Raw genomic sequence first — 137,011 nt, forward strand, 5'->3', positions numbered from 1 at the left:
CTCAGAATGAGATGTTCAGATGGATGTCGATCTTGAGATGTAGCATTTCATCAGTACACAATAGCAGTAACATTAAAACATTAATGCATGCAGCTGTTCTGTAAAATGACAACACAACATGCTGCTGTGTGGTCATGACTGACCATGCCCTGCGTTGGCCACATCTGGCCTTTATCCAACCAGCTGAGACTCACCCAAAAACCAGCTTGTTGATGATGTGACCCACATGTGTCCGCTATGTAGGTCAGAGCTAAATTTCACAGTAAAATAGCAGCCACTCAACAGGAAGTGATTTCAGATACAAGGGCAGCTACTCTCCAGGATAAAGTTATGTCCTCTCTTCCCTCTGTAACCGTAGTAACAGAGAATTTCTCCGTTACCCCTAGCAACTGACCAACCACATCCGGGACACGTTGCCGGCGTTACGCAGCAAACTGCAGAGCCAGCTGTTGTCCATCGAGAAGGAAGTGGAGGAGTACAAGAACTTCAGACCGGACGACCCAGGACGCAAGACCAAGGCCCTGCTGCAGTCAGTACACTACTACACACTAATACTAATACTAATACACATTAGTACACATCACTACAATTCAATACACCTGCCACATGACACCACCCAAATTACATTGAATTACAAAGTTAAGTGTGTGTGTGTGTGTGTGTGTGTGTGTGTGTTTCAGGATGGTGCAGCAGTTTGCAGTGGATTTTGAGAAGCGGATTGAAGGATCTGGAGATCAGGTGGATACCTACGAGCTGTCAGGAGGAGCAAAGATCAACCGGATCTTTCACGAACGCTTCCCCTTCGAACTGGTCAAGGTAGCACACTCACACACTCACACACACACACATATAAAACCATAGCCATGATATAAAGATAATGACAACAACAATGGCTGCATTCCATTTAGATTCACCAGTTCACCGTGTGCACAGGACTTACAGGAGCAGTAAAATGGAAATGTGCTTTGCTTGCTTTGACGGTAAGAGAGTTCAATAAACCCAACAGCTCTAACCTGTGTGTGTGTGTGTGTCTGTGTGTGTGTAGTTAGAGAGTGAGGAGAAGACTCTGCGTAAAGAGATCAGCTACGCCATCAAAAACATCCATGGAATCAGGTGAGTTTGAATTGTGATAAGATGTGTACAGCGTGTGTGTGTGTGTTACAGTACCTGATTGTGACCTACCTCATCTGTGCTCTTCTCTGTCCAGGACGGGTCTGTTCACACCTGACATGGCGTTTGAGACGATCGTGAAGCGTTTGATCGCTCAGATCAAAGAGCCGTGTCAGAAATGTGTTGACCTGGTGATCAGTGAGCTTGTCAACACTGTCAGGCAGTGTACACAGAAGGTACCACTACTACTACGACTACGACTACTACTAATACTACTACTACTGTTTCGGTCTCTGACCTCTGACCTCTGTGTATTTCCTGAGTGTAGTTGGCACAGTATCCGATGCTCAGAGAGGAGATGGAGAGAATCGTCACTCAGCACATCAGAGACCGAGAGAGTCGCACCAAAAACCAGGTCTGTCTGTCTGTCTGTCTTTCTGTCACATGATTTTGATTTGTTCAGATCCACTTATAGGAAATCATAGAAAAAAGATGCTGCAGAACTTCTTTGAGAATCATCGTGTTTTTAAGTTATCCTCAGTCTCAAAGTAATCCAGTGACAGTTCAAAATATAGGCTTTGATTTTTTTCTGTCATCATATTAGTTCCCAAGCAGGCCTATATTTTGGTGTTACCCTGTTTCCATCTGTCAGATTAGTACATCGCTGTGCAGGGTTAGGATTTAAATAACAGGAGGGGACAGTTCACAGAAAGACAGGACGTGTTGGCTGTGATTATTACTGGGTTGGGGGTGAAAATGAGCCACATATGGGATCCTCTATAGACAGAAACAGTCAGTAAAACCTTTCTCTTTATCTATCTCTTCAGGTGATGCTGCTGATTGACATTGAGCTTTCCTACATAAACACAAACCATGATGACTTTATTGGCTTTGCAAAGTAAGTCTGAACAAACACACACACACACACACACTCACACACACTCACACAGACACACACACTTTTCTTCATCCACAAAAACACTGGCGGGCACAGAGCAATGACATACTGCAAATAAAACCCCATAAAATAAAGTTATAGACAAAGACAAGATTAACAGATTAACAGATGGCAGGTTACATCTGGACTTTCAGTATGCCCAGAAAATTTTACAAAATAGCTGCTTCTGTCAGCACTATTTAAATCTGTCTCACCTGTAGTTCTGACAAATACAGGTAGACCTGCAGACTACCTGATCTGAAAATAAGAAATGTAGGTTTCATTTAGTTTTGTTATTTTCATTTATTTAGTCAGTCGGTCTCATTGAGATTAAGATCTCTTTCACAATAGAGACCTGAGAACAAGCCACACTCTCAAAAACACACAGAGCAATACACAGTAACAAGAATTAAAGAGGCAGTTACATGAAACCGTTACAAGAATCAACGAAGACATCAGGTAATAAGGTTTTAAGATCTCAGAGGGTAACAAATGACTCAGGTTTGAGGACAGATCGTAGTTCATTCCATTTAAAAGATGCGTGGTGCCTGAAAGCAGTTCTGCCAACATTAGTGCGGACATGAGGGATATCTAAAGTTATATTGGGAGCTGAAAAGTGAGAATGAAACTGGATGAAAATACTGATCTCGTCTGTCTGTGTGTGTGTCAGTGCTCAGCAGAAGAGCAGTCAGATGAGCAAGAAGAAAGCAGCAGGAAACCAGGTAAGTCAGCTGAGGAGGGAGGAAATGAAAGACCTGAATGAGCTACAGGAGGATGGAGGGACTCTTTATTCACATGTTTATCTTCTCACTCTGTCTCACTGACCCTCCCTCTCTCTCTCTTTCTGCCTCTCTCTGTTGCCATGGCAACCAGGACGAGATCATGGTGAGTGGTTCACAGTGTGTGTGATTATGTGTGAGTAGTGTAATAAATGCTGATTTGACATCATAAAGCAGCACAGTGAGCTAGTGATGTCACTAATGTGTATGTGTGTGTGTGTGTGTGTGTGCAGGTGATCCGTAAAGGCTGGCTGACCATCAACAACATCAGCATTATGAAGGGAGGAGCTAAAGAGTACTGGTTCGTCCTGACTGCGGAGACCTTGTCCTGGTACAAAGACGATGAGGTGACACACACACACACACAGTACAAATCACAGCGGTGTGTAAACAGCAGATATGATCAATGTTGTTGATGTGTTTAATGTTGTCATTGTGTGTGTGTCTCCCCCCCCCCCATAGGAGAAGGAGAAGAAGTACATGCTGCCTGTCGACAACCTGAAACTCAAAGACATCGAGAAGAGCTTCATGTCCAGCAAACACATCTTTGCCCTGTTCAACACTGAACACAGGTGTGTGTGTGTGTGTGTGTGTGTGTATTTTGTGGCTGTCGAAAGGTTAAAGGTCCCAGACTTTATGGTTTGAAATCAATCATTGAGCAATACTGAATTCACTGTAAAGAGGTATTCAAAGTAAAACTGAAGCTCCACAGGGTTCTGTACTTGGTCCTTGCTGAACGGTTGGTTTGAGGACACAGCGTCAGATCAATTATCTTATCGATCACGTTAAACAGCAGGAGTCAGTGTTATGTATTTATCTGTTGGAACTGTTTCCTCAGTTTATACGTTTAATGAAATAAAAGTGTAAATGTTTTAGGAATGTGTATAAAGACTACCGCCAGCTGGAGCTGGCCAGCGAGTCTCAGGAGGAGGTGGACAGCTGGAAGGCTTCTTTCCTACGAGCTGGAGTGTACCCTGAACGCTCCGTGGTAAAACTGATTGTTACTGCTTCAATACTACATTAATATTACTACATTATTTCATGCTTATTTTGCTAGAATAATTTCTATTTCCTTACTGCATTATTGTATTACTAAGAGTTTTACTATATTATGTCATTACTGTATTGTTGTACAGTCATTGCTTTATAATTCATTGCTTCATTACTTTATCATATATATATAAGTAAAATGTCTACTCTCCTATAACATTTGATTATGACAGCCACTCTGAGACCGTTAACATGTTTATTTCTCCCTTCATTCTCCTGCAGGACAAAGAGAAGGTGAGTTCATGTTTTCTTATATATTGACAGATGTTTCTCTTATTTTGTCCACCCCATTTATATCAATGAGAGGGTGTATATGTATGTATATACTGTATATGCCATGTTTGTGTAGTCCGTGGTCAGTAGTGGTGGGTGTGTTGCTGCTGGTGGAGGTGTGTGTGTGTGTGTGTGTGTCAGTGTGTGTGTGCGTAGTTAATCGGCAGCCATATTTGTGCAGGTGGAGGTGGAGGAGGCGAGCGGAGATGGGCACATCCACAGTCTGGACCCTCAGCTGGAGCGACAGGTGGAGATCGTCAGGAATCTGGTGGACTCGTACCTGTCCATCATACACCGCACTGTGAGAGACCTCATCCCCAAGACCATCATGCATCTGATGGTCAACAACGTAAGGCACACACACAGACGCACACACACAAAAGCACACATACACACACAGGAAGTGATGTAATGAGTCATGTGACCTCTATCTTCCCCAGACGAAGGAGTTCATCCACTCTGACCTGTTGGCTCAACTTTACTCCTGTGGTGACCAAAACTCCCTGATGGAGGAGTCCCAGGAACAGGTAAGACAGGTGGACTGAGAGAGAGAGAGACAGATCTTTCATCCAGGGATTTTGCTGACGAAGCAGATTTCTTTCCACCTCAGAAATTGTTAAGAAGATTGTCTTTTATCAGATGAGTTTGTTTTTGTGATATTTATTGTGACTCTGTCTCTCTCTCTCTCTCTCCCTGTCTCTGTGTCCCTGTCTCTCTCTCTCACCCAGGGTCAGCACCGTGACGAGATGTTGAAGATGTACCACGCTCTGCGTGAGGGCCTCAGCATCATTGGTGACATCAGTACCTCTACCATCTCCACGTCGATGCCGCCACCTGTCGACGACTCCTGGCTGCAAGTGACTGGGATGCCGTCCGGACGCAGGTAACCTAGCAACCGATCACCTGTGACGTGGATACAGGATGTATTATCAGCATCACAGGGTGTTTCTGCCGGTCTGTTTCCAGGTCTCCCATGTCCAGTCCGACCCCACAGCGTCGGGCCCCTCCTGGACCTCCTCGTCCAGGCGGTCGTGCAGCCCCCGGCCCTCCATCCCGTCCGGCGGTGTCACCTGACCCTGGACCACCCTCCGTCCCCTCCCGACCTAACAGAGCGCCCCCACCTGGAGTCCCCAGGTAGCCACACAAACACAGTGTTACTCCACTCGTACATGTGTTGATACCAATGATTCTGTCTGAGGTCAAAAGTCAGACTGACCTCCGACAGTCAGTGACCAGCAGCAGACTCTGATTCTGTGTGATGTGTTCAAAGACTGTCAGGAAAGAAGAGTTGACCATGTTTCGGTCATTATGAAGTGAAGTGAATCCTCTGTGTTTGGTACTACTGGTTTTGTCCTTTTAAGGCACCTTTAAACTTTGATCCCAGAATCGTACTGTCTAAAGGGGCCTTAGATTGGCTGAGGACCACATTTCCCATCAGCCCTGCTTCCAGAAAATATGATACTTCATTTAGGTCATGTGTAAGCAGCTCTGTCTCCCATCTATACAGAAATATATGTAATTTAGTTTCTACCCAAAAGATGTTTTGTATCTAAGTTTATTCAGAAAGTACAGACTGATTTTAAAGTCTGTCTGAATCTGAGCAGTTGGCTTGTGAATTTGATGCTGGTTTGACCTGTTTGAAAAGTGAAAATTAAATAGAAAATTTAAGTGTTAAAAATAGATTCTCTGAATCAAAGTCCTGCAGCGTCTATATGACTAAAATACACTTCTGGAAGTTCTAACCAATTAAATAACGATGAAAATGTAATCTTTGATTTCTACTTTAATGTAAACTGGTAGCAGGTTCTTGTGGTGTTGCGTTTTTTTTTGTATCAAACTGGACATAAAGATCAACTGAAAAACCACACTGTTTTTAGCAGAGCAGAACAGACTCCATATGAAAAAGAAGCATATTTTGTGGTTAGAGTTTCTTCTTTGTTGGTGCTTTAGAACGAAAGCAGCGATCCACAAACAACCTACACAGACATGGAAAAGAAAGACTGGTCTTTCTTTCTTCCTCTCTCCCTCCCTCTTCTCATTCTTCTTCTCTCCATCCTCCGATTTAACCACTCCATCTGTAAAAACAAGACGTTCACTCAGTATTAAAGGATCAGTCCCACATTTTGGGAAATCCACTGTTTCATCTCTGTGAGACCAGTGCAAAGCGAGGCCCAGGATGTGTTCAGCACAGCTTAGCACAAAGATACGCTAGCAGTTTCCCCCTGTTTCCAGTCTTTGTGCTAAGCTAGGCTAACAGTTTCTCCTGTACTTGGTACATAGAGATCAAACTGATATCACTATCGATACTTCCACCTGGAGCCATGTCTGTCTGTCTCTCTACCTGTCTGTCTATTTGTCGTTGTCCCTCTGACTGACTGCTCTGTCTGTCTGATCAATAAGTCTATCTACCTGTCTGATTCTTTAATTGTCTGTCTGTCTGTCTGTCTATCTGTCTGTCTAATGATCTGTCTATCTACCTATCCGTGTGTCTCCATCGCTCTGTCTGCCTGTCTATCTCTCTAACTGTCTGTCTGTCTTCCTGTCTGCCTCTCTGTTTATCTCTCTAACTGACTCTCTAGCCGTCTGTCTTTCTACTTCTCTCTGTAACTGTCTTTCTACCTGTCTGTATGTCTCTCCCTGTATCTGTCTGCCTGCCCATCTGTCTGTCGGTCTGTCTCTCTAACCATCTGTCTGTCAACCAGTCTGTATACATGTCTGTCTACCTGTCAGTCTGTGTCTCTCCATCTCTCTCTCTGTCTGTCTCTCTATCTAACCTTCTGTCTACCTGTCTATAAAATTGTCTTTCTAGGTGTCTGTCTGTCTCTCTGTCTGTCGGTCTCTCTCTGTTTGTGTGATCCTGTTCTAACAGTACCTTATAAGGCCAAACAGGAAGCTCTCAGGTGTGTCAGTGTCAGAGCAGGTAGCCCCGCCCACTGCCTCTCCCCCCACATATTGACCATATATGGTTATTCTTTCAGAATCTCTATCAGTGACCAGTGAGGAGTTCACCAATGGTACGTCAGCTGTCTGTGTGACGTCACTGTCTCTCACCAACTCTGTGTGTATGTGTGTGCCTCATCATCCAATCAGATCGCTGTCCTCGCCATGTGACTCCACCCACTTCCCCTAGCATCATAATTAGCTGTGTGATTGACAGCTCCATCAACCTGTTACTGACTGTCTGTCTTTCTGTCTGTCTCTCTCTGTCTGTTTGTCATTTTTATTTGTTTTTGTTGTGTTGTCTCCAGTCGGAGGGCTCCTGCATCTCCATCTCGACCCTCCAGGCCAGGCTCTGACTCCTCCCTCTAACACACATTCACACACTCTCTCTCTCACACACACCGACACACGCACACGCACGCACACACACACATAACATATACTGTACATATATATATAAGCACACAAAAACATACAGGTCACATTAAATGTGAAGATCCAGTTGGATTAAACACGTATCACACGTGGTTTTGGAGCACAAACAGACTGCCCACACTCACAAATACACTTCAGAACCAGCTCCCACTGGTTCCAGACAGTTCTGACTGGTGTCAACTGGTTCTGATTATAGATTTCTACTCGTTTCACTGGGTGCCAGCTGGTGGCAACAAGTTTCTACTGGTTACCACAGGTTTCAACTGAGTTAAACTGGTCCCTTCAGGTTTCGGCTGGTTATTGCAGGTTTCCACTGCGTCCAACAGGTTCCTACCAATCCCAGATGGTTCTAATCTGTTTCTGCCGGCGCCAGCTGGTTTCTACTGGTTCCAATGGGCACCAGCTGGTTCCAACATGTTTCTGCTGGTTCTTACTGTTTCCAGCTGGTTCCACCAGGTTTCTGTTGGTCCCAGCTGGTTCCACCAGTTGGCTCCAATGGGTCCCCAACTGGCTCCATCAGCCTCCAGTTGGTCACAAGTCTTCACATGTTCCCACTAGTTCCATCTGGTTCCAAAAGGTTCCTACTTGCTCTAATATGCTGGTTCAATATGGTTGCTACAGGTATTAATGGGTTCCTGCTTGTTTCTACTGGTGTCCACTGGTATCCACTGGCTCCAACTCACTCAGCTTCCAGATGGTCCACACTGGTTCCCATTTGTTTCCGCTGGTTCCAAAACCTTCCTACTTATTACAATAGGTTGTTGCAAAATGTCCAGTAGGTACGTGTTGGCTACCCCTGTTATCACTGGTTTGTAAGTTCCCACTGGTTCCAGCTGATTTCAGGAGGTTCCAGCTGGTTCAAAGTGGTTCTAAGTTTCACTTGTTCCAGCTGGTTCCAACATGGATGGCAGTATGTTTTAGTAGGTTCCAGTAGATTCCTACTGGTTTCAACCAGGCCCAACTTGATCCTAGTGGCTTCTACTGGTTACGGTGGTTATTTTGGGTTCATCTGGGTCTAAATGGTTTCTACTGGGTCCTGCTGGTTCTAACAGTTTTTTCTGGTAAAGTTTGGTTGGTAATGGTTTCAGCTGGGTCCATCTGGTTCCATGGCTCATACAGCTGTAACACAAGTGCATGTTGTATTTGCTCAGGTCGTTTATCACTTTATATCACTGCAGTTATGTTCCGTCAGTCAGAGAGGCATTCACAGTCGGTAGAGACTATCAAAGTCAGTGCACTGCAAATGACATTCTGGCTTTGAAAGGAGGCCGGTGTTAAGACAGCATCAGTTTCACCGTAAAGGAAACTGAAAACCATAATTTTCCCGAGATACTAACGGAACTCATCAATGGAGATACACAACATATAGTTAACCTTACTTTGCACTCGCTGAATTCCTCACTGCAAAAAGAGGGTCCAACTGCACCGAGTCTTGGCACCTTCGGTTTTGATTTAATGACTTTACTGGACCAGCTGTCTTTGAGGCGATGTTCACGTACAGTTTAGTGTCATCAGCATAAAGATGTAAATATTTGTCACACCAGAGAATCTCCTCCAAACTATAACTCTGCTGTATCCTACTCTGCTGGAATCACATATATTCACCTGTAATGTAACCTACCTACCCTGCTGTACCAGGTGTTTTTATTTACCAAAAATGATTTTCCTTGTTTTAACAGTACCTAAGTGGTTCTAAGAGATTCTACCTACCTCTGAATGGTACCAATGAGCTCTGAATGGTTCCAACTGGTTTTAACTGATTTTAAACTGGTTTTAATTGGTTGTAACTAGTTCAGAGCTGTACTACATGGTCCAGACAGTCTCTTGTTTTTTTTTTTGTCCCTGACTGTTTTCCGCTGGTTCCAACTGGTTCCCACAGGTACCAACAGACTATTGTTAATTGACTGACATGACCTTTGACCCTTAAACCGTTCTTCCTGTTTATTTTTTTCTGATTCACTGTTGTTCTCTTCTTTTCTTTTCTCTTCATGTTTGTTTTTTGTCATTTTTTTTTCTCCAGTCGTCCCAGTAAAGGTAGCCCTGCCCACGGAGAGAGCCCCCAGTCTTCTATTGAGGGTTAACCTGAACCGAGTGTGTGTTTGTGTCTCTACTGAACTGTTCTACTGTTCTCTACTGATGCTGTGTTACTGTGAAACTTACTAGTAATAATAATAATGATATTGATTATCAGCACATCATGACTATATAGCAAATGATCAGCAAAGTACTACTGCAATATTCAGTGTATAGATATGTCGTCCAGCTGTCTGTCTGCACAGGAGAGCGAGACAGGTCAGCTGCCTATCTGTCTGCCTCCTCACACAGTCTGTCATATCACATCAAAGTGACACTGAGAGAAACATGTCACTCATCAGCTCACATCAGTTTATGAAGTACTGTAAAAGACTCCAGAGATGCTGTAGAAGCAAAGACGTCTCACTCCTCTCTGGATGTTCAGAGATGTTCTGGCATCAGACCTGCCGGCACAGACAGCTGTCAACTAGAGCTGCATCAACTCCTGGAATAAGATAATTTGATTCTGTTTCTTACCTGTTTTTATCTATTTTTTTCTGTCTTGAATGGCACTGATGAGATGTTCTTATTTATGCTGCAAGATCGCATTACAGGAACCTTTCTTTACAGTGTAAAGTTTACATATTGTTTTAACTTATGTATTTATTAATCTATTTATTGATTTATTTATGACATGCGGTTCTTGTTAAAATATCGTTATTGATGTAAGCTGTCACCTTATTGAGGGAATGACGATGTTTCCCAACAAACACATTCAGCATTGTGAGCTTTCTTCCACTTAAACCAGTGATCATAGAAACATGTTGTCCCAACGGGTCCTAACTGGATCCAGTTGGTTGCAAATTTTTCTGGTTGGTTTCAAACAGTTTCTACTGGCTCATGCTTTTTTTGTCTTTTTCCAATTGTTCAAAGTATTTCCAGCTGGTTCAAGTTGGTTTTGACTAGTTCTAACCGGTCCAAAGTGGATCAACGTAGATCCAGCTGGCTCTGATTGAATTATAATTGAATCCAACTGATTGGTTCCAATTGCTTTTATCTTGTTCACTGGTTCTGACTGGTTCCAGCTGGGTCTTACTGGTTGTAACTGGTTCCATCTCCCTCCCACTGGCTCCAATCACTTCTAATTGGATTATAATTTCTCCCAATATTTCTATGCAGTTCTGACAAGTTCGAGTTGGTTTTGACTGATTCTTACTGGTTCTGACTGGTTCCATCTGCCATTGGTTGGTGTTGGTGCAAGAACCAGTTGGTGTGCCTACTGGTTGTAATTGATCGTTATCAATTCCAGCTGGTTGTAATTGGCTCCAGTTTGCTCTGACTGGTTCCAGTTGGCGCTGATTTAAACTGGTTTTGAAACCAGTTGACACAATATGGAGGTGTTGGTAACTTTAAGCTTTTGCACCTGACATTTCCTAATAATTTCTGAAAAGAACTCTTTAAATTGTATTTAATTAATTTGGCGGAATTAACTGTATCCAATTAAACTGTAATTAGTCCCATATCCTAGAATTGTTTCTAGATGTTCACAAGGAAATAATCAGGAAATGGTCAAATATATTGTCAATTAAGATCAAGATTATTATATAATTATCAAATAAAGACACAACTTGTAGCAGTAGAAGTTTATGGTTGATTAAATTCCTCTGATGTCTTTATTTTTTAATATTTTATGACTATGTTCACAAGTGGAGCTTTATTTATAACTGTGTTCTTTTTATCAGATGAATGAATCCAGGAGATGAAAATGTTGTAAAAGGAGTCAAACAGCAGGAAACATTACAGTCGGCAGTCTGAGTATTGATCCAGACCTGCAGATTTGATGAGTATTAATGTCTGCAGGTGTTGTTAGATTTTACCTGTTCTAAGTGATGTTTTCCGACTGAACGACAGACTGTACAAATCTAGACTATAACTGCTGATCTATTTATTCTCCCAGTGTATGTGTGTGCTGTTCATGTTGTAGTGATTCTGTTGAGTAAGATGATCTCTGAGCTGCGTTCAAACACAACACACGCTTCACTGTGTTTGCAGAGCATCGGCAGAACGTGTTTGTGGCCGTGAAGTGTCCTCATGTGTTCAGATTCACGTTGGCATGGTTGTTAAAATCTGATTTAAAGTAGTTTAGAAATAGTGGTGTATGATTTTGAGTGTTTTTTTTAACAATCAATAAAGTGTTGCACATGTTGTTCTGCAGCAGCGTGTTGAACGCAGCTCAGCCTCCCACACACTCACCTGTAGTAGTGGATAGTTCACTCTGTATGGTATTAATATAAATGTTTACAGAATATATCAAGATGATAATGTACCATATATATGTGAGAAACATATATATAGATCTATTAAACTGAAATATGCAGCGGCCCAGACTGTACTGTCTGTGTGTGTATTTGTGTGTGTGTGAGTGCGTGTGTGTGTGTAACAGTGTGTGTATGTGTATAGTTTTGTTGTGTATCTTTGTCATGTGATCAAGGCCAACAGAGACGTGTTGACATGAATAAAGTTTGTGTGAATGAAGATGACAAGTGTCTAGTCGTCTTTCTTTTTTTAAAGCTAAACTAAACTAAACTTAACTTAACATGTCAGCATTCATCTATCGAATATCTGAAATTGAATATATATTTAGTAAGTGCAACTGAAATCTCTTCACTTCCTCCACAGTTACTGATTAATAGTTTAATAGTAGTAGTTTGGTTGACTCATCAAACTAATAGAAATTCACACACTAAATAAACCACTAATTTACTTACTCTTTAACTAACTGATCCACTAATTGAGAACATTAACTGAGTTATCCATTCATCAATTAACTTTCCCATTAACTCATTAACTGACTCTTACTCCTTTACTCCCAAACTAATTCATCTGGGCTGACTTATTTGCTAATTCATTAACCAACTCATTCAATCGTTAAATGGCTTGCTACTAATGTATTTATTCACAAAGCTTATTAAGTAGCTCCTTCATGAACTTACCAGTTATTTTGTCTATTCACTAACTAACCCTCTGATTCATTCACTCATTCACTCCTCACTTCACTGTAGACTCCTTCTCTCCATTGAAATCAATGGATTTTCCCCATTGTTAATCTCTGTCTTCCTTCTATTTGTAGAATAATAGTGAATAGTTGAAGTGATTAGGTTTTACAACTTGAATCCTGTTTTTTTTTTCTGTCTATATTTGTTTACATTTTGCTCCATTGTCACCATTTAAAACATAAATAGCAGACTGTATGATATCTTTGCAGATGCTGGTAGGAAGAATATCTTAATAACTTGGATGAATGACAAACCAACCTCACACTAGAGCAAACTTGCACAAGATAATCACGGTGCATTTCTAAGTGGATTCATGATAAACGTTTGTCCATCATGGACAAAAGTCCATCAGATATAATGACTCCCATTGAAAGCATAAAACACAAAAAATGAGTATATCTCTACTTTAAATGCTGATAATTTATATTTCTAATCCTAATCCTAATCCTAATTCATGACAAAGAAGATGAGTTACTACGGAGCTGCTGATGTGTGCTGTCTGTTCCCAGCCTGCAGGTGGTGCTGCAGGATGACTGACTGACTGATGCAGCAGTTCTAAACTGGTAGCATCATCATCATCATCATCACTGTGAGGTCAGACAGACATGATGACTGAATTCAGTACAACTGAGACAGAAAGAGGAAGAAGAGAAGGAGGAAGAGAGACAGAAACACAGACAGAAGGAGAGAGAGTGTGTTAGAGAGAGAGAGAGAGAGAGAGAGAGAGACAGGAAGAGAGACACAGACACAGAGAGAGAGCAGAATATGAGCTGTATAACATGAGACCAGAGGATTAAACTGTAGCTCTGCTGATCTGAAGCTACCAGCTCAGCTGTCTGTCTGCCTGTCTGTCTGTCTGTCTGTCTGTCTGTCTGTTCGCCGGCAGTTATGTCCTCCCGGGCTGAGAATAAGACAGGTAAGTTTACCTTCTCCTCTTCCTTCTGTCATATATGCTAACTATTAGCAACCACAGGCTAAAAACACTCATTCCCCATCTGTTTACTTCAGTTTGATGTTTGAATTTGAATTCAATTTATTTTTGTAGTTTGTAGTGATGATGATGATGATGATGATGATGATGATGATGATGATGATGATGAGCCTATTCCTCTCCAGCCTCCCAGTTTGTGTCCCTCACCATGAGGTTGAAGGATAAGCTCCACCCGCAGCGAATCAGACGCTCTGATAGAATCAAACGTACCCCATCACAGAGAGCCAAACCACCTGATCTGGACCTGAGTGAGGTCACACTACAACACAAGGTACACACAACACACACACACACACACACACACACACACACACACACACACACACACACACACAGTATAACAATAATAATAAGTTCCTCTAACTTCCTCCTCCTTTCCATGGACATATGGACATGTAAACTTTGTAGTCTGTGTATGTTATAGTTAAACATATGTCTTTGTACAACCAGCAGGAAGTCACTGCTCCAACCAAGAAATAACCCAGTAATATACACATATTGAGATATCACATGTTAATCAGTTAACTTAATCAGTGGCTCAGGCTAGCTGCTTCCAGTCTTTATGCTAAGCCAAGCTAACCAGCTACTGGCTGTAACCTCACATTTAGCATACAGACATGGGAGTGGTATTAATCTGGGGTTTGGGTTAGAAGGTGAGGGTTTAATATAATCAAACAGACTGCCAAGATTGTGTGATTTTAGAATTAAGTCATAAAATAACAGACTCCACTGGAAATTAAAAACACTGTCATGAAGTCACCCTGATTATTTGGTTTTTGTGGTAAATAGATAAGTGTCATCTGCATAGCAGTGAAAGGTTGTATGTAAGAATAATTTGGCCAAAGAGAGTTTAGAGTTTGTTTAGAGAGAAGAGAACAGGACCTAGGATGGACCCTTGAGGAACCCCAAAAGAGATATCAACTATGAACAATGAAAAATTCCACAAATTGTGAAAGTATGTAGAGAGGGCTGTCCACCAGCTTCTGTGACTCAGTCCAATCTGCTCTTCTTTCATCTTTGTGACAAAGTGCAATTTGTTTCTGGCTTATGGTCCATGTATACCTACAGACCTTGATCTTATAATTTGAGCCCTTCATGATAAAATTAAAGCTCATTTAGTCCTCAAGAGATTCAGAGTGTCTCTAACACAAAGTTAGCAGTTGTTGTAAAAGACAGATTAATCTGAGCAGCAGAGGTGAAGATATCCTGACTGTTCGTCCAAAAACACTGGATCCTACATCTCCCACAATCACCTGGATAATTTCTTTCATCTGAGACTTCCTGCTTGGTAAACAGACGCTTCTGTCAGACGGCACACATCCAGTTGAATACGTGTTATAAATGTTTAAAATCAGCAGCCTGATGATGTCACTATGACATCATCGACATGTGATGGACTCATGGGAAATGTTGTTAATTAAAGCTGAGCGTGCGTTTGTGTGCACAGACGGTGTGTGTGTTAGCGGACCACCAGCGGGCCGTTGTTAGCTCCTTGCAGTACTTCAAAGCACTGGTGGACAGACTGGGAGTGGACAAACTGGTCCTGGACCAGTCTGTGGTGGGCGGTCTGCTGGGCGGGGCGTCCAGTGGAGTCCTGGAGGCGGTCCAGACTCTGGTCCAGCTGGACCCACACCTGCACAACAGGTAGGTGTCACCTGTGTTGACCTTTGACCCTGAACATCAGTGAGTGACGTGTCTCCTGACCTCTCCCTGTCTGTCCTCTCTGCAGTAAGACCATCTCTTCCTGTCTCACTCGTCTCTACCAGTCTGTGGCTCAGCTGATCCGCTGGGCTGATCAGGTGATGCTGCAAGGCGTCTCCCACGACAACAAAGAGTCCGCAGCAAGTGCTACCACGGTGATCCGGGTTGTGTTGGACGGGGTCAAGGTGAGGACAAATGATAGACTGGTGTTTGTGTTCTAGTTTCTGTGAAAGTAGAGATGAAATGGAAGCAACATGCTGACCCGTTCTCGTCTGCCTGACAACAACAGGAGATATTTTGTCTTTTTCATACTGAGCATTAGACCATCCTATTTTGTCCTGTTGTTATTGTCCTAACCTGTGAAGTCTCATCCTTGTCCTCCCGTCCTGTCCTCTTCTGTCTCCTGTCCTGTCTGGATCACTCTTCTTCCTATTGTGCCATCTTGTCCTTTCTGGTCCTGTCTCATCTTATCTTTGCTCGTCTTATCCTGTTTTATTGCCCTTTTTATGTTATCCTCTCCTGTTCATACTGTTATTGTTTCGTTCCATCGTTTTGTCCTGCTCTTAGTGTCCTGTCCTGTAACAAAGAAGCCACAGTGAGCGTCACCAGCATTCTGTCCTGGTCCTCTCTTTGTGGTCTGTCCTATTACTTTGTCATTTTGTTATTGTCCTGTTTCTTCTATCCTGCCTTGTCCTGTCATTTTATTACTGTCCACTGGTATCTCGTCCTGTCCTCTCCATTGTGTCCTGTCTTAGCAGAATGTGTTTTGTCCGTCAGGAACTGGTACGATTGGCTGCTGAGAGACAAGAAGGCCCCGCCCCCTTGACTCCTGTCCACTCACAGCCTGCCGTGGGGCAGCCAGGTGGGCTTGACAACCAGCAGACATCAGACAGGACGTCTACCTGTCTACCTGCAGAGGTGAAGGAAGAGGGGGTGACGGTGGAGAGGAGAGAGGAGGAACTGACAGGTTTGGTTCCTCTCAAACCCCCAATGCCCTTCGTAGAACTCCCCGAGACGCCCACCCCACAGGGACTGAGGTGAGTCGTTAACCCTAAACCTACTTTGTTGACAGCTGTAAAGTTGAAAAGTGGTAAATAACTTGTTCTCCTCAAATGTCTGAGTGAAGATTTAGCTTTTCCTGACTTGTTTAAGTAGGAAAATCACAGGTGGAGTCACTAACAATGGCTGAATTCCATTTAGGTGAGCCGGTTCCAGGGCTTGTATTGTGTAAGTTCACTCACTAACATGTCTTACTGGGACATATGATAGAATGAAGACATGGCTAATGTTATTTACACCAATGCTTATCCTGCTTTGATAAGTCAAAATGTCTGCCATGAAAAGGCTCTATTACAAAGTTTTTAATTATCTAGATAATCTATCTATAATAACCTAAAACCTTCACTAACAACAATGCATGAGGTAATTTACAGCGAGCTAGTTATTATTTGGTCATTATTCTCGTCCTGCATCAACCTGTTGGGGTTCCTTTTGCAATAATGTAATGATCCTGCTTATTACACGGCTTAGTGCTAAAGAAATCAACAATGTGACACAAAATACTGACTTAAAAATTATTGTTTTGATTGAAAATGATTTGACTGTTTCCACTCTCAGAACTGCGCCAATAGCAATGGTCTGTTATACAGAAATAACAGACTGCAGAATGCAGTAACAGACCAATCAGAATCGAGTATTCATCAAAGCAGTGTGCTAAAACAAAATATTATATATGGTTACAGTTCAGCAGCCTTCATGGTCACAATGACAGTGCTAACATATTTACCAGGTACAATATTTACCAAGTTCACCATCTTAGTTTAGCATGTTAGCAAGCTATCATAAGTGAATCAGCAGTAACCACAAAGTACAGCTGAGGCTGATGGGAATGTTATAAACGCTGCAGGTGTTTGGCCATAAACCAACCACCAACATGACCCAACCTGAGGAGAACAGGACAAAGTCCATCCAATAGTTATTGAGATGTTTCAGTACAGAACAAATATCTTGACTGTTGGCTGTGATCAGCTGGTATGAAGAGACAGAGTTTAAATACATGGAAAGGCAACACATTGACATACAAATATATGTGACATGAAGAGCAGCAGGTGCTGAGACTCCAGAGTTCAGCTTAGTCAGACTGGACGGTTTCATGATTTTATTTGTTTTGATGCAGTCATATTTGACATAACTTCACTCTTGGCTCTGTGACTGTGACTGCTGAGGGGAATTCAATTTCAGGCGACTGATGTGACGAGCAAAAATAGAACTGTGGATGAAACAGGAAGTAGCAAGACTGAAGACATTACATGTCACCCTCCCCCCTCCTGTCTCTGCTCTTCCTGTCTCTTTGTTAACTGAGCAACAGCAAGAAGAAGAAGAAAAAGAAGAAGAAGTGACCGTAGCAGTTTCAGCTTCTCTTTGTTTCTTTTCATGGAAACATTTCATGGAACCATTTTACACCATGAAACACTAAAATCCCAGCAGGTCATGTGATATCACGTTCTGCTGCTGTCAAAAACAAAAAGCTGTTGAGTGAAGAAGAACCCAAACAAAGATGGAGGCTGTAAACTGCTCTCCATCTTTATTTGGGTCATAACAATGTTTGTGAAATGACTTCAAACCGGTCCCATTTCCCGAGCTGGGAAGTTGCTCTTCCGACCTCTGTGTGTTCATGAGCTTTTAAGTAATAATGTGGAAACAACATGAACATTGTATAGAAGATGTGTTGTATTTGATTGCTTGGAGCATTTGAACAACACACTGATAACTTAATATTTAAAATTCCTTTACTTGACTTATTATCAGGTTTAAAGCAAACATATTACTTTTCTGATACCTCTAGGTCACTCTACGTGGACATGTCACAGTACAAAACCATAATAAAAGTTAAATGTGAGCAAAAGATGGATATAAAACACGTGAAGTGATACATTTACTTTCATCTTCCAAAGTCTGCAAGTTGCAAACCAAAATCTTCAACTTTCCAAGCAGTTAGGGGCTTAGAGCAGTTAGGGGCTTAGAGCTTTAATTAGTTGGGAACTAAGTTTTCCAATTATCCCAACACTACATGAATGCAACATAAGTTACTGATAGGATGTTAGTCCTATGAGTATTTCCTTGTTCTGCTACTCTATGTTTGTACTTTATCTACAGCTGATGAAAGCATCGGCTTGGGTTTCACATGCTCATGTGTACATTAAAGATTTACTGGTGGCTGTAATCGTTCCTCCTGTCCATACTGACATCTCTTCTCAGTGACTTCAGTGTTGGTGACTGAGGAAAAAATGAGGAAACTGTTCTGTGTGAAAGTATTTCACACGGTTCCACCATCGGTCTGAATTACACAATCAAATGGGTTTCTCCCAAAGCTACAGACTTTTTATTGCAAAATCTCCTCTTTTCGTTTCCTCTGAATGTGTTTCTTTGCAGTCCTGGTGGAGGAATGGTAACACAAAAATGCAATTGGGTACTAAAAATGCAGTAAAGTGTTATATTAACTTTTGCTGAACTCTAAGACGATAACTGGTGATTTTATCCTCCTTTCAATATGGGCAGGCGAATGTTGTTTTAAGAAAAGTTATATATTCATTTTTAATTTGTACATGAAAAATATGAGGGGAAACACCAGAAATTAAAGCAAAAAAAGTTTTCAAAAAGTATTTCACACAGCAGTAGTGGATGGAAACAAGCATTCATTCACATTTCCAGAATTTCCTCTGCAGAATGAGTACTTTTACTTTTGACACTTTAAGTACTTTTTGCTGATTTTGCATACTTTTACATAGTGCTGAACTTTTACTTAGCAGTAGAGTATTTTGTCAGTGTGTCGTTAGTACTTTTACTTAAGTTAAGAATGTGAAGACTTCTTTTGGCACTGTGTAACTTTGATGCTCATTCAGTAGCAGGATGGGCTGTTGGATGTTCTGTTTTTGTGAAAATCTTTATTAAACAGAGATCAGGCTTCATTAATATGTCTGACTGTCTGCCCCCCCCCCCCAGTCCTCCCGCCCTGCCGCCTAAGAAACGCCAATCATCATCAGGCCTCACGCCCTGCAGGGTCGCTATAGTAGCACCAATGAGACGAGAGCCTGAGGTAGACAGACAGGTACGCACCTTTTACTCATACAGACTCAGAAATATACACAGTTTATGTACCAGAATTACATACAGGTTGTCATGGTAACAGTAAAGTCTCTGAAGCTTGAGTGTTCACATCAATGCCACATCAGAACCAGAATCAGATTCAAGCATCACAAAGACTTTTAAACCAGATTCAAACAGGTTTCATCTGTTAAAGATCAGATATGATTTACACAGCAGATGTCGACGTGTTTATGTTTAGTAACGTGTGTGTGTGTGTGTGTGTGTGTGTGTGTTACAGGAGGACGATGAATGCTTAAAGCGTTGCTCTTCTTCGTCTGCAGACTTTGCTGCTGATAACTCACACTGTGGTAACACACACACACACACACACACACACACACACACATGCACACTCTCACCCATACCCTTCCAGTCAGCAGCAGGGTGAAAGTGACATCACTTCTTGTCAGTTGACAGAAACAGGAAGTAGTGTTTGCTGTGTCTTCCTGTGCAAAGCGAGGCATTGAAGTGAGGCTCACTGTTGCCTCCTGCTGGATCAGCACACACACACACAATGAATTATGAGCATTAATCTCGTCATTATTGATATTTCCAAGGGGGGCGGGATGTGTCTTCATCCCTCACTTGTCTAGTGTCAGAGTGACGTTGGTGTAAAAAGGCTGATCAACATGTTGAGTCTCCTTCAATTACAACTCTCACACCGGTTCACAAGCAACATAGATTCACAAGTGCTGACAAGACATGCTGTGGTTTAACTGTCTGAGTATTTAATTTAAGATTAACACTTAAATAAATGTAGGGCTGTATCTGATAACATGTCGTGTTTTCCCCTCACTCGGTTTGGACTAACAGTTACAGGAGCGCATGTTAACGCTGTTCTGTTTGAACCGACAGGTGAGCACAAATCATAGATTTACTAGATTACTAGATCTATGAGATCATATTTATTGTCGTTACCTACAGCAGATTTATGAGAAATCAACTTTCAATTCAAACTATGAAAGGAAAAAAATAGGGGGACAATCGTTTTTCTTGGATTTGACCCATGATTTGCCCACCAGTGTTTTACCCTGTGGTTGTGTTTTGAAGAGGAAAAAAGATCAAATACACCAACAACTCTTTAAAACATGAGGGTTAAAACATGAAAGTGTCCTGAAGCTTGATGAGTGAAACTGTTTATTTATAGAGCTTTTTGGGGTTTTATGCAGCCTGAGAGGAGGACTTCAGTCGCAAACACGACTGAAATAACTCGACGTGTAACAAATAATTAGATGTCTCCTTTAAGTTACAGGTGACATAGTATATATTCATATTATTCAAATACAAAGATGCTACAGTTCAGTCAAAGCCAAGGCAAAGTTAATTTGAAGTCTTATGTTTGAAACTAAATGTCAGTTTGAGGGTCAGTGCATTAACAGAATATACTGCACATTTCCAATTGTTTTGCTGGACACAGACCCTGATTTCATTATAGTTAGTAATTTGATAGGGTAATATATTTATATATGCATATATACATACACATGAAACTGGACAGTGAAATTAATGAACTAACGTTCTCTTTTTTTAAGGCTTTCACTGACTTTTATTATTATTATTCCTCCATTTTATTGTTTGTCAGTTGACTGTGTGAGCTACTGGACACCTGATTTTCCCTTAGTGGATGAATGAAGTATCTATCTATCTTTACATTTGTGTCCCAGAGGAGGATCCAGACTATGACTTCCTCCACACTGACCTCTCCTCCTCCGAGACTCTCCCTCCCCTTCCTCACCCCTCCTCACTCCCCCCCGCCCTGCCAGAGAAGAGACGTCGCAGCACTGCAGGTGAGGATACACCTGAGCTACCTGTCTGTCTGTCTGTCTGTCTGTCTGTCTGTCTGTCTGACGCCTCTCTGCTATTCTGAACAGCAGGAATAGCCAACTCTCAGGCCTCCCCTTCGTTTGGATTTGACCCCACCCCTCAGGAGCAGATCCCCACCCACAGTGATGATGTCATTGGTCCTGATGAGGCGCTGTCCTCCCCTTTGTCCCCCAGCAAGACACCCCCTCCGCTGCCTGAGAAGAAACGACATAGTGAGTATAAACAGAGGTTGTGATACTGACTGATCCATAATCCATCAATAACTGTGTGTTTATTGAGCTGTTTAAAGTCCAGTCCAGTTATTTCCTAAATCGTCTGTTTGATGACAGAAGCGACACAGAGTTTGTACTCATTCTTGAAATCTTTTCTCTAAAACCAAAACAGCACACTGATAAAGACCAACAGCTGGTTCTGTAAATGTACATATGGTTAACTTCCCCCTTCTTATAAATAAAGAGCAGCACACAACAAGAAGCTAAACTTTAACAAGAAGTAAACATTTTAACAAACAAGATTTTTATCTACAAACACAAAACAAAGCTGGAGGAATATGAGGTTACTTTTGTGTCTTTATTATGCAATCAAACATTAAAAGTTTGAAAGTAAAACCTTCAAACTATTGACACTGCAATCCAAAAAAGGTTTTTGTTCGTGGGACCTCTGCTGTCACTCAGATCGATTGGCCAATAGAGACGCATCTTTCAGTGTTTGGATTTGCAAATGAACTTTTGAATTTGCGTCACAAATGTATTTTACTTGCAATAGCATATTTTTTGATTGCAGTGTAGGAAGTTTTGCTCTCAAAGCTATTCTGTTTGATTGCATAATAAAGACACAAAAGTAACCTTATAGATGAAAGGCTCATCTTTTTGCTAAGCAAGGCCAGCAGTTTCCCCCTGCTTCCAGTTTTTGTTTTTGTGCTAAGCTAGGCTAACCTGTACCCAGATCTATCAGGACGCACAGCGATGAAACAGATATCATCTGAAGCATCTGACTGTGGCTCAGTTAAAGTCATTTGTGAAAACAATGCTGCTGGAAGTTTAGTGAGCTAATGAAGCTGGCGAATCATCAGTATACTACCTAGCTGGTAGCAAGCTGACAAAAACCTGCCATGATACCTGATTGATAACCAGACGATAAAGAAAACGGTGAAGTAACATGGACTCCTCATATGACTGCCTACAGCCCTGCAGCAATTTATTCTCAGAGCAGATTTTACAAAACTGGACATATTCCCCCATTTTTGATAATCAAAGTTGACCAAAGTTGAACTTGACACAAAGGTTCTGTGTGAATTTCAGTCACCTTGATGAATGAAAGTGTTGTCTGAAAATAACTAATTTAGGTCCATCATTTTACTGTAAGAGATTCAGATCTGATCAGGCTCTAGACAAATAGTGAGATTGTTCCTTTAAGCAGGGATCAACCTCAGCTCGATTTGTCTTTCTTACACCAGATTTTGTATTTATCTTTGTGTCTCTCCCTCTGCACCTGTCTGTCTCTGTCTGTCTGTGTTCAGTCCATCAGTACCTCCAGTACTGTTCGTCCTACAGTGATCAGTCGGCAGCCATGTTCTACCAGCGACCTTTGACCTCTAGTCAGCGATACACCAGCAGGCAGCGAGACGTGGAGACCACCTACCAGCTCGCACACCTGGAAACAAACCTGGAAACAAACCTGGACACACACCCTGATGTACACCCTGATGCACACCTGGACACACACGCGCCAGACTCCAGCCCCTCACCTGAGCTACATCCTGCTCCAGTTCTACCACTGAAGAAGAAACAACAGGTAAAGACCAGAGATAGACAGACAGGTGATTTCAGCAGACAGTCTATTGTTTTTACACAACAGTGCAACTCTGTTTAACATTAATACTGTTTTCATTCACTGATTTAATCCAGTTGCTTCTATTTTGCAGTTTTTTGATTGGTTGATAAGCTCCCTTCAATGAAACTCTTTCACAGATATTTCCCATTAGGACCAGAAACAGGATGAACTGAGCTGCTGTTAGGCTTTTAATGTGAAACATATGAAGGAAGTGTTGAATTTCGTTGAAGGTACACACAAAAGTGTCAAATATACAGATAAGATATTATTGTCTTGTGTGCAAGATACCAACCTGTAGGAGTAAAATAACTTATGGACACAAGGTACTAACCTGTGGACATGGAACATCATTGCCCACCAATATTATAATGATCATCAGCTGACTCATACTTAATATTCAATAATTTGATGATATGAAAGAACAAATAATTTCTCACCCTGTTAAAACTGGTCTTTGTTGTCAAACTCTCCACGTAGAGAATGAAGAGGACGATAAAGTGACATGAGCCTTTAACCCTGCGGCCATTTTAATTGTGTGTTACAACCTGAGAGAGATTACAGACCTTGTAACTTGAAGGAAGAAGCATGAGATTTTTTTAATTTACTTAAAAAGATTCAATATTTTTTGTGCAACTCAATAAAAGAACAGTTCACAAGCATATGCATTTGTTGCAGAACTCAACACAACAAATTAACACTTCAAGATTTGCAAAACTATGCCAGAGGTCAAGTGTTTGTTACATGTGTGAATGTGAATGCATGCTTGCATAGATGCATTAGTGTCCGTGGCTGCAGCTACTGCAAATTTGCACTTGTTCTTACAATACTGCGATGTGGAGTTAATCGTTTTATTGATCTTTCATCTTTCTTGATTTTGTTTGTTTTTGTCGTCATCAGGATTCAGTTGAAACCAACAATCAGCATGAGGAGAGCCAGAACACAGACAGGTGCCACACACACAAAAACAGACATATTAACACTCACACATACACACAAACACAGTCAGTGACAGTGCTGTGGTGTTCTGCAGTTCCCAGAGTCTCCACCAAGAAGCAGAGAATGGCAGGAGGAGCATGGAGCTGCTGGAGCAGCTGGAGGAGCTGGAGGAGATGTTACTGACCGACCAGCAAGAGATTCTCCGCAGGATCACAATGAAATCTGAGGTAGAGTCCTGACATCTCTGCTAAATACAGTTCATTTGGCTTGCCTCTTCACTCCTAACTGAGCTTTTGTCTGTCTCAGGATGAGGATGGGCCAGACGTGAAAGCAGCCTCTCCTGAGATCCTGTTGGTGTACGCCACAGAGAGTGACGGCAGCAATGGTAGGTCCTCATCTCAGTCCTTACTTTATAAGAAGCCCTCAGACACACAAAAGCATCAAACTGTGCTTGTTTTATCTTGCTCACACTGCACATATCCTTGCTTGGGTAACATACTAACTAACTACAACAAACTAACTTGTGGGCACAGGATACTAACTTGTGAACAAGAGATAATAACTTTTGCGTGCAACAAAGTATTCATCTTGTATTCACAAGCTTATTTACCGTAGTCAACAGCTTTCCAATTTTCCACAATAGAACTTTTCTGTTGGCTTGCCGATAACACTCTGGTGCTCTCTGACTGACCCACCAGAAAAAAAACAACCTGAACTTCAGTTCCTGTTCAAGCAACAACATGATGTTATTCTGAGAAAAGAAAAGAAAATATTTACTTGTTTACAGCGCATATATGTATGTGAACATGTAAAGTAGTAAAATGTGTGTGTCCTTGTGTGTGCAGAACATGACCTGTACCGTGAAGCCTTCCTCTCCACCTACAGGAGCTTCATCAGCCCAAATGATGTCATCAGCAAACTACAGCACAGATATCCTTTCTGAGTCAGTCAGTGCATGTGTTATCAAATTGATAAGATTGAAACACTACCACTGAGTCTTTATTTATTGGTTCATTGACCCTAGACTGTGTATGCATGTAGTACTAAAAACAAGGATTGATACAGTTGAAGAACAAAACCACTCACACACCACTATAAAGTCAGATTGCTGTACATCTGAACTCATAAAAATACTAAAAAATATTTTATCAACAGGAATTCGCATATAGGTACATACAGTATTGCACTAATTGATATAAAGCAAAGATGCAGAGCCTTCAATTAAAACAGATTTAATGGTTTCCAGTATTAAAGATTAGAAAAATGACATAAAGTGCTTTTATATGCAGATGATCTGAAATTTTTTGTTTCAGATTTTCTGCTTTGACCTGTTCTAAAGATCAGTTTGTCCAGGTGTTTCACTTTGTCACCTTGTCAGGATGCGTCTTGTGATGTTCACACACAGTTAGACATGATAAAGAAACACAGCTTGATGAGAGTTTCAGTCCAGGCTTCAGTTTGTTGTGAATCTTTGACCATCAACACATACAGATACCTGTGTGAAAGACATGAACCTGCAGACCTGACAGCTGCCAAGAAGACTTTTCACCTGCTGGTCACAGTGGTCGACGAGCTGTGGTGAGACACAAACACACCCTGAGGCTCTGTTTGTGAAGGCTATTATCTTGCAAGTTTTAATTTTATGTGTCCAGGTTTAAAGATTTCTGTCTCCACCCAAACACAGTGGTGGTGAATGGATTTTAGTCTTTGAAACATGACATTTTATATATTAAACAGCAAGGTGTCTCTCAGAGTTCACTTTTGTCTCAGTCACAAGTATCACAACGTAACTGGAGACAGTTTCTTGGGGACAGCTTTCTACTGAATTGTACTAAGTGTTTATTTAATGCCTATAACATCATAACGTGGACAGAAATTCCTGCAGATTGGAGGCCGTTATAGTGGCACATTATTTAACATGGTGGCACAATCACATATGGAGTGAACATACATTTGGCCATGTTGTACAGGTGTGAATTGTAACGTTTATGTGCACAGTGCAATAGAGCTGGACTCTGATTTGCTGCTGCTGCTGATGGACCTGGTGTTCAGCCTCCTGATTGGTGGAGAGCTTGGACTCGCTCACCAGCTGCGCTCCAACATCCTGTCCAAGATGGAGCAGAAGTGGCAGCTGATTGGCTCTCCTCAGTCACTCCGCCCTCTCGCAGCGAGGGGCGTGGCTGCCAGGTAGTCTCTCTGACCTTTGACCTCTAACCTCTTGAATGATTGACAGTTCTTTGATTCACTCAGACATCAACACATGTCCTCTTTTGTCCTCTTTAAGACCAGGAACTCTTCTCGACTTCAGGACTCAGGATTTAGCTGAACAGTTGACTCTGTTGGACTCTGAGCTGTTCTACAAGATCGAGGTACAAATTTGAGCTTTCGCTTATTCGAGTTTTTCTCTTTTAACTGTCTTCCTGTCTCTTACCTGTCTGTCTCATCTTCTGTCCAGCTTCCAGAGGTGTTGCTGTGGTCTAAAGAGCAGAATGAGGAGAAGAGTCCTAACCTGACGGAGTTCACCCAACACTTCAACAACGTGTCTTTCTGGTAAACACTTACACAACTTCCTGTTTCCATTTACTAACAATAGTCAGTGAATGTGGGGTTCTGTCTACAAACTAGCTCATATAATGTCTACACTGAGTTTCAGGGTATAAATTCTGGTGCTGCCTCCTTGATTTCTCTCCAAAATCTGTGTCTCTCTGTGTCTTTGTCATCTCTACACCATCAATCCAACAAATGCTAAGAGTCATTCTGTTATTTATGAATTGATGATCAGATCACCACTGTGTATGTGTGATTGCAGGGTTCGTTCTGTCATCATTCTTCAGGACAAACAGCAGGACAGAGAGAAACTACTGCTGAAGTTCCTGAAAACTATGAAGGTAAACACACACAGGTAGAGGGCGGGGCCTGGGTGGAGCTCAGGTGGGATGATGCTGCATTTACACAATGTTGAAAGAACATTATTGTTGTTTTGGCTCCCTAAGAGCAAAAAATACCAAACCACTCAAAAATACACTTTTAAAGCAGTTTGAAGACAATGCTCATGTTTGAAATAAGAGTTATGTTTAGCATTTTCTGGCTGCAACTGTAGATAAAGATGATGGAGAGCTGTAAACCCAATGTTTGTGACATTACAGTGACTACAGCCATGTTTTCTATACAGAATAATATTTTATTTGTATATTAGAAAACCAAATTGTTAGAGTGTGTAAGTAGAGCTAGTTTGAAATACTAAGTATTAACTATTAAAGATTAATGTGTTAATGAATTAATAATGGTGTGCTTCTATTTGTTTGCATGTTAACAAATGTAACATGCTAAGTGACCCATGAGGCAACAACATCTGCTTACATGAATGTGTGTGTGCGTGTGTGTGTGTGTGTGTGTGCGTGCGCGTGCGTGTTCTTGCAGCACCTGCGGAAGCTGAACAACTTTAACTCATACCTGTCCATCCTGTCAGCGCTGGACTCTGCCCCCCTGCGACGCCTAGACTGGCAGAGAAGCACAGCTGAGGTCTGTGTGTTTTTTCAATAATTAAACAAAAAAAATTAATTAGATCCTATTAAATGGTCGTTAGTGTGTATGCTAATGAGTTGTGTGTTTATGTGGTTTTAGGCTCTGGAGGAGTACAGCTCTTTGATTGACAGCTCATCATCTTTCAGAGCCTACAGGGCAGCTCTGGCTGAAGTGGAACCTCCCTGTATACCCTACCTGTATGTTAATACCCTACTATTTATATTCTCCCTGTAAAACCCTACATAACCCACTCTACAATACACACCCCACCTCTATATTAAAATCTTGTATGGCCCACGACATATACCCCTTCTGTATGATATATATAGTATATCCTGCCTGTAAGTTTATGCCCTGTATACCCCATGGTACACCTGTCTGTCTCTCTCTAACCTGTCTGTCTGTCCAGGGGTTTGATCCTTCAGGACCTGACCTTTGTCCACCTGGGGAATCCTGACACGTTGATGACACCACAGGGTTCAAAGGTCAACTTCTCTAAACGCTGGCAGCAGTTTAACATCCTGGACACTCTGAGGAGCTACCAGCACAAGTCAGTTACCTGTAGTACTAGTATTAGTACTACTACTACAATTATAATTAGTAGTATTGCAGTGTGTCCTTGTCCATACTCAGTTTCTGAAATAATACCTGTATCTCTCTCTCTTTCTGCAGTTGTTACTCTCTGCAGCCTAATGATGAGATCATATCCTTCTTTAACGACTTCAGCGATCACCTGGCAGAGGAGGCATTGTGGGAACTCTCTCTCAGGCTCCGTCCACGAAATGCCCCGCGAGTCAATCAGAGATGACAGACTAAACCAGGACAAAAACTGGGTTAACCTGTGCAAACCTGGCTTATCACAAGGCTAACCTGATAGTGAGAATCGAGGTGGATAAACCTGGTGTTAACCTGAGCTAAAGTCACTGTAACTTAGACTAAACTGGTACTATTCTGATGCTAATGTGTCACAGAAATAAAAACTAGTCCAAAGCTGTTTGCATACTGAGCTAATTGTGGCTAATTGTGTGCTAACGTGCTAATCTGGACTGGACCTATGAACATATTGAAAGGTCCTTGCCATGTTGAAGTGTACTTTAGCCAGATGTTAGCTAAGGTTAGCATGGGCCTCATATTTCTAAAGAGGCTGGATACAGTGTTGTTGTGCTTCACTATATGGTGAATAGCACATGGTGAAGACGGCATGTTTCTTTGTCTGTGGAACTACGGACTCCATTCCCCAGTGTCCCCCAGTTTCACAGATAGGTGTGGCCAAAGTGGGACACATGATTTTACGACCTCAGGCCAACAAAACCAGTTCACCCCCACTGAACTGTCTCTTTCCCATTGTCTTCTCCTGGAGGAGAGACAACTCTCTTTCCCATTGTCTCCCCTGGAGGAGAGACGTCTGTCCTGAGGAGGACAGACCAGCTCTTTTTCCTGGACCTCTCCTCACAAGAGCAGGCCACCTCCTTCATGGTAGCGACACAAGGTCCTGTTAACTAGAAACTCTGATTTGCAACAAAATGTTCTTCTGGTGTTAAATTAGAACTTTAAATCATTAAGTGTTTCATATGTTTCTCAAACGATGTACAGGTCAGTCTGACCTGACAGACTGGTGTCTCCTCTATTGTTTTAAGAAGCAGATGTAATATCTTGATTGTAAGAAACAGAAAGTTCTTGTTTTCATGTATTCAAAGCAATATCCCAATAAATATTACCACTCACCTGCCTGTCGACTCCTTTCATCTGATTGGCTGAGGTAGAAAACTTTATCGGTAACAGACACAACAATAAACGCAGCGTATTTAATGCCAAAACAATCAGGTAGAGTTTTCAGGTTCCACAGAGTAGAATTAACATTTTGAAAAAAAGGCTCAAGGCTGCTTATGGTCATATGTTTTCAGCCTTTTTCTGCATGCTTTGCTTTAGCAGGAGACAAAGAGCGAGGATGATCTTATGTTGCATACTTTGAGGGTTTCTAGACACACCAGGGTCACGTATTATGTTGAAAAGTACATTTTGCATTATATGGAACCTTTAATCAGCACATCATAAAACCTCTTCAGCATTAAAGACAATCAAGGAAAATATGTCCAATGTCTCTGCTCTTTTTATGAAACCACAAATGCTATAAAACAAATGACAACATTATTAGCAGTCAGGCAACTTCCATGCTATATAAAATTAGTGTACATCTAACAAAAGTACAACTTCATGCGGTCTAAGATCTAATATGCAGCATTGCGCTGTGACAAAGGTTTAGCTGAGTTCAGCTTTGTTTCCTCATCATGATAACACCCTGGGTTGTCACCTCGAATTATGAACAAGGATGGAAGTCAATCAGCAACTGTTTTGAAAACTGATGAATTGTTTAAATCATTTCATGTTTCACTGACTTAAATGTGCCAATTTACTGATTTTATTGCTTTCAATTACAGCAAAGTCAATCAATTTGAGGTTTAGACGAAAAAAAAGACATTTGAAGGTGTCACTTTGAGCTCTGTTTATTGGTGACTATGATATAAAAAAAACCCCAGCTGATTAATTCACAATGAAAATAACCATTAGATGGAGCCGAATATAAAAAGAGTTAGAAAGAAGTAACAATAATGAACTTCTGATATACTACAGTATATAATAGTTAAATACAGTGGTATATTATCGTATAACACACACTGAAGTACTCAATGCTTACTGAGCTGCTGTTTCCTTGGTAACCGTGGTTGGCGACAGGCGGTGCAGCGGAGCTCCGAGCGCGAGCGGCTCAGTGCAGGCAGCACGAATCAAACACCGGAAGCATCGACCGGACTCTGCTACAAACAAACCAGCAAAACAGCGAGGAGCCACCAGCCAACGGAGGAGCTGAGCCCGGCGGTTTACCGACAGGATGGTCGGTTTAAAGTCGATGGAGTAACGTCACTGGGTGAGCTTTAGCGGTAAACAGGAGGGATGAAATGGGTCTCTGATGGCGCTGTCTGGTAGCTACCGGCTAACAGTGGCTAATGCTAACGGCTGCTAACTGGCTCAGCTCTGGAAGTTTGACTCTGCAGGTTTTCGTTGTTTACATGTGTTTTTATTGATGGAAATAGCACTTATTGGAATAGTTATAACAAAACAACAAACATACAGGATATTTATGTCTATATATAAGTTACTAAAGCTTTATCCCTCCGTGATTGGGACATGATCACAATGATCAATAACATATTTTCCAAATTCGCGGATGTTCGCAAAATCCCATAAAAACGATCAAACTCACTCAGTGTCAGTCAGCATGCTCACTCTAAAGTTTCAGCTCTGACGCTGTCTTGACTGACTCCCTTGTCTGTGCTGCAGGTGTCCGTGATGCTGCAGCTTCCCCTGGTGGTGACGGCTCAGGTGGACCTGGTCCTGGTGCTGGTGTCCCTGCTGGCCCTCTGGACCAGGCTGAGCCACCTCAGCTACCCCAACGCTGTGGTGTGAGTGTGTTTGTTCTACACATCTGATCATCCTGTGCGGACACCAAAATACATTATGTTTTTGATTGTTTTAAAAACTCTAATCGTTGGTGTGTTTAAGGACATTCAGGCATCTGAGGTTTGATTGTGATTTTGCTCTAAGTGTGTGTGTGTGTGTGTGTGTGTGTGTGTGTGTGTGTGTGTGTGTGTGTAGGTTCGATGAGGTGTATTATGGTCAGTTTGTGTCTCTCTACATGAAGAGAGTTTTCTTCATCGATGACAGCGGGCCACCGCTCGGTCACATGATGCTGGCCCTCGGAGGTCAGTTACCATGACAACCCCATATGTTGATGATATGTTGTTCTCATTTTACTATATGTTAGTCATTAATGTGTGTGTGTGTGTGTGTGTGTGTGTGTGTGTGTGTGTGTGTGTGTGTGTTGCAGCCTACCTGGGAGGATTTGATGGGAACTTTGCGTGGAACAGAATCGGAGCAGGTAAGAACATCTGTCACTGTAACACCACCAACAGCTGTAAACCAGTTTATCTCTGTTTTCAACTAGTTCTAACTGGGTATTATCTGTTTAAAGCAGTTTAAAACCATTAAGTGTGTTTGATTTGTTGTACAGAGTATCCTAGCAGTGTGAATGTGTGGAGTCTGCGTTTGCTGCCGGCTCTGTGTGGAGCTCTCTGTGTTCCTCTGGTTTACCTGTTGACTCTGGAGCTCAAGTTTTCTCACCTGTCGGCTTTGGGAGCTGCACTGCTGCTGCTGTTGGGTGAGTGTTGGCACAACATTTGTTGTTATCAAAATTTTATTTGATTTGATTTATTTGACAGTTTAATTTAAAGGAAAACACCAGTTCTGCCGCAGCAGAGAGTGTTAACATTAAAGAATTGAAGAAGTCAGGATAACACAAAAAAGCCTAGAGGCATATTTCCATTGTGGTCCCTTTTGAGATGGGATAGGCTTGTGCAGGGGGGTCAATGCAGCAGATCTGACATTGCAAGAATGACAAAGACATTTATCAAAAACAATAAAACAATACACTCAAATTATTGATGGTATTAACAACGTAAGTCACTATCTCAAAGTTTCTTAAAATGATACCTGGCCCTATTGTCAACACAGAACTGATTAAAAACTCATCACAGATAAAAACATTAAAATTATCAATTGATTTACAACCACTTCAGCAGATTAAATAAACAAAGGACAGCTGAGCACCTGTGTTTTACAAGTAATTATTATGAATTCTGTTTTTTGGCATAATACTGGCTGAGAACTGAGGATCAGTAACTAAAAATGCCAAATTCAGACTACAGCCTGAACATGACTCTACAGATGCGCAGCACACAGGAACTAAAGTGAGTGTGGGCCACTCAAAAAATTAAGTGTGTGTGAGGTGTCAGCGAAGTAAAAATGAGCATGGGGAGTTCAGAGACTGAAATAAGCGTGGGACATACAGGAACTAAAATGAGTGTGTGGCGTTCAATTACTAAAAGGAGCTTTGGGGAACTACAGTGACATCTGAACTGAGTAAAAACCGGTCAAGTCTGTAAGGCTTTTCTTGTTTTTCCAGAGAATTCTCTGATCGTCCAGTCCCGTTTCATGTTACTGGAGTCTGTTCTCATCTTCTTTGTGCTGTTGGCCTTCTTCTCCTACCTGAGATTCTACAACACTCCCAACAGGTGAGACTCACCTTTAACTTCTCTCCTTTAACTCCTGACCACCACGAACACGAGGAGTTCAGTTGAACCATCATTTCAGTTTTATTTTGATGTTTTCACACAGAAACTTTCAAACCAAGATTTTATGGTAATGTTGCTGCAGTGAGGAAATGATTTAAGACTTCACAGACTCCACAGATTTTAATGGACTTGTTATCATGTCTACATTAAGTTCTAATGTCTTCCTGTCTTCTCCTCAGCTGGTCCAGATACTGCTGGCTGCTCGTCTCTGGAGCTTCCTGTGCTGCAGCTGTAGGGTAAGAAACTGCTCTGGGATCAGTGAAAAGAGTCAAAGATAAATTGTTTTCTCGCTTCACCTCTGACAAATGTTGTGTTTTTGTGTGCGTGTGCGTGTTTCAGGGTGAAGTACATGGGTGTGTTCTCCTACCTGCTGCTGCTGGCTGTGGCCTCCCTACACACCTGGAACCTGATCGGAGACCGAACTGTCAGTCATGTGAGTCCAGATTCACACTGAGAACGCTCAGTGAACAGAGAACACACACTCACTGATTAAACGAGCAGACGGCCGTCTTGAAATGTTCTCTACATCACTTCTGTTCAATTTCCAGATTATCCATTAATTCATAGATTTATTTGTTTCCGTATATTAATAGTTTCATTAATATGAAAACTTGCTGACTTGTGGTCCTCTTTATTTTACTGTAAAAGCTGTGTTGTCATCAGGTGGTGATGCAAATATTTCTTTTGGTGCATTCAAGGATGCTCTGACATCTGATATTTAACACAGCAAACTACTGAATTAAAATTTAATATTGATCTTCAGCTTCTGAACATAAGCTCTAAGATCTCAGAGTGTCTAAGAACGACCCTGATGGGCACATCATTATTATAAGAAATAACGTCTATATCTGTGTGTGTGTGTGTGTGTGTGTGTGTGTGTGCACAGCTGAGTGTGTGTGTGCAGTGTGTGTGTCGCATTGTGTGTCTGGTGGTGGTTCCTGTTCTTCTCTATGTGTTCTGGTTCTACATCCACCTGAGTCTTCTGCACCGCAGCGGACCACATGACCAACTCATGAGCTCTGCCTTCCAGGCCAGTCTGGAGGTAAAATAACCCGCACACACACATACACACACTTTTTAATACAGACTACTACAACTACACTGCTGTTTCCTCATGAACTGCTTAAAATCCTGCTTGAAAAAAAAGGATTCTAATTGGCTGATTGATTGATTGATTGATTGATTGATTGATTGATTCTCTCTGTAGGGCGGTCTCTCCAGAATCACTAAGGGTCAGCCTCTGGATGTTGCTTATGGCAGTCAGGTGACTTTAAGAAGCTCAGCCTCTCAGCCAATCCCCTGCTGGCTCCACTCACACAAAGCCAACTACCCAATCAGGTGCTGCCAGCTCACACTGACACAGCAGCCAATCTGAGAGCTGACAGTTAAGATCTGAATAACATGACTTCCTGTTTGTGTGTGTTCAGGTATGAAAATGGGCGGGGCAGCTCACACCAGCAGCAGGTCACCTGTTATCCCTTCAAAGATGTCAACAACTGGTGGATCATCAAAGACCCCGGCAGGTAGGTAACCTGTCTGTGCTGCAGCATGCTGTGAGATGTAGTGCCTGCCCAACCTGTCTCTTTCTGGCTGTCAGACAGGAGCTGGTGGTCAGCAGTCCTCCTCGACCTGTCCGTCATGGTGATGTCATCCAGCTGGTTCATGGGATGACGTCACGCTTCCTCAACAGGTAAGCAGCTCACCTCACTACTGTTGCTCTCTGATCGACTCTGGTGGTGTATTCAAAGACAATACAACACCTGACAACTGTTGCTCAGCTGCAAGAAGTCATGTTGATGTCAGAAAATCACACCCAGAGGAGAAAACTGTCTTTCTCTCCACAGCAGCAGCAGTAGCAGCAGCTGAGGCTCATGGGTATTGTAGTATTGTAGTAGGCTGAACTAAACAGTCAGAGATGTGAATGTTTGATCTGGTTTTTAGCTTCAGCTTGCCACTAACGGCAGCATTTTGCTCTGTGATTGGATATTTGTTGGTGAAATGCATCTTGTGGAATCGTAGTTGACTTTTCTCCTTCAGTTTTTACGTCGACAAGGAACCAGGAGACATGACATAGTTCTTGACTCCATAATCTGACATATTGTTTGTATGTATGTTGTAGCCATGATGTAGCAGCTCCCATGAGCCCTCACACTCAGGAAGTGTCGGGTTACATCGACTTCAATGTTTCCATGCCAGCACAGAACCTGTGGAGAGTGGTGAGTGGCACTCAACCAATAGTTATGTTGAGAAAGTGCAGTTTTCACATGACAAGAGCTGTAAAACATGTTCACTGAAAGTGTAGTTGTAGTAGTCTAACCATTAGACTGACATAAAGAGCAGCTGCACACAGTTTAACATCCAGAGAGAGAAATGTGGGTATTGTTCCACCTTGTAACATCAGTGTGTTAGTCATCGTCTGCTATGGACAGTATCAGATTAATAAACGGTGAAATGAATAAATGAAAATTCAATGTAACTCAGCAGGTGAGCTGAAAAGAATTAAATAATGAAACAATATTTCATGAATATGTGAGATACTGAACAGGAAGCAGAACTCTTGATGTAATGTGTGTGTGTGTGTGTGTGTGTGTTTAGGACATCTCTAACAGGGAGGCAGAGTCAGAGTCGTGGAAGACGATCCTGTCTGAGGTCCGATTGGTCCACGTCAACACCTCAGCCGTCCTCAGGGTACTGACAGGAAGTGACCACATATGACAGACAGCTGTTTCCTGTGACATCAGTGTGTGTGTGTGTGTGTGTGTGTGTGTGTGTGTGTGTAGCTGAGTGGTGTGTCTCTTCCAGACTGGGGTTTCCGTCAGTTGGAGGTTGTTGCAGACAAACTGTTCAAAGCTCACAGCAGCAGTTTGGACTGGACGGTCGAGGAGCACCGATATGGAACCAGTACGACCTCTGATGACTCTTAATGTGGTTTTGATCTTGTCAGCTGACGGTTTAGTTTTATAGAGGGTTATTCTAGACAAAGTGGATCTGTACTGTCTACAGCATTTTGTGTGTGTTTATGTAGGTCAGGAGCAGAAGGAGCGGGAGGCGGAGCTTCATTCTCCAACTCACATCGACGTGGACAGAAAAATTTCCTTCTGGGCCAAATTTTTAGAACTTCAGGTACAACAGTGAACGCATCAGCACTTGATTATCCTGTCCAATCACATCTTTATCTCTGTGTTTGTGTCACGTCAACATCATCTGAAAGTGCTGAACACAACAGCACTTCAGTTTCGTTGTCATATTGAACATGTGACAATAACGACAGGCAAACACTCTGGGACAGAAATCATCATGATGTTGTGAGGACATAAACAAAAATATACTGATTACGTTTAACATGTTACCATTTTTCTCATTCTTTGAGAACAAAATAGTTTGTGTCAATTTCAAAGACCATAAATGAAGGTTTATTATTTGAAGACATGAAAATGTGTTTTTGAAAAATAATAAAATCAAGTTAGTATAATAATATAAATCTCATCGTCCATTAAAGCATCTTATGTCTAGTTGCTATGGAGTTGTGTCGCCATGGTAGCAGAGTGGCGATGTCGTGTTGTGTTACTGTGGCAACAGAGTGATGATGTTGAGTTTTGTTGCCGTGGCAGCAGAGTGATTTGTTGCATTGTCATGACAGTGGAAGATGCTAACGGTGAAACAGGAAGACTCCGAGCACAAATACAGCTCCTCCCCCCTGGAGTGGATTACCATGGAAACCAACATTGCATACTGGCTGCACTCGTCCACTAACGTAACAAACACACACACGCAGAGAAGCTCATTGTCTCAGTACACACGTGCTACTGTTCTGTCTTGTGATTGGCTGTCTGTCTGTCTCAGGCTCAGATCCATCTGATTGGTAACCCGGTGTCATGGGGCGTGGCCAACCTCAGCCTGTTGGCCTATCAGCTGCTGGCAGCTGTCTACCTGCTCAGGAGGAGGCGAGGCTTGAAAGATCTGCCTGATGGTACACACACACACACACACACACACATATATACATACACATATACTGTACTACTGGAGTTTTGCCTGCTGGGATTTAATCTCTTAATTTAGTAATTCTCTCCAAAATGTTTCCTGGAAAAATACAATGATGTTTCTTCACAGCTGATCTGTGTGTGTGTGTGTGTGTGTGTGTATGTGTGTACCCAGATGTGTGGTGTCAGTTTGTGTGTCTGGGCTGTGTGTGTGTTGGTGGTTGGTTGGTGAACGTTGTCCCGTTTCTTCTGATGGAGAAAACTCTCTTCCTGTATCACTACCTGCCGGCCCTGTGCTACCTATACCTGCTGAGCCCCGCCCTGCTGGAGCACACACACACTCACCTGCTCAGGTACACACACAGAAAGAACAATGAATTAATAAACTGCTAATTACGTACTAACGTATTAATTAAAGAAATTAAACTTAAACTGTCATGACCACCTGAGCAGCTGCTCAGTCACACGTGGAGCCTCCTTATTGATGGACAGACATATGAGATACGTGATTGGTTGGGATGTTACATTGGATCATTATTATTAAATTGATCGTGTCTTTTTTACAGATCTTTAATGAATTAAAATCTGTCCGTGTCTCTGCAGCAATGTGACACACCGACATGCGCTGTACGTGTGTGTGCTGGCCGTGTTGTTGTCGATCTTCCTGTCATATCGAACCTTCTGCCCTTTGACCTACGGCAGCCCGGAGCTGTCGGCCAATCAGCTGCAAGGACTGAAGTGGAGAGACTCCTGGGACATCCTGTACCGCCGCCGGTAGAGAGACAGACAGACACATAGAGAGAGACAGGTACCCTCTGTGGGACAGGGTGTGTTTGTTTTCCTCATCATCACATTCTCCTGATCACATATTGACGCAGGGACAAGTTCTTGTTTCTGGGTTGCCTTAAAAATCTGACCAAGTCCGAGTGGATTTATAAGAAGCACTTGAACACACCATCACGTGTGTCTCTGTGAGGTCATATTGGAGGAGGAGCTTCAGTCATCGGACCGCAGACTGCAGTGTCCCTGAACCAGAATCCACACTGACTCTTAGCTGGATTAGTCTGTGTAGTGTTCACACTGGAAAGTAACTAAATAAAGTTTAGTCAAAACAGTCGATATTCAGACTAAGAGACATAAAGAATATAGAGGAAGGTGGAGATGAAACAGCTCCAGGATCAGCTCAGAAAACAAAAAAAAAATCCTGTTAGTGTAAAAACTACTATGCTTTCAAACAGGGTACATTGAAGACTTGTATACAGTGTTTATAATTAGATTTTAATCTGTGAAGTTTAGGCTGAGTCAAATAATGTGTCACAGAAACATTCTTCAGACTGAAAATAAAATACAAACTGCTGCGACAGATTTAATGTGAACTTTGAGCTTTTAAAAATAAAAAACAAAATTAAAATATTGTGCTTTTATTTGACACGTCATAAACGGTTGGAGTGGTTTTCATTAAAGCTGAGTTGTAATATCCATCCATCCATTATCTATACCGCTTATCCGTCAGGGTTGCGGGGGGGGGGGCAATCCCAGCTGACTTTGGGCGAGAGGCAGGGTGCACCCTGAAGTGGTCACCAGCCAATCACAGGGCCACATACAGAGACAGACAACCACTCACACCTACGGGCAATTTAGAGTTACCAATTAACCTAGCTTGCATGTCTTTTGGATTGCGGGAGGAAGCCGGAGTACTCGGAGAGAACATGCAAACTCCACACAGAAAGATTCCAGGTTCAAACCGGGATTCGAACCTGGAACCTTCTTGCTGTGAGGCAACAGTGCTGACCACCGCACCACCATGCTGCTGAGTTGTAATATGAGTGGTAATAAAAAAAAACAAACCTGCAGACCCGACCCATTTTTTTTATAAAAAAAACCCCAAAAAACTGCAGACCCGATCCAGAAACACCACACCCTAGGATTGAGAAACCAGAAAATGAACATGTTGAACAGATCTTCAATCCTGAATATTTAATCTGATTTTACACTATGATCAGAAATCAGACCTAATTTATTTAGTAAGATATTGTTCTCTGTTCTTGAACTGTTCATTAATTGCTAATTGGTTATGGACAAAGATATTATTTTGACTTTGGGTTAATGTTTTATTTGTTTATAATAAAAATAATTTAAAGGGAGATTTCTTAAATCTCAGGTCCAAGGAAGTTAAAGTTAATTAGACCACAAGTTGATTCTCTGTTTAGCCTGGTTTATTCACACCATGGTGAGGTCAGACTCAGAGTGAATGAGGTGCAACCCTGAATCCACACATAGGATCCCATTTCATTTATAGCGGAGATATGTGTGTCTGGAGATGCGTGGATGTCGATGTCAGTGTGTGTGTGTGTCATTAAGTGTCTACATGAGCTAAGATGAGTGTAGATGTGCAGGTCCAGGTGAGCCTAAATCGTGGCGGTCTGTACCTTTGTCACCGTATGAGGCTCTGTGCTACAAACGCTGGATGCAGACTTGGGTACACAAACTTTTAAATAGTAGGCCTATACACAAGACATAAATGTAGATATGAATGGTTGTGAGAATACACATATAAAAGTAGGCTAATTACGATTAGATCAGCATATAGAAAGCGCATATTGAAGATGTTTTTACAGAATAATATTGAATTATTTAGCCAGTAGCAGGATATGAGTTAAATCCACAGAAGATAATTTAACTCCAACAATTTTTGTTGTTATCTCAAAGTTTTCACATTAATTCTGCTAATAAAAAATGATCCTGCGGAACCAAATATCGTGTCGACCGGAAGTGAAAGCGGGGGAAAAAAATAAAGAACGGACAGGTTGAGCAGCGGTTTGTTTTGCGTGCTTGTCTGTCTGTTCGTTTAAGCACACCTTTAAAAAGACTGTTGGCTTCACCGAGAGACAGAAAATGGTTCGAATTTTATGTGTAGTTGTAAATTTCAAAAGCGGAACTCGGTGAATGATGAAACATCGCGGGAGAAGTTGTCCCGCCGCACAGCCTGCTGGGTAATATGTTAACGACAGAGCTGCGTTGATTGGAGCTCCCTGGCGCGTAGAGCCAAAAAGTAAAATCACGATAACGACGAAATAGAGACAAACATTGGATTCACAGAAGACACAGAGATAAAGGAGAGTCGACGGAAGCTACCGAAGGTCAGAAAGATTGAAAGTATCAATAAATGTTTAAGTTAGCGGCTAATGTTAGCATCTGAGTCAATGTGACTGAGTACCACTGAGTTTCTAACCACCACTATTAGTTACTAGTAGTGTGCTGACAGTATCACTGATGTGTTTAAATAAAGGAACATGTTTTTAAACCAAGTTGTGTCTCTACTATAGTCAACTGTACTGATTGTTAAAGGGTCAGTTCACTAAATTCACAGTCAACATCCAGGCATCCTCTCTGTCTTTCTGTGCAGTCAGGTAGTTTTGGTTGGTTCGGTTTCTGGATTTCTGTCTCCACCTGTCTGGAGTTGAGTTTGTGCTGCTCACAATGTTGACACACAACATTTATGGGATCAGTCTCAGATTTTCAATATTTTACTTATCATTATTGATTCTCATTTATAGATCGTAGATGTATGGGTGTAGATACCAAACCATTAATGTGTTTGTCCTTCTATCATTCTTGTCTCACCCATTGGTTCCTATTGAAGACTTAAATCTTTGAAAACACCAAACAGATGTAAAGCTTAATAATGATGATAATAAAAAGGCTTACTGTAGTTTTGGACTATTTTCTGTGGTGGATTAATCCACATGTGGTCTTCCACAGGGTGTGAATGTACAAACCTGCTTACCTGTGTGTGTGTGGTTGCAGACATGTCTGCCTCCCTGTCAGCAGAGAGAGACAGGATCCAGCGACAGGTGGAGGAGCTGGAACAGAGTCTGTCTGTAACGCACACCGAACTGGAGCTGCTGAGCAGTGGGACAGGTACCCGTCTGTTTCTCTGTTGTGTGCTTCTGTGTTTGTCTGTCTCTCTGCTCGTCTCTCTCTCTCTCTCTAACAGCGATCTTGTGTCTCTTTGATCAGACGATGAATCAGATGAAGATGACACAGAGGAAGAGGCAGGACAGGTGACACACAGACACTCACATAAACTTGCATCAGTTACCACGGCAACATGTCCGAATAAACTCCAGTTTTACATCAAAATTTTTACATCAGTGTGTCGATCTGAAATGTTTTTGTAACATGACCACTACAGTAATACTGAAAAAATGAAGATAAACTGAATCATTTTTAAACAATAAAAACTAAACCGAAACAAGTAAAACTCAGTCTGAAAGCTAACTGAAAACTAAACTGAGCTAAAAAATAAAAACTAATACAAAACTATAATAACAGTGCTGTCTGTGTGTGTTCAGTCTGCAGCAGGTCTGTTATCCCAGAGAGAGAAGATCCAGAAGGAGATCCAGAACCTGGAGAACGTCCTGGGACCACACAGTCCCATCTGTGTGTCAGGTACCTGTCTGTCTGTCTGTCTGTCTGTCTGTTTAAAGATGATTCTCATCGTTAGCAGATTGTGTTTATGTCTAATCTTGTCTGTCGTTTCTTTTCAGATGATGACAGCAACAGCAGCAGCAGCAGCAGTGAGGAGGTCAGTATCAACATCAGCTCTCAAACATCGTTAAGTCAGTCACAGACAGGTCAGTTATACTAACTGTCTCTGTCTGTTTGTCTGTTTTCAGAGTGAGCTGGGTCTGTCTCTGTCAGTGGACTCCTGTCTTCAGATGAACCTCGTCTACCAGCAGGTGGTTCAAGAGACCCTGGACCAGCTGGAGACACTTCTGATGAACAACCACAGAGAGCAGGTCAGTACAGACATACAACCACAGACACTAATCACAGACAGCAGGCCATTGCTGTAGCATCTACAGCTAGAGCAACGGCCAACTGTCAGACTGATGGTTCATGAAGATTTTCTTGTCTTCTAAAAAACCATAAGAGCTGAGTAGAACAACAAAGAAAAAGCTCATACCAAAGGTACATTTTGACTGATACAAAATTTCACAATAAGTCAAAAAATATGTATCAATCAAAAGGTTTCCATATATTAATATCATGGCCTGTGTTTCCATAATATATTAAATGTGTCCTCCACCGATTACATGATGGCACCAGTCAGGTTCTTATCCATTAAACCAAGTCAGAATGTACACACCAAGAAGGATACCGATATATTCTTAGTTGATGAATACATACAAGCAGTACACACACATACAAAGACAATACAACACAATAACAGACACCAGCCCATTCTTATTCACTAGCTATCAGCACTCCAAGCTTCACAGACAAAGAGCAAAGCTTAGCTAGTAGCAGAAATGTTGTCAGCGCTAGCACAGGTATCACAGGCCTCAGAACAAGAGGACTAGGCTAAAATACCGCAAGACATCTAATCAGCAACAGCATGATGTCCTCATTACACACACAGGGGAAGGTACACAAGACAGTTTTGACATGTACAACCCTGCATTTCTGCACCTTGCAGCTATGTACTAGAGTTTGCATTAGGTGAAGAGCATTGTCATGATCTTGCTCTTAAAAAACGAATAAGGGGAAACCTGTCCTTCAAGATAAGAGCCCCATATTAAAAATATAGAAAAATGCAAAGTATACACAAATTATTAAATCAAAGACAAACATTGCGATATGACAGTCATTTTAAAAGGTAATTTACAAGTACAGACAACCACAGACAGCAGGTCAGTACAGATAATAAATAATTTTTTTCTTTTCTGTAGAAGGAGGTGGTGTCTCAGCTGTCTGGACCAATCAAAGAGGCTCCCAAGGAACCGCGTGCCCCTTCCTCCTGCGAGCAGCCAACCAACATGTTCCTGGGCCGCTTCCTCAAGCCGTACTTCAAGGACAAACTGACAGGACTGGTGAGACACACAGACGGACGCACAGAGAGACTGACAGACAGCAAACACAGTCCTACTGCCAACAGCTGACCAATGAGGTGCTGTGTTTGTGTGTCTCCAGGGTCCTCCAGCCAATCAGGAGACAAAGGATAAGACCAGCAGGATGACGGGTTGTCTGGACAGCAAGAAACTGAAATTGAAACGATGTAAGAATGAAAAATCAAAACACTAATAGTGACTAATAGTAACACTTTAGTGATCGAGGATGAATCTGCAGTCAACATACACAATGCAGACATTAAACTCTCGTGTCATACCTACTTATGTACACAGAACTAAGCACTAATTCATTATCAATAATAACACAAATGAATATCTGTGTCTTCAGGGGAGAGCTGGCAGAAGACTCTGTTGATCCACTCAGTGGCCAGAGACACTCTGAGGAGACTCATCCAGCCCAAACTGTCCAAGTAACATCTGTTTATTATAATTGCTATTGTTAGCAGTTGTAGTAGTAGCATTAATAGTAATAGTAGAAGCAGCAGCTGCAGTAGTAGTAGTAACTGTGGCAGTAGTAGCAGTAGCAGCAGTAATAGTGTAGTAGTAGTAGTGGCAGTAGCAGTACCAATAAGAGTAGTAGTAATAGCAGTAGTAATAGTAGTATTAGTCGTAGTAATTATGTAATAATATCAATTAGTTTCTGACTAATCAGCTAGAAAATGTTGAAGTTGATCAGTTACATAAGTAGAGCAGTGCTTGTTCAAAATGTACCTGTTTATAATGGTGGCTGATTATTTGGCTTCCATTATTAAAGCTTTTTTAACAACCGCTCATCCTAATAAATACTTAGTCCTTGCTAACAGCTAGTTCTTTGGGACAGGGCTATTTACAGAAACAAAAGTGTTTGTTTCAAAAGTTACCCGGCCGATGCGTGAACTGTTTCAGTTTGCTATAGTGAAACATCTCCGGTCTCTCTTTCTTCATCTGTTCCTGAACGTACTGTAGCGACTGACAGAGAGTTGGGCGGTTCCCTGCGCAAATTATTTTTCCTAGGGAGGTGAAGGACGGTCCTGCCCATGAAACCATTGATTGGTTAGGTTTAGGCATAAGGAGTCACATGGTTAAGGTTAAGGTAGGAATATCAGGGTCAGGCTAATCAGAGGCAGACAAGGAGTGAACTTTTCTTCACCATTCTAGGGAAAAAACTTGGGTATCCAGCATGGCGTTCAACGGTGTAACATTTTATAGTGTCCTCCTCACTATGCACTGAGAGGGGTAGGCACAACACTTTGTTGTGTCCTGTTGTTCTTTATTTGTACTGCAATTGTTTAACATCTTATCTGTGTACCTGTTTATTTTTCTCTATCTATCTGTCTGCCTCTATCTGTCTCTCTCTTTCTGTCTTTCTCTCTTTTCCAGGGTGGACTACCTGAGTCAGAAGCTGGCGTCAGCACAGGAGACAGACAGGCAGCAGCTCAGACAGCAGATAGACAGTTTGGAGAAAGAAATCGACCTGCTTAAGTACATCTGAGTGTGTGTGATGTTGTATGTCTATCTTTGTGAGGACCAGTGTCAGTTTTAAACCTTATGAGGACATTTTGGCCGGTCTCCACTTCTTGAAAGAAATGTTTGACAGTTTAGACCAGAATCAGGTTTAGGATCAGTTTGGATTTTCAGACTGTGAGGCCTCCTCGGGGGGGGAGCAGGAGGGGTGTGGAGGGGAGAGGTGAGGAAAATACTGTGTGAGGTGAAAGTGACAGGTGGTTTAGCTGGTTTTGTCTGAGGGGGGCCCACAGTTGAAAACACAGACTGTATAAAAGATGTGGACGTGGCCTCGGGGTCTGAAAAGTGAAGCCAATGCTGAAGAGCCATAAACCTGCACACCTTTCTGATGGCCAGCAGGGGGCGACTCTGCTGTTTGCAAAAAGAAGTCTAACTGAACGGAAGTCTTTGACAAAATTAGCCAAGTCCTTACTGGATATATCACTCCAGTAAATTTTCGTAATGTGTTAATGGTCTCAGTCGTTAGTTTACAGTCTTTTTCAATACAGCAGGATGTTCATTTAGTAAATGATGGTCCCATTTAGAGGAATATAGACATTAAAGCAGGTTATGCTTTAGGACAGGACTATGTTGAGACTAATCAATCAGAGGCATCTTCAGGGAACGAACATTACTTCTGGCTTCAAAAAACCAAGATGGTGATGGCCATGAATCCAAGAAAGATGGTGACATCTGTTAAGCCAAACTCGAGGCTTCAGAATGGTGTCCCCAAACTAACGGGTAACGTCACTGTGGCTACGTCCACTTCTTATATAGAGTCTATGATTAAAACCCCCTGATTTAGTGTGATCAGTGGATGAGGTGACATGACGGTGCTTGGGAATGTTTTACGTCAGCGAGGGTCCTCCTAAATATGAAAATATGGTGTTAAATGTGAGTCTGTGACAGTGTATGTGTATCTGTCTCTGATTGGTCAGAGAGAAGAAGGAAGAGGAGCTGACTGGTAATCGATATGATGAACACGATTGGCAGAAAATCTCTAATATTGATGTACGTAAAAAAAAAATCAATAAGACGTTGTTGACTGAAGAAACATCAGACTGTCAATGATCATCTACTCTTCCTCCTCCTCTTCTTCTCCTCCTCAGTTTGAAGGAACGAGGGATGCAGAGGACATCCGTTGTTTCTGGCAGAACTTCCTCCACCCGTTCGTCAATAAGACTAAGTGGAGTCAGGAGGAGGTGCAGCAGCTGAAGGAGATCAGCAAGAGACACGGGGAGAGAAACTGGGAGGCCATCGCCACAGAGCTGGGGGTGAGGAGGAGGAGGAGTCTCCTCCTGTCTGTCTCTCATGTCCGTCTGTGCTTCCACTCGTCTATCTCTCTTACTGCCTGTTTCACCTGTCTGTCTGTGTCCTATCTGCCTCTCTCTCCAGCTGTCTGTCTCTCAGTGAAGTCAACCCTCTTGTGTCTTCAGACGCTCCAGTGTTTCGTCTCTTACTTGTGTGTCTCTCTGATTAGCTTGTCTCTCTATCCACCTGCATGTCTCTCTCCACCCATCTGTCTCTCAGACTGGGGCACAACCTTCCTTTATCCTCAGATGTTCCAGTGTTTTGTCTATGACCTGTTTCTCTTTCTCTGTCTCTCTGACTTGTCACTGTCTGTGATTTCCCTGTCTCATTATCCACCTGTATGTCTCTCTCTCCACCTGTCTGTCTCTCAGACGGGGAGGACAGCCTTCCTGTGTCTTCAGACGTTCCAGCGTTTCGTTTCTGGCTCATTGAAACACGGCAGCTGGACTCCGGCTGAAGACAGTCTGCTCAGAGAGCTCGTGGACAAGATGAGGATCGGAAACTTCATCCCCTACACGCAGAGTAATCACATAGCACTCTGACATCACACTTCGATGTTATTCAGCTCCTACACAACAATAACGTCTGTCCTTCCCTACCCCTCTCTCTCTCTCTCTCTCTCTCTCTCTCTCTCTCTCTCTCTCTTTCCACCTGTCTGTCTCTCAGTGAGCTACTTCATCGAGGGTCGTGACCCCGCCCAGCTGATCTACAGGTGGAACCAGGTTTTGGACCCGAGCCTGAAGAAAGGACTGTGGACCAGAGACGAGGATGAGGTATGCAGGGGGGGGGGCTTAGACAGGCCACACCCACCACCTTCAGAATAAATTACCTCATGCTCTGACAGTACCACTGATACTACTACTACTAGTACTACTACTACTGTCAGCTAGTAACCAGAGCACTGGTAAGTAGCCATAATCAGCTGTTTTGCAAACACTTTAGAGCAGAATGATACAGACAATTATATCAGAGCACAGGTAACATAGAGGGCATCCCACTTTTCTTAAAGGTGTATCACTCCCTAGCTGTAAACTAACTCTCAGTGCAGCTGGTGATTATCAGACTAACTTCAGTCTGTGATTGACAGCAACATCAGACTCTCGTAAAAAAACTGAAATGTTTTCGACCAAGTCATGATCGAACGATGTAACGATCGATCAGTTGTCACCTGAGTTGAATCAGGTCATGACTACGGTGCAATCACTACATGATTGAGTATGTCGTGGAACTCCTCTGCTCTTTTTCTCTGAAAGATTATAAATGTTGTCAAGACTCTTCCACACAGCAGAGCCGCAGACATGTCACATTCACTTTCAGCCAGTTAGCTAGTTGTCACGACAATGCCGTGAACATCCTGTCATAATTATTTTATACTGAAGCATGTGATATGACACCACGAGCAAGAACCAGAGTTACTACTATGATTAGCTTGTATCCTGTCGTTATGTTCTTGTCTGAACTGACTCAAAGAAAACCAGATTTAATTATAAAGAATTAGATGTTAGCAAGTGTGATGTCTGTATGTCTCTCTTTCTGCCTGTCTGTCTCCCTGTCTGACTGTTTGTCTGTCTCTCTGCCTGCTTGTCCATCTGTCCGTCTGTCGGTTTCTCCATGTCTCTCTCTCTGCCTGTCTTTCTCTCAGCTGCTGCTCCAAGCTGTGTCTTTGTACGGAGAGAAGAACTGGTCGAGGATCAGGCTGGAGGTTCCCGGACGCACTGACGGTGCTTGCAGAGACAGGTGAGAGCTGATTGGGCAATAGAAGGTGTCTGCGTGTCTTCCGCTGTGTTCAGGCAGGAAGTGAAGCGAACGAGTGTATTTTGCTACACTGTATATTGGTATACTTGCGCATTGGAAGTATTTGGTTATCTCTTGTTTCACCATTTTAATTCTACTGTATTCTCCACCTTATTTTAGTGTTACAGCAAACTGCTCACCTTGCTTTTTCCATCAGTTCTCTTTTCCACACGAGCTTGTCCCACCCCATCTTTTTCTGTCTCTCTCTCCTGGTATGTGACTGCTCTTTTGACTTTCTTAGGCAGTAATATGATTTATAAAGTCACAGAATAAGCACAACTTGTTGTCACTTGCAATGGCATTGTTGTTAGCCTTATCAGAGTTTAAGAACAGGGTTACTTTAACTGTGTGTGTGTGTGCGTGTGTGTGCGTGTGTGTGCGTGTGTGTGCGTGTGTGTGCGCGTGTGTGTGCGCGCGCGTGTGTGTGTTCAGGTATCATGACTGTCTCAGGGCGGACATAAAGAGAGGCCCATTTGATAAACAGGAGCAAGAGCTGCTGCAGAAGCTGGTGGAGAAACATGGAGTTGGTGGGTCACACACACACTCTCGCTCTCTCTCAGGTAGCAGTTTATCATGTATTTCTGGTGGTGACTCACTTTCACAGGTGAAAATGACAAAAGTCTGCAGTGGTAGACATATCAGCTGTCCAGCTGTCACTAATTTATGTTAATTCAGTGAGAAACTGTCAGTTTTGTGTGTCTGAACTTGACCAAAGATCATCTTTGACCTATAACACTACAGTACATTGTACACCACTCAGTCTCAGGAGATAAATTCTTTCCATTAATCTTTCATTCGTATCTCATCAATAATCTGAGATGATCAGCTTTATAGTTTTGAACTTGGACCTTCAGTATTTGAATCACGTAGTTTATGAGAAAAAAGGTGTGTCAGATGTGTCAGACACATATTTAATCAACATTTAGGTAAGCAGAAGTATTCATCAGCAGATTATCACTGTTAATGGATGCGGATCAGGGCCAAATAAACTTGATTGGGACATCACTAAACTGTATTTAGAGAGAAGTGCAATAGTCAAGATGTAAATGCATGGGCTATTGTCTCTAAATATTCTGATAACAGGAATAATGTATAATAGTAGTACTATAATTCATACAATGAATCTCCAGGAAATAAAGGTAAATCTATGTCATGTCCCCAAAAGTGAACTAAATAAACCTCTGTCTGTCTTTGTGTGTGTGTGTGTGTGTGTGTGTGTGTGTGTGTGTGTGTGTGTGTGTGTGTGTGTGTGTGTGTGTGTGTGTGTGTGTGTGTGTGCGCGTGCGTGTGTGTGTGTGCGCGTGCGTGCGTGCGTGTGTCAGGACGCTGGGCAAAGATTGCTGCTGAGATTCCTTCTCGTTCTGACGCTCAGTGTCTGAGAGAGTGGAGGAAACTGAGTAAGCCAGCTCCACCTCAGGTACACTCACCTGTTGGGGGCTGGGGCTGTCGGTGTTTGGGTGGAGGGCATTACACATCATTCACAGTCAGTAATGCTGAATGATAACAATGTGCAATGTTACCACAGATTAGGCCTCCCACAAATGGAAATACCCAGAGCAAATTACGTTTCAACAAATATTATATATATTATATATTTGCTTCAACTTGCAAATTATAAAGCATGTTTTATTGTATCTCTGTATCTCTGCACCTAGTAGGTGAAGTCTGAAGGTGAAAACAGGTTCACTCTTGGAGAAACATATTTTCTACCCAGAAAATCTACAATATTCAGTAATTCACTTATAATTGTGTGGTTGCCTGCCAGGGGGAAGTTAAATAAATTAGGAAATCATCAGCATAAAGTGAAATTTGACAATGAATGAATTGAAAATGTATGTTAAATATGGCTCACCGCTGTGGTTAATGATTCATTGGCTGATATAAATAATAAAAACCTTATTTGGCAACCCTGCCTGGTACCTCGTCCAGTACTTTCTACAGCCTGGAAGTCGGAAAACAAACTACTGAAATACGCAAGACTTGACAGTGCAACTAACTCTAACCATTTTTCTGTCAATAGAGAGATAAAACAACTGTGAAACCAACAAGTCGCAGTCGAGGGAAGAAGAAGGCTGCCGTGTCCAAGGAGAGAATCAGGAGGCAACTGCTTAAACTAAAGGAGGAAGAGAAGCAGGAGGCCCTAGAGGAGGAGGAGATGCTGGTAGAGTACATGGACAGTGATGAAGAGGAGAAGAAGAAGAAAAAGCAGGAGATTGAGGAGGAGGAAGAAGAGGAGGAAGAAGAGGAGGAGCACATCTTACCCCCCATGCAGGAGTGGATTCCAGCAGAAAAAGCACAACGTTTCCCCTTCCTGAGCTTTCGACTGGTGGAGTTATCTTCATCTGAAGATGCCCACATTGGGCGACATGTCCGGTCAACCATCCTGGGCCAATTTGGACGTTCTGTGATCGTTGGACCACAACCCAGAGAGCTGCAGTGGGAGAAACGCCATAGCAGCAGTGCCATGATGATGCTGTCTCGTGACCAGCTTAGAGCCCGGCTGACCCACCAGATGGTCAAGCTCAGAAAACTGAGCTCTGGCTCCAAAGGGACAGTCCAGACCGGCAAACAGAACCACCTGGGCCGAGTGACAGACACAGAACTGGGCTACGAGCTGCAGGCTGCTGTGCTGCCATGGATCGGCAACCTGCTGATTCCAGCAAAAACCAGATGGACGGTAGCCGATGTCCTGAGGGAGCAAGGTGAGAAGACCCAGCTCTCCACTACTCCCATCTTCCTGCTATTTCTTCAGACAATGAGCGTGAACTTTGTGGGCTGTAAGGAGATGATAGAGCAGAGGCGTAAAAGAGTGTTCTTACCAACACCACCAGTGAACGCTTCCTCTCTCCAACCGAAGACTCAGAGGAACCAGAGGACCCCGAAGACCATTGCAAAACTCCTGCAGGAGAGGAACGTCAAAGAGGAGCTACAGCAATTAAAAACACAGGACGAATTGATCCTGAAGCAGCTTCAGGTGCTTCAGGCACAAGAGAAACAGAAATGGCAACTCATGCTGCTGCAGCAACCTCCCCCTCCACACCTCCCCTCAATGCCTTTTCAGAATCGCCCTGGCATTCGTTTTCAGATGCCTCCTAACATGCGGCCGCAGATGTCTCCTACATCGTTTCCTCAGGCTGTCTTCATTCCTCAACCTGGCGCTGCTTCCATCAAGTTCATGCCTCCCTCTTCCCTGACCAGACCTCCTTTTACAGGGGGCATCACCTCTCCATTACCTGCACCGCCTGCTCCTCAGACTCTGAATGTTCCTCCTTTCTCTGTGGTCCCAATGCCCTCGAATGCCACATCTACCTCTTTGCACCAACAAGCTGGACCTTTGATTCAAAACCTCATAGCTTCGATGCCCACAACCCCTAACCAGCATGTTCCTACTGGTTCAAAGCTGTCCAGTAGTGCCATCCTGAGTCCACCCAAAGCAAGGAAGCAAAGGCTGAAGGCTGCATGCAGTAGTCAGAAGGAAGCGGATGTGGGCAGGTCAGGTAATGATGTGAGTGGAGCATGTAGAGGTGTGGACGGGGCAGATGACAGCGTATTCAAGGAAGGACAGAGGACTCGGAAGCCAAGTACGAAGGCCAAAGCTCTGCAGGAAGCCTCTGAAGCCAAGGTAACTGCCTACCTAATTTTTAGATGATTTGTGTGAAAAATGATTGATAAAAATGTCAGTCAAGTGTAATCAAAAGACTTGTAGTATGACACACAGTGACAGTGCTGCTGTCAGCCAGGCGTGATTAACCAGCTGGGGGGGTCCAAGTCCTTAACGTACATGTGGCAACCATAGAAACCACAATGAGGAAAAACAGTACTGGAGCTAATTTTAGTGATATTTGTGTTGTCTGAATTAGCCAGAATGTCTTTTAGAGGTCTTCTGAAGGCCACCTTTGGCCCCTTAGAGTTTTGGCTTTTAGATGTGTTTTAGTCCTTCGCATTTGTAATAAAGATGAAGAAAATCTGTCATAAATTTGTAATAATTTTAAATAAATCAGATTACTACAGCTATAGTCAACCAAAATCTGTTCTAAACCAATTGGTTATTTTGCCACTGTGCTAATTCATACATTGAAGCATAAGAAATGCGAGCATAAAAGCACACTTTACAATTGCACTCTGATATGATGTAATCGGCCTGACTTATCATTTCTGCTCCTTTCAGGTTGAAGCCAAGAAGAAAGCTGCATCGTCTCCACGGAAGAGAGCTCAGACGCAGAACAAAAACTCTCCTCCTCAGCAGGTCTGCACAGGTCCTGTTCAGCTGGTACCTCAGACTCCTGCAGGAGTCGCCTCCTCTCCTCTGACCAACACAGAAGCTACTTCACTTGCACCTCCCTCAGCACGAGGAACTACCCCTCTTCTCAAACCGTATGTCCCTCCTGTCTCTCTGAATTTGCCCCCTTTGGTTCAGAGCACCACACCTGTCTGCTCTGATAGGAGTGTGTCCTCTACTGAGAACCTCTGCTCAGACTCACAGCCCTCCATACCGACCAATCAGCACACTGTTTCTTCAACTGCAAGCCTACACGCTCCTTGCATCAACGATCATGACTATGCTGTTTGTAATCTTGGTCTCAATCCCAGTCAACATGGCCTTGACTCAAATCAACAACAGCCTGCCCCCAAACAGCCAAAACCCAGACGCCGTAAATCCGACGCCCCTCCCAAAAAGTCTCCCAAAGCCCCGCCCCGTGGTAGGAAACGTGTGAGAGAGGAGGAACAGCCGAGCGTGACGAGCAGTCAAGATGACGAATGTGTGCCCCGCACCGGTGGCGCTGTGGGCGGGAAAGACACAGGTGTGGTTCAGACAGGAAAGAGAATTCGGAAACCGAGTCAAAGGGCCAGAGCTCTTCAGGAAAACATTCAGGCCAAGGTAAGATCTGTGTCTGTTGTCCGATCATATTTTACGGTGGCCGACAAGGGCAAACGTGCTACAGCAGGTGTGTGAGATTATTGTGTAGCAGCATGGTGTCAACATGTTGTTCTGCTGCCATTAGGAGAAATAATAAGTAAGTATAAAGCAGCTGTGGACACCAGATACTATCACAATCACTGTGATTTATTAAGAGGTAAATGCAGACCGATTTACAGTAGTTCGATTTGTGGTAGTTCTGCTTTATTCACGTTCAACATTAATTTTTGATGCTGATGTAAACGAGTGTTGTGACTAAAATGATTATCTACATTTTAAGGATTAGTGCATTATTTCTGTGCGTTTGCTGCATGTAGTTGGTGTGTTGTTGTGACAGCACATTGACTTTGCTACAGAAGCACAAAAATGCCAACAACTGGCTTTTTAAATTAACTTCCCATCGGGACACCAAAATACCAGACCAAAGAGAATTTCAAGGTCAGGAAAATACCAAACTGTCTGTCTCATCCTCTTTACTCCTCTTGTGTTGTTTGTTTTTAGGCTGAAGCCAAGAAGAAGAGAACTACGTCTTCTTCTCCTCGCAAGAAGCGCTCTCGTACGTCTCGCCATAAAAAGGAAGTCCTACCAAAACTGCTGGCGCCACAGTTCCCTGGGATGCATTTAAATCCTGGTCAGTCGATATGGGTCATGACTCCTGGTGGTCTGGTCCAGCTGGCAAAAGCCCCGTCCCAAAGCCTGCAGCTGGCATTAGTACCAAGCACCCCCCTCCCAGCTCCACCCGGGAATATTTTAAACAGTCAGCAGTCCACGTCCTCTCAATCAAGCACATCTCAACCCACAGCTGTATTTGTCCCTGTAAACCTTCCCGGTCTGAATCAGCCTCGTTTTGTTCCTGCACCCCCCACCTGTTCCTCCAAACCCCTCCCCCCATCCTTCATCATGCAACCTGTCCCAAACCCCAGCTGCTTCCCGCTGCCACCCTGCCCCCCCAAGCCTCTCCCCAAATTCTTCGCACCACATAAGGGCACTGTGAGAGTGGACACAGCAGTGGCTCCTCCCCTCAGGAGGGAGCTGCTGCAGTTTGACCCCTCCCTGATGTTTCTGGAGTCCGGGGCGGCGGTGTATGATTGGCTGAGTGGTCGAGGAGGGGTGGTGGTACCTAGCATGGGCGTCGCTCTTCCTTACCTGCCGCCCTTCGTCAGCAGTCTGAACATGCTCACCGTGCTGCTCCAGGCTAAGGAATCTCTAACTAAATTGTCCCTGAAGTTGTTGTGGCAAGGGTCCGAACCTCAACAACCCGGAACCAAACCCAAATCTGACAGCATCACCAAGAGGACATCCAGCCAACCTCCAGAACTACCAGACTCCACATCGGACCTCACACCAGCAGCAGACAAACCAGGTAACACATCTGACAGGCACAGAGGAGAATTTTTAATGCTAATCTTTTTTTGTTTTTCCCAAACAAATCATAAATATCACATATAGCCAAACTAAAGATCAAAGATCAGAAGCAGCACAGTTAACACGCCACACAGTAGATATAATACATTTAATGCATGCAGTTCTGCTCGTTTAAAGTTCAATACACATAAAAAAGTCAAAACACTCAACAGGAAACTTTCTAAAACAGTCTCAAACGAACTATTAAAATGTGTTTTGGAGATCTGACAGTCCGCTGCTTTTCTGCATTTTTAGCTCAGCAGCAGGAGAAAAACGTGAGGTCAGTTCCCGTTGAATCCCAATGTTGTGTCAGAAGATTTAAATGATTAATAATGAAGGAATTCATGCTCTATGTGAAGTACACACAGTGTTTGGGGAGTGTGATGCTCTGCCAACAGAAGACATCGAAGCTGCTTCTGTCCATTTGTTTTTATCTATTTTTATTATTAATTTAATTTCCTGGCTGCTGTGTTCCCTGGACAGCTGTCACATTTTTGGAGACTGGAGATAAAATTTGTTAAATGTTTAGATGGAAAATTCTAGACCATAGCTATGGGTTCGGGTCCATGTTTTATTAGGGTCACTAGAGTCCAGGTCGGGTCCCATTCTATTACCAGAGGTGCTGAGTCTGTTTATCATTATGTGTAATACCTGAATGGATCCAAGAAGACCCGCGATCAACAGTAAAATGCCACGACTTGATAACTCTTTCTGTTATTTTGATCTCCTTTTATCAGGCCACCACATATTTTATCCAACACGATCAATATTTTTAGTAGTATAGTTGCATTTTTAGTGGCAATTTTAATTACTCGCTTTGTTTGGTCCATAAAATAGACTCAAACGAGGTCTCTTTCCTCTCAAAACATGTACAATCTGGTCCAATCACATATCTGAAAGAATATTTTGGGTCCATTGGGGTTCAGGTCTGTCATTTTTGACCCGTGAAGACTTCTATTCCAGACTTCATAAAATCTCCTCATTGAGACCTTTGTGGAGTTTGAGATATGTTAAAAAACTTGCCACTCGGTTTAAGTGTTATGGTGTTTTGATCAATTTCCAGTGAATCAACACAAACTGTCGGGCTGACAGAGACATCAGGTTCTGCAGGAGTGACTCCAAACATCACATCTTCCCGTCTTGTCAGCTTGTTTCAGAATGTTTTCAGTAATGTAGGCGTAGGATGAATAAATGTGTAGCTAATGTAGGCTAACTGTGTTGGATGTAGCACACCCTCTGCAATCACACACTGTTCAGTCCTCAGTGTGCTTGTTTTGCCACCCTGCAGCTCCCTCTGTTGGCTCTGAACCCCCACTGCAAGAGGAGGAGGTGGCAGCAGAGGTGGAGAAGGTAGATGAGGAAGAGGAGGAGAAGCTTCTGGCGTCGGTACGTCAGCTGGTGGCGGAGCGTTTCGCAGATAACCCAGCCTACCAGTTGCTGAAGGCGCGTTTCCTGTCCTGCTTCACTGTCCCTGCCCTCCTGGCCACCACGCCGCCAGTCCCAGTGAAGACAGCCGCCTGTCCAACCAATGACAACAGAGAGAGGGAGGAGGAGGAGCAGCTGAAAAAAATGAAAGAAAGAGGAAAACAGAGGAGAGCAGAGGTGAGTTTAACTGCTGATGGAGGCCACCTTTATTTAACCGTTTAGTCCTTTATTCACTATCAGTTATTATATTACTTTATTATGCTAAAAGCTGCAGTATCACCAACAGCCACTAGGCATCGCCTTTAAAGACAAAGTCCTCGCATTTCACAGAGCAACACCTTGGCTATCTGTATTACTTTTTTATTTATGCTGCAGTCTACTGTGGTGTACACCAGGGTTCCCTTTTGGGTCCCACTTTATTTATACCATTGATGTCACTACTGTCATGAAAACAGAAATGAAAGCAAAGTGTCATCTGGAAACATATAATGAAATTAAAACAGACCTTTTTTGAACTAAAAATGTTTCTAATAACATAAAACATCTAAAAACAAACTATATGTAAATTGTTTATTGATGGGATTGAGATCTATATATAATCTTTTATTGATACAACATTTCATTATGAGTTTTCATAATTTCTGAAATTGTGTCACATTTAATTGGTTCATTTATTTATTTTGTTTGTGATTATTGATGTTTTAATATTTTTATGTAATAGATGTGGCGTTCAGGACAAACATGCACCAACACAGATGATCAGAAATCTCGAAACTGTTGATTATGTTTATATGGAGATCAATAATTCAATTCAATTCAATTCAATTTTATTTGTATAGCCCAATATCACAACAGAGTGTCTCATAGTGCTTTACAAAGTTCACTGAATAACTCAGTATCCACATAAACCTCACATCTGAGATATGATCAGAAACAGAATAAATCTCTATACTGAGGTATTCAAGAAACCCATAATGAGTTTTTTTCCTTTTTTTGTCTCCAGAGATCTTTGCTGCTATGTGACGGATCAGGCGCTCCAGCCAATCACTTCTCAGGAATCATCAGCACCAACACACCCACTACTGACCAGACTGGACCGGACGGGACTGGTCGAAGCCAGACTGTCAATGTCCAATAAAAATCTTAGATCTAAGCATTTAGTTCACATGTTCTCAGTTAAAAAATAATCCTCATTAAACGTGGAGGATGAGTTCAGAAAGACAAATGGTTACCTGAAGTTTGAGTTTGGAGAAGTTGACAATTCTAAAATAAGTATTTTTCATTGGACAGCAACAAAGTGTAACTTTAACTTTACAAACATTTAAAATCGTGATGTTTTCGTTCCTCTGCCGCTTGAGTTTGAGATGTCAGATGCATACAGGTGCATTCAAAGACCCTCTGAAATCAGATGTTCTGATATCGGAGCTCAAACATCCGCAGCTGATTAAATGCTCACAAAAGTAGTCAAGTTGTTGAAGAAAAAATAAGTGAAATTATTTTATTATCAAAGGGAAGAAATCAATCTATAAACTGATGACTGTTTTCTGGATGTTTAACGGTGCAGTTTGCCTAAAACCACAGAATGAGTGTTACGGTGAGGAAATTGCACTAAAATATGTTCATATGATGATATGGTTATTTTGTAATAAAGATATAGTTTATGTATATGTGCTTGTATATGTGTTTGCAAGGACCTGTTAGTTTTAGACCTGCGCTGTGAGGACATTTTGGAAAGTGAGGACATTTTTAGGTAAATCTCATAACTTCCTGTTTGCCTCTATGAATCCTACTCTCGGGCAGTTTGACTTGTGACTTTAACCCTTTCGTTTGGTTTCACTTCACCTCAAACAGAAATCTAGGAATCTCTATAGATATGAAGCGCCGCTGCTGTGACATCACTTCCTGTTTCAGTCAGCTGATGTTTCCTGTTCGGACTGAGTCATTCCTCCTCTGACTTCTCTAATCCTTCGCTTCTTCCTCTTTCTGTCCAAACGGACTCAGCTGACAAGAAAACAGATGAAAACAGAATAATGGTGATATTTCTAGAATGAACTTTTGTTTTATTGTAAGCTTTAAAAAGTGAACAAAGACACTTTAGTAGATTTTAAGAGCTATTAGAAATAAACACCAGTATACACACACACAAATATAAATTAGGGGGGGAAAGGAAATAAATAAATACATTGAAATAAGACACATCCTCTCCAGGGTTAATCACAGCAGTTATGTGGTTACTCTGGATCACTAAATTGACCAGCCAGTGAAAGCAACCCATGTAAACATATATTGATGAAGCTTGTTCATTAGGAGTGGATTCTTGAATCCTTAATTTTGAATTCTTGAATCATTGGGTCTCTCTCTTATTTTAAGAGTTTGATCTAGACCTGCTCTTTATGGAAAGCGTTTTAAGACAACGCTGTTATGATTTGGCGCTATATAAATAAAGATTGATTGATTGATAACCTGGTGTTTAGTCCACAATATCACTTATGTAAACTAAAAATCTCTCAATATTTGAAGTGAAACGATCTTGTCACCATGTTTATCAGTGAAGAAGAGAAGTTTGAATCTTCCAGATGTTCTGTTCGACTTGATGTTACTACTGTTAGTTGTTGGTGACTGATGGCAGCTTGAAGGTATTTCCTCTACACACCAGAATATATTAACAACCTGTGTGAACACACAAATGGAGCTGAACTGTTATTGGTGGAATCACGTCAGTGCCGTCAGAGAGGGTGAAGCCAAAAACAGGAAGTGGGAGAAACAACTTGTTCCTCAGAGTCAGAAAAACGACAGAAGGATAAAGACAGACAGAGAGACAGATAATAGACAGGTGTATCAGACGACAGGAGAGACTGTTCAGGTGTGTATGAACAGTTTTCTGTGTGTAGTAGTCAGAGAGTGTGTGTGTGTGTGTGATGGATGGAGTGTGTGAGGACGACCTCTGTTGGCTGCAGCTGGATGATTTCAGGATGCTGCTCATCAAAACCATTGAACCTTCAAGGATCACCCCCTACCTCCGCCAGTGTCAGGTAACTCCTCCTCCTCCTTCTATACCTCCTGCTGCTTCTCCTCTTTATACTGCTGCTGCTACACCTCCTCCTCCACAAATCATACATCATCTTTTCCGATGGCAGTGTCAGGTACCCCTGCACCTCTTTAGACTGCTACACCTTCTGCTGCTCCTCCTCCTCCTGCTGCACCTTCTCTATCAGTCAGTCCCTGTCTCCACCAGTGTACCAGGTACTGCTCCCCTTACTCCTCTTACATCTCCTCATTCTGTGCCAGGGTGGTCCCCCTGAACCTCCTGCTACTCGCTCTGCAGCGACACCACCTCCTTCTGCTACATTTCTTGCTCCTTATACTGTTGCTACATGTCCTGCTACAATCACTCCCTCCTCCTGCACCTCCTGCTGCATCCCTTCCTGATGCTTCTCCTGTTTATACTGATGCTACACCTCGTCCTCCTCCAAAATCTTATTGAGCATCATCTTTTCTTATGACCCCCTTGGATCTCATCAGCCTGCTCCACCTCCTCCTGCTCCTCCTCTTTCAATCAGTCCCTGTCTCCACTCATGTCAGGTACTGCTCCCCCTGCTACTCATCCTACTCCTTATACATCTCCTGCTGTGCCAGGGTGATCCCCCTGAACCTCCTGCTATTGCCTCTGCTGCTACACCTCCTCTCCCTGCTACATCTCCTGCTCCTTATACTGCTGCTACATGTCTGGCTACAATTACTTCCTACCTCCACCAGTGTCAGGTACTCCTCCTGCACCTCTTTAGCCTGCTACACCTTCTTCTGCTGCTCCACCTCCTCCTTTTACATCTCCTCATTCTGCTGTGTCAGAGTGCTCCCCATGAACCTCCTGCTACTCCCTCTGCTGTCACACCTCCTCTTTCTGCTACATCTCTTGCTCTTTACACTGCTTATTACTCCCTATCCCTCCCAGTGTCAGGTACTCCTCCTGTACCTCCTCCTTCTGCTCCTCCGTGAGTCTTTTCATACCTCCAACAGTGCCAACTCCTACACCTCCTCATATTGCTACACATTCTCTATCTACTCCTTTCCAATTACTCCTTACCTCCACCAGTGTCAGATACTCTTCTGGCACCTCCTTATCCCCTGCAGCTTCTGTCCCCCTCTTTCAATCACTCCCCACCTTCACCTATGTGAGGTACTGCTCCTCCTACTCCTTATAGATCTCCTCCTTCTCCTCCAATCACTTCATAAATCCAACAGTGTCAGGGTACTCCTCCAGAACCTCCTGCAACTCCCACCTCCTCTTCTTGCTACATCTCCTGCTCCTTATATTGCTACTGTATACTTGCTTCCTGCTCCTGACAACCGGACTCCATACCCTAAGTCTGCCAGTGCCAGGTACTCCTCCACCTTCTCCTGCACCTCCTGGTGATCCTTCCGCTGCAGCTTCTCCTCCCCATACACCACCTCTCCATTAATCGCTCCCTACCTCTGACAGAGTCAGGTATTATTACTGCATCTCTTACTCCTGCTGCTCCTTATACACCATCTCCGCCTCCACAAATAACATCATATCAGAGTCAAGAACTCCCACTGAGCCTCCCCCTCCAGCCTCAGCCTCCTGCCTCACCTCCTTATACCACTGCTGCATCTTAACTTGTTCTGCTTTGTACTTCTTGTTGTACTTCCTGTCGCTCCTCCTAGTCTTCCCCCTCCTCCATTTTATATTTGGTATATTTAGGTATATTTCAAGTGTTTGTTAGTTGTTTTGTGGTGGTTGCTGTCAGGTGATCAGCGCTGAGGATGAGGAGCAGCTCTTCAACGACCCCTCCCTCATCATCAGGAGAAGAAAAGTCGGTAAGAAGATCTGTGTCGAGGCTGGAAGTTTATTCTTGCAGTTGACAAAAACAATCTCACCTCAAAGCTCCAGCACATTCACCACAGATCAGCAACAGGTCCTGTCCGATCAAACGAGTCATTTCCAAGTCACACACGTCATCTTCAAGTCCTCGTGGTCACAGCAGAGTCACAGGTGTCACATTTTAGTCACCCAGGTCGTGTTTGTGTCACCAAGGTCATGATTTCGTGACTCTGTTTGAATCACCAAGATCATGTCTGAGTCAGCGGGATCATGTCATAGTTTTTCAGATCATTTCCGTGTTGCTGAAGTCATGTCCTAGTCTCCCATGTCACATCTGAGGTCATGTTAGAGTCACCAAAGTTAACTTTGAGTCATGTCCAGTCACACAGGTCATTTTAGAGTCAGTGAGTTTGTGTCCAACAGTGAGTTTGCATCCAACTCACAGAAGTTGTTCAAGTTACTGAGGTCATGTCTCATGTCTGTGTCTTAGTCACTCTGAGTGTGTCCTTACTGACTGACATAGCTGACCTTTGACCTTTACAGGAGCCCTGCTGGACATCCTCCAGAGGACCGGAGTCAAAGGCTACACAGCCTTCCTGGAGAGTCTAGAGCTGGATTATCCTCAACTGTACAGCCGCATCACAGGGAAGGAGCCCAACAAGACCTTCAGCATCCTCATCGGTCTGTCTGTCTGTCTGGGTCACAAAAAGACTTCCCCTCATAAAGGATTTATAAATGGTTTAGAATCAGGTTATCAAATAGACTTTATATTCATTAATACACAATTCTAAACAAGTTAGAACACATTTTCATACGTTGATGCAGGCTCACTATTTGGCAAGATCCCATTACTGCTTGTTACTCCTACTAATCCTACTAATGAGTCACATTTATAGCTGGGAAAAGGGAGCCATAACCTCTTAACAAATACCTGATGAAGTTGAAGGTATAATTTTGTATCTAATGTGGTATAACAACTTATTAATGATTCATAAACTGTTAACATCCCAATTGATAAACTCATTTTATACCACTTATGAATCCTTTATAAGGGTAGTCTAATCCTGAAGTGGTACCACTGTCTTTGTAACACGTCTGTCTCTGTGTTCAGACACAGCAGGTGAATCTGGTCTGACTCAGTTCTTGATGTCGGAGCTCAGCCGTCTGCAGAGGGCGCTGCAGGAGGAGAAGAGGCGTCGCCAGCAGGCCTGCTCTGTCGCCAAAGAACAGGTCAGGAGTCTGGAGTCTCACCGTGTTCTCTGATGGCACTAGGTTGGTTAAATCACTGTGTTTTGGTTTCTCTGTGGTATCCAGGAGGCATGGTCTCGTCAGCAGCAGCTGAGGGACCGCGAGCTGAAGAAGCTGACTGAGCGTGTGCAGAAGGTTCGGGAGGAGCGTGACCGGCTGAGCGAGGAGGTGAAACAGCTCAGAGATCACAACTACAGTCTGATGGCCAACATCAACACTCTGGGCCAGGAGAAGAGCCACGCCCTGCTGGCCAACAGAGACCTGCAGATAGAGGTCAGCTGACCCCTCATGTCCCAGTCGACCCCTACACAGAGGTGCATCTGACCCTTGACCTTTGACCTGTGTGTGTGTGTGCGCAGGTAGAGCGTCTGAAACACACAGTGCTGCGAGCTGAAAATCAGACTCGACTGCTGAGACGACGAACACTGAGACCGCTGCAGGAGGTAAAGAAACATCTGGTACAGTTCAACTGCTTTCACCCTAAACAACAACTTTTTACTCTTCAACTGACTCTTCAAATCCTCAAACTGTCATTTGAACTACTTCACTGATTACAAACCAGCCGACACTTCAACTATAATTACGGTGAACTCACTTCAGCTGCTTTCGTCACTTCTCTTCAACCACTAATTCAAACTGTTTTATCTGTTACTCTTATGAGCAACAGAGCAACCAGAACTTTTTGTGGACATGCTTTGATCTGGCACAGTGGCCCTGGTGGATGACATTACAGCCATTGCAACCTATTTGTTGCCTGTTCTCAGCTGCTGGCAAAACTTTTTGTACCATTGTCATTTCAAACCCAGCAAATGTGGGCCCTGGTTTAAAAATACCAGAGTTATCCTTTAATCTGCAGCATTAGTTTGGTCAAACACTGATGCTGGGTTTTAAGGCCTCTGATTCTCACTTACTAACATGTTAAAATGTGTGTTTTCAGAGTAGGAATCTGACTCTGCCCACAGAGACCTTCTTCCATCCCACCAAACTGGAGGAGCTGAAGGAGGAAAACCAGGAGAGGAAAAAAGAGGAGAAGCAGGAAGAGAAAAAGGAAGAGAAGCAGAAGGAGACGCAGCCACAGATGGAGAGTCCAACTCTTCCTCAGATGAACCTCCTCGCTACAGTGTTCAAACTGAGGAGAGACCTCCACAGAGCAGAGGAACAGAGAACCAGGGTGAGGAGGTGCAAATATTGATTTTATTACAGTATTATATATATATATATATATTATATATATATATTATATAATATTACAGTAAACAAAGATAACAAGAGGTTGATGTTACACATAACCAGGAATAATAAGAAATTAGAGCATACTGTAAATAATTCTTGTAAAAAAATAAAACTTTCCAATTAAAAGTTCAGTGTGTAGGATTTAGGGGGGGACTATTGGCAAAAATGGAATATAGTATTCATAGCTAGGTTTTCAGTTGTGTATAATTACCTAAAACTAAGAGCTGCTGTGTTTTTGTTGCCTTTGAATGAGCCCACTAGCTGCATAAGGAGCAGGTAAATATAAGCTGTCCGGGGAAGTGAAAGGACTGGGTTCCCTGAACTGGTGGGGGCTTTTATTGTGAAACATTTTTGAAATGAAATGAAAATGAAGGAAGTGAAACAGGAACAGGTCAGAAATTTTTGCTGTCTCATTGCATCCCTAACGTTGGCAAGCATGGCATCAGATGGTGGCATGGCATCAGATGGTGCAACAAACACTTAGCAGAAATACTTTATTTATCCCTGAAGGGAAATTCAGGGGTTACAGTTGCTCTGATACAGACACTAGAAACACTAGTACAAGTACTAGAGAAATATGGACGTAGAATAAAATCAGTATTTACAGAACGTATACAATAAATAAGAATAAAAATAAATGCTGATTATTACACAGATGAGTTATTGAAAGCAGAGTATTGCACGAGTATGACATTTTACACTTACTTTTCATTACATTTTATGATTAAACTGGTTGAACATTACTAACGGGGTGTGCATAAATGTGTAAATGGCACCTGGAAATATCCAGGTGGGGTCAGGAGCCAATCAGCTGACCAGATCGTGTCAAGTGAGACTGGGTGTGTTTGTTTTCAGACTCTGGAGGAGAAGGAGGACCTGGAGCTGCAGTGCGCTCAGCTGAAGGGAGACGCCAGGATGTACCGTCAGCGAAACAAACAAACCCTCAGACAGCTGGAGGAGGTGATCAGTGAGAGAGACAAGGTGAGGAGGAAGAGGAAGAGGAGGAGGAGGAGAGAAGAGGACAATGAGGGGGAGGAAGATGTGGAGGAGGAGGAGGAGGAGGAAGAGAGAGGGAAAGGAGGAAGAAGAGGAGATAGGAGATGGAGGAGGTAGAGAAGGAGGATAATCTGCTCCTGTTAAAGGTAACATCTGACTGTCACAGATGAAGATGTTGATGAAGATGACGATGATGATGATGATGAAGAAGTTGGTAGTGAGGTTGATGATGATGCGATGGTGATGGTGATAATATAATGAGAATAATGATGAGAATATTGATGATTATAAGGATAATTGTATGAAAATAATGATGATGATGATGATGATGATGATGATGATGATGATGCTGATGATGATGCTGGGTGTCTCAGGCTCTGTTGTCGTGGGCGGCACAGCAGGAGGAGGTGCGGCAGCTCCTACAGGAGAAGGATCAGTACAGAGAGCAGGTCAGACAGCTCACAGAGCAATCAGACAAACTGGAGCTCCTCCTGCTGAGGTCACAGGGGGAGGAGCTCCAGCTGAGGACACGCCTCCGCAGACTCTCCTGCAACACTAGCCAGGTAAGGAGGAGGAGGTGATGAAGTTGTTGATGGTGATGATGATCATGTAATGATGTAATGAAGAAGGCTTTCTCCTTCAGTATGACAGGAGTGTGAGCAGTGAAGAAGATGAGGAGCCCAAAAAGAACGCTGCAAAAGGTGAGTCATGTGATGTGCAGTGGTGTCAACTGTACGGAAGCCCAACAAATCAAATACACAGTATATTCAACATGTTGACAACATGTTAACAACATGCTAAACATGTGAAGACAACGTCTTGTTAACATGTTGTCAAAATGTGTCGATTGTTCACATCCTGACAGCAGGTTTACATGTTGATGTGTCACAAATCAACACGTTCTTATTGTTATTAACATTATCAATCAAATGTTATCAACATGTTGTAAATATGTTGTCAGCGTGTGAAAAATCAGCATGTTGACAACACGTTAACCACACATTTTTTGCGTGTGGTTAACGTCTTGTCAACATGTTGAGAAATCAGATGTATTTAAACTGTTGGGCTCTCCATACAGGTGAAGTTATGTCACGTGAAGTGTTGGTGTCACATGTTGATGTGGTGTCACCCTGATGTGATCATGTGACCTGTTGTGATCAGGCAGCAGTGAGGAGGTCCGCAGCGGGACATCGGGGGAGAACGAGGAGGCAGCAGCGCAGCAGCAGAGCAACGCTCCTCTAGGAGAAGCCGCAGAGTCTGAACAGCTGCCCGGCACTGCTGCATCATGGGTAATTTACCTGAGGCTGAAAACAGACTCTAACAGAAGTCCCTTAGAAAATTTTATCATGCTCTTTAGACTTTTTTTAAAATATAATTACACCTGAAACTCAGCAGCAACAGCAAAATTGACTTTTTACTGTCTTTTTTTTTCTGCGTCAACACAAATATGTGTCCCCACGTGTTTATGAGCCCTCAAACAATGAGAAAAGTCCATCCTCTCTTTATTTTTCCTGCTCCATTTTTTGTTAGTTTTGTGATGTCACACGCAGGGATCGAACATGCGACCTTGTTCAGCTTTAGGATGCTGCTCAGCTGATGTGTTGCCCCTTCAGAGACAGCAGAGCTGATATGGGAGTTATTGGGCGGAGCCGACCAATCAGAGCAGACTGGGCTTTTCAGAAGGGGGTGGCCTTGAAGAGACAGGAGCTAAAATGTAACATTCAGAAATAGGGCAAAAAAACAGTATGCAGTATGACATAATGTGTTTTTGGGACATGACAGCATGTAAACAGATTCTATGAACTACAACTATGAACCTAAAAATGAGAAGAATATTTCTCCTTTAATAAGTAGCAACAGGCTTCATATCTATGAGCATGTTTAGATTACTATGGAAAGTGCCGACTGTGACTCCAACACTACTGCAGAGTCACAGAATAGACCAGATTTAACCACATAAAGACAGACAGACTCCAGGTATTGACGTCAGCGTAGACAGAATTAAAGTGTGTTAACATAAAGACCAGAAACAGAGGGACACAGACAGCCAGGCTCTGTCCAAACTTAACAAAATCCACCTCCCAGCACCTCTACAGCTCACGGATTGACACATTATATCTCTGGAGAGGTGGATCCACATCTCCAGGAAATCAATGCCGACAAATGATGCTGCGTTCAGGAGCAGCCTGCAGTATTCTGGTGTCTCTAACTGGAATCAGCTGATCAGGTTTGCACAGGAACAACGTGGTCGACAGGTTTTTAAAGGGGAACTGACACCAGCACACCTGATCAGCAGGCTGCATCCACTTTTTGAGATGTTTCCATCGTTTTATTCTTTGTTTTTAATGTTTTTTAATCTGTCTGTCTCTGTCTGTCTGTCTGCAGGAGGAGGAGGCAGACGGCTGTCTTAACTCCAGAAGTCGACCAAACTTCTTTTACCGCAGGTTGGCTGAAATTCTTTTAAATTTTGCGTAAACATGTTTCTGCGGTAACCAGAGTGTCCATCTGAGCTTGCTGTTGTTTCCATGACAACAGGAAGCGAGCCCTCAGGTCAAAGCTCGGCTGCAAGGAGTACACGGCGGGTAACCTTGACGACAGCAGCGGCAGTGACATCTCTGACTCGGACTGAACAAAAGCTCTACAGCTCGCTGTGATCTGAGTTTAACAACATTAACAAAGATATATTTTTTTTGTATTTCAGAATTTCTGTTTGTTTTCAGTTTGTTGCCTATGAAAGTCAATGTGTGCTGCTGTGGTGAAAAAAAGATCCTTTATGTCGCTATAATAAGAAAAAGAAAGAAAGTTTCTCAGTATAGCGACTTACAGGATTTTTTTTTTCATCATAGTGGCAGACATGGTCTTCCATACTTTTCAGATCAGTTTATATTTGATCTTTTTTCTTTTTGTTCTAGTTCAAGTGATATAATGAATGAATGACACTGCATTTGCTAAACGAGGCTCATGGTCAGATGGTGACTGTGTGTTCAGGTGGAGAAGGCGAGGTGGTGTTTTATATTTTATGGTGTAACTTTGTGCTAATACGACAAACTATCTCATTTTTTTGTCTTGATTTAGTTGGATAAGTGGAAATTCTTGTTCTAGTAAGAAAATTAAATTAGTTTTCACAGCCTGCACATGTCAAGAAAAGCACAGATAAACACATACAACATACATGCAGTACACATACAATTCAATACATATACACTATATGGACAAAAGTAATCGGACGTCTGCCTTTACACACGCATGAACTTTAATGACATCCAATTCTTTATCTGTAGGGTTTAATATGGAGTTGGCCCACCCTTTGCAGTTATAACAGCCTCAACTCTTCTGGGAAGGCTTTCCACAAGGTTTAGGAGTGTGTTTATGGGAATTTTTGACCATTCTTCCAGAAGCGCATTTGTCAGGTCAGGCACTGATGTTGGACGAGAAGGCCTGGCTTTCAGTCTCCGCTCTAATTCATCCCAAAGGTGTTTTATTGGGTTGAGGTCAGGACTCTGTGCAGGCCAGTCAAGTTCCTCCACACCAAACTCTCTCATCCATGTCTTTATGGACCTTGCTTTGTGCACCGGTGCACAGTCATGTTGGAACAGGAAGGGGCCATCCCCAAACTGTTCCCACAAAGTTGGGAGCATGAAGTTGTCCAAAATGTCTTGGTATGCTGAAGCATCAAGAGTCCCTTTCACTGGAACTAAGGGACCAAGCCCAACCCCTGAAAAAGAACCCCACACCGTAATCCCCCCTCCACCAAACTTTACACTTGGCACAATGCAGTCAGGCAAGCACCGTTCTCCTGGAAACCGCCAAACCCAGACTCGTCCATGGGATTGGCAGACAGAGAAACGTGATTCGTTACTCCAGAGAACACGTCTCCACTGCTCTAGAGTCCAGTGGTGGCTGCTTTACACCACTGCATCCAACGCTTTGCATTGCACTTGGTGATGTAAGGCTTGGATGCAGCTGCTCGGCCATGGAAACTCATTCCATGAAGCTCTGTACGCACTGTTCTTGAGCTAATCTGAAGGCCACATGAAGTTTGGAGGTCTGTAGCTATTGACTCTGCAGAAAGTTGGCGATTTCTGCGCACTATGCGCCTCAGCATCCACTGACCCCGCTCTGTGATTTTATGTGGCCTACCACTTTGTGGCTGAGTTGCTGTTGTTCCCAATTGCTTCCACTTTCTAATAATGTCACTTACAGTTGACTGTGGAATATCCAGCAGGGATGAAATTTCACGAAACGTCTCATTGCAGAGGTGGCATCCTATCACAGTACAATGCTTGAAGTCACTGAACTCTTCAGAACGACCCATTTTGAGACTGCATGGCTAAGTGCTTGAATTTATATACCTGTGGCAAGGGGTCTGATTGAAACACCTGAATTCAATAATGAACAGGTGTGGCCAAATGCTTTTGTCCATATAATGTATATGTATATGCATGTATCCCCACATATGATACTAGCATGATACTATCACAGTTTTTCATTTTTAACATTTGATATATTTGTGTCTTTTCTCAGCCAAATTGTTCTTCTACACACGTCTGTGTTTACTTGTGAGGAAGCTGAATAAATTTCTGTGCCTTCTGGGGGAACCTTGAATGCAGCGTCTTTTTTTTCTGTTATTGGTTAAAAATGAACCCTAACCTCTAATCCTAATGTCGTCAGGAGTGTCTTGACAGCAGGCAGTGGACTAAGGAGCAATTAGGAATGCTCTGAGCAGGAGGGACCTACAGTGCAATCCTTTAAAGTTATGTCACAAAGTGATGAATGAAAACAGCTTTCAGGTGCAGTGGAGACATATAAGGTCATGTGCTGAAGGATCTCACAGCGAGCCATGTTCTAGACTAGGTTAGCTGAGAGACTAATGAATCTGTTATCAGCAGACTTGAAGAACTGTATCTCCTGATGTTGTAGAGAATTTTGTCCAGGCTTTTCACAGCAGTGGAGACTTGCATGTATATATTAATACATGCAAGTCTCCTCATATTAAATGTATCAGAAGGACTGCAACATCTGCGGCTGCAAAATGTGCTTGCGGGGGTAGTTGATGAACAGGTTCTGGTGAGGTGAGGCAACTGATGAACCCTCTATGGAGGAGGAGGAGGACGTGCTGGACCATATATTACAACAATTTAGTTTTCACTTTACTAGACTACATTTTTGTGAGTGAGAGCAGTGCAGCAAGTATAAATTTCAAATATTTTCCATACAAATAACATCTTGTGATGAGGCATCTTCAGTATCTGCACGCAGTAACCACCTAACAACGCTTGTTTCCACTTGTAACCACTTATTTTCTCAATTAATCGTCTGTTGTTATTGTTTGGTTTGTAAAAAATAGTGAGAAATCACAATTACCAAGAGCCCAAACTGACACCAATCAGTCAAATCCTAAAAAATGTTTTGAAATGCTATTCAGTGTAGCGTGTTGAATGAGCAGAATGAACGGACTTTCTGCAGCGGACCGTGAACGTCGCAAAGCGTTAGTTACCCTCGTTGCCATGGTGACGGAGAGACGCCCAGACCGACTGAATGTAGCAGGAAGCGTTAGCTTACCCACAGTTTGAGCAGCAGACAGTAACAAAAAACAAGTGTCCCCTCCTGAACACTCGACAGCCCGGGGAACCAGAAGATCCGGACTAGACAGTTGGATAATCACCGCTAGCATGTGTGAGAGCAGAGCGGTTCCGAGCGGGAAGGTGTACCGGCAGCTGTTTGACGCTCAGGTGGGTCAAAGGTCACAGTGTGCTTAAATCATGTAGCAGTAAATAAAGTTTTTTGACAAAACTGTCCAGAGCATCCGTCTGTGAGGGATGACGCCTTGGTTGTCCGGGTAAGTCCAACATCTAACCACAGCTAGCTAGTGCAGCAGCGGAGGAAGACGAGCACGGCGCGGCCTCACAGCCAGCAGATACAGTGGATAAAGCGGTTAAACGTCTTTTTGTCCCCAGACTAACGTTTAGTCATTGCGGGTAGACTGTCGACATCTGTAGGACAACGAAAATATCATGAACAGGTAACGTTACAGACAGATAACGTTGAGATGTTTGTCCTACTTCTCCTATCCTTGTACTTAACTACGTTTATCCGACATTTTGAGTTTGAGATCAAACGATTAGTTGATTAATTGATTCGTTGATCGACAGAACACCAATTTAGTTATTTCCATATTTGATGAATCATTCGAGTCATTGTTGGAGCAAAAATTTCGAAACATTCGTTGGGTTTTAGCTTCTCAAATATGAGTTTTTTGATCATTAATTAGTTAAGTATCTAATGCACTAGATTTCAGTAAAGAAACAGTAGAGTTTAGTAAAGAAATGCAACTCTGCATGGTGGAGTTTATTATTGGACTGTTTGTACTTTTAGTGTTATGTGATGAACTTGTGTTTGTGTTTTGTAGGTTCAGCTGTCCAGATCTCTGCTGGCTGGACGCAAAGACACAAGGACAGACTGTCTGTCTGCTGTGGACAGTAACACACACTGCAGTACAACCAGCAGGTAGACAGAAAGACAGACAGACAGACAGGGAGAGGGAGACATTCACTCTAACTGTGCGTAATATAATCAAGCACATCCATGAATCACATATTTAACATGTCTTTTTCTCTGTCTGTCAGGTTGTTGTGTCCTCTGTTCAGCGGGGAGCAGCAGGTGGACGACGATGACGCTGATGATGTCTGCAGACTTCCTGACACTGTGGGTTCGTATCATTCAGCTCTGACATCACCTGGATCAGCTGATGGATGAGTTTCAGAAACAAACATATTTGTTTAATCGACGTTCAATGGCTGAATCCAAACGTCCCGAAGTCACTGCAGTCTCAGATTTGTGGACTTAACAGGTGGAAGTCCATTAATGTTAGTCTGCCAGTCTGGAGGTTTGGACTCAGTCAGAAAATATTCAGTGATGGCAGGTTTCTTCTGTGAGAAACAACCTCAGCTGCCAGGAAGAATTGTAGAGACAACAGACTGTAACTCTGTAAACCAGATAGCGGCTGAAAGGTGCACTCATTATTGGGTTGTGTTTTTATATTCAGTCCTAACAACCAGTCACAGCTGTAACTCCACCTTGCCTCCTGTCTGTCTCTCTCTTTCTTTCTTTCAGTAGTCGATCGACCAAGCTCTGACATAATTGAACGACTGACGGAGAAAAAAAGCAAAAAACATAAAGACGCCCTTAAACAGCTGGACACAGAGCTCTCAGAACTCACTCAGGTAGTATATACACACCTATACTACAATATAGTACACCTGAGGTAGTACATCTGCTAATGTACACCTGAGGTAGTATACGCACTGATGTAGTGTGTGGTCCACATGATGCTGCTTCTTACCTGAACTAATTTACATGTGTTTTCAGGTGTGTGAGACTCTGGTGAAGACCATCAGTCTGGAGCTACTGTCCTCTCTGCAGGAGGTGGACCTCAGGTTGAGCACCTTGAAGGACAGAATGGAACAGCTAGAACGCCTGGATCACATCAGTCTGCAGGTACACATGAACACCTGGAAATTGTACAGTTTTGTTGGTGGCTGTGGAATTTTAACCTGTGATCTTAGTGTTCCTGGCTAAAGTGTGTGTGTGTGTGTGTGTGTGTGTGTGTGTGTGTGTGTGTAGGAGGTCTATGCTCTCTGGGAGGAGGTGGAGGAGGAGGTGAAGCTGAAGAAGGTCAGAATCATGGAGCTGAACCACAAACTGACAGAATCTGAGACTCAACGAACCGTCAAGGTCAGACTGAGTTTATCGTGGGAAGAATGGGTACAACAAGTGTTTATCTGTTATCGAATGAGGAGTAATATGTCTACTGTATGTCTACTTGTAGATCAGAGTTGTGCTCAGGAAGTACTGCCACCTGCTGAAGAAGATCAGCTTCCTGTCTCCCTCTGATGTCTGCAGACTGGTCCACAGCGAGGCCACGGTAACACTCTGTAACCTTTGACCTGTAACAGCTGACCCCTTACCTCCTCACACTGACAGCTACAGTTCTTCTTTGTCTTTGTCTTTGTCTCAGATGTTGAATCAATCTCTTCTGGCAAACCGTCGCAGTGTGGCCCGTCTGCTGCTGCTCCTCCAGGAGGAGAACCTGCAGCAGGAGTCACTCCTCCGTCTGCACTGGGAGGACTGCCTGAGCCACTGGAGGAGCAGCAGAGTCAACGAGGTTATAAATCGTTTCAGGTGGGTGGAGAACAGATTCAGACCGGCTATGTCAAACAGGTTCAGGCTGGTTTTGGAAAGGTTTTAACAGATATTGGATTGATTCAGAATGGCTTTAGACAACTTCAAACAGGTTTCAGACAGATTCAGACTGGCTGAAGATGGTTTCTAGCAGGGTATTAATAAGGTTTTAGACATGTTCATGTGAATGGAGAACCAGGTCAAATTTAGTATTTGTATAAATGTTTTCAGTATCAGCAGTATTTGTGTTGTAGGAGTCTCTGCAGCGGTGATGAGGATCAACAGCTGGTCTTAGTTCAGCAAACTCTTCAGGAGATGAAACAAATGCAACAAGGTCTGACAGAACAACGCCGTGACCTCCTCTTCAAGATCTGGTAACAGCAGACCCTGTGTTCCAAACCACATACTTTTTTCTTTCTACTGTAGCTGCCCTCACAATGTGCATAATGTCCACAGTGTGCAGACAATTGGGAGAAATGTCTTGGTCATAACATTATGCCTTGAATTTTGACCCTTTTGCTCATGCATCCGTCTTTGCCCGTTGTGTAACATTTGAACATTTTTGATGTCATGTTTGCCTTGGTGATACAAAATGCCATTCGCCATGTTTCATTCCTCATTTTGCATTGAGGACTGCAGTGTGAGTTTCCCAGGTTATCCTATCTCTCTGTTTCAGCTCTCTAGTCCCGCCCTCCTGCTCCACTGGTCTGGTCTCTGATTGGTTCACCCAGCTCACAGCTGTCAATCAACAGATCGGTAATTTCCTTCGCATCTTTCTTTGTGTTTTTGTTTGACTTGTTTTTTGCATTTTTAATTTGCTGAGTGGAAACACCTGAATTTAAAAAAGACAAGCCTTCATTCACAACTTGACTGCACCAAGTGTGTGTGATTCTGTGTGTGTGTGTGTGTGTTCAGACAGTCTTCATGCTGACATCCTCCATCGGCTGCGTTGTTGTTATGAACAGACGTGGCAGCATCGACTGGCTGAGGTGAAGCGCTGCGAGGTAAAAACACACAGAGACCAAGTTTATTGACATCTGCAGTCCTCCATTTTATACACTTCCGAGTGTAAATGAGTGAGTGAAAACACGTTATCGCACCAATAGATTCTCCAAATGACACCAAATTTATTATGCAAGTCCAGTATGTGATCCAGATCTACAATATCAACAACACAAGGCCCTATAAGTTCACAATTACATTGTTCAAATCTTCATAATTGATAGAAACATCCAGGACATCTTCCACTACACATCTTGTTAAATCCAAAATCATTGAATGTTTAATGATTGTTTGTGTTTTTTGTGTTTTTCACATGGTTTTTCATTGTTTGGAGCTCTTTGAATAACTTCATCTCGTTGTGTCCTCTTCTTCTGTGTTTTTTTTAAATGGCACTGGCACAGTGGATGGAAAAAAAATTCATATTTACTTTTGATTTTCTGGAAATTCAGTTAAAATCTGAGTTACATTTGGATGAGACCTGACCTTTGTTTTAACATGTCCTCCTGCAGGAGGCGCTCTCAGCTCTACAGCTGTCAGAGAAGGAGGTGAAGGACGTCGTCAGCTCTCAGCTCCTCACTATGACTGGACAAATCCAGACTGAGGATGAAGAGCGATTGGCTGCTTTAGATGTCAGTCAAACAAACCTCACGGAGGTTTCACGTGTTTCAGTAGACTGAATCGAAATGTCCACCTTTACCAAAATATCTGTCTGACTGTCTTCTACCTGTCTGTCTACCCGTCTGTCTGTCTCTCTGCAGCTGTGCTGTGACTCTGTGGCCCGCCGTGCTCTCAGTCTCAGCAGGTGTGTGTTTCATGTGATGCGAGGTGCAGCGTTGCTATGGGAGACGCACAGCTACAGGTTAGAGAAGAGAGAAGAAGAACTACAACAACAGCTGAATGACCTGAGACGCTCACAGCAGCAACAAATACAGGTGAGTCATCAGCTCATCTCTCAGAAACATGAAGGACACACCTTCACCTGAGATGCTGTGGGGCTTGTAAGAGCATGTAGGATGCTCTCCCATGATGCTTTGCTGTTGTGTTGTCAGAGGAAAAAGGTGCATCTGGATGACCTGCTGGTTGGACTTCGTCAGGGGAGCAGTGAGGCTGCTCTGAAGACGTCTCTGGACAAAACTGTCCGCTACCAGCAGGACGTCAAACACAGGTACTGCAGGACACATGCTAATGCTAATGCTAATGCTGAGTTGCTCAGCTGTGAATCATTCATGCAGGTCTCAGCTCAGTTCATCTGCTAGTTGGAATTTTTTTTTTTTTCAATATTAAGCCAAAAATTTTAATTGTATTGATATTAATTACTGTGACTGTGATCTCACAGTCATGACATTTATTAGATTATATTATACAATATATATTATTTACACACATTAGACAATTCAGTATGGGCCATGGGTTAGAGGGATTTTGTCTTTTGTATATGATGCTGCACATCTTATACAATAAACAACACAAGCAGTTATTAACTATAGTTAACTCTAACTGCTCTAACTCAGGAGGGTTAAACAACCAAACTTATGCACAGTGTTTTTATTGTGTGTGCAGCTGCAGACAGGGTATCTCCAAACAGTGTCAGCTGCTGGATCGTCTCCCGTCTCTCTTTCTGGAGGAGACTATCGCCTACAGCAGCAGCCTCAGCTCCTTCTACCGCCTCAACCACACCTATAGACCGGTAACCACGGCAACCACGTCTCAGACACACCTGCGCCTGCAGGTAACACAGTACAGTACGGCCTGGTGACTTCAGGCCAAGGACACTTTGTGTGAACACACCATGTTTTTGTTTTACATGATGAGAAAACAAACTCAGAGGCACATTAGCGAGTGACACATTAGCTAAACAACGCAAGAGAAAAAACACACAGTTTGTCATGTGACCAGCTATTAGTCATCAATCAGCTGATAAATAAAAACACCTGAGAGGTCAGATTTGTTAAAACGAAGAGAGATCAGTTTTAACTTCATCATACAAGAACTGAAATGCCTGAAATAAATTTCCATCTTTGGGCTTGAGGAGGATGTAAAGTCACATCAAGAGTCACTGGTGTCTTTTTTAGATTTTAGTGATTTTTAGGTCATCAGATTTGACAGTAGACCAGGTCATGTGACCACAGCTGATGCTGTATCAGTGCACCAGGTGGAAGTGTAAACAATAAAAACTCTAAACTAAAAAAATTGGTGTTTCCCCTCAGAGTCCAGATGACCTGCAGAACCTCCACCCATCGACCACCAACCCCACCGATCCGGGTCAGTCTGTCTATCTGTTTCAATTCAGTACAGGTCCGAGTTGGTATAATAAGCTAATCTGAAATGATTTGTTTGTTTGTGTAGAAACCAGTGAGGAAGCTGAGATACAGAAACATGAGGAGATGACGGAGAATTGCCCAATGAATTATACAGACCTCACCCAGCCGTCTCTGGATTGGCTGACTGAGGTGAAGCTCAATCTTTGACAGACAAACAAACTTCTTATTAATCCAGAAAAAACATGTGTGTGTGTGTGCTTGTCCTACTACTACTTCTATGGTGGGCCTGAAAACTGATAGCAAACCTATGGGGTCCCACTAGGAGAACATGTTTTTGTAAACTATGTTTGTTTGGTGATTAAGATTAGTGTCAGGGTCGGGTATGGGTTAGTGATCTTCACAGTATACATTGTGTGAAAAGGAAGTCCCCACTAAGACAAAGACATATATTGTGTGTATTTGTGTTTGTGTAGGCGGAGACCTCTCTGATGGATCTCTGTGACATCGACAGCACTGTCACGTTTACATCATCAAGGGGTGTGGCCTACTGTGGCCCTGCCATCAGATGCCCCTCCCCTGACTTGCCAAACTACCTGCAGCAGGAAACACACCTGAGCCCGTTTCCTGTGGAGCTGGTCACACACACGCTGAGCAGGTACACACACACACACACACACAAACGCAAAACACCATGGAGACAGAGGAGGGCTGATTGTGTGTTTGATGTCCAGGATGCGATCTCTGTTCTTGGACCACCTGGAGCAGCGTTTCCATGAGGTCCTCAGCTCGGCCGTTGCCATGGTGACAGACAGGAAGGAGGCGTTGCGTTCGGAGCAGGAGCTCCAACTGCAGCAGCTGAACCCCCAACACATCCAGACCCACATATACAAACCCCGCCTGGGTAAAACACACACACCCACACACACACACACACACACACATGCTCTTTTGTCTTTAAAGGAACACTCTGTCAGTAGAAGAAGCTCATTGGATCTGCTGAGAACTGAGTTTGTGGTGTTCAAAGTTTCCTCAGTCCTTAGCTCATGGCTTCATCAAGAGGTCGCTGAGATACACATCTTCCACATGCCACAATCTTGGTTTTATAACAGTGTCTTTCTGTGTGTGCTTTAGCTGAGTTGCAGCTCCACAGACGGCGTGTTAATGTTCACTGTGAGGAGGTGTTGGACGTGTTAACCTCCTGCAGGGTGAAGCTGCAAGAGCTGCAGGCCTCCATCAGCAGGAAGAACCAACAGTTCACCGTCACACTTTCCAACATGGAGGACAACATCCTGACAGCTGACAGCAGCCAACGGTAACAGCTGATCTGCGGTCTGCTCACAAACAGTTTAAACTTATTACTTCAGAGTCTGAAACATCTATGTCAAGTATTACAGCCTCTCTCTCTCTCTCCGTCTTTAAAGTCTGGAGGCTGTGAGCTCCACCCTGCAGGACTGTCTAGATCAGCATATCAAAGACACCCAGCATTGTCAGACCACCTTCAGACAGACAGTTCAGAACAGACTAGAGGAGGTCAGAAACAAGAAGGCACATCTCCTCAACTCCTTCAGGTAACACCAGGAAGACTGTAAAAAAAATAAAAGGTGAAAATAGAGGAATAGGATCCCCAGACATGTTTTTTTTCCTGCAGGTTGTTTAGTGAAGGAGGTGATTTTGCTCTTCAGGAGGTGAAGTTGTTTCAGAGGAGACTGAAGGAGGAAACCAAACAGATCAGCATGACAGAGGAGACCATCTACTCTGAGCTGGAAGCTTTTGAGTCAAAGAGTTTACAGCAGGTATGACCTTTGAACTCTACCTCTTGATTCAGAGTAACTTCAGAGGACGCTGCATGCTCAATTTGCACTTTACCTACATTTACTATGAAACCAGATCTGTATAAAATATCTGTTAACAGTTTTGTTATTAAACTGATTAATAAAAACATGAAGCATAAGTAAACAAACTAATGTGGCAGCAACAAATATTAGATTTACACCTTGAGACCAAAGTTTGTGTTCCTCATCCAGGTGAAGGAGGTCTCTAGTCATTTTGAGGAGAAACTCTCCTTCCTGAAGTCGGAGGTGAAGTTCATGGAGAAAATCCAGAAAATTGTCAGCAGCACACAAGTTCAAATCAAGGCTGAGGTACCTGTCTGTCTGCCTGACTGTCTCTTTGCCTGTCTTTCTTTCTTTTTTCTTTTTGATAAACACATTAAACCATGTTTAAATCACACAGGCAGCCAGCAGCAATCAGCAGCAGTCAGCTATCAGCAGCAGGTTGGAGGATCTGAGGGGGATGTTGGAGAACACACAGGTACACGCAGTCACACAGTACTACTGCTGTAGTACTAGTACCAGGGTATTGTTGCAGTACTGCTATATTACAACTCCTTCACACTGTAGTATTAGTGTAAGACACATTACTTCTGTGCTAACGCCAAACAGGGTGTGGAAAGAAGAAGAGGTGCAACTTTAATGTTTCCATTCTGTCTCTGTTTTATCTGTCTGCAGGTGTCTCCAGATCAGGTGTGCTCTTTCCTGTCAACAGTCAATGAAGAACTCAGGAAGCACTATCAATACCTGGACTTTTCATTGGTAGGTTACCTCCAGGACCCGGGTTACCTCTAGTATATCTGGACTACTTTCTCCCTACCTGTACTGCCACCTGTGTGCATGGACTATGTCTTATCTAGAATCCAAATTAGCTTTTATTGGCACATACAAGGAATATGACCACTGCTCTTGTGTACTGACGCATAAACAGACAAAAAGGGAGACAAGAACAACAAAGCTGAACAAAGTAAACACACATTTGACTTGAGCAAAAAAGACAGATAAGAAGACAGTAGTGCAATTGATGAAGAGTTGCAAGATGCTGGAATAAATATGGAATTACTGTATATATGAAGAGGTAGGTATGTATAGGTTCCCTTGTATACATCTATAAGTTGGATATGGGTGTATACAGTATAGTAATGATGTGCTAACCAAAAGAGTCTATGCTAATCTATGCTGTATACCTGGAATACCTCCTGTAATGTGTGCCTGGCCTCGTCTACCTGGACTACATTTTGTCTTCTTAGTTCAGGTTTTGTCTACCTGTTTTACCTCCTGTCTTCTTGGAGTGTTTGTGGGAGTATCTTCATACCCGGACTATATCTTGTTCTCATGGACTACCTCTAGTCTCCCGGGACTACCACCTGTGTGTTAACTTGCTCCTGTCTACCTAAACCACCTCTAGTCTTTTTGGACTTCCTCTTGTCTGCCAGTCTTGTTTACCCAGAATACCGTGGGCTACTTCTTGTCTACATGGGTTACCTCTTAGCTCTGTGAACCTGTAACATCTTATGTCTACTGGAACTACCTCCTGTTTACAGACAGGCTATGTCCTTTCTACCTGAACTATGGTCTATCTGTGCCTCCTTTCTGTTTGCTGTTTACCTGGACTGCCTCCCACTTAACTGGGCTACATCTGGACCATGTGCACTTCATTTTCTACTCTACTGCCTTCATGTGGATTACAATTTGTGTGTTTAGGACCTCGCCCCACAGGAAAGCCTTTCAGCTCTTCCTACATCCAGGAAGCAGGTCCAGTCTGCCCCACCTCCTGGTTTACTCCAGCCAAGCAGGACAGGTGTGGACCTCCTTGATGATCCTGTTGTGGTTGTCATCAAGTCCCTGAACAGGTACTCACTTAAGATGATCCATCTGAGTAATACTGCAGGAAATAGTAGTACTGTTAGTAGTGTTTGTGCTACTCGATGATGAAGACAAGTTAATGTTTTTTTTTCTTCCTTCTTTCTTCCATCACTCTCTTCTTTCTTTACTTCTGTCCAATAATCTCAACTGAACAGGTTCTGTACGATTCAGGATGTTGCATCAGTGAGAGAGGAAAAAGGAAGAGACACTGCTGGTAAACAACATCTTTCTGTCTGTATTTCTGACTGATCAGTGTTGCTGCAGCACATATGCAAATCTGTTGACAACAAATACCTGGTAACAGATTCTTATCATTTTGTTGACCCCTTAGATCAGCTAGTTCTTGATTTAAGTCATAATTTCCCCAGTTCAGACTGAATTTTATTCTATAGGTTCTTGTACAGCTCTTATGTTCAAACAGTATTTAACATTTGACAACTTAGCTAAGCTTTTAAATGTCTACATATAACATATGGCATCAACTAGAATTCAAAGGACTGTAGTTTAGTCTATAATGCCCAGTAACAGCACAATTGAAAGCAGAAACAGTGACTTCAGCGTCTCCATGTTCACTGTCAGAGACAGAATGGTGGATTTTCTCTGGAAAAAGGTAAATAACTTTTGTAGCAATATAAACTATGTAATAATAATGATCAAAATAGTATAGACGGTGCAATAAAGTAAGTATAATTTACTGTTTCATACCCAGCTTGAGTTGAAAAAACATGCTTAAATATTTCACTACTGTGTTTCCACAAAGTTCAATGGAGATTCGGCCACTATTGTTTCTGTAATCCTGCTGACAAACACACAAACAAATAACAAAGACATTAGCAGAACACATTGGCAGAGGTAATAAAATTAAAAAAAAACAAGTTCAAGTGCAGCCCGGCACCTTTTGTTGAAGTCATCACCAATCTGTCACCCCTTGTTTCCTGTCCGCTCTCTCCTGTGAACTTTCTTATAACAATCAAATTTAACAAATCAAAACAGACTGATGGCATTTTGTTGTGTGTCTGAAGGTCAGACTCCTGTCCAGCATCTACAACAGAGACGTGCTGAGTCTGTCAGTACACTGAGGTACACACACACACACACACACACACACACACACACTACATACTGCACTTGAGTTTGTTTAAATATGCTATATTAGATAAGAACTCTACAATGTGCAGTTGCTATGTTAGAAATAGAAAGGAGGCACTCAGAGTCACGTATGGTAAAATGAAAATGTTAACTTATTCTACGGCAGTTTTTTCATATTCTTCATATTTCTCCATTATAACAACCTGTTCCTCTTGACCGAAGTATCGCAATCCATTGCTCCTTTTTTATTTTTATTTTTACGTTGGCAGGCTTTAATGTACCTGGATAGCCTGTTTTAGTTAAGTCTATGAGTGGGACACTGCAAGCACATGCAATTAATCATAAATACTGGGGTAACCTCTAAAAATTGCCTCAAGTTCTCATTATACCAGGCTGTCAGTCAGAACTGTGGGGTTAAAAACACAGCGTGTCTGGATACTGTTTATGTTCTGGTTTGTTTTTAATATGTGTGTGTTTGTCAGTGTGAAGAGAGGCTGCAGGTCCATCAGGACTGACAGAAGGTTCCAGACTTTTGGACGCAAACCAGAAGCAGATCAGAACACACAGTGAGTCCAGTCTACTGGATCTGAGCCAGGTGCTGATCAACACCTCCTCACCTGTGTGTTTGTGTTTCAGCTCCTTCAGCTCCACTGTGAACTCTGTGTTGTGCAGAACCAATGACGTCCTCCTGCTGGTTGCCGAGGTAACGGAGACACTGGTTGTTTTGGGAGTAATAAAGTCAGTGCTGCCATTTTCTTTATAGTACTTGGTTAGTGACCATTGGTTGTACACTGTTTTTACTCACAGTTCACGGTTTAGGGTGTAATAACACTATAAATTCGGACAGCACCATAAAATGCTGATCTCACTATATACAGCGTGGTAAGGGATTTCGGACAGCATGTTCAAAGTGATGCAGGTAAATTTAAAAAAATGTCGGCTTCATGTTTGAAGTTTTTCATTTAAACTGTAATGAAACTCTCCCCATGTCAGGACTTTTACCAGAGCGAGCGTGTGAGCAGGTTCCTCCTGGTTCCTGACAGTTTGGACCAGTGGACTGAGAGCATGCTGCAGAGGCTGCTGGGATACCAGGAACAGGCCCGGAAGTTTCTGAGCACGAGCAGAGAGGGTAGACACACACACACGCACAGAAGTACATGTATGTTTGTACTTCTAAACTTATGAGGACCCTAACCTTAAACCTTAACCCTAAAAGTAAGTCTGAACTCCTCACTTTGAATTAGTGTCCTCTCTGCAAAGGTCTGAAACTCATGCAGGATCTCACAAAGACACAAAGCCAACTATACACTGTCTGTCTGTCTGTCTGACAGAGTTGGTGAAGCAGCTGTGCGTGTTGGAGGAGATGCTTCCTGCTTTACCTGCAGTTTTGATCTGTAACCATGAGCGACACAAGGGGGCGGGGCTAACAGAGGAGGTGGACAGAGTCCGACTCAAGTTGGAGGAGACACTGGCAGCCAGCGAGAAGGAGAAGGTATTGACAGTGAAACGTCAGTATAAAACAGACAGCAGATCAGTGTTGACGGCTTCTCTTCTCTCCGGTTCTCAGTGTTCACACGTCCGTCACCTGCGAGCGTCTCTCAGTGAGGACGAACTACAGACTCTGAACAGCAGAGAGGAGCTCAGACAGCAGCAGCTGCACAGCACCATCTGCTCTGCACACCTGGAACTACAGGTCGGACAATGGAGTCAGTGACACCTGTTGAAGACGTATATCATCACTGGACAGATGGTGTTTACATACAACAAATGACATACACTACTCACAAAAAGTTAGGGATATTCGACTTTCAGGTAAAATATATGGAAAATGTAAAAAGTGAATGCTACAGTGATATTATATCATGAAAGTAGGGCATTTAAGTAGAAGCATGCAATGGTAATTTTATTCATCTTAAACAATTTATTGAAAGAAAAGCTAACAACAGTGGTAGGTATACCACAACAAAACATGTTCAGTGTCTCAATAAATTGGGATGTGGCCAAAGGACGTCCACTCCTCTCCTTTCTGTGACTCTTCCAGTCTCTGTATCACTGTTCCAACCTCCTGATGACACTCTGTGACCCTCTAAGCTCAGTGGACACCTCCGTCTGAGGACTTCCTGTTTGAAGCCTCCAGTGTTGAGGTGCTGCTGATCAACTGTTAGGTGTCGTCTTGGTCTCATGATGTCAGAATGTGAACAGCAGGATGAGGAGGACTGTTTAAATACCAATTCTAACTGAAGCAGGAAATGTATTGGTGGATTCATGGATCAAACCTGTTGTGAATGTTGCTGTTAAGCTTCTTGTTAGAGAACAGCAACTGGTGCGGAAAGTACTGAGACACTGAACAGTTGGACATGTGCATTCAAAAGTTTAGAGAAGGTCACATTAAGTTAACCTGGAAAGGTTAGAATGCATTTTAGGTTCATCCTGAAATTTCACCTGAAAGCCGAATATCCCTAACTTTTTGTGAGTAGTGTATGTATATGAACACATTTTTTTAAATTGTATATATTTTTACAAGAGATCTACAACAACATTAATGTACTATACAGCTATCATCCCTGACTGGCGATGTTTGACTCTCAGCTGTAGCGGCCTCTTCCTCCTCCATATGCCACAATTCCTCTGCGCTGTGTTCTGGCTCATATCAGTTGCCCTGAACGTCTGATTCCAGCATTAAACTATTAAAATCAGTTCCTCATGGCGGGCAGACAGAATATACAGAAGTTCAATCTGTAGTTCGAACAGCAACCATAGAGCTGGCAAAAGGACTTTAGCTGGCAAATGAGTGGGGAGCTCTGGGTGTAGGCAACATGGAGGAAAATCAAACATTATTCATTTGGATACAGCACCCACATTGTAACGATCCCCTTTTAACATCAGCGTGTGTTTTTGTGTTCAGGAGTGTGTGCGAGGCAGAGGGGAGGGGTTTGTGACATCACTGGCCTCTCTGACAGAGAACCTGCTCCGTCAGCTGGACAACCTGCTCACACCCACAGGTGACCTTTCACCTTTAGCCACACAATAGCTCTCTGATAGGAGGCAGAGCTTGGTGGTGTCTTCACAGCTGTGTGATCTGTGCCTGAGTGGCGGGTGCTACCAGACTTGGCTCAGAAAGTGGTTCGTAAGGAGACCTGGTATCAGAACACCATATAAAGGCTTTGTAACGTAGTTCTGTAGAAGTCACAGGACTCACAACTGCAGGTGCACTTGTACACAACACCACTACCCCACACCACCATTGAGTTACTAATACATTGTTCTCTGTTTTGGTTTTCCATAGACATTGCAGCAGTATTGTCACGCCAGCTCTCTCAAGGCATCACCGTTACCATGGAAACATGTGCTGAAACAGCACAGAAACCCTGCACTGTCACCAGGTAGCATCTGACCTCTGACCTCCGATCTGCTGCAAGTCAGATCACATTATTAGTGTGAATGCTCCAGAGCATTGCATTAGCACTAAATGTTCTACTGAAATTTTTTGCCGCGGTTCTGCCACACCGTTCAAGGTATCAACATCATTCAAACTGCAAAACATGCAGCTCAATCGGGAATCAAGCGGAATGACTTTTCTCATTCATAGCATTCATAGTTTCCATAATATTCAATATTTCATTTTTGCTCGTGGTGCATTATGAATCCATAGAGGTGAATGGGGAGAATCGTCGGAATTTCCATTTCGCGCCTCATTGACTGCCATGTTAAAATGACAAAAGAGGGAGGGAGAGAGAAACACTTCTCTTACCTGCTAGCAAGCGCTAATTTCACAAGATAGAGACCTTAGAATCCACATACGTGTTCAGGAGACTCTCTTATCTCCACTGGTCTGCACTTTATGTCTGTGACATGTACCGTTTTCAGTAAAACCTGCATTTTCAGAGGTGTGTGAATCTCTGTAAGACGGAGCTCAGCTGACTGACGGAGCTCCGGCGGAGCTCACGGTTCTCATGGTAGAAGCCTCTCCTTCTGACGTGATAACTAATATGGAGTTCACACATTGAGAACATAGAGCTTTGCAGTTACTTTATCACTCTGATAAAAGTACAACCTGCATTTTCAGAGGTGTGTGATCTCAATGTGTGTGAGCATGGCTGTGTGAGCATGGCAGCCACCATCAGTAAGGGAGCATGAGAGGAGCAGCAGCTCATTAGTGACGTTTGAGCCTCCAGATGGCAGCGGAGCAGCGTGAAAGGAGCAGGGCAACATTAGAGCAGCATTTCAGCATGACAGGAGCGGAGCAGCATGGCGGTGGCAGCAGGGAGCATTGACCACAGTGTTTCTAGTTACTGATATTGTTGTGACACCAGAACAAAGCTCATATGAATATATACGCAAAGTAGTCACAATATTGTCAAACTGCAGCTCCTTCACAGTAAAATCGTGTGTGTGTGTGTGTGTGTGTGTGTGTGTCAGGACCTGGTCTGGTATCCCATACCTGTTGCCCCCCACAAACAGCAGTGCTGACCTGCCATCCAGGGTTACAACAGCATCCATCACTACGACGAAGTGCACCCTGGGACATCTGGCTGTTATAGAGCAGAGAGACACTGCTGTAAAGGTATACACTCACACACACAGTAAACACCCATAAAGGAGAAAAGATTGTGTGAGTGCATCGCATGTGATTAATGTGTGTATGTGTGTGTGTGTCTCAGCGGTTCGAGCAGCTGTTCAGGTCGGAGTTCTTGCGTGCAGACAAAGACAAACGAAGACAACTGAGTGAACTACAGAGCTGGACCACACACTGGAGACAGCAGATAGACACTCTGACACACACACACATCAACACTAACACATCTGACACACACACACTCACACACATGTTTCCATTCTCACACACTGATGACTGATGCACTTAAAAACACTGAAAACAGCAGATACACAGCCTGACACGTGTAAGCTAAACTGTGTTGTCATCAGCCGTGCTTGTTTGTTAATAAACCACAGAAGAAGAATTCAGTGAGTCTCAGATGTAGTTCCATTCATTCACCAGCAGGTGGAGGCATAACCTTTGACCTCAGTGTTACATGTATGTTGACACCTGAACATCTCAATGGAAGTTGAAAATGTGATTTGAGATCTTTTTGTGGAACGTGACTGCCGGGGTTTTCTCCCATAAGGCGCAAGCCAAACCAAGGTATGAAGACTGGACTGTCCACATACTTTTGGACATTTATTGAACAGGTGCCAGTCTGTTTCTGATTGTTGAACAGTGACTGCACCCTGATCTAAACACAAGCAGTGACAACAAGTGTCCACACATTGATCAGGTACATTTAACAATGACGCATTCATGTGGTTTTCCATCATTTTATACTTTCATACATTATTAACATTATTATTATTTTCTGATAAATAGACTCCGGGCAGGTGGAGCTGGAAGAAAATGGAGGAGGTTCAGCTGTAACTTCTGGGATGTAGAAGACGAACCAGGTAGTTTATTTCTCCTGACATTTAGTTAGTGTCTCACTGTTGTAGATGAACACTGCTGTCACTGCAGTATAACGTACGTCATTACAGTAAACATCAGATAGGATGTCTTCTGCTGCAAAGGTCACTGAGCATTTCTCTAACATCGAGCTACTGTCATCTGCTGGTGTTTTCTAATATTTTGTAAACTAAGCAGCTACTTAATCCAAAAAATCAACAGATTAATAGATACTGAAAATGATCACTAGGTTCTTATGTGGATCCATTATTAGGGCCCGAGCACCAAGCGGTGCTATTGAAATGTAAGGAAATGCATCCGAAATAAATTGCAAGTTTGACGACCTAAACATACACGGAAACTCATGAAACTTCGCACATGCATCAGTCGTGGTGAAAAATTACATATTTTATGGGTCTTGCAAATGGGCGTGGCAAAATGGCTCCATAGCGCCCCCTAATTTCAAGCCCCGGAACTGTGTTTTATGTACATGTACAAAATTTGGTGGGTTCATGTGTCTCTTCAAGATGTACAAAAAAGTCTCTCGGAGGGATGACCTAAACCCAACAGGAAGTCGGTCATATTGGATTTTCTGTACATTTTTGGCGATTTACAGGGGTCATAAATGAACTAGTCCGAGGGGGTTGAAGCGATCCACTTCAAACTTGGTCAACTGGTAGAAAAGACATTAATGATGAAAAGTTATTAAAAGTCTCCACAAAACTTTAACGGTGTGGGCGTGGCGAGCTGTCAAACTTCAGTGTCTCGCCATGAAACAGGAAGCTGTTAATAAATAGACTGTACATGATCCAATCAGCACCAAACTTGACATGTTTGATAAAAGTCCCGCCCTGAAGACGTCTACATGTCAACATTCATTCACAGTCATAGCGCACAGGAAGTGCTATGTTTCACGCTATGATGTCTCAAGATCAGCCAGTTGACCAGATCCAGTTCAAATTTGGTCAGGAAAGCCTCAAGACGTTGATGTTGGTCTGTAGTGAAAACTTTGAGTTTTCGTCAAAAGGCGTTGCCGTGGTGACGCGGCAAATTTCGATCAAAATTAAAAGTGCAGTAACTCCACTCTACAAGGTCCTATCTTCACCACATGTATACTGTTTGATGACTGTCTGGCTCTGAAGACATGCACATGCCAATTTAGAACCATACTCATAGCGCCACCTAGTGGCGGGAGGAAGTGCATGTTTTGTTCTCAGACGTCTCTCTCTCAGCAGGTTAGCCACAGACACCTCAAATTTGGTCCAAACATTCCCAAGAAGTGGATGATGCAAAGTTATGAAGCTCTTGAGGTTTTGTCAAACGCTGTCACCGTGGCAACACCTCGCAAATCCCTTCCCTCCTGTGGGCTGTCTTGTCATCTTCAGGTGTTTTGCATTTTTGAGGACACAGCGCCCCCTTGTGTCCTGTAGGAGTAACTATTTATCACTGTTCCTCCACTCGTTTTCTCTTTTTCACTGTTTTTTCTTTTCATTTATTATATCTTACTTTTCATGAGTCATTAAATGATATGTTAGCACTCTTCATTTGGTATGGATAAAAACAACAGTGTGAAGTGTGTGTACCTGCCTCTTGTGCTCTTTTCTGTCCAGGGAGCCACATCTGGCCATTTTTGCAGCAAGCACATAGGCCAGAGCCCGTCTGCCCTGTGCCACGGCTCTGTGGAGAAATCTGGCAGTTTGAAAACAAATGACACAGTTGAACAATTTTGAACTCCACTCATTGCGCCACAGGAGGTGATATGTTCTCTTCTCTGAGTGTCCATCCCAGCAGGTTAGTTACAGCCACTTCAAATTCAGTCCAAACATTCCCAAGATATGGATGATGCTCACTTATGAAGCTCTTGAGGTTTCGCCAAACGTTGTCACCGTGGCAACGCCGTGTTCGCCATGAAACAGGAAATTGTTGTATCTTCAGTGTACATTATCCAATCTGTTCCAAACTTGTCATGATTAATAAGACTCCCGGCCTGAAGACACCTACATGCCAGTTAGTGACCACAGTCATTGCGCCACCTAGTGACAACAGGAAGTAAGACTTTTGTGCCAATCATCATTTGATTTGCATGAAATTTTCACGGTGTAGTCAACACTTCATATGCTGAAATATAAGACGTGCTTAGTGGCTGTTCTCTAGCGCCACATAGGGGACACAGGAAGTGGCATGTAACTCCTTGATGCACTTTCATGGACTGTCATGGCATGGAAGGGTTGGTGTCCGGCAACAGGATGAAGCCACCGCCCAACCCGACGTGCACAAAGGTGCGAGGGCCCTTCAACGGTGCTTGCAGCTTTAATTACTATTACTATTATTAATACAGAATTATTTAATGCCTGTGTATATACTGTATATTCAACGTGGTTATTTCTATTTTATCTGTGTTTTTACTGCAGCTCCACACCGTACTTCACACATGAAGCACCATCGGATCACCTATCACAGGTAAGACCGTCTTATCTCCTCACTGCTGTGTTCACGTGCAGTCAGCTGACAGTGAGGAAAAACAAACTGTGACACGATAAAATTTGAAGTTTAGAAGTAAAAATTGTCAAAATGTTTTCATGAAATGTTTTCAGCGGTCTGTCCTTCATCACATTCAAGGTTTTATTACATCCATCATCAGTCATGTGACAGCGTATCTCCACAGATACTCGGCACAGTACAAAAGTAAACATTGCTGCCTTCTTTTTAAAATATTTACAGAAATTTACAGGAAACATATCCGTGATAGCAAAGCAGATATTAAAACCAACTTAATAATATACTAATTTAAATGTACACACTATAAATAATATATCCCTATTTTTACATTGCGTCTATCAGGCTGTCTGGCTTTGCAAACGTGTAGAATCTTATTGATCGGAGACGCCAATCAGCATCCCAATAGCCACATCATTCTCAGTGATTTAACAATTACATTACTGTTAACCTCCACAAAAGCTGCATCCATATCCAACAAAGTCCTTTTACCACATTGGAAAGACACAAGTAAGTATAGTATATATATATATAGTATAGTATAATATAAGTACTTGAGTTTGCTTACCCAATACTGTACCCTGCAGATACCCAAGTATTTACACCGATACTTGGCGTATACTTTCCTTTAAAAGGCTGCTGTTTCTCCCTGTTTTCATCCACAGTGCCTCCATTTAAACACCAGAAGGAACCAGTAATAAGTACTTTATTGGTACCTGATTCACACAGTGAAATTAAACAGGTGAAAAAAGTGTCATAGTGAGTATATATATCGGTCCAGAAAATGCAGAACAATATATATTTATTATTACCAAACATGTTTCATCAGAAGCCTTCAGTAGGTACAAAGGTTGAATCTCTGATGGAGGACAGACAGCTGGAACCATGTGGTGAAGAAAGTTTTTTTGGTTTTTTTTAGAAAGTGTTGTTCAGCTAACGTGCTGATGTTTAGCCAGGATCACGTTTGCCATGTGACTAAAAATTCTATAGTATTGAACATTATATAGTTATTACAAAAATACAGAAGAACAGAAATAAGCAGTAAACAGGGGAGCTCTTTAAAGGATCTGATTAGTTAACAGCAATATAATAACAGACTATTTAATACAATACTACAAAGTGCTTAACATGGTTAAAACAGTTTCAGAATTTAAGGCGAATCAAATCAGACACTTAATGTAGTATAAAATAATAAAATAATCCGTAATAAAAATAAGAACAATAATAATAAAAGAGATAAGACATGGTGGAAATAAAACAGTAGTGGCAGCATTAATGAAAGGCTTTAAAAAAAAAAAAAAAAAAAAAAAAAATCACATTGTCGACAGGAAGTTCCCTGAAGGCATGAGATGTTTTTTTTTTTTTTTTTTTTTTTTTTAAATCCTGGATACGATAAATGATCTAGCCAAGAAGAAGTGTGAACGACCTCGAGATCAGAAGATAAAAACAAAACAACTTCAGTAACTTGTTGATCAAATATCACAGTCAGGTTTTTGGCCTCAGCTTTGACATTTATTGACTGGGAGCCAACATGGTTTAGTAATTGATGATTTCAGTTTTTTTCCCCCATTAAGCTGGAGTAAGTGTTGGGACATCCAGCTCTTTGTTTTTAGTGTTCGTGTTAGCAGCGTCTGTCAGTCCTCAACTTTGGTCCAGACTGAAACATCTCAACTATTATTGAATGTATAGTGATGATCTGTGGTTCAGACATTCATTATCCTCTCAGCATGAACTGTAAATACTTTGGTGATCCCCCGACTTTTCATCTATCGCCATCATCATCAGGTCGACATTTTAATGTGTCCAATACTTTGGTTTACGACCAGATCCAGACATGTTTGTGCTAAGAAGCTAATGTTAGCATGCTAACACACTAAACTACGATCAGAAACATTCTACCTGCTAAACATCAGCATGTTAGCGTGACAGCCATGTTAAGATTGACTGTCATTACAAAATGGACACAACTCTCCCATAATGCAATAAACAAAGGAAATGTCTTTGTGAAGCTTAACTGGCAGTGAATTAACATCCATCAAACACATTTAGTGAAATCTTCCTTTTGTTCAAATGAATCTCGGTATAGTTTGTGTTCAGTGCAGAGCTGCGACTGCTGTGTGTAACTTTATGAGTCCTCTTGGTTTCCTGTCACTATGTGTTTTAAAGTTGCAGATGCAGCTAACTGTGGTACGCCAAATGGGAAAATGTGCTTAATACAGTTTGTGGTCCTTTTAATATGACTTTTTTTTTTCTTTTTTTTTTAAAAACACCTCAGCCTACTGTGTAACTCACCCTGTTTTTGTTCATGTTAAACAAGCAGCTTTAGAGGTGCTGAAGGTGTCAGTATTGCTAAGCTAAGCTAAACATGTCCTCCAGCTCTGCACTGAACACACAAACAAGATACTGATCTCCATCTAAGCAAGACAGAGAAGATTTCTGATCCTTTAAAATGAACAAACTGCAGGAGTTTCCTTCCCAAGGTCACCTTTACATTTAATAATCAGTCTGTGATGTGTTTGTGTTCGCAGTCTGCTGTCATCCAGCAAACGATGATGATGGACCAGCTGTGACCCGCTGATCTCAGTTTGTCCTTTCAGGGCTGTTTCTATGACAACCACGTCCTCCTGCCTGTCAGAGACGATAGTCTTGAAGAGGTCGGACACCGCGTCCTAAAAGCAAGCGAGTGTCCCGCTATCACGTCACATTGGATGCTCTCTGTCCTCCGCGAATCTGTTAGATATGGTGCGTCATGTAAACAAACCACATAACTACCAGCTGAGCGCTCCACATCGGACTGAAGACGTAAACACTCAAGTAAGAGATGGGTGAGTGCTCGCTATCTTTCTACGTTTGTACTTTTTATGGTGAAAACACACGCTTTATATTGTATAATAGAATATTTACCTGTTTCTTTAATGGAAATGACAAAACAATACAGCCAGCAGCAAGTAGGTTGTTATTAGCAATGGTCGTTTACCTTCATAAAGCTAGTCCGGCTCCCTGGTGAACCAGCTTAGCAGAGATAAAGTATGGATAGCTCCTCATTTCAATGACAGGAATAAATAGAAACTGGACTCTGCGTTGTGTCTCTTGTGGCGAGTTCGGACATTCCAATAGAAAACAGTGCAATTGATTTGATTTTAATCGCTCACGTCACATTCGGTTAGGACACGGTGTGATGGTCTACGGCAGTTATGGAGCAGCTCACGACTCTGTGTTGAGGTTGGAGATCTTGTCGATGGACTGCAGCAGCTGAGAGACCAAATGGAGAGTTTCTGCTTCCCCCAGCAGCTGACTGGAGACAGAGAGACAGACAGACAGACAGGTTACATTTCAGAGGATAAAAATATTCCACGTATCTTCATTATCAAAACTTTTAAGTTTCTATGTGTAGGACATGAAACTTTCTGCACCCGTAAACAAACCTGGAGGAAGTTTTGCTGGCAAAACTTGATAGAACTGAAGTACTTTACTCCATCCTCTCAGGTCACATTTAATATACATTTATTTTTTTCGTCATATTTTTATATTTGCATTTATTTTTATATTTTGTTATATATATCTTGTTTTTGTACTAATTCTGTTACTGACACTTTATTTCTGCACCTTTTCTGTAACAAGTAAATTTCCCTGCTGTGGGATAAATAACGTCTATCTTATCTTTTTGATGGTAATCCCCAACTATACTGGAGAAATTGTGGAAATCTAAATGCAAACCATGTTTTCTGGGACTGCCCTGTTATTGCTGATTTTTGGAGAGAAATTTATGGAGCATCGCAGGACATTTTCAAATCCTGTGTAACTTTGGTGGTAAAAAAGCTCTTACAAAGAAATGGTTGTCACAGGAAAGGCCAACTTTAGCTACTATTTTTGTCACGCTGGGAACGTTGGGTGAATTACATAATGTCCCACAGACCTCATTTTGTATTTGCAAATCTTTAAATATATTGTGAGGAAAAGATCATTCCCTTATAGTTTTCATTATTTTTGTGTCTAAAATTGAACATCTCAGACAAACATGCATTTAGCAGGTATTTTTTATGTAAATATGTTTGAAGTTGAGTGCCAATAAAAAAGATGATTAAAAAAAAAAAAGAATATAGATGACATATGAATGATGATTATGACTTTTTGACTTGAACAGGCTGAAAACAGTGCTCACTGACCTGTATGACCTCTGGAAAGTTGACGCTTATCATTTCAAATGAAAGTAAACAGAAATTAGCTGTCTGGATTAGCCTCTGTAGCTAACTGTACAGAGCAACCAGCTGCAGTTAGTCGTCCCCTAATTTACTACATCAGAGGTGGAGAATTTGTCCTATAATAACAATAAGACTCAATTTGAAAAACATAATTTTCCTTAAATAATTATCAATGTTAAAAAAACAAAACAAGATGGCACCTTTGTCAGCACTGTCTGTTTACCGTACATCCTGTAGCATCCGTTCACACACAGAAATACACCTGTTCACACACACACACGTTCTTGTCTTACTCTTTTTGAGGACACTCATTGACATAATGCATTCTCTAGACAAAACTATCACAACTATTTACCTAACCCCAACCCTTACCCTAACCTTAACCTTAAAACCAAGCCTGAAGTCCAAGTCTGAACCCTCAAATGGCCCTTTGAAGTTGAGACGACCAGGCAAAATGTCCTCATGACACAGGAATGTCCTCACAAAGATGGTAAAACCAAAATTTGTTCTCATAACTATTCAAAGTAATACACACACACTGGTTCAGAGGCACTGACCGTATGGAGGCGTGGGCGTGGCTTGCCGTCTTGTTAAGGTACTCTGACGCCACCTGAGCATTTTGCCTCATCGTCATGATGACCTCTGACTCCGCTGCCTTCAGACTGTTGTTCTCCGACCGCAGAGAGTCGACCTCCATCTGAGACACATATACACAAACTTATACACACACCTGATGTACACATGTTGTTTTCATTGTGTGCAGATGAAATTGAAAAACTGTGATGTCTTTATAAAATGTGACATTTTTTTAACTGATCATTTAATGCTCAATAAAGTTAATTCGAACATCAAAGGGAAACATTTTGCACATATTCTAGTAGGACCCCCAAATACAAGAAGCATATAGTGAGTGAATAGCATATAGAGCATAATGTCTCCTTAAAAAGAAATGATGTGGATATACAGACCAGTTTTTCTTTGTTTTTAGAACAATCAGAAACTTTATGCTGTATTCTGTCATATCTGTATCACAAGTTCAGAACAATTCATCAGACACAAAACATAATGTTGTATGTAGTACTTCTTATTCTTTATTATCTGTAAATTATTTGTTGTATTTCTGCAGCTTCTTCTTCTGTTGTATTTATGTGATATTTCACCAAAACTTTCAAAAACGTTAAATTGTTGTATTTATGTGATTTATCCTGCAGGTTTCTCTGTGTCACTCGTGGTTCTGATGTTTGAACTGGTCCAGTTAAAATGACACCAGTTATTATGAGGACACATAAACACACCTGACATTATTAAATAAAGTTTATACAAAACTGTCCGTCTGTCTGACCTGCAGCTGCTGCAGCTCCACCTTCAGTTTGGAAACGCTGCTCTCTGCTTTCACCGCTCGCTTCTGGATAAGACAGACAGACACAGAGAGTGAGACAGGCAGGCAGACAGAGAGATATACAGGCTGTTTGAGGATTCAGAGACGACACTGTGTCGTTTAAAACGTCTGTCCAAAATGTTCATGGCTGAGTCTCTTTTCTCTGAACGCTGCAGGTTTCTAAGTGTAGTGTCGATCGGCTGATCGGCCACTCAGCTGGGTGTGGGACAAGACCGACCTTGTTTTTAACGCGCTTCAAACAATGATTTTCCAGGCGATAGTGCTGTCGGGTGAGGTTCCCATTTAATTTAAATCAGCTTTACATACAAAACATTTTTGCTTACGTGATGGTTGAGATGGTGGTTGCATGCGTTGTGACAGCGGTAAAAACCGTCTGATCTCCCCGTCACCCATGCATCATTACCTGGCCTATGGCACCTGTGCAATATATACGCTTCCATGCCACACCACTACACTATACTGCCACCCGTGGTAGACAACCGCACCTACACGAAGTTTGTCAGATGCATTTTTCATTTGTTTAACAATCAGAGAAAGATTTTAACCCTCAGAGTTCAGCCAAGAGAAAATTATTAAGTTATTAAATTATTAAATGATTAAGAGCCAATCAGCTCTTTGATCAGATGACAGCCAGGTGCTTCCCATCATGCCCTGGGTTTTGCAGTTGGTGGTGGGCAACTGCGGCGCCTGGCTCTAAAGACTGCAGCTGTCTTGATCTCGTGAGGTTCTTTGTTGGCACACGCACGACATCAGAGCAAGTCGGGATCGAGTCTAAACGGCGAGCATTGTGTGGTGATCGCCGGTGATCGATTCTGCACAGGCCAGACTCATCTCGAATGAGCCTACTGACTGAGAACGTCAGAGTGTTGAGCCGATAGCTGCAAGTGTTCAGGGTCGCTCAGTAAAACGTACCGTCATCAGGTGGAGGTTCTGCTCCACAGAGTGAACCATGCTCTCCAGATCCTGAGCCTCCTTCTCCTCCTGACGCCTCCTCTGGAGCAGCTCCTCTGACAGCTCCAACACTCTGACAGGAAGGACAGAGGCATGATGGGTAAATACCCAGTCACCAACAGCGTCTCTGATTGGTTGGTTAGTGCTGCAGTGTGACTGGCTGGTTCTCACCTGTGTTCGTTAGCCTGTGATCTCCTCTGCAGCTCCCTGATGGATCTCCTCAACGACATGTTCTCCTCCTTCAACTAAGACACACACACACACACAGTAGTAAGTAACATTCAAGTACTTTCAAGGGACCTAAACCAAATATTTACAGAATCTTGAAGCCTTTATCACCACATCTGAAACTGTTTGTATAGATGATGCTGCTAAAAGTAAAGATGACAGAATTCCTTCAGACCCACAGTGATCCATGTGTATTCTCACCATGTTTGTTTTACCAGCTGTTCGTGTTTAATTTAATTGTTTTAATCGTGAATTATTATCTGGTGTGAGACGACAAACAAACGATCAGTTCAAATATTAAAACATTTTTGGTTTGGAGTGATTGTGTGGATCAAGCACTTTTCAAGGAGCATATTCAAATTCAAGTCCTTGAAAACTGTTAACATCAAAAATTCTCCAAACTTTCAAGACTTTGTACGAACCCTGTGGCTTATGTAAATTTCCTGGAGACGAACCTCAACGTTAAACCACGTCATTCCCCTAAAATTTGATGATTTACCTCATGGTGACTTGAGTTTTGTCCACATAATGTGAGTAATACAATGTGAGATTCTTGAATCCCTGAATTGTTGAGTCTCTCTCTTAATTAAAGAGTTTGGTCTAGACCTGCTCTTTATGGAAAGTGTTTTGAGATAATGCTGTTATGAATTGGCACTATATAAATAAAGATTGATTGATTGATAATACAAACATACAGAAGCGTTGAATAATGTGTGTAATCTTAAAAAATAGATTTAAAAAATGAAAAATCAAAGTGTGAAATTACTTTTTATGGGATTGATTTTATAATTTTACTGTGTGTGTGTCACCTGTTGTATCTGGCTGCTCCTCACACTCCTCCTCCTGCAGGAGGTGACTGGTTCAGCGATGGAGGTTTCATCATCTCCTTCATAGTTCTCTCCTCCTCCTCCTCCTCCTCCTCCTCCTCCTCCTCCTCCTCCTCCTCCTCCTCCCTGCTGGACTTCAGGTTTGGAGGAGAACCTGTTCCATTCAGAAATGTTGAGAAAATGTCTGCTGTCACAGGCATCAACCACTTAGTGAGCAGCAGACACGACTCACCTGGTCTCCTCCTCTTCGTCCTCTTCGTCCTCCTCCCCCTCCTCCTCCCCCTCCTCCTCTGTGCAGAGTGAGGAGGTGCTGTCCACGCCTGACTGGAAGCTCCGCCCCCACTCCTCCTCCTCCTGATTGGACAGACAGACAGTTCGTTACATGTGTCCCCTGATTTACTGTCCTCCATTTTATCTGAGTGTCCATTAGAGATGGAGGACAGAGGAGAGACAAAACTGTACAGCTGGTACAAGATGATGTCAGACGACAACGACGACAATGATGATAATGGTTATGATGAAGTCACTCTACCTGTGGTGCCAAAGAGGGCTCAGAGAAGAAACAGCTCCTGACCTCTGAGTCAAAGGTCACTTTTCCGACATCAAACAACCTCTGAGAGAGACAGACAGACAGAGGGAGAGAGAGAGACAGAGGGAGAGAGATGAGAGACAGAGAGAGAGACAGAGGAAGACAGACAGACAGAGAGTAATCAATAATATAGTCATCCATGCTTTGTACGTTGTTTTGGCTGCACTGTTTCCTTGTCGTCATGGAAACAAAGTTACAGGAGTTTGACAGAGAGACGGCGCCAATTATATTATGTGTTTTCTTCTTCTGCTGCTGCAGACTGTGTAGTTATGATACCTTTCCATGTGTCTGCTCCTGGTCCAGGTCTTGTTCTGGGTCTTGGTCCTGGGATGGATCCTGGTTCTTCCAGCGCAGAAACTCTCTGAAGGAGAAGGGGTTCAGCTCCTCAGCCTCCACCTCTTCATCTGTTCAAGACGGACAAATTTCATTATCAGATAATAATAATAATAAATATATTATTTAACAGGTTTAAAACAAGACACTCGGGGAGCAAAATAACAGCAGTGCTGCACTGTGAGGCCAAACAAAAGGATTACGATTAATTCAAAACAAGAGGAAAACAGTGGAGAGAAGGTGGGAGAAGAGATAAGACCCCAAAAAAATATATTTTTTAAATGCAAATAGAATAAAAGAATAAGAGCATTCATAAAAACAATACAGAATAAAAAGAGAAAAGATAGAAACCAACACCAAGAAAGAAGAAAGACGGTATCATGTAACAATGTAACAATGACTTTGTTGAACTACAAAAAAGTGAGCAGTCCTTCCACTCACAAATAATCTTTGAGTGAAAACAGATGGGATGTAAAAGCTCATTAACCAGAGAACAAACGAACTGAATGATCATTAATTATCTGCAGATGATATAATGATATCTGTCATTAGAGTCTAATACATTCAGGAAATAGATCCCAAATGGAAACATCGATCAGAACTAGAACTGGAACAATTAGTCTATCAATCAACTAGTCCATTGATAGACTAAATAATCAACTATTTTGATAATTAATTCATCATTTCAGTGTTATCTCAAGCCAAAACTAAACACGCTGTTTGTGTTGGCAAACCGCTGCTCATTTCCACATTCAGCATTTATCATGATCATTCATCTGGAGTCACGTTTGTGTCCACCTGATGAATACTAGTCCAATAATCACACCGGGATGAAGTCGAACATTCAGTGGGCGTTCAGGGTGGACCCAGCGGCGCCGTCTTCTTCCTCTGTTGCCTTCGGTGTCGGCAGCAAGAGCACAGGGAGCTCACCTCCCAGGCTGACTCAGAGATCATCAACAATTTACAGTTTTATTTTTTATTATAATTTTTTTTTTCATACAGTCTCATGTTCAATCTGACTTGACAATATTAGTTTGAATTATGATTTTAAAAAGTACACTTTACTGATTTCATGTTGCAGACTGTGATTTCTAACGTGAAATTTTACATAAATATTTTAAGAAAGAAATAATAGTACTTCTTTCACTAGCTTCCATGTAATGTGCATTACATTAAGTGGAAGCTATTAGGAAAAAAATGCCATTATTTTTTAATAAAACGTTTAGGAAAAATAAATAAATAAAAGTGTGCTACAAGAGGTCAGTTTAATGATATTTTTAATCATAATTCCAGGTATATAGTGAAGGAAGTATTCTGAGAAAGGTCCAGAGTGAAAGTCTGTCGAATATCCTATTTTCTTTTAGCTCTGTTTTTGGTCTCCACCACCTCCTGAGGGATATATCTGGATTTTTAGCTGCTAAATGCTCCGCTGTGTTCACCAGCTTGTCTCTTTGTTTGCTATTTTGCTGCTGTTAATGACTATTAAACTAAATAATTATCTGTAGGGTCATCACTACCAGAGACACCCAACACACAAGCAATTTCATACATTATTCGTATAAAAATAAACATTACAGCGTCATTTAACAGTCATTTTAAGTTCACTGGGTCACCTGTGAGGACTGCGCTGAACGTGTGTAATCTGACGGCTGTTTGTGTCTCATCTGAGCTGAATTTCATATAAAAATTGATCAAATATTTGCAGACTGAACTCACCGTCTGTGATGATGAGAGTTTTAGCAGAACTCTTCTGTTTGGACATGACGACAGACAGGCGGGCAGGCAGACAGGTGGGGGCAGAAGGGTGTTTCAGTCCCTCTGTGTGCAGCAGTTCTCCGTCATCGGTCAGTTATTGACCATTATTGATGATTATTGGTCATCGTGTCCTCCTTCTGCAAGACAACATCAGACCCGGAAACAAACCCGACAGCTCTGATCACATGTGACCAATCTTCTAACTTCTCATTGGCTAAGACGGTCACATGGCGCAGAGGAAAATACGGTACAAGGAAATACGTTTCCTGTACGATCCCGGTAAAAAAAAAAAAAAAATCTCCACACGTGTCCCGTTTCTGCGTTGCGGTCCGGTTTGTTTACCTGCAGAGACCCGGAGAAGAGGGCGGCTTCAGCGGAGAGAGTCTGCTCCGGTGAGTCCCTGATTAATGTTGGTGCATGTGCCCGGTTTAGCACGGCTCGGACCGACTCAGCCTGCTTCGTCCTGGCGGTGCATGAAGTATCTCGGCGGGATGGGAGCGGATGTCAAACCGGGTCGTTTGGTTCTGGTTTATAGTTTATTTGGGTCTTATGCGGGTCTCTTCATCCGGCTGTGATTGATAGCTGATGGGCGGGGTTAGTGAACCAGCTCGGTGCTGGACTGGTTCTGGTCCCACGTCAGTCTTTGACTGCTGCCCCAATACCATACGTTTGAAGTGATAACATTTTGAACCCACAACGAACTACGTTTAAAAATCATCTAATTTAACGCTGCCTCGTCTGACTTCTAGGGTTCACATGGTCGGATGTGACTTTAGACACGTTCTGATTAATGAGGTCCTCCAGCAAAACGTGCCCGTAATTTCACGTTGAATTTGTGCCGAAGTGACGAATGGACCACTAAATCATTGATAGTTGTTTCACTCTTGTTTTCTGTTTTGATATTGAGAGTAGATAGGCGAAACAATTTTAAAATGTATAGTTTCTTAAGGTGGTTTTGCGGTCTGTTGAGGAGAGGCGGAAATTGCAAGGGGTGGGGACATGAGTTTTACGGTCCCCATTAATATGTAACTTTAAATATTAATATTAAATAATTTGAAATGATTTAACATACACTGAAAAGATTGTGCTAGTTTCTGACATAAAATGATGCTTTTTTACGTTTCCAAAGGTTGTACTGCCTTCTTATGCCTCGCAGTGATTTGGTCCCCTGCTTAACATCCCCACACAGCAGCCCTTGGTACAAGTGTCTGTAATAATAAGGGACTGTAATGATCCCTGTAGTGAAAGTGGATGCTGGATGATAGATGTCTAGTATTACCAACATGGTTTACGTTGGTCTCTTCTAATGTGCAGAGCTGGAGGATGTCTGAGGGGATTTCACATGATGGGGAACAGCCCCAATCCACCCAGTCCCCATCCCAGTCAACCCAGTCCACCCAGTCCCAGGCGCAGTCAACCCAGTCCCCATCCCTATCCAAATTACAATCCCAGACTGGTTCCAGTTCTTCTAGCGGGCCGACTTCAGGCAGCCAGTCGTCCAGCGGTTCAGGGACACTGAGCAGCGTGGACACCATCCCTGTCAGCCTGCCGTCTGTCCCTGAAGAGCCCGAACCACAACCCTGGGGCCGTCTGCTGCCCATGGCCAAAGGCTTCAGGAGCCACGGTGAGTCCACTGACATGCTGACATGCTCGGACTGAGACTAGTGCTAATACTACTTCTAAAACTAGCTTTATTATTAGACCTTTGTCCTGATTTTAGTCCTAATAGTACTCCTAATGTTAGTATCCATACTGATCTTTTGTCCTATTGTTGGTACAAAAACTAGTCTTTGTGTTAGTATTAATACTAGTTAGTACTAATAAGTAGTTCTAGTACTAGTATTTTTGTTATTTGGCTACTAGTTCTAGTTCTCTGTTCTTATGCCAAGCTTTAGCAATGCTAATTTTAGCCTGGATTAGCTAGCACGTAACTAGCCAATCACAGGGCACCTTACAAATGGCGGCCTCCAGGCTTTGCTATTGTTGTCTGCTGCCATAGAAGCCACAGAAGCCCTTGTTTGTAGCATAGAGTGTATAAAAGAAGTGGTTCCTTAAACCTTCTTTCTAATGACCAGCAGGGGGCGAGAAAATGAGCCAACCTCTCACTTGATTTAATAACATTAATAACATTTTCTTAATGAGTTTATGCTCTCAGTCGCTATTTTACAGTCTTCTTCTACACAGCATGATGTTCGATTAGCAAATTATTGTCCCATTTAGAGGAAAATATGTGTGTTGGTTGAGACTAACCAATCAGAGGCGATCTTCGTGGAACGAACAAAAAACAAGATTGCGATGCCAAGAAACTGAACTCGATTCTGCAAAAAGGCGGTCCACAAACCAGCGGGTTATGTTACTGCGGCCATGTCCAGTTTTTATATATGGTCAGTGGGTTGTGAAGAGTCGCTGTGAATGAGTCCAGTTTTTAAAGAACTAAATACAAAGGGACAGGCACTCAGACACATTATTTCAACCAAAATTATGACTGAATAAGTGCAGCTTTTAAGTAGTTTGAACATCAACCTTTACAGTGGACCCAATGTTCATCCTTAAGATGGCCCCAGTCCTGATGTCAGTTTGTTTGTTTGTTTACAGACTGTATAGAGGATCAGTACCTGTTTGGACGGGACTCTAAGTGTAACTATGTTCTGGATGATCCAGATAACAGAGGGTCCAAGAAGTTCAGAATCTACAGCAAGAAACACTTTAGGATCTACAGAGTGAGATCACCTCCTGTTTACCAATTACTGATCAATGGCTGATTGTGTTTAGAGCCAGGAACACACCTGTCTGTCTGTCTGTCTGTCTGTCAGGAGGGCAGCGAGGTGTTTGTGGAGGACTACAGTAATAACGGGACCTTTGTTGACGGGATTCTGATCGGTCAAGACAAGAAGCTTCCTCTGGTCAACAACGCGGTGCTCGCTCTGTCTGAGCAGCGTAACAAAGGTCAGAGAGAATAAAATAAAACATCTTTACGGTTCACCATTACCACCAGGTCTCACCTCATCTAATCTGTCTGTCTGTCTGTCTGTCTTTAGTCTTTGTCTTCATTGATCTGATGTCAGACGATCAGTCCAGTTTACCTAAAGAGCTTCAGGAGAAATATCTGCTGACTCGACGAATCGGCACGTGAGTGTGACACTGTTCATACCGCTGTGACGTCACTTCCTGCGCTCTCTGCAACACTGCTGACAACGCCACAGACAATATTGGGAATAGGCACTTCACAGAAGAGTCACTTCCTGTATCTGGGTCAGGTGGTCTGTGGGGAGTCACCCCAAAGTCACCAAAGTAAATATTAAGCCCAGTTTTCACGGGACACAAAACCTCTGAACACTCTAAAACTAAAATGGATTTTTCAGACAAACAAAATCAGGGGAAAATTAACTTTCTTTGATGTCTGTCTCAGCAACACAGACATCATTTCAGATCAGTCTCCATTGAGAGGCTGTTTAAGTACAAACAGTAAATAGTACCTTTGTGTGTTTTAACGCTAACCAAAGATGAACAAATGCCCTCAGTGGACTTTGAAGCTCTTTCTTATACAAAGCTGTCACTCTACACCCACTCAACCAGGTTATTTTATCAACCCAGTGTCGTCCAAAGCTAGTTAGCATGTAAGCTAATTATAGCTTTTTTCTAGACAGTCTGTCAAGCTGTCGCTAAGCGACAAGCTACCTACAACCCACAACCTACGTGTGTGTGTTTCAGAGGAGTGTGTGGTGAAGTCAAACTGGCCTTCGAGAGATCCAACTGCAAAAAATTTGCCGTGAAAATTATTAACAAGAAGAATTTTCAGTCTGAAGGGGTGAGTCATCTCATCTGCTCTCTACTCTCTGATTGGCTGAGAGCTTTCTTTCATCCCTTCCTTCCCTCGTTTCCTTCCCTCTCCCTCCTGTGACGGAGCTAAGAGAAGCTAGAAGGTAAAAACCACTGAAAACTACAAACATGGCGTCCATAGCGTCACAACACAGTTCAGTATTTCAGGGTTCTAGACCAATGGCAGGCCACGATAGTGATCATGAGATCTGTTTGTTTGTTTTTGTCCAATCACAGACGGCCACACGAAACGCAAAGACGGAGATCGAGATTCTGCAGAGAGTCGATCATGTGAGTCTGACACCACAGAAGAAGAGAGATAGATCAGACTCCTTTATGATCGATTGTTTACTCTGCTTGTTCTCTCCTTCGCTCCTCCCTTTGTTTCCTCTCCTTGTCTGCTCTCCTCTTCCCTTATCTCCTTTTCTCCTCTCCTTCAGCCTTGTCTCATAAAGACGGAGGACTTCTACCAGACAGAGGACAGTTACTACATCGTGTTGGAGCTGTGAGTTAAACTCCGTCTTCGTCTTCAGACTTTATTCAAACTCCCAAACCTTTATTTAAAGGGCCAGTCTGGTGTTTGTCTGTCTGTCCGTACATTTGATGAAATATGTGATGAGATTTATAATTTAACATACAGCTGAAGGACTGACAGCACAGCGTCCTGTCGCCATGGTGACTGGTCACCTGCATGGACCAGTTAATACTGGGTGTTTGATATTGTTCTGTCTGTCTACCTGCTTGTCTGTCTGTCTGTCTGTCTGTCTGTCTCTCTGCCTGTCTGTCTCTCAGGATGGAGGGAGGAGAGTTGTTCCAAAGAGTGAAGTCTCAGCTGCAGCTCAAGGAGTCCGTTGCCAAACTTTACTTCTATCAGATGCTGAGAGCAGTCCAGGTGAGACTGAGACGCTGTTGCCATGGTAACCAGTACACACATCCAACGTAGAGTGTAACTGTGTGTGTGTGTGTGTGTGTGTGTGTGTGTAGTACCTCCACAGTAATGGGATCATCCACAGAGACCTGAAACCAGAGAACGTCCTGCTGTCTTCACAAGACGACATCTGTCTCATCAAGGTACACACACACACACACACACACACAATCATCATCAGCATCATCAGTACAGTAACACCTGTGTGTGTGTGTGTGTCAGGTGACAGACTTTAACCAGTCCAGGATCTTGGAGGAGGCCATGTTAATGAGGACCCTCTGTGGGACCCCCTCTTACCTCGCCCCTGAGGTCTTCACTCACGCCTCCACCACAGGATACGGCCTCGCCGTGGACGCCTGGAGCCTCGGAGTCCTGCTCTTTGTCTGGTAGGCTCACCTGTCCCTCCCTGCCCGTCTCTCCGTCAGTGACTGAATATCTGACAGCTGATGACTATTTACCTGTTTATTGTTTTTCCTCAGGCATTAACCTCTCTCTCTACTTGTCTCTCTCTCTCTCTCTCTACCCATCTGTCTCTCTACCTGTCTGTCTCATAGTCTGGGGGGTTATCCTCCATTCCATGAAAGCTTTGGTCGACAGATCACGGACCAAATAATTCTGGGCGAATTCACAATGGTTCCCTCCAAGTGGAAACACATCTCTGACCAAGGTACTACTGCAGTAATACTACAGTACTAATGGAGTACTGCTACAGTGCTGAAATGCCCATTGTGTGTGTGTGTGTGTGTGTGTGTGTGTGTGTGTGTCTGTCTTTGTTACAGCAAAGGATGTTGTGAGGAAGCTGCTGGTTGTTGATCCCAGTAAGAGGATGACTATAGAGGAAGCTCTGGATCACCCGTGGTTACAGGTAACTACACTGCACCTGCTCCACAGTACTACTATAGTACTACTGCAATACTACTGCAGTACTACTGTAGTAGTACTGGACTCCACACCAGTGCAAACTAACCAAAACAAAAATGCTACAGTTCAACTATAAATTCAGTCTCAACTCAGTTTCCTGGTCAGCCTAATGATGTCATCCATGACCTGCAGACATCATAATGATGTAATCTGTGGCCGGATGATGTCATAATGATGTCATCAGGCTCATCGGACTATCTCCAAGCATTTTAGGTCTTTAGTCCAGTCTGTGTCACAAACTGGAGGTGTGGAGTTTCAAGATGTGGCTGTTTACCAAGTAGGGGGGTTCTGATGATAGATCCCATCCTGGTGCATCATGGGAAATGAAGGCTCCAGTGTTTTGGGGCTTACAGTCTGCCTGTGTGATTCTGTTTAGGATCGTGTGATGATTGAGACGGCTCACAGACTCATGTACGGTGCTGATGCTGCCGCAGACGCTCCTGCTGCTGCTGCTGCTGCTCCTGCTGCCGCTGCTCCTGCTGCCATGGTAACCACACTTACACCTATTCATTGACTCACTGTGTTGGTAAAGTTTGACTCCGCCCTGACTCCTCCTCCCCCCAGCAGGAGGTGGGATTGGCCTCAGGAAGCTCCAGAAGGAAACGAAGACGAGATGAAGGAGACGAGGAAGAGGAGGAAAATCCGGCCAAAAGGAACCAAGCTCCGCCCCCTGCACCTCTGTAGGTGGACCAATCAGATCCAGCCATTCCTCAGGCCACATGACTCAGCTACCGGTTCACTACTGAAACACTGTAAATAAAGTTTGTAATGTTTTCTAATAAAGTCTTTTATATTTTTCACTGTTTGTCTCCGGCTGGTTCTTGAGTTAAGAACGTTTTTTGATAGATGCTCATTTCTGTAATGAACTGTGCGGCCTGGAGGGGACCTGGTGTTTGGTCGCCATGGCAACAGTTCAGCCAGTGAATTAACTGAATCTGAGTATGAAAATAAAAACTCAACTTTCTGATTAATCACAAACAAAAAATCTTTAAAATTTCCTTAAGTCACATGATTACACATGAGACGTGTGTGACCACGGCAACCGCACCATCTTCATCATCACACTACCACCATCATTTTTGTCACTTTCAGCAACATCACACTACCACCATCTTCGTCACCTTCATCATCACACACCACCATCATCTTCATCTCCATCATCACACACCATCTTCATGAAGTAAATGAATTTAAAGCTGAACTTGAATATAAAAATAAATCTCTAAACTTTATTTCTGATTCGTTACAAACTTAATGAAAAGTGCTTTAAATTACATTCAAATTATTATTATTATTAATAATGAAACACATTGATTGCTGCTGATGACGCCTCATTTATAAAGTTTCAGACATTAACTTGGAAGCAGCTCAGTGAGAAGAAGCAGCAGTTTGGTCGTGATGGATGAAGCCCAAACTAAGACCAGGAGAGGCCACATCAGTCATCAGTCTCAACATGGACTTTAAAATGCTTCTACATTTGTTTATCTCCGACCTGCTGCTCCGTTATGAAGCATCCAGACTTCTCAGGTGGTGATTTTATGCACCTCATATCTGAAAACAGACAACTCTCTTTTGTTTGCATTTTAGTAAATCAAACTATATCATTCATATCTCACACTGCACCCTTGTTTCTATTCTCTTGTTTTTAATTTATGTAGCCTTAATGCATTTTCTGTATTATGTAGAGCACTTTGAATTGTCTTGGTGTCAAAAGCTGCTTTACAAATAAACTTACAAATTTGCATGCATTTATAATAAGCCAGCAAACATCACATGAAACACGTCTTTGTCCCTGCGATCTGTCTTACTGGAAACCCTTCACGCTCCAACATTTAAAATAACATTTAGTCTCACATCTAAAATCATGCTAAAGGGAAACTCTGACACTTATGTGGACATCTAGTCAGTGTTGACAATGAATGTAGTCCCTCAGTGTGTGACATACGAACAGAGAAAAGCTCTGCCAGCTGTGCCTTCATGTAGCAGGATGCATTGCACACAAGCTTCTGACGCCCAGCTCCCAACTTCCGAATCCAGATGCACCAAGCTTGCAGAGGTGGACAGGTTTCAAACGCAGCTTTATGTACAAAACGACAAGAGATCCAAGATGACAGAGCCTGTTGTTCATCTTCATCACTAAGGACACAGATGACAGCGCAGGTGATCAGGAAGTACATACGCTGAGGTATTAATTTCTTCAATGGACTACATTTACCATCAACATTGATTGGACACCCACATAGAGAGGTGAAGTTCCTCCTTCTGAAGTTGGCCCTATGGAACCTTATTTCATAAGAAATTTGTACAGTAATCAACAGCGAGACAAGTAATTTTTTGGTCTCATTTGAATTGAGTCACACACATGACGTTTGTCAGTTCAAAAGATAATTTTGCCAGTCAAGAAAGTCACAGTTTGTTGTAAAGATAGTAAAGTACCATTTAGTTTAGTGTGAAACTGTTCAGCGAACTACATCCTCTCATCTCCACACACAAATGCAACGTTATCTGACCTAATGTGTTTCAGCAACCAGGAGGCCAAAGAGCGAGCCTCTACCAGCTTATGTGATTAGATCCTGATTACAATTGTTCTACAACAATTGATTGTTCTACAACAAAGTGCAACTTTCTTGACTTGCAAAATTATCTTTTAAATTGACAAACATCACGTGTGTGATTCATGGCACAATCCAAACAGAATTAAAAAAAAAAAAAAGAAAGACAAACTGTCTCTCACTGTTGACAAAGGTCCCATAATGACCACAAGAAGGGGCGAGACTTCTCTCTGTGAAAAATGGCAAAATGTCCCTTTAAGGCTGCAAGACTGGGCTGTAATTTGGCACAAAATCAGATTTGTCTGTACTGAGTTACTTCTACTGTGCTACTTTTATGTGACAGGAGTTCCTTTGATTTTACAAACAAAACACATGATTACTGCTGCAGGCGTCTCTTGCCCCGCCCCTCTGTGACATCACTCCTGTGGGGCGTCCCTCTGTGATGATGTCACAGCTTGGCCCTACGGCGGTCTCTAAGGGAGTACAGGACGGCGTGCGCTTGGTCGAATGGCTCGCCGATGGCCGACTGAACTCTTTTCCTCCAAAGCTGAAGCTTGGGACGCTGCTGCAGGACGTCTCTGCCACCCCCAAGAGGCTGCGGAGAGACACACTGAGCACACTCAGAACCAACAGCCAATCACAACACCCCCGCCTCCCCCCCAAAATGAGGAGAAACACAAAGACTGTCAGCGTTTGTGATTAGAGAACAGAGTTAGAAACTATAATTAAGGAGGACGAGGCTTAGCAAGTGTCAGCTGATTAATCTCTAAGCCAATCAGAGCCTCTGACCTGCATGAGCTCACAGATAGCGAGCAGGTCGGCCAGAGTGACGTCATCACCGCAGAGGAAAGGCTGTCTGCGAAGAAACATGGACTCCAGTTTATCCAGAGTGTCATCGAGCTGAGAGAGAGCGCGATTTAAAGAGCCCTCGTCCACCGGTGAGCCAGTCTGAGCCGGGAGGATCACCTGAGACAGCCGAGTGGAGAGAGAGAGACTTTGAAAATGAACAATTTATCACTGCTCTATCTGCAGTCTGACTGATAATGTGCTCTGTGTGTACCTCCAGTATAAAGACTTTAGCAGCATGTGGTCGTGTGTTGCTGTGATGCCAGGCGTTGTATTCGTGCACTCTAGCCCGTCTCTCCTGTTGCTGTGGATACCAGTGCTCAGGGACCTCGTACTTGGTGGCCAAGTACTTCAGGATGGCATCACTTCAACAAACACACACACACAGACAGTCCAACCCATAAAGACCCCGTACACGAGTGCTCAATACTACAACACAGTATACAGTATATTACAAGTATCATCAACATGCACTTTAAATACCAAAAGTAAAAAGTACTCATTGTGCAGCCTATATAAAGTATTGTAGTATAATTATTGATCTTTAAGACATTTTGTATCAATAATCAGAATCCACATTACAACTAAAGATGTCAGATTAATGTAGTAAAGAAAAGAGTAGAAATATACAGTAGCAGAAAAACAGAAATAGTCTAGTAAGGTATATAGAGGCTACCTAAAACCTGTACTTAAAGAAATGTGTTTAGTGTAATCAGTGACATTTACTGACTAGTACCAGAGAGTGAGTACCTCTCCGTGAGGACAAAGCCGTTGTCAACCATAACAGGAACTTTCTGCATCGGGTTCAGCTTGGTGAACTCTGGAGTCCTGTGCTCTCCTGCACCCAAGAGAGGAGTGAGAGGAACAAACCAAACTCCGTTCAGAAATACACGCACTGTAATGTTCCCCTACAAAAAGTTTAAAGATATTTCGAGAAACTATTTCGACATGAAAACTGCATCGTATTGACATGGTTGTCATACATCTCCAGCTTCAATGTCTTTCTTCACCATAATTTCTTCCACTTAAGACACCACGCTGGGTGTCAGTAGTTGAGGATGAAACCAACTTGAAAAACTGGCATTTTACTACAACAGGATGCTGTTTGTGTGGTTACTTATATGCCGAATTTATAAGAATAAGATACTGACTTGGGCCATCATTGTAATTTATATCAAAATTGTAAACCTTTGCAAATCTCACTAAGAAACATAAAAAAAATAGTGAGATTTTAAATGGAGTTTTGTTCAGCGCGACAGGAATTATACTGTGGGTCAAAGTTCTCTAGAGCAGAGGTCATCACGACCGTTTCAAAGTTCTTGAAAGTAGAACTCTGGTTAATACCAGTCAGTAAGTAGGATAAATTCACAGTACTGACCAGTCAGTCAGTCAGAGAGTTAACTAGTAGTCCGGTTGGTTAGTTAGTTAGTTAGCCAGTTAGCCGCTTACCCTTCCTCAGAGCCACTGTGCGGACAGTGTGCGGGATTTTGTTGCAGTTCAGCAGGATGTGCACCGCTCGGCAGGGCTGAGACAAAAGGTCCAAATACACCTCCACCGCCCGGCGGGCTGCCATGACACAGAAGCTGTTTTAGCAGTACAATAAAAGAGGATAAAATAAACCTCCGTCCTTCTTCTTCTCTGCCTGTCTGCGGTTTGTTATCGGCTCTGCTGCGCCCCTGCTGGCCGCTCTACGCACTGCAGCAGCCTCCGGTCAGGTTCTCTGCAGGAGGTGTGTAAAGTTACACATGATTAATTTACAGCAGGTGTGTTCAAACATGGCCTGTTTATATGCAGGAAGTATTCAAAAAGTATATGTTTTTTTATTGCCTGCATCATATTCTGCTTGTACAGGAGTTGAAACTGTAGTGACAGGCGAACAATGTTGCTGGTCTGGCAGGAGCCAAGCTGCGCCTGAGCCGCAGTGCTCACGTTGGACTGTGTGGCTGCTCTAACCTGTTGTTGTGGGATGTGTCTAGCTCCAGTGTGTGTAGACCAGGCAGCTCAGTGCGTGAATGTGAGTGAGTGAGTGAGTGCGTGAGTGAGTGCGTGCGCGCAGCGGAGGCGCGTGCCTGTGTGAAGGAGTCCGTGGAGCGGACAGAGAGGGTGTACCTGAAACGCAAGAGAGAGACAGGTATGGCGACCGGGGCAGGTAGCGAGTTTAACGTTTATGTTACAGTGCAGATAGCCAATAAAGCCCCAACTCTTCAGCAGCAAAACGGCCTGTTCTTTCTGTGTCACTACTACCGTTAACAAGCGTGAAGTCCACGGGAGTTAACCCCGGAGGAAAAGTTGCCTTCGGCCCTGGAGACGACGGATCTCCCCTGTGTCCCCCAACCACGGTCGGGAGACTAAAGCAGGAAAGGTTAACACTGGCGACCACGAAGGGACCCTCACGTTGTTGAAGGAGCGGTGAGCATCAGAAATAAAAGGACAATAATAAGTAAACCGAGTGACTGAAATACAACGGTGATAGCGGCTAAGCTAATCCAACATGGCGGCCGCTCGCGATCCCCTCGATGTTTACGGACGAGAAACCACGTACTCAAATCCGTTCATGTTGCTAACCAATGTGCAGGGCAACGATCAAGGCACTGAGAGGAAATGTGAACATTACAACCCATTTCTGTGTGATGAAAGCTGTGCTAACACACATGCTAATGGAGAAGATTTGTTCCCGCCATTCGACCGTCCTGCTCCGTTCTCCCTCACCAATCCCTTCGGAGCTGACAGTCAGAGCCGCAGCCCCGCAGGAAGCCCAGATGTCTACAGGCCACCCCATACTGCTCCGAACGTGTCATTAAATTTGCAGTATGCAGACACAAACCCCTTTGCCACGGCGCACACGAGAAGTTTTGTACAAAGCACACCGGCTATGTCCAAGCCAGAAGCAGGCACATTTCCTGTGTTGTACCCATGCATTAACCCAGCAGAGACTATTAAACACGAACATTCCCCATTAAGCCATCCTCGTCACTCTTGTCATCTCACCCTGTCACCTCCAAGTAAGAGCCACTTCACGTCCCATAAGCCTCCTCCATTGGACAGTGATGGAGACTACGATCCCAAAGAGAGAGTCCCCACTCTACGTCCCGGTCAGTACGACGGCAGCACGTCATGGAGAGAGTTCCTACACAAGTTTGAAAGTTGCGCGGAGGCAAATCACTGGTCAGCAAAGACAATGGCCATCCAGCTGAAATTCTGCCTCACTGGAGCTGCAGGCGCCATCGTCCACAGAAACCCTCGTGCATCTAAATGGGACTATCGCCGCCTGCTGGAGGAAATTGAAACTGCATACGGCCCTTCTTCAGGTCACGCAGCCGCTGTTGCAGTAGAGCTGAGGCAAAGACTACGCAAATTGGGCGAGCCCCTTCATGTGTACAGAGATGACATTTATGGGAAAGTAGCTGTAGCTTATGGGGATTGGTCAGAGGCTGAGCAAGATGCTATAGCTGTTGAAGTTTTCACTAATGGCCTGGGTGATACAGAGCTAGTCCAGAGACTGTTAGAAAAACGCCCAGCCACCCTAGCCAGAGCTTATGAGATAGCCCATCGTCATGAAACCACAAAGAGAGCTGCATCCTATGTCACCAGCATCATGCAGCCAGGGGCCCGGAACCTCACGGAACGCAGGCCCCGTGCTGCTGTTGTCCGAGAAGGAGACAAAAATGAGACTGTAACTGCCCCTATACCTGCAGCTGGCCCATCACACACTCATTTTGTCCCACACACAACTGCAAAAACATCAAGGCAGTACAAGAACTTTAAAAGGAATGACATTCGCTGCCATAACTGTAATGGTTGGGGTCATAAACAAAGCCAGTGCTCGTCCCCTCAAAGAAATGCAAAGACTTTAGTTCTGAGCGCCACCCATGAAAGCCCACAACCCACCGCGCTCCACCTTAGAGGCCAGAATCGTGAAATGAGCATCCACATGCGCATATACGAGCTGGAGGTGTGCGCGGTCTTGGACAGTGGAGCAGGGAGGAGCGTGCTGCCCCTTCACCATTACAATGGCATTCACCCAGACATGAGACCTCCACTACAGTCATCCATGGTAGAGACTCTGCTCGGGGTGGGACCAGGAGACGTACCGGTGCTTGGTGAGACCAAAATACCTGTCAGTATCAACAACCGTCAAGTTGAAGTGGACTTCATTGTGTCTGACATATCGAGCAATGAAGTACTGCTTGGTCACCCTTTCCTCACCCAAGCAGAGGCCCGCCTTGATTTTGGTAGGCACCGCATAGTTCTGTTTGGAGAAGAAGTGCCCTACTTTCACCCAGAGACTCCCCCAAAGTCACACCCTGTAAGAGTAGCCAGAACTGTTGTGGTTGAACCCGGACAAGAGTATCTAGTTAAGGGCACTGTGCATTATACCAAAGGAGCTCAAGGAGACATGATGCTTAGCCCCACAAAAGGCTTTGTGGAAAAACACAAAGTACTTATTGCCAGAGTCCTAGTCAACACTCAGCCCATGAACGTTGTCCCACTACGCCTCTTTAACCCGGGCAACAAGGCTGTCACTATTAAAGAGGGTGCAATTGCAGGCCTCCTTCAGCCGGCTGAAGCTCTGCCCACACCCAGTGTCCCCACAGCGGCAGACTTTCCAGTCAGCTCTCCTGCAGTACCAGAGCACCTCCAGGAGCTCTATGCCCAGAGTTCCACTGACCTTAATGACAATGAAAAACTCGAACTGTCTAACCTGTTATGTGCCTATGAAAGTGTCTTTTCGAGGGGACCCGGTGATCTGGGCCGGACCAGTCTCGTCCAGCACGACATCATAACCCGGCCCGGGGCCCCAGTGAAGCAGCACCCTCGTCGGATGGCTGGGGAAAAGCAGCAACACGCAGACCAGCAGATCCGTGAGAGCCTCCAGAGCGGCCTTGCCACCCGCAGCCACAGCAGTTGGGCCTCGCCGATCGTAATGGTGCGTAAAAAGGATGGGACTTATCGCCTTTGTATAGATTACAGGGCACTAAATGACCGCACCATCACCGACGCATACCCGCTACCCCGCATCCAAGACACACTGGACACCCTGGCCACTGCCAAATGGTTCAGTACCCTGGACCTTGCTTCAGGATATTGGCAAGTCGAGCTATCGCCAAAAGCCCGCCGAGCAGCTGCCTTTTGCACTCGTAATGGACTGTTTGAATGGAACGTTATGCCATTCGGCTTATGCAACGCGCCGGCGACGTTTCAACGCCTTATGGACCGCGTCCTGGCTGGCATGCAGTGGGAGACTTGCCTCGTCTACCTGGACGATATCATTGTGCTGGCCAGGGACGGGTCCGAGATGCTGCAGCGGCTGAGCCAAGTGTTTCAGAGACTTAAACAGGCAAATCTTAAACTGAAGCCGGCCAAATGCTGCCTGTTTCGCCGCAAAGTTGCCTATCTAGGTCACATTGTGTCCGAACACGGTGTGGCCACTGACCCCAATAAAGTCCAAGCTTGGCCTACTCCCACGTCAGTCCAAGAGGTCAGGCGTTTCATCGGCCTTGCTTCCTACTATCGCAGATTCGTGAAAGACTTTGCCTCTACTGCTGAACCGTTATATAATCTGACGAAGAAAAATGCACACTTCCAGTGGCACGCTGAACATCAGGCCGCCTTCGACACGCTCAAGCACCGCCTCACCACCGCTCCTGTCTTAGGCTATCCACTGGACCATGGCGAGATGATCCTGGACACCGATGCAAGTGACACAGGTATTGGGGCCGTCCTGTCTCAAATGCAGGATGGCGCAGAGCGTGTGTTGGCGTATGGCAGCCGCAAACTAGCCAAACCTGAACGGAACTATTGCACTACAAGACGAGAGCTACTAGCCATTGTCGATTTCACATCACATTTTCGCCAGTATCTACTTGGGCGGCCTTTCAAGGTGCGCACTGACCACAGTAGCCTGCGTTGGTTAACGCGAATGACAGAGCCAGAAGGTCAGTTAGCCCGGTGGCTTGAGAGACTAGCGGAGTACGAGTTTGAAGTCATTTACCGCCCAGGTCGCTTACACACTAATGCTGACAGTCTGTCCCGCAGGCCCTGCCGCCAGTCCTGTCCTTGTCATTTGCAGGACCCTTCCTCACAGCCGAGAACCACAAGTCATCAAGCTGTTCAGTGTGAATTGGACTCTGACACCAGCTCAGTGTTGCTGAGTCCGGTGGGGGTAGGGACACGCCCAATGACCACAGCTGTGAGTCCGGTGGGGGTAAGCACAGACAACTTCACCAATACAGACACTTTAAAACTAACAGAGACTGTTTATGTGGTTAATACAAACGAGATCACACTGTTTCCTGGCTGGACTGTGGAGGAGTTGTGCCAGGCTCAAGCTGCTGACACAGACATTGCACCAATAAAAGCTTGGCTAGAGGCCAGCAGTGAGCGCCCCCACTGGAGACGACGGATCTCCCCTGTGTCCCCCAACCACGGTCGGGAGACTAAAGCAGGAAAGGTTAACACTGTGAACATGGACGCTGGAAAAGAAAAACCAGCAGGATGCACGCACGCTGCTCAGATTAACTCTTGCCTACAAATGTACAAACAACATAAAGATTTTAAACTTCAATCCTGTTCATCTTCAGACACTGAAAGCAGATCTGTAATTTATCTTTTCTGTTCGCCCTGTTGGACAAACAGACTCCATAAACAGGATGAGGGCTGTGGCAGGACGACAAAAAGCTGTGAAGCTGTTTTCAGGCTGAAATGTCAGAAAAGATACACTCAGTTTATATGACTCTGTACACATGTGGGATAATGGTGGTGTTGACACCTGATGCTCTGAACCATCAGCTCATCAATCGCAGTGCGTTGTTTTGTAAAGGTGACAGCCTGTTTTTAGGCATTCATAATAATAACAATATCATATTAATATAGTAATAACATATATTCCCACTCACTGTGTCACACTTTAGACTGTTTCTCATCGGCAAGCGAGCACTCCCCTCAAACTGTCACAAAGGATTAAACGCTAAAGTTAAACTATAATGGGAAACAGGCTCATTGTAGGAAGGTGTAGGTTTTCTACACCACTACTGAGTACCTGGAGTGCCGTCAATGTAAGAAGAGGGTCGGAGGGTGGTCACAGGGCATCATCAGGCAGCTGTCCCCCACCTACAGCTGCCAGTTTCCAGCTGTACTTACGTAAAAGTAAGAGAAAATTATAATTAATGTGTATATATTTTACATGTGTGTGTGTTTGTATGGTGACAAATGTGTACATGATGTCTGTGTTGCAGGCTGTCCTGTGACCTGAGGGTGATTGCGCAGCTGAGGTCTCACACTCTGGGCAACAGTGCTAACCAGCTGTGCAACACCCTGCGGGAGCAGCACTCTGACGCCTGGAATGCGGAGAGCAATCCAGTACCTCTGCGTGTGCGAGCAGTGCCTGGCCTTGTCCACCATGAGGGGGCAGTTTCCACCACCGCACCAGATGCTCCCTCTGCCGTCGCCAGTCTGGCTGCTGATGGTCTACGGCTATGACGTCCTGACGTGGCTGGACGAGTACAAGGCCAGGCTCACGTCCACCTTCAGATCCATCTTGAAGATGAAGATAAAAACAACAATTAGATCTGCCCAGGTAAGTGCTGTTGAGGTTGTCTAAAGAAAGAAAAATAAGTGTATGCAATGTGAAGTAAGTGCTATAGATAAAAAACACATAAAATATACAATATACACTCAATAATAAAAGCCACACACATATAAGAAAAGAAGGCAGAATAAAATTGGCTGTTCTTTAAAATGTGACTCTGTTCTCTGGTTTATGTTGCAGTGTTCATGTAGCCCCCTGGTGGAAAGCCTGTTGCCAGGGGGCCGAAGGAATGGCTCCATCCGGGCGGCAGGGTGAAAGGTCACTCCAGAGAGTTCAGGGATGTCGTCTAACAAGTAAGAGATATTAAAAAGACAAACCGTATATAAATAAATAAATACATAAAATCTCATGTTAGTCAAAGTGGCAGTCAGTGCATGAGGAATAAGTGCTATAGTGCACTAGACTGCTGACATTATAAATAAACAAACACAACACACTCGGTCAGGTTAAAAAGTGCATAAAAATAAGTGCTAAAAAGCAGGATTCTGCTCATTAAAAAGACACACCACACATCTAAAAAGCCAAGTAGGGTTAATAAATATAATAAATAAGAGAATAGATATAAAAAGGAATAATCCATATGGCCACATCCCTGATTTCTTTCATTTTAATTGTTCTTTTTCCTGTTTTGCAGCTGGTGGAGGCTACAGGGGAGGCCATCGCGGTTCCCCTGTTTGTCCACCAGATGGAGCCATCCTGCCAATCAACCCAGTCTTTCATTGAGTCCTTTTGGGGTGAATGTTTTTGATTTGTTTATCCACCTCCTTTCTGTTCTCTGTCGTTGTTCTTTTGTCCAGTTTATGTTGGTTTCCAGTCCAAATATGGTTATATTGTCTGGTGAGTGTTGGTGGAGGTGGTTATAGAGTGCTGTGTCTCTGTCCATTTTTTGTCTGTGGTAAATGTGTTGTTTCAGTCTTTCCAAAAGTTTATTTTTAGTTTCTCCCACGTATATGATTTGGCATTTTTTACATTGTATTCCATAGACCACGTTGGTGGTATTTAGGTCAATGTTTTGTCCTATGGGAGCTCCTACACCTGCCCTGTTGTTAAAAACAAATTTGGGTTTTAAAAGACACCTCTGGTGTGCCTGCAATCGTCCCTCCTCCCTTGTCAGGCTGGAATGTACCAGCATGTCTTTGAGGTTTTTGTTCCTCCTGAGGGCCAAAATAATTCTGAATCCCTCCAGGTCCCCTTCCTCAGCCTGGGCCTCCCGGAAGTGGGATCTCAATTTGGAGCTGAGCCTCACAAGGCCCTGTGAATACGTGGCTACAAATGGTATGGTGATTTTATTGTCCTGTTCCCTGGTATATTGCCCTCCCCTCTGAAATATTAGTTTAACCTCCCCTTTTATTGTTCTTAGGAACCTTTTGGAGTATCCCCGGGGTCTTAAGGCTCTGAAGAGTGTGGAAGTGGCTCGCTCAACGTCCTCTGGGAAGCTACAGATCCTGTGGAACCCGGTGAGTTGGGATTTTATGAGTCCTCTGTAGGTGTGTTTGGGGTGAAAACTGGATTTGTGTAAAAGTGCGTGTCTGTCAGTGTCCTTGAAATGTACTCTGGTTGCTAATTTATTGTGTGTGTCGTTATGGGGAATGAAGAAAACTTGTGTGTCCAGAAATTCTATTTTTTCATGGTGTATGTTGTGAGTTATGGTGATTGATGGATGGTGTGTGTTTAGGATCTGGAGGAACTCCTCGGACTCAGTCTCGGAGCCCCCCCAGATCCCAAATATGTCGTCCAGATATCTGTAGTATGTGGTTGGTAAGTGTCTGCATTTAGTGAAGGCTGTAGCTTCCCAGAGGCACATGTATAAAGTGGCGTAAGCCGGGGCAAATCTTTTGCCCATAGCTGTCCCATGAATCTGTAAATAGTTTTTGCCGTTGAACTGAAAATCGTTCCTGGGTTAGGGTTAGGGTTAGGGTATATGATGAAAACTGATATGGGTACCCCTACCCATGAACTTCATGAGCCGATAAGTCCGGATAGGAGGGTCCTAGAGTTTTGGAGTTGGTGCCTACCCCCCGTACCCATGGCATGCTGAATCGATGGGTGGCACCCCCTAGTGGCTGTGACGTCGGGAAGTGGGCGTAACTGCGAATTTTTTTTTTGTTTTTGTTGTATCTCCGGAAGGGAAGGTCGTAGAGAGACGGGACCAAGCCTGGCGTGTTCAGAAGGGCCGAATTATGTCAGGCGGAAGTGGTTTGCAAAGCGCTAGGAGGTGTGGTTTTAAAGTTATAGGCGTTTGAAAATTCCCCATAGAGTTGAGTGAGGTGAAATTTTTCAAAGTGTTTTTTTGAAAAAAGTTCCCCCAGAAAGTGTTTAGGAGCGCGTTTCAGGCCATTTGGAGTTGATTGGAGGGTGTCCTGGAGAGTGTTTTTTGTAAAAGTGGCCGTCCAGTAGTTGGCGCTGTGGAGCTGAAATCCTAGGGTGGGGTAGCTTGGCTTAAGGGGAGCCTAGGGGTGGTTGAATGGTGTTGGTGGGACATTCCTAGGGCGAGTTATGAGGAAAAGTTGCATTGACTATAGTGAGTGAAAATTTGCCCAAGTGTTTTTTGTCCCTAGGTGTTTCCAGGAAGTGCCTAGGGGTGCATTTGAGGCCATTTGGAGTGGATTGGGGGGTGTTTTGTAGGGTGTTTTGGAGTTGATTGGAGGGTTGTCTGGGGGGTGTTTTGCAGTGGATTGGAGGGTTGTCTGGGGGGTGTTTTGGAGTGGATTGTAGGGTGTTTTTTGCTAGGGTTAGGGCTGCACTAAAGGAGTGTGGTTAAGGTAAGGGTTTTGTAGAGGGAGAGCTTAGACCTAGGGTTAGACTCAGGATTAGGGTTAGGGTTAGGGTTAGACTCAGGATTAGGGTTAGGGTTAGGGTTAGACTCAGGGTTAGACTCAGGGTTAGACTCAGGGTTAGACTCAGGGTTAGGGTTAGGGTTAGGGTTAGGGTTAGGTAAGGGGGGTAATAACCACGATCGCCGAAACGGCGATCCTCAGACTGGCCGGTAACTGAAGAAGCTTGTGAGCTAGAGAGTTGAGGTTTTTCCTACCCCCCCATTTCCATAGGCTGTCTTTCGTTTGGTGGGTCCCCCTAGTGGCTGTGACGTCGGGAAGTGGGCGTAAGTAGCGAAAAAAAGTTTGTTTTTGTTGTATCTCCGGAAGGGAAGGTCGTAGAGAGACGGGACCAAGCCTGGCGTGTTCAGAAGGGCCGAATTATGGCAGGCGGAAGTGGTTTGCAAAGCGCTAGGAGGTGTGGTTTTAAAGTTATAGGCGTTTGAAAATTCCCCATAGAGTTGAGTGAGGTGAAATTTTCCCAAGTGTTTTTTTGAAAAAAGTTCCCCCAGAAAGTGTTTAGGAGCGCGTTTCAGGCCATTTGGAGTTGATTGGAGGGTGTCCTGGAGAGTGTTAGGGTTAGGGTTAGGGTTAGAGGGTTAGGGTTAGGGTTAGGGTTAGGTTATATGATGAAAACTGATATGGGTACCCCTACCCATGAACTTCATGAGCCGATAAGTCCGGATAGGAGGGTCCTAGAGTTTTGGAGTTGGTGCCTACCCCCCGTACCCATGGCATGCTGAATCGATGGGTGGCACCCCCTAGTGGCTGTGACGTCGGGAAGTGGGCGTAACTGCGAATTTTTTTTTTGTTTTGGCTGTATCTCCGGAAGGGAAGGTCGTAGAGAGACGGGACCAAGCCTGGCGTGTTCAGAAGGGCCGAATTATGGCAGGCGGAAGTGGTTTGCAAAGCGCTAGGAGGCGTGGTTTTAAAGTTATAGGCGTTTGAAAATTCCCCATAGAGTTGAGTGAGGTGAAATTTTTCAAAGTGTTTTTTTGAAAAAAGTTCCCCCAGAAAGTGTTTAGGAGCGCGTTTCAGGCCATTTGGAGTTGATTGGAGGGTGTCCTGGAGAGTGTTTTTTGGAAAAGTGGCCGTCCAGTAGTTGGCGCTGTGGAGCTGCAATCCTAGGGTGGGGTAGCTTGGCTTAAGGGGAGCCTAGGGGTGGTTGAATGGTGTTGGTGGGACATTCCTAGGGCGAGTTATGTTGAAAAGTTGCATTGACTATAGTGAGTGAAAATTTGCCCAAGTGTTTTTTGTCCCTAGGTGTTTCCAGGAAGTGCCTAGGGGTGCATTTGAGGCCATTTGGAGTGTATTGGGGGGTGTTTTGGAGGGTGTTTTGTAGTTGATTGGAGGGTTGTCTGGAGGGTGTTTTGGAGTTGATTGGAGGGTCATCTGGGGGGTGTTTTTTGCTAGGGTTAGGGCTGCACTAAAGGAGTGTGGTTAAGGTAAGGGTTTTGTAGAGGGAGAGCTTAGACCTAGGGTTAGGGTTAGGGTTAGGGTTAGGGTTAGGGTTAGGTTATATGATGAAAACTGATATGGGTACCCCTACCCATGAACTTCATGAGCCGATAAGTCCGGATAGGAGGGTCCTAGAGTTTTGGAGTTGGTGCCTACCCCCCGTACCCATGGCATGCTGAATCGATGGGTGGCACCCCCTAGTGGCTGTGACGTCGGGAAGTGGGCGTAACTGCGAATTTTTTTTTTGTTTTGGCTGTATCTCCGGAAGGGAAGGTCGTAGAGAGACGGGACCAAGCCTGGCGTGTTCAGAAGGGCCGAATTATGGCAGGCGGAAGTGGTTTGCAAAGCGCTAGGAGGCGTGGTTTTAAAGTTATAGGCGTTTGAAAATTCCCCATAGAGTTGAGTGAGGTGAAATTTTTCAAAGTGTTTTTTTGAAAAAAGTTCCCCCAGAAAGTGTTTAGGAGCGCGTTTCAGGCCATTTGGAGTTGATTGGAGGGTGTCCTGGAGAGTGTTTTTTGGAAAAGTGGCCGTCCAGTAGTTGGCGCTGTGGAGCTGCAATCCTAGGGTGGGGTAGCTTGGCTTAAGGGGAGCCTAGGGGTGGTTGAATGGTGTTGGTGGGACATTCCTAGGGCGAGTTATGTTGAAAAGTTGCATTGACTATAGTGAGTGAAAATTTGCCCAAGTGTTTTTTGTCCCTAGGTGTTTCCAGGAAGTGCCTAGGGGTGCATTTGAGGCCATTTGGAGTGTATTGGGGGGTGTTTTGGAGGGTGTTTTGTAGTTGATTGGAGGGTTGTCTGGAGGGTGTTTTGGAGTTGATTGGAGGGTCATCTGGGGGGTGTTTTTTGCTAGGGTTAGGGCTGCACTAAAGGAGTGTGGTTAAGGTAAGGGTTTTGTAGAGGGAGAGCTTAGACCTAGGGTTAGGGTTAGGGTTAGGGTTAGGGTTAGGGTTAGGGTTAGGTAAGGGGGGTAATAACCACGATCGCCGAAACGGCGATCCTCAGACTGGCCGGTAACTGAAGAAGCTTGTGAGCTAGAGAGTTGAGGTTTTTCCTACCCCCCCATTTCCATAGGCTGTCTTTCGTTTGGTGGGTCCCCCTAGTGGCTGTGAGGTCGGGAAGTGGGCGTAAGTAGCGAAAAAAAGTTTGTTTTTGTTGTATCTCCGGAAGGGAAGGTCGTAGAGAGACGGGACCAAGCCTGGCGTGTTCAGAAGGGCCGAATTATGTCAGGCGGAAGTGGTTTGCAAAGCGCTAGGAGGTGTGGTTTTAAAGTTATAGGCGTTTGAAAATTCCCCATAGAGTTGAGTGAGGTGAAATTTTCCTAAGTGTTTTTTTGAAAAAAGTTCCCCCAGAAAGTGTTTAGGAGCGCGTTTCAGGCCATTTGGAGTTGATTGGAGGGTGTCCTGGAGAGTGTTTTTTGGAAAAGTGGCCGTCCAGTAGTTGGCGCTGTGGAGCTGCAATCCTAGGGTGTGGTAGCGTGGCTTAAGGGGAGCCTAGGGGTGGTTGAATGGTGTTGGTGGGACATTCCTAGGGCGAGTTATGACAAAAAGTTGCATTGACTATAGTGGTTGAAAATTTGCCCAAGTGTTTTTTGTCCCTAGGTGTTTCCAGGAAGTGCCTAGGGGTGCATTTGAGGCCATTTGGAGTGGATTGGGGGGTGTTTTGTAGGGTGTTTTGGAGTTGATTGGAGGGTTGTCTGGGGGGTGTTTTGGAGTGGATTGTAGGGTTATTTGGGGGTGTTTTTTGCTAGGGTTAGGGCTGCACTAAAGGAGAGTGGTTAAGGTAAGGGTTTTGTAGAGGGAGAGCTTAGACCTAGGGTTAGACTCAGGCTTAGGGTTAGACTCAGGCTTAGGGTTAGGGTTAGGGTTAGACTCAGGGTTAGGGGAAGGCGAGTGAGCCTGCCTCCCAAAGGAGACAGGAGGTGCACTGTCCTTCCTCCGGGCTGGTCCCCCTCTCCGGTCCCCGGACCTCCGCTGCCGGGCAGGTCGCCTTCCGTAGCGAACCCGCGTCCAGCGGCCTCTATCGGCCATTGTCGTTTTTAATTTGTATTTTTTTAATGTAGTTTTTGTTATTTAAATCAAAGTTCAATAAAAAGATATGAATTAAACTTATGAATTATGTTAATTTTACTAAATATGAATTATCAATTAAATTAAATCAAATTAAATTTTTATGAAATTAAATTTTTATAAATCAAAATTATTCAAACTATTCTAATAATGTGCCCAATGCGCGACGTTTCGACTATAAACAGTCTTCTTCAGGCTGGGTTAGGGTTAGGGTTAGGGTTAGGGTTAGGGTTAGGGTTAGGGGGGTAATAACCACGATCATCAAATTTGATGGTCCTGTTTTTGGGTGTTAGGGTTAGGGTTAGGGTTAGGGTTAGGGTTAGGGTTAGGTAAGGGGGGTAATAACCACGATCATCAAATTTGATGGTCCTGTTTTTGGGTGATAACTCCCGAACCGTTGGAGGTAGAGAGCTGAAAGTGGGTGGTACCCCCCCATTTCCATAGGCTGTCTTTCGTTTGGTGGGTCCCCCTAGTGGCTGTGAGGTCGGGAAGTGGGCGTAAGTAGCGAAAAAAAGTTTGTTTTTGTTGTATCTCCGGAAGGGAAGGTCGTAGAGAGACGGGACCAAGCCTGGCGTGTTCAGAAGGGCCGAATTATGGCAGGCGGAAGTGGTTTGCAAAGCGCTAGGAGGCGTGGTTTTCAAGTTATAGGCGTTTGAAAATTCCCCATAGAGTTGAGTGAGGTGAAATTTTTCAAAGTGTTTTTTTGCAAAAAGTTCCCCCAGAAAGTGTTTAGGAGCGCGTTTCAGGCCATTTGGAGTTGATTGGAGGGTGTCCTGGAGAGTGTTTTTTGGAAAAGTGGCCGTCCAGTAGTTGGCGCTGTGGAGCTGGAATCCTAGGGTGGGGTAGCTTGGCTTAAGGGGAGCCTAGGGGTGGTTGAATGGTGTTGGTGGGACATTCCTAGGGCGAGTTATGAGGAAAAGTTGCATTGACTATAGTGAGTGAAAATTTGCCCAAGTGTTTTTTGTCCCTAGGTGTTTCCAGGAAGTGCCTAGGGGTGCATTTGAGGCCATTTGGAGTGTATTGGGGGGTGTTTTGGAGGGTGTTTTGGAGTTGATTGGAGGGTTGTCTGGGGGGTGTTTTGGAGTGGATTGTAGGGTTATTTTGGGGTGTTTTTTGCTAGGGTTAGGGCTGCACTAAAGGAGAGTGGTTAAGGTAAGGGTTTTGTAGAGGGAGAGCTTAGACCTAGGGTTAGACTCAGGCTTAGGGTTAGACTCAGGCTTAGACTCAGGCTTAGACTCAGGCTTAGGGTTAGGGTTAGGGTTAGGGTTAGGGTTAGGGTTAGGGTTAGGTAAGGGGGGTAATAACCACGATCATCAAATTTGATGGTCCTGTTTTTGGGTGATAACTCCCGAACCGTTGGAGGTAGAGAGCTGAAAGTGGGTGGTACCCCCCCATTTCCATAGGCTGTCTTTCGTTTGGTGGGTCCCCCTAGTGGCTGTGAGGTCGGGAAGTGGGCGTAAGTAGCGAAAAAAAGTTTGTTTTTGTTGTATCTCCGGAAGGGAAGGTCGTAGAGAGACGGGACCAAGCCTGGCGTGTTCAGAAGGGCCGAATTATGGCAGGCGGAAGTGGTTTGCAAAGCGCTAGGAGGCGTGGTTTTCAAGTTATAGGCGTTTGAAAATTCCCCATAGAGTTGAGTGAGGTGAAATTTAGGGTTAGGGTTAGGGTTAGGGTTAGGGTTAGGGTTAGGGTTAGGTTATATGATGAAAACTGATATGGGTACCCCTACCCATGAACTTCATGAGCCGATAAGTCCGGATAGGAGGGTCCTAGAGTTTTGGAGTTGGTGCCTACCCCCCGTACCCATGGCATGCTGAATCGATGGGTGGCACCCCCTAGTGGCTGTGACGTCGGGAAGTGGGCGTAACTGCGAATTTTTTTTTTGTTTTGGCTGTATCTCCGGAAGGGAAGGTCGTAGAGAGACGGGACCAAGCCTGGCGTGTTCAGAAGGGCCGAATTATGGCAGGCGGAAGTGGTTTGCAAAGCGCTAGGAGGCGTGGTTTTAAAGTTATAGGCGTTTGAAAATTCCCCATAGAGTTGAGTGAGGTGAAATTTTTCAAAGTGTTTTTTTGAAAAAAGTTCCCCCAGAAAGTGTTTAGGAGCGCGTTTCAGGCCATTTGGAGTTGATTGGAGGGTGTCCTGGAGAGTGTTTTTTGGAAAAGTGGCCGTCCAGTAGTTGGCGCTGTGGAGCTGCAATCCTAGGGTGGGGTAGCTTGGCTTAAGGGGAGCCTAGGGGTGGTTGAATGGTGTTGGTGGGACATTCCTAGGGCGAGTTATGTTGAAAAGTTGCATTGACTATAGTGAGTGAAAATTTGCCCAAGTGTTTTTTGTCCCTAGGTGTTTCCAGGAAGTGCCTAGGGGTGCATTTGAGGCCATTTGGAGTGTATTGGGGGGTGTTTTGGAGGGTGTTTTGTAGTTGATTGGAGGGTTGTCTGGAGGGTGTTTTGGAGTTGATTGGAGGGTCATCTGGGGGGTGTTTTTTGCTAGGGTTAGGGCTGCACTAAAGGAGTGTGGTTAAGGTAAGGGTTTTGTAGAGGGAGAGCTTAGACCTAGGGTTAGGGTTAGGGTTAGGGTTAGGGTTAGGGTTAGGTTATATGATGAAAACTGATATGGGTACCCCTACCCATGAACTTCATGAGCCGATAAGTCCGGATAGGAGGGTCCTAGAGTTTTGGAGTTGGTGCCTACCCCCCGTACCCATGGCATGCTGAATCGATGGGTGGCACCCCCTAGTGGCTGTGACGTCGGGAAGTGGGCGTAACTGCGAATTTTTTTTTTGTTTTGGCTGTATCTCCGGAAGGGAAGGTCGTAGAGAGACGGGACCAAGCCTGGCGTGTTCAGAAGGGCCGAATTATGGCAGGCGGAAGTGGTTTGCAAAGCGCTAGGAGGCGTGGTTTTAAAGTTATAGGCGTTTGAAAATTCCCCATAGAGTTGAGTGAGGTGAAATTTTTCAAAGTGTTTTTTTGAAAAAAGTTCCCCCAGAAAGTGTTTAGGAGCGCGTTTCAGGCCATTTGGAGTTGATTGGAGGGTGTCCTGGAGAGTGTTTTTTGGAAAAGTGGCCGTCCAGTAGTTGGCGCTGTGGAGCTGCAATCCTAGGGTGGGGTAGCTTGGCTTAAGGGGAGCCTAGGGGTGGTTGAATGGTGTTGGTGGGACATTCCTAGGGCGAGTTATGTTGAAAAGTTGCATTGACTATAGTGAGTGAAAATTTGCCCAAGTGTTTTTTGTCCCTAGGTGTTTCCAGGAAGTGCCTAGGGGTGCATTTGAGGCCATTTGGAGTGTATTGGGGGGTGTTTTGGAGGGTGTTTTGTAGTTGATTGGAGGGTTGTCTGGAGGGTGTTTTGGAGTTGATTGGAGGGTCATCTGGGGGGTGTTTTTTGCTAGGGTTAGGGCTGCACTAAAGGAGTGTGGTTAAGGTAAGGGTTTTGTAGAGGGAGAGCTTAGACCTAGGGTTAGGGTTAGGGTTAGGGTTAGGGTTAGGGTTAGGGTTAGGTAAGGGGGGTAATAACCACGATCGCCGAAACGGCGATCCTCAGACTGGCCGGTAACTGAAGAAGCTTGTGAGCTAGAGAGTTGAGGTTTTTCCTACCCCCCCATTTCCATAGGCTGTCTTTCGTTTGGTGGGTCCCCCTAGTGGCTGTGAGGTCGGGAAGTGGGCGTAAGTAGCGAAAAAAAGTTTGTTTTTGTTGTATCTCCGGAAGGGAAGGTCGTAGAGAGACGGGACCAAGCCTGGCGTGTTCAGAAGGGCCGAATTATGTCAGGCGGAAGTGGTTTGCAAAGCGCTAGGAGGTGTGGTTTTAAAGTTATAGGCGTTTGAAAATTCCCCATAGAGTTGAGTGAGGTGAAATTTTCCTAAGTGTTTTTTTGAAAAAAGTTCCCCCAGAAAGTGTTTAGGAGCGCGTTTCAGGCCATTTGGAGTTGATTGGAGGGTGTCCTGGAGAGTGTTTTTTGGAAAAGTGGCCGTCCAGTAGTTGGCGCTGTGGAGCTGCAATCCTAGGGTGTGGTAGCGTGGCTTAAGGGGAGCCTAGGGGTGGTTGAATGGTGTTGGTGGGACATTCCTAGGGCGAGTTATGACAAAAAGTTGCATTGACTATAGTGGTTGAAAATTTGCCCAAGTGTTTTTTGTCCCTAGGTGTTTCCAGGAAGTGCCTAGGGGTGCATTTGAGGCCATTTGGAGTGGATTGGGGGGTGTTTTGTAGGGTGTTTTGGAGTTGATTGGAGGGTTGTCTGGGGGGTGTTTTGGAGTGGATTGTAGGGTTATTTGGGGGTGTTTTTTGCTAGGGTTAGGGCTGCACTAAAGGAGAGTGGTTAAGGTAAGGGTTTTGTAGAGGGAGAGCTTAGACCTAGGGTTAGACTCAGGCTTAGGGTTAGACTCAGGCTTAGGGTTAGGGTTAGGGTTAGACTCAGGGTTAGGGGAAGGCGAGTGAGCCTGCCTCCCAAAGGAGACAGGAGGTGCACTGTCCTTCCTCCGGGCTGGTCCCCCTCTCCGGTCCCCGGACCTCCGCTGCCGGGCAGGTCGCCTTCCGTAGCGAACCCGCGTCCAGCGGCCTCTATCGGCCATTGTCGTTTTTAATTTGTATTTTTTTAATGTAGTTTTTGTTATTTAAATCAAAGTTCAATAAAAAGATATGAATTAAACTTATGAATTATGTTAATTTTACTAAATATGAATTATCAATTAAATTAAATCAAATTAAATTTTTATGAAATTAAATTTTTATAAATCAAAATTATTCAAACTATTCTAATAATGTGCCCAATGCGCGACGTTTCGACTATAAACAGTCTTCTTCAGGCTGGGTTAGGGTTAGGGTTAGGGTTAGGGTTAGGGTTAGGGTTAGGGGGGTAATAACCACGATCATCAAATTTGATGGTCCTGTTTTTGGGTGTTAGGGTTAGGGTTAGGGTTAGGGTTAGGGTTAGGGTTAGGTAAGGGGGGTAATAACCACGATCATCAAATTTGATGGTCCTGTTTTTGGGTGATAACTCCCGAACCGTTGGAGGTAGAGAGCTGAAAGTGGGTGGTACCCCCCCATTTCCATAGGCTGTCTTTCGTTTGGTGGGTCCCCCTAGTGGCTGTGAGGTCGGGAAGTGGGCGTAAGTAGCGAAAAAAAGTTTGTTTTTGTTGTATCTCCGGAAGGGAAGGTCGTAGAGAGACGGGACCAAGCCTGGCGTGTTCAGAAGGGCCGAATTATGGCAGGCGGAAGTGGTTTGCAAAGCGCTAGGAGGCGTGGTTTTCAAGTTATAGGCGTTTGAAAATTCCCCATAGAGTTGAGTGAGGTGAAATTTTTCAAAGTGTTTTTTTGCAAAAAGTTCCCCCAGAAAGTGTTTAGGAGCGCGTTTCAGGCCATTTGGAGTTGATTGGAGGGTGTCCTGGAGAGTGTTTTTTGGAAAAGTGGCCGTCCAGTAGTTGGCGCTGTGGAGCTGGAATCCTAGGGTGGGGTAGCTTGGCTTAAGGGGAGCCTAGGGGTGGTTGAATGGTGTTGGTGGGACATTCCTAGGGCGAGTTATGAGGAAAAGTTGCATTGACTATAGTGAGTGAAAATTTGCCCAAGTGTTTTTTGTCCCTAGGTGTTTCCAGGAAGTGCCTAGGGGTGCATTTGAGGCCATTTGGAGTGTATTGGGGGGTGTTTTGGAGGGTGTTTTGGAGTTGATTGGAGGGTTGTCTGGGGGGTGTTTTGGAGTGGATTGTAGGGTTATTTTGGGGTGTTTTTTGCTAGGGTTAGGGCTGCACTAAAGGAGAGTGGTTAAGGTAAGGGTTTTGTAGAGGGAGAGCTTAGACCTAGGGTTAGACTCAGGCTTAGGGTTAGACTCAGGCTTAGACTCAGGCTTAGACTCAGGCTTAGACTCAGGCTTAGGGTTAGGCTTAGGGTTAGGGTTAGGGTTAGGGTTAGGGTTAGAGGGTTAGGGTTAGGGTTAGGGTTAGGGTTAGGGTTAGGTTATATGATGAAAACTGATATGGGTACCCCTACCCATGAACTTCATGAGCCGATAAGTCCGGATAGGAGGGTCCTAGAGTTTTGGAGTTGGTGCCTACCCCCCGTACCCATGGCATGCTGAATCGATGGGTGGCACCCCCTAGTGGCTGTGACGTCGGGAAGTGGGCGTAACTGCGAATTTTTTTTTTGTTTTGGCTGTATCTCCGGAAGGGAAGGTCGTAGAGAGACGGGACCAAGCCTGGCGTGTTCAGAAGGGCCGAATTATGGCAGGCGGAAGTGGTTTGCAAAGCGCTAGGAGGCGTGGTTTTAAAGTTATAGGCGTTTGAAAATTCCCCATAGAGTTGAGTGAGGTGAAATTTTTCAAAGTGTTTTTTTGAAAAAAGTTCCCCCAGAAAGTGTTTAGGAGCGCGTTTCAGGCCATTTGGAGTTGATTGGAGGGTGTCCTGGAGAGTGTTTTTTGGAAAAGTGGCCGTCCAGTAGTTGGCGCTGTGGAGCTGCAATCCTAGGGTGGGGTAGCTTGGCTTAAGGGGAGCCTAGGGGTGGTTGAATGGTGTTGGTGGGACATTCCTAGGGCGAGTTATGTTGAAAAGTTGCATTGACTATAGTGAGTGAAAATTTGCCCAAGTGTTTTTTGTCCCTAGGTGTTTCCAGGAAGTGCCTAGGGGTGCATTTGAGGCCATTTGGAGTGTATTGGGGGGTGTTTTGGAGGGTGTTTTGTAGTTGATTGGAGGGTTGTCTGGAGGGTGTTTTGGAGTTGATTGGAGGGTCATCTGGGGGGTGTTTTTTGCTAGGGTTAGGGCTGCACTAAAGGAGTGTGGTTAAGGTAAGGGTTTTGTAGAGGGAGAGCTTAGACCTAGGGTTAGGGTTAGGGTTAGGGTTAGGGTTAGGGTTAGGTTATATGATGAAAACTGATATGGGTACCCCTACCCATGAACTTCATGAGCCGATAAGTCCGGATAGGAGGGTCCTAGAGTTTTGGAGTTGGTGCCTACCCCCCGTACCCATGGCATGCTGAATCGATGGGTGGCACCCCCTAGTGGCTGTGACGTCGGGAAGTGGGCGTAACTGCGAATTTTTTTTTTGTTTTGGCTGTATCTCCGGAAGGGAAGGTCGTAGAGAGACGGGACCAAGCCTGGCGTGTTCAGAAGGGCCGAATTATGGCAGGCGGAAGTGGTTTGCAAAGCGCTAGGAGGCGTGGTTTTAAAGTTATAGGCGTTTGAAAATTCCCCATAGAGTTGAGTGAGGTGAAATTTTTCAAAGTGTTTTTTTGAAAAAAGTTCCCCCAGAAAGTGTTTAGGAGCGCGTTTCAGGCCATTTGGAGTTGATTGGAGGGTGTCCTGGAGAGTGTTTTTTGGAAAAGTGGCCGTCCAGTAGTTGGCGCTGTGGAGCTGCAATCCTAGGGTGGGGTAGCTTGGCTTAAGGGGAGCCTAGGGGTGGTTGAATGGTGTTGGTGGGACATTCCTAGGGCGAGTTATGTTGAAAAGTTGCATTGACTATAGTGAGTGAAAATTTGCCCAAGTGTTTTTTGTCCCTAGGTGTTTCCAGGAAGTGCCTAGGGGTGCATTTGAGGCCATTTGGAGTGTATTGGGGGGTGTTTTGGAGGGTGTTTTGTAGTTGATTGGAGGGTTGTCTGGAGGGTGTTTTGGAGTTGATTGGAGGGTCATCTGGGGGGTGTTTTTTGCTAGGGTTAGGGCTGCACTAAAGGAGTGTGGTTAAGGTAAGGGTTTTGTAGAGGGAGAGCTTAGACCTAGGGTTAGGGTTAGGGTTAGGGTTAGGGTTAGGGTTAGGGTTAGGTAAGGGGGGTAATAACCACGATCGCCGAAACGGCGATCCTCAGACTGGCCGGTAACTGAAGAAGCTTGTGAGCTAGAGAGTTGAGGTTTTTCCTACCCCCCCATTTCCATAGGCTGTCTTTCGTTTGGTGGGTCCCCCTAGTGGCTGTGAGGTCGGGAAGTGGGCGTAAGTAGCGAAAAAAAGTTTGTTTTTGTTGTATCTCCGGAAGGGAAGGTCGTAGAGAGACGGGACCAAGCCTGGCGTGTTCAGAAGGGCCGAATTATGTCAGGCGGAAGTGGTTTGCAAAGCGCTAGGAGGTGTGGTTTTAAAGTTATAGGCGTTTGAAAATTCCCCATAGAGTTGAGTGAGGTGAAATTTTCCTAAGTGTTTTTTTGAAAAAAGTTCCCCCAGAAAGTGTTTAGGAGCGCGTTTCAGGCCATTTGGAGTTGATTGGAGGGTGTCCTGGAGAGTGTTAGGGTTAGGGTTAGGGTTAGGGTTAGGGTTAGGGTTAGGGGTTAGGGTTAGGGTTAGGGTTAGGGTTAGGGTTAGGTTATATGATGAAAACTGATATGGGTACCCCTACCCATGAACTTCATGAGCCGATAAGTCCGGATAGGAGGGTCCTAGAGTTTTGGAGTTGGTGCCTACCCCCCGTACCCATGGCATGCTGAATCGATGGGTGGCACCCCCTAGTGGCTGTGACGTCGGGAAGTGGGCGTAACTGCGAAATTTTTTTTTCTTTTGGCTGTATCTCCGGAAGGGAAGGTCGTAGAGAGACGGGACCAAGCCTGGCGTGTTCAGAAGGGCCGAATTATGGCAGGCGGAAGTGGTTTGCAAAGCGCTAGGAGGTGTGGTTTTAAAGTTATAGGCGTTTGAAAATTCCCCATAGAGTTGAGTGAGGTGAAATTTTTCAAAGTGTTTTTTTGAAAAAAGTTCCCCCAGAAAGTGTTTAGGAGCGCGTTTCAGGCCATTTGGAGTTGATTGGAGGGTGTCCTGGAGAGTGTTTTTTGGAAAAGTGGCCGTCCAGTAGTTGGCGCTGTGGAGCTGGAATCCTAGGGTGGGGTAGCTTGGCTTAGGGGGAGCCTAGGGGTGGTTGAATGGTGTTGGTGGGACATTCCTAGGGCGAGTTATGTTGAAAAGTTGCATTGACTATAGTGAGTGAAAATATGACCAAGTGTTTTTTGTCCCTAGGTGTTTCCAGGAAGTGCCTAGGGGTGCATTTGAGGCCATTTGGAGTGGATTGGGGGGTTATCTGGGGGGTGTTTTGGAGGGTGTTTTGGAGTTGATTGGAGGGTTGTCTGGGGGGTGTTTTGGAGTGGATTGGAGGGTCATCTGGGGGGTGTTTTTTGCTAGGGTTAGGGTTAGGGTTAGGGTTAGGGTTAGGGTTAGGTAAGGGGGGTAATAACCACGATCATCAAATTTGATGGTCCTGTTTTTGGGTGATAACTCCCGAACCGTTGGAGGTAGAGAGCTGAAAGTGGGTGGTACCCCCCCATTTCCATAGGCTGTCTTTCGTTTGGTGGGTCCCCCTAGTGGCTGTGACGTCGGGAAGTGGGCGTAAGTAGCGAAAAAAAGTTTGTTTTTGTTGTATCTCCGGAAGGGAAGGTCGTAGAGAGACGGGACCAAGCCTGGCGTGTTCAGAAGGGCCGAATTATGGCAGGCGGAAGTGGTTTGCAAAGCGCTAGGAGGTGTGGTTTTAAAGTTATAGGCGTTTGAAAATTCCCCATAGAGTTGAGTGAGGTGAAATTTTCCGAAGTGTTTTTTTGAAAAAAGTTCCCCCAGAAAGTGTTTAGGAGCGCGTTTCAGGCCATTTGGAGTTGATTGGAGGGTGTCCTGGAGAGTGTTTTTTGGAAAAGTGGCCGTCCAGTAGTTGGCGCTGTGGAGCTGGAATCCTAGGGTCGGGTAGCTTGGCTTAGGGGGAGCCTAGGGGTGGTTGAATGGTGTTGGTGGGACATTCCTAGGGCGAGTTATGTTGAAAAGTTGCATTGACTATAGTGAGTGAAAATTTGCCCAAGTGTTTTTTGTCCCTAGGTGTTTCCAGGAAGTGCCTAGGGGTGCATTTGAGGCCATTTGGAGTGGATTGGAGGGTTATCTGGGGGGTGTTTTGTAGGGTGTTTTGGAGTTGATTGGAGGGTTGTCTGGGGGGTGTTTTGGAGTGGATTGGGGGGTTGTCTGGGGGGTGTTTTTGCTAGGGTTAGGGCTGCACTAAAGGAGTGTGGTTAAGGTAAGGGTTTTGTAGAGGGAGAGCTTAGACCTAGGGTTAGACTCAGGATTAGGGTTAGGGTTAGACTCAGGATTAGGGTTAGACTCAGGATAGGGTTAGGGTTAGGGTTAGGGTTAGGTAAGGGGGGTAATAACCACGATCGCCGAAACGGCGATCCTCAGACTGGCCGGTAACTGAAGAAGCTTGTGAGCTAGAGAGTTGAGGTTTTTCCTACCCCCCCATTTCCATAGGCTGTCTTTCGTTTGGTGGGTCCCCCTAGTGGCTGTGACGTCGGGAAGTGGGCGTAAGTAGCGAAAAAAAGTTTGTTTTTGTTGTATCTCCGGAAGGGAAGGTCGTAGAGAGACGGGACCAAGCCTGGCGTGTTCAGAAGGGCCGAATTATGGCAGGCGGAAGTGGTTTGCAAAGCGCTAGGAGGTGTGGTTTTAAAGTTATAGGCGTTTGAAAATTCCCCATAGAGTTGAGTGAGGTGAAATTTTTCAAAGTGTTTTTTTGAAAAAAGTTCCCCCAGAAAGTGTTTAGGAGCGCGTTTCAGGCCATTTGGAGTTGATTGGAGGGTGTCCTGGAGAGTGTTTTTTGGAAAAGTGAGTGAGCAGTAGTTGGCGCTGTGGAGCTGAAATCCTAGGGTGGAGTAGCTTGGGTAAGGGGGAGCCTAGGGGTGGTTGAATGGTGTGTGTGGGAGATTCCTAGGGCGAGTTATGAGGAAAAGTTGCATTGACTATAGTGAGTGAAAATTTGCCCAAGTGTTTTTTGTCCCTAGGTGTTTCCAGGAAGTGCCTAGGGGTGCATTTGAGGCCATTTGGAGTGGATTGGGGGGTGTTTTGTAGGGTGTTTTGGAGTTGATTGGAGGGTTGTCTGGGGGGTGTTTTGGAGTGGATTGGAGGGTGTTCCGGAGGGTTAGGGTTAGGGTTAGGGTTAGGGTTAGGGTTAGGTTATATGATGAAAACTGATATGGGTACCCCTACCCATGAACTTCATGAGCCGATAAGTCCGGATAGGAGGGTCCTAGAGTTTTGGAGTTTGTGCCTACCCCCCGTACCCATGGCATGCTGAATCGATGGGTGGCACCCCCTAGTGGCTGTGACGTCGGGAAGTGGGCGTAACTGCGAAATTTTTTTTTGTTTTGGCTGTATCTCCGGAAGGGAAGGTCGTAGAGAGACGGGACCAAGCCTGGCGTGTTCAGAAGGGCCGAATTATGGCAGGCGGAAGTGGTTTGCAAAGCGCTAGGAGGTGTGGTTTTAAAGTTATAGGCGTTTGAAAATTCCCCATAGAGTTGAGTGAGGTGAAATTTTCCTAAGGGTTAGGTGTTAGAAAATTCTCTCGATGACTAGGGTTAGGGTTAGGGGGTTAGGGTTAGGGTTAGGGGGTTAGGGTTAGAGGGTTAGGGTTAGAGGGTTAGGGTTAGGGTTAGGGTTAGGGTTAGGGTTAGGTTAGGGTTAGGTAAGGGGGTTAGGGTTAGGGTTAGGGTTAGGGTTAGGGTTAGGGTTAGGTAAGGGGGGTAATAACCACGATCGCCGAAACGGCGATCCTCAGACTGGCCGGTAACTGAAGAAGCTTGTGAGCTAGAGAGTTGAGGTTTTTCCTACCCCCCCATTTCCATAGGCTGTCTTTCGTTTGGTGGGTCCCCCTAGTGGCTGTGAGGTCGGGAAGTGGGCGTAAGTAGCGAAAAAAAGTTTGTTTTTGTTGTATCTCCGGAAGGGAAGGTCGTAGAGAGACGGGACCAAGCCTGGCGTGTTCAGAAGGGCCGAATTATGTCAGGCGGAAGTGGTTTGCAAAGCGCTAGGAGGTGTGGTTTTAAAGTTATAGGCGTTTGAAAATTCCCCATAGAGTTGAGTGAGGTGAAATTTTCCTAAGTGTTTTTTTGAAAAAAGTTCCCCCAGAAAGTGTTTAGGAGCGCGTTTCAGGCCATTTGGAGTTGATTGGAGGGTGTCCTGGAGAGTGTTAGGGTTAGGGTTAGGGTTAGGGTTAGGGTTAGGGTTAGGGTTAGGGTTAGGGTTAGGGTTAGGGTTAGGGTTAGGTAAGGGGGGTAATAACCACGATCATCAAATTTGATGGTCCTGTTTTTGGGTGATAACTCCCGAACCGTTGGAGGTAGAGAGCTGAAAGTGGGTGGTACCCCCCCATTTCCATAGGCTGTCTTTCGTTTGGTGGGTCCCCCTAGTGGCTGTGAGGTCGGGAAGTGGGCGTAAGTAGCGAAAAAAAGTTTGTTTTTGTTGTATCTCCGGAAGGGAAGGTCGTAGAGAGACGGGACCAAGCCTGGCGTGTTCAGAAGGGCCGAATTATGGCAGGCGGAAGTGGTTTGCAAAGCGCTAGGAGGCGTGGTTTTCAAGTTATAGGCGTTTGAAAATTCCCCATAGAGTTGAGTGAGGTGAAATTTTTCAAAGTGTTTTTTTGCAAAAAGTTCCCCCAGAAAGTGTTTAGGAGCGCGTTTCAGGCCATTTGGAGTTGATTGGAGGGTGTCCTGGAGAGTGTTTTTTGGAAAAGTGGCCGTCCAGTAGTTGGCGCTGTGGAGCTGGAATCCTAGGGTGGGGTAGCTTGGCTTAAGGGGAGCCTAGGGGTGGTTGAATGGTGTTGGTGGGACATTCCTAGGGCGAGTTATGAGGAAAAGTTGCATTGACTATAGTGAGTGAAAATTTGCCCAAGTGTTTTTTGTCCCTAGGTGTTTCCAGGAAGTGCCTAGGGGTGCATTTGAGGCCATTTGGAGTGTATTGGGGGGTGTTTTGGAGGGTGTTTTGGAGTTGATTGGAGGGTTGTCTGGGGGGTGTTTTGGAGTGGATTGTAGGGTTATTTTGGGGTGTTTTTTGCTAGGGTTAGGGCTGCACTAAAGGAGAGTGGTTAAGGTAAGGGTTTTGTAGAGGGAGAGCTTAGACCTAGGGTTAGACTCAGGCTTAGGGTTAGACTCAGGCTTAGACTCAGGCTTAGACTCAGGCTTAGACTCAGGCTTAGGGTTAGGCTTAGGGTTAGGGTTAGGGTTAGGGTTAGGGTTAGAGGGTTAGGGTTAGGGTTAGGGTTAGGGTTAGGGTTAGGTTATATGATGAAAACTGATATGGGTACCCCTACCCATGAACTTCATGAGCCGATAAGTCCGGATAGGAGGGTCCTAGAGTTTTGGAGTTGGTGCCTACCCCCCGTACCCATGGCATGCTGAATCGATGGGTGGCACCCCCTAGTGGCTGTGACGTCGGGAAGTGGGCGTAACTGCGAATTTTTTTTTTGTTTTGGCTGTATCTCCGGAAGGGAAGGTCGTAGAGAGACGGGACCAAGCCTGGCGTGTTCAGAAGGGCCGAATTATGGCAGGCGGAAGTGGTTTGCAAAGCGCTAGGAGGCGTGGTTTTAAAGTTATAGGCGTTTGAAAATTCCCCATAGAGTTGAGTGAGGTGAAATTTTTCAAAGTGTTTTTTTGAAAAAAGTTCCCCCAGAAAGTGTTTAGGAGCGCGTTTCAGGCCATTTGGAGTTGATTGGAGGGTGTCCTGGAGAGTGTTTTTTGGAAAAGTGGCCGTCCAGTAGTTGGCGCTGTGGAGCTGCAATCCTAGGGTGGGGTAGCTTGGCTTAAGGGGAGCCTAGGGGTGGTTGAATGGTGTTGGTGGGACATTCCTAGGGCGAGTTATGTTGAAAAGTTGCATTGACTATAGTGAGTGAAAATTTGCCCAAGTGTTTTTTGTCCCTAGGTGTTTCCAGGAAGTGCCTAGGGGTGCATTTGAGGCCATTTGGAGTGTATTGGGGGGTGTTTTGGAGGGTGTTTTGTAGTTGATTGGAGGGTTGTCTGGAGGGTGTTTTGGAGTTGATTGGAGGGTCATCTGGGGGGTGTTTTTTGCTAGGGTTAGGGCTGCACTAAAGGAGTGTGGTTAAGGTAAGGGTTTTGTAGAGGGAGAGCTTAGACCTAGGGTTAGGGTTAGGGTTAGGGTTAGGGTTAGGGTTAGGTTATATGATGAAAACTGATATGGGTACCCCTACCCATGAACTTCATGAGCCGATAAGTCCGGATAGGAGGGTCCTAGAGTTTTGGAGTTGGTGCCTACCCCCCGTACCCATGGCATGCTGAATCGATGGGTGGCACCCCCTAGTGGCTGTGACGTCGGGAAGTGGGCGTAACTGCGAATTTTTTTTTTGTTTTGGCTGTATCTCCGGAAGGGAAGGTCGTAGAGAGACGGGACCAAGCCTGGCGTGTTCAGAAGGGCCGAATTATGGCAGGCGGAAGTGGTTTGCAAAGCGCTAGGAGGCGTGGTTTTAAAGTTATAGGCGTTTGAAAATTCCCCATAGAGTTGAGTGAGGTGAAATTTTTCAAAGTGTTTTTTTGAAAAAAGTTCCCCCAGAAAGTGTTTAGGAGCGCGTTTCAGGCCATTTGGAGTTGATTGGAGGGTGTCCTGGAGAGTGTTTTTTGGAAAAGTGGCCGTCCAGTAGTTGGCGCTGTGGAGCTGCAATCCTAGGGTGGGGTAGCTTGGCTTAAGGGGAGCCTAGGGGTGGTTGAATGGTGTTGGTGGGACATTCCTAGGGCGAGTTATGTTGAAAAGTTGCATTGACTATAGTGAGTGAAAATTTGCCCAAGTGTTTTTTGTCCCTAGGTGTTTCCAGGAAGTGCCTAGGGGTGCATTTGAGGCCATTTGGAGTGTATTGGGGGGTGTTTTGGAGGGTGTTTTGTAGTTGATTGGAGGGTTGTCTGGAGGGTGTTTTGGAGTTGATTGGAGGGTCATCTGGGGGGTGTTTTTTGCTAGGGTTAGGGCTGCACTAAAGGAGTGTGGTTAAGGTAAGGGTTTTGTAGAGGGAGAGCTTAGACCTAGGGTTAGGGTTAGGGTTAGGGTTAGGGTTAGGGTTAGGGTTAGGTAAGGGGGGTAATAACCACGATAGGGTTAGGGTTAGGGTTAGGGTTAGGGTTAGGGTTAGGGTAGGGTTAGGGTTAGGGTTAGGGTTAGGGTTAGGGTTAGGGTTAGGGTTAGGGTTAGGGTTAGGGTTAGGGTTAGGGTTAGGGTTAGGGTTAGGGTTAGGGTTAGGGTTAGGGTTAGGGTTAGGGTTAGGGTTAGGGTTAGGGTTAGGGTTAGGGTTAGGGTTAGGGTTAGGGTTAGGGTTAGGGTTAGGGTTAGGGTTAGGGTTAGGGTTAGGGTTAGGGTTAGGGTTAGGGTTAGGGTTAGGGTTAGGGTTAGGGTTAGGGTTAGGGTTAGGGTTAGGGTTAGGGTTAGGGTTAGGGTTAGGGTTAGGGTTAGGGTTAGGGTTAGGGTTAGGGTTAGGGTTAGGGTTAGGGTTAGGGTTAGGGTTAGGGTTAGGGTTAGGGTTAGGGTTAGGGTTAGGGTTAGGGTTAGGGTTAGGGTTAGGGTTAGGGTTAGGGTTAGGGTTAGGGTTAGGGTTAGGGTTAGGGTTAGGGTTAGGGTTAGGGTTAGGGTTAGGGTTAGGGTTAGGGTTAGGGTTAGGGTTAGGGTTAGGGTTAGGGTTAGGGTTAGGGTTAGGGTTAGGGTTAGGGTTAGGGTTAGGGTTAGGGTTAGGGTTAGGGTTAGGGTTAGGGTTAGGGTTAGGGTTAGGGTTAGGGTTAGGGTTAGGGTTAGGGTTAGGGTTAGGGTTAGGGTTAGGGTTAGGGTTAGGGTTAGGGTTAGGGTTAGGGTTAGGGTTAGGGTTAGGGTTAGGGTTAGGGTTAGGGTTAGGGTTAGGGTTAGGGTTAGGGTTAGGGTTAGGGTTAGGGTTAGGGTTAGGGTTAGGGTTAGGGTTAGGGTTAGGGTTAGGGTTAGGGTTAGGGTTAGGGTTAGGGTTAGGGTTAGGGTTAGGGTTAGGGTTAGGGTTAGGGTTAGGGTTAGGGTTAGGGTTAGGGTTAGGGTTAGGGTTAGGGTTAGGGTTAGGGTTAGGGTTAGGGTTAGGGTTAGGGTTAGGGTTAGGGTTAGGGTTAGGGTTAGGGTTAGGGTTAGGGTTAGGGTTAGGGTTAGGGTTAGGGTTAGGGTTAGGGTTAGGGTTAGGGTTAGGGTTAGGGTTAGGGTTAGGGTTAGGGTTAGGGTTAGGGTTAGGGTTAGGGTTAGGGTTAGGGTTAGGGTTAGGGTTAGGGTTAGGGTTAGGGTTAGGGTTAGGGTTAGGGTTAGGGTTAGGGTTAGGGTTAGGGTTAGGGTTAGGGTTAGGGTTAGGGTTAGGGTTAGGGTTAGGGTTAGGGTTAGGGTTAGGGTTAGGGTTAGGGTTAGGGTTAGGGTTAGGGTTAGGGTTAGGGTTAGGGTTAGGGTTAGGGTTAGGGTTAGGGTTAGGGTTAGGGTTAGGGTTAGGGTTAGGGTTAGGGTTAGGGTTAGGGTTAGGGTTAGGGTTAGGGTTAGGGTTAGGGTTAGGGTTAGGGTTAGGGTTAGGGTTAGGGTTAGGGTTAGGGTTAGGGTTAGGGTTAGGGTTAGGGTTAGGGTTAGGGT

At 44.0% G+C, this 137,011-nt stretch overlaps 9 protein-coding genes across 15 annotated transcripts in view; 7 read left to right on the forward strand and 2 right to left on the reverse strand.

The window, feature by feature from the left end:
- The window catches only part of LOC139203460 (dynamin-1-like), a 14,933-nt gene extending 5,328 nt beyond the window's left edge, over positions 1-9,605 (forward strand). Inside the window, exons 7-23 of the mRNA XM_070833209.1 lie at positions 387-529; positions 681-816; positions 1,046-1,113; positions 1,208-1,346; positions 1,439-1,525; positions 1,938-2,008; positions 2,718-2,769; positions 2,921-2,932; positions 3,060-3,173; positions 3,289-3,398; positions 3,703-3,814; positions 4,099-4,110; positions 4,331-4,498; positions 4,590-4,676; positions 4,878-5,032; positions 5,116-5,283; positions 9,545-9,605. Coding sequence (XP_070689310.1) covers positions 387-529; positions 681-816; positions 1,046-1,113; positions 1,208-1,346; positions 1,439-1,525; positions 1,938-2,008; positions 2,718-2,769; positions 2,921-2,932; positions 3,060-3,173; positions 3,289-3,398; positions 3,703-3,814; positions 4,099-4,110; positions 4,331-4,498; positions 4,590-4,676; positions 4,878-5,032; positions 5,116-5,283; positions 9,545-9,605 — 1,695 coding nt within the window. The remainder of the gene's footprint in view (positions 1-386; positions 530-680; positions 817-1,045; positions 1,114-1,207; positions 1,347-1,438; positions 1,526-1,937; positions 2,009-2,717; positions 2,770-2,920; positions 2,933-3,059; positions 3,174-3,288; positions 3,399-3,702; positions 3,815-4,098; positions 4,111-4,330; positions 4,499-4,589; positions 4,677-4,877; positions 5,033-5,115; positions 5,284-9,544) is intronic.
- Positions 9,606-13,311: 3,706 nt separating this feature from the next.
- Positions 13,312-29,273, forward strand: LOC139203849 (rap guanine nucleotide exchange factor 1-like). Of its 4 annotated transcripts, none has more exons than XM_070833741.1 (24): positions 13,312-13,509; positions 13,710-13,855; positions 15,032-15,228; positions 15,314-15,470; positions 16,063-16,322; positions 19,288-19,393; positions 19,670-19,739; positions 20,245-20,286; positions 21,096-21,218; positions 21,303-21,467; positions 22,775-23,049; positions 23,986-24,035; positions 24,119-24,251; positions 24,331-24,409; positions 24,870-24,954; positions 25,510-25,602; positions 26,023-26,211; positions 26,309-26,393; positions 26,480-26,574; positions 26,834-26,912; positions 27,445-27,546; positions 27,649-27,746; positions 27,959-28,099; positions 28,222-29,273. In XM_070833741.1, the coding sequence occupies exons 1-24, from the start codon at positions 13,482-13,484 to the stop codon at positions 28,355-28,357; spliced, it is 2,934 nt and encodes a 977-aa protein (XP_070689842.1). In that variant the 5' UTR covers positions 13,312-13,481; the 3' UTR covers positions 28,358-29,273. The 4 variants fall into 4 exon arrangements, with proteins under 4 accessions (XP_070689842.1, XP_070689843.1, XP_070689844.1 ...); XM_070833742.1 differs by having other exon boundaries at positions 21,306-21,467; XM_070833743.1 differs by lacking the exon at positions 20,245-20,286.
- Positions 29,274-30,339: 1,066 nt separating this feature from the next.
- On the forward strand, positions 30,340-37,891 carry pomt1 (protein-O-mannosyltransferase 1). 2 transcript variants are annotated; one of them, XM_070833419.1, is made up of 20 exons: positions 30,340-30,472; positions 30,886-31,007; positions 31,201-31,307; positions 31,433-31,483; positions 31,616-31,762; positions 32,567-32,675; positions 32,915-32,971; positions 33,075-33,168; positions 33,622-33,777; positions 33,943-34,073; positions 34,163-34,258; positions 34,333-34,425; positions 34,855-34,951; positions 35,331-35,423; positions 35,516-35,636; positions 35,761-35,858; positions 36,376-36,489; positions 36,579-36,705; positions 36,894-37,071; positions 37,322-37,891. In XM_070833419.1, exons 2-20 carry the CDS (start codon positions 30,895-30,897, stop codon positions 37,494-37,496), a joined length of 2,157 nt encoding a protein of 718 aa, XP_070689520.1. In that variant the 5' UTR covers positions 30,340-30,472; positions 30,886-30,894; the 3' UTR covers positions 37,497-37,891. The 2 variants fall into 2 exon arrangements, with proteins under 2 accessions (XP_070689520.1, XP_070689521.1); XM_070833420.1 differs by lacking the exons at positions 30,340-30,472; positions 30,886-31,007; positions 31,201-31,307; positions 31,433-31,483; positions 31,616-31,762 and adding an exon at positions 32,294-32,351.
- A 1,877-nt stretch (positions 37,892-39,768) lies between these two features.
- Positions 39,769-56,632, forward strand: snapc4 (small nuclear RNA activating complex, polypeptide 4). Its single transcript, XM_070834341.1, has 22 exons — positions 39,769-39,858; positions 40,526-40,639; positions 40,739-40,782; positions 41,074-41,180; positions 41,288-41,306; positions 41,398-41,520; positions 42,454-42,594; positions 42,695-42,779; positions 42,962-43,043; positions 43,993-44,094; positions 45,054-45,126; positions 45,225-45,389; positions 45,798-45,948; positions 46,093-46,199; positions 47,069-47,163; positions 47,653-47,747; positions 48,543-48,637; positions 49,241-50,842; positions 51,389-52,099; positions 52,640-53,501; positions 54,831-55,144; positions 55,971-56,632. Exons 2-22 carry the CDS (start codon positions 40,528-40,530, stop codon positions 56,103-56,105), a joined length of 5,220 nt encoding a protein of 1,739 aa, XP_070690442.1. The 5' UTR covers positions 39,769-39,858; positions 40,526-40,527; the 3' UTR covers positions 56,106-56,632.
- A 1,175-nt stretch (positions 56,633-57,807) lies between these two features.
- On the forward strand, positions 57,808-65,917 carry card9 (caspase recruitment domain family, member 9). Its single transcript, XM_070834221.1, has 13 exons — positions 57,808-57,999; positions 59,737-59,806; positions 60,354-60,491; positions 60,922-61,040; positions 61,125-61,331; positions 61,418-61,501; positions 61,996-62,229; positions 63,147-63,272; positions 63,662-63,850; positions 63,931-63,988; positions 64,449-64,576; positions 65,673-65,731; positions 65,823-65,917. Exons 1-13 carry the CDS (start codon positions 57,886-57,888, stop codon positions 65,914-65,916), a joined length of 1,620 nt encoding a protein of 539 aa, XP_070690322.1. The 5' UTR covers positions 57,808-57,885; the 3' UTR covers position 65,917.
- A 3,042-nt stretch (positions 65,918-68,959) lies between these two features.
- On the forward strand, positions 68,960-84,371 carry ccdc180 (coiled-coil domain containing 180). Its single transcript, XM_070834305.1, has 37 exons — positions 68,960-69,019; positions 69,697-69,794; positions 69,914-69,996; positions 70,401-70,510; positions 70,656-70,784; positions 70,911-71,021; positions 71,116-71,211; positions 71,305-71,468; positions 71,723-71,842; positions 72,145-72,224; positions 72,384-72,472; positions 72,980-73,099; positions 73,229-73,402; positions 73,520-73,635; positions 74,031-74,157; positions 74,678-74,732; positions 74,817-74,920; positions 75,205-75,386; positions 75,463-75,632; positions 75,863-76,043; positions 76,153-76,299; positions 76,380-76,524; positions 76,756-76,872; positions 76,964-77,041; positions 77,239-77,322; positions 78,265-78,413; positions 78,582-78,640; positions 79,449-79,506; positions 79,998-80,081; positions 80,152-80,218; positions 80,509-80,644; positions 80,847-81,007; positions 81,083-81,208; positions 82,421-82,517; positions 82,802-82,898; positions 83,935-84,079; positions 84,177-84,371. The coding sequence occupies exons 1-37, from the start codon at positions 68,960-68,962 to the stop codon at positions 84,369-84,371; spliced, it is 4,314 nt and encodes a 1,437-aa protein (XP_070690406.1).
- Positions 84,372-89,440: 5,069 nt separating this feature from the next.
- Positions 89,441-98,225, reverse strand: entr1 (endosome associated trafficking regulator 1). 2 transcript variants are annotated; one of them, XM_070834027.1, is made up of 11 exons: positions 98,072-98,225; positions 97,691-97,866; positions 95,918-96,045; positions 95,585-95,665; positions 95,285-95,406; positions 95,035-95,206; positions 94,169-94,242; positions 93,959-94,070; positions 92,990-93,052; positions 92,205-92,344; positions 89,441-90,740 (listed from the first exon to the last, which is right to left on the reverse strand). In XM_070834027.1, the coding sequence occupies exons 2-11, from the start codon at positions 97,734-97,736 to the stop codon at positions 90,650-90,652; spliced, it is 1,029 nt and encodes a 342-aa protein (XP_070690128.1). In that variant the 5' UTR covers positions 97,737-97,866; positions 98,072-98,225; the 3' UTR covers positions 89,441-90,649. The 2 variants fall into 2 exon arrangements, with proteins under 2 accessions (XP_070690128.1, XP_070690127.1); XM_070834026.1 differs by lacking the exon at positions 98,072-98,225 and having other exon boundaries at positions 97,691-97,882.
- chek2 (checkpoint kinase 2) lies at positions 97,989-104,197 on the forward strand. Of its 2 annotated transcripts, none has more exons than XM_070834024.1 (15): positions 97,989-98,121; positions 99,044-99,353; positions 100,325-100,449; positions 100,543-100,675; positions 100,768-100,858; positions 101,441-101,537; positions 101,786-101,839; positions 101,989-102,053; positions 102,341-102,440; positions 102,533-102,619; positions 102,699-102,862; positions 103,031-103,143; positions 103,256-103,341; positions 103,774-103,884; positions 103,962-104,197. In XM_070834024.1, the coding sequence occupies exons 2-15, from the start codon at positions 99,053-99,055 to the stop codon at positions 104,079-104,081; spliced, it is 1,647 nt and encodes a 548-aa protein (XP_070690125.1). In that variant the 5' UTR covers positions 97,989-98,121; positions 99,044-99,052; the 3' UTR covers positions 104,082-104,197. The 2 variants fall into 2 exon arrangements, with proteins under 2 accessions (XP_070690125.1, XP_070690126.1); XM_070834025.1 differs by having other exon boundaries at positions 103,965-104,197.
- A 409-nt stretch (positions 104,198-104,606) lies between these two features.
- On the reverse strand, positions 104,607-108,434 carry gstt2 (glutathione S-transferase theta 2). The gene is made up of 5 exons (XM_070833730.1): positions 108,245-108,434; positions 107,546-107,633; positions 107,010-107,160; positions 106,739-106,915; positions 104,607-106,544 (listed from the first exon to the last, which is right to left on the reverse strand). The coding sequence occupies exons 1-5, from the start codon at positions 108,366-108,368 to the stop codon at positions 106,398-106,400; spliced, it is 687 nt and encodes a 228-aa protein (XP_070689831.1). The 5' UTR covers positions 108,369-108,434; the 3' UTR covers positions 104,607-106,397.
- Between the last annotated feature and the right edge of the window lie 28,577 nt (positions 108,435-137,011).

Source organism: Pempheris klunzingeri, chromosome 7, assembly GCF_042242105.1.
Source record: "Pempheris klunzingeri isolate RE-2024b chromosome 7, fPemKlu1.hap1, whole genome shotgun sequence".
NCBI lineage: Eukaryota > Metazoa > Chordata > Actinopteri > Acropomatiformes > Pempheridae > Pempheris > Pempheris klunzingeri.

Bases quoted from the DNA above. Each gene is read 5' to 3' on its own strand.
- LOC139203849 (XM_070833741.1), top strand. From the start codon at position 13,482: ATGTCCTCCCGGGCTGAGAATAAGACAG. The intron at 15,229-15,313 runs GTAGGTGTCACC...TCCTCTCTGCAG, and splicing joins GACCCACACCTGCACAACAG to TAAGACCATCTCTTCCTGTC. The intron at 20,287-21,095 runs GTGAGCACAAAT...TTTGTGTCCCAG, and splicing joins TGTTCTGTTTGAACCGACAG to AGGAGGATCCAGACTATGAC.
- pomt1 (XM_070833419.1), top strand. From the start codon at position 30,895: ATGCTGCAGCTTCCCCTGGTGGTGACGGCTCAGGTGGACCTGGTCCTG. The intron at 33,778-33,942 runs GTAAAATAACCC...TTCTCTCTGTAG, and splicing joins CCTTCCAGGCCAGTCTGGAG to GGCGGTCTCTCCAGAATCAC. The intron at 34,426-34,854 runs GTAAGCAGCTCA...TGTATGTTGTAG, and splicing joins ACGTCACGCTTCCTCAACAG to CCATGATGTAGCAGCTCCCA.
- card9 (XM_070834221.1), top strand. From the start codon at position 57,886: ATGGATGGAGTGTGTGAGGACGACCTCTGTTGGCTGCAGCTGGATGAT. The intron at 59,807-60,353 runs GTAAGAAGATCT...TGACCTTTACAG, and splicing joins CATCAGGAGAAGAAAAGTCG to GAGCCCTGCTGGACATCCTC. The intron at 63,851-63,930 runs GTAAGGAGGAGG...TTTCTCCTTCAG, and splicing joins TCTCCTGCAACACTAGCCAG to TATGACAGGAGTGTGAGCAG.
- ccdc180 (XM_070834305.1), top strand. From the start codon at position 68,960: ATGTGTGAGAGCAGAGCGGTTCCGAGCGGGAAGGTGTACCGGCAGCTG. The intron at 70,511-70,655 runs GTAGTATATACA...ATGTGTTTTCAG, and splicing joins AGCTCTCAGAACTCACTCAG to GTGTGTGAGACTCTGGTGAA. The intron at 80,645-80,846 runs GTAGACACACAC...TCTGTCTGACAG, and splicing joins TCTGAGCACGAGCAGAGAGG to AGTTGGTGAAGCAGCTGTGC.
- chek2 (XM_070834024.1), top strand. From the start codon at position 99,053: ATGTCTGAGGGGATTTCACATGATGGGGAACAGCCCCAATCCACCCAG. The intron at 101,840-101,988 runs GTGAGTCTGACA...CCTCTCCTTCAG, and splicing joins TTCTGCAGAGAGTCGATCAT to CCTTGTCTCATAAAGACGGA. The intron at 102,863-103,030 runs GTAGGCTCACCT...TCTGTCTCATAG, and splicing joins GGAGTCCTGCTCTTTGTCTG to TCTGGGGGGTTATCCTCCAT.
- snapc4 (XM_070834341.1), top strand. From the start codon at position 40,528: ATGTCTGCCTCCCTGTCAGCAGAGAGAGACAGGATCCAGCGACAGGTG. The intron at 45,390-45,797 runs GTGAGGAGGAGG...TCTGTCTCTCAG, and splicing joins CCATCGCCACAGAGCTGGGG to ACGGGGAGGACAGCCTTCCT. The intron at 47,164-47,652 runs GTGAGAGCTGAT...GTGTGTGTTCAG, and splicing joins GACGGTGCTTGCAGAGACAG to GTATCATGACTGTCTCAGGG.
- gstt2 (XM_070833730.1), bottom strand. From the start codon at position 108,368: ATGGCAGCCCGCCGGGCGGTGGAGGTGTATTTGGACCTTTTGTCTCAG. The intron at 107,634-108,244 runs GTAAGCGGCTAA...TCTTGGGTGCAG, and splicing joins CACAGTGGCTCTGAGGAAGG to GAGAGCACAGGACTCCAGAG. The intron at 106,545-106,738 runs GTCAGAGGCTCT...GTCTCTCCGCAG, and splicing joins CTATCTGTGAGCTCATGCAG to CCTCTTGGGGGTGGCAGAGA.
- entr1 (XM_070834027.1), bottom strand. From the start codon at position 97,736: ATGTCCAAACAGAAGAGTTCTGCTAAAACTCTCATCATCACAGACG. The intron at 95,407-95,584 runs GTAGAGTGACTT...CTGTCCAATCAG, and splicing joins AGCCCTCTTTGGCACCACAG to GAGGAGGAGGAGTGGGGGCG. The intron at 90,741-92,204 runs GTCAGTGCCTCT...CTCTGTCTCCAG, and splicing joins CACGCCCACGCCTCCATACG to TCAGCTGCTGGGGGAAGCAG.